General features: G+C 36.5%; 4 protein-coding genes and 1 long non-coding RNA gene across 9 annotated transcripts; 2 read left to right on the top strand and 3 right to left on the bottom strand.

The window, feature by feature from the left end:
- Window positions 1-9,712: 9,712 nt before the first annotated feature.
- Window positions 9,713-39,778, bottom strand: LOC590685 (putative ferric-chelate reductase 1). The gene is made up of 13 exons (XM_030996490.1): window positions 39,656-39,778; window positions 29,187-29,276; window positions 27,392-27,583; window positions 26,209-26,310; window positions 24,968-25,121; window positions 23,208-23,324; window positions 19,860-19,975; window positions 18,161-18,265; window positions 15,185-15,288; window positions 13,260-13,318; window positions 12,188-12,343; window positions 11,295-11,365; window positions 9,713-10,077 (listed from the first exon to the last, which is right to left on the bottom strand). The coding sequence occupies exons 2-13, from the start codon at window positions 29,259-29,261 to the stop codon at window positions 9,985-9,987; spliced, it is 1,344 nt and encodes a 447-aa protein (XP_030852350.1). The 5' UTR covers window positions 29,262-29,276; window positions 39,656-39,778; the 3' UTR covers window positions 9,713-9,984.
- A 16,218-nt stretch (window positions 39,779-55,996) lies between these two features.
- On the top strand, window positions 55,997-62,964 carry LOC576517 (BTB/POZ domain-containing protein 19). 2 transcript variants are annotated; one of them, XM_776817.5, is made up of 6 exons: window positions 55,997-56,256; window positions 58,132-58,351; window positions 59,550-59,732; window positions 60,418-60,549; window positions 61,244-61,369; window positions 62,327-62,964. In XM_776817.5, the coding sequence occupies exons 1-6, from the start codon at window positions 56,006-56,008 to the stop codon at window positions 62,456-62,458; spliced, it is 1,044 nt and encodes a 347-aa protein (XP_781910.5). In that variant the 5' UTR covers window positions 55,997-56,005; the 3' UTR covers window positions 62,459-62,964. The 2 variants fall into 2 exon arrangements, with proteins under 2 accessions (XP_781910.5, XP_030852374.1); XM_030996514.1 differs by lacking the exon at window positions 61,244-61,369.
- A 3,457-nt stretch (window positions 62,965-66,421) lies between these two features.
- Window positions 66,422-128,785, top strand: LOC576444 (sperm flagellar protein 2). Of its 4 annotated transcripts, XM_030996859.1 has the most exons (45): window positions 66,422-66,641; window positions 69,246-69,348; window positions 70,018-70,270; window positions 71,226-71,443; window positions 73,746-73,919; window positions 74,293-74,368; window positions 74,869-75,000; window positions 86,441-86,629; window positions 88,201-88,388; window positions 89,521-89,596; window positions 89,958-90,056; window positions 90,456-90,572; window positions 91,166-91,268; window positions 91,976-92,073; window positions 92,804-92,909; window positions 93,638-93,739; window positions 94,701-94,819; window positions 95,239-95,342; window positions 96,277-96,530; window positions 97,199-97,334; window positions 98,561-98,702; window positions 99,336-99,482; window positions 100,018-100,072; window positions 100,530-100,631; window positions 101,153-101,188; window positions 102,520-102,686; window positions 104,807-105,073; window positions 105,859-105,996; window positions 106,555-106,847; window positions 107,824-108,022; window positions 108,565-108,612; window positions 110,639-110,665; window positions 112,847-112,991; window positions 113,857-114,024; window positions 115,281-115,419; window positions 116,063-116,162; window positions 117,602-117,787; window positions 119,458-119,508; window positions 120,404-120,586; window positions 121,738-121,893; window positions 122,854-122,991; window positions 123,702-123,737; window positions 125,770-125,901; window positions 126,541-126,747; window positions 127,484-128,785. In XM_030996859.1, the coding sequence occupies exons 1-45, from the start codon at window positions 66,584-66,586 to the stop codon at window positions 127,553-127,555; spliced, it is 6,039 nt and encodes a 2,012-aa protein (XP_030852719.1). In that variant the 5' UTR covers window positions 66,422-66,583; the 3' UTR covers window positions 127,556-128,785. The 4 variants fall into 4 exon arrangements, with proteins under 4 accessions (XP_030852719.1, XP_030852722.1, XP_030852720.1 ...); XM_030996862.1 differs by lacking the exon at window positions 101,153-101,188; XM_030996860.1 differs by lacking the exon at window positions 110,639-110,665.
- Window positions 81,547-82,578, bottom strand: LOC115928860. Its single transcript, XR_004066255.1, has 2 exons — window positions 82,233-82,578; window positions 81,547-81,847 (listed from the first exon to the last, which is right to left on the bottom strand). It is a non-coding gene; the product is annotated as an uncharacterized LOC115928860 (long non-coding RNA).
- Window positions 128,786-133,543: 4,758 nt separating the features above from the next.
- On the bottom strand, window positions 133,544-135,936 carry LOC763411 (tctex1 domain-containing protein 2). Its single transcript, XM_003726762.3, has one exon. The coding sequence runs from the start codon at window positions 135,053-135,055 to the stop codon at window positions 134,519-134,521; it is 537 nt and encodes a 178-aa protein (XP_003726810.1). The 5' UTR covers window positions 135,056-135,936; the 3' UTR covers window positions 133,544-134,518.
- Window positions 135,937-144,179: the final 8,243 nt, after the last annotated feature.

Here is a 144,179-nt window from a genome sequence, read left to right as displayed (position 1 = left end):
GTCCGTGCTTACTCGCCACTTCCCCAGTTCTGCTATCCAATGAGCACGCAGAACTCACGTGGACCGTACCGAGTAAGCACTTACAACGCACGTTGTTCGCACTGATTTATGCAGTATATAGTCTCTTCGGTGGAATGGGCGGCATCTTGAGGCAGCAACAGCTGGGACTTCTGGAGAACATCGGAATGTCGTCCTATATAAACACCGAGTTCATCGCACGTGCACGCACTTACAACATGCGAGTGAGTAAGGACACCGTACGTGAGCAGCACTTGTAAGTACGGCCTCCTTACGAAAACGTGGCAACCGGAAGGAGACCGTACGTTGTAAGCACGTTGTAAGCACGTACAACGCACTTACCACGTGCGCAACGTACGATGCACGCAACCGTTCACGGCCAGGCGTGGCGTGCGGGCCACGTACTTACACAATGCGTGTGACGCGCGTTGCCGGTACTCCCTCCCTACCTTTGCCACTCCCTCCCTACGTTTTCAGAAAAACGTGGCGGCCTTGGCCTCCCCTAAAACCGTACGGACTAAAAACACGCACGGTGGGATGTGACCAACGCTTAAAGATCGTATTAATCTCATCGTGAATTGCTTCACGGACTGCCCGGCGGATGGAGTTGAGAAATTCTTCTCCTGTTATGTAGCGTTGAATGGCGTCATTAGCAACGGATAAGACCGTTTCACGTGTGACATCTGTAGACATGATGGCGGCAAATAATGTTCAATCGATTTATATATAAATATTAGGCAGATTCCAATTAACGCAGTTGACTTAAGCAGTGATCAAGTTATAGGTGCATTATAGTTATCAAAATATCACATTACATGATGACAAAAAAAAAGAGCACAGCACAAGGTTAAAGTTACATACCAGTACGTACGGGGGCAGATTCCCGATAATAGTACGTGCTCGTCTATATGTGGTATATATACAGAGCTTCGATGATGAAATCAAATATAGTTCGTCAGATTCCAGGCTTAATATCCATGCAGAATATCCATGCAATCAGTCGGAATACAAACAAAAGTAGCTCTAGATGAAATATATAGTAAATTCAGTATATCCAGCTCAGAAAATAGTGATTTTCCTGGCAATAAACGGACTCCTTGCTCTTGCTCTTGCTCTTGCCCGCTAGCTCTTTACATGGATTTAGCTTAAGGCATACTTATCCGCTGTGACGACTTCGAGAGTGACTACAACTACAATACTTGTATTTTCTCGAAGTTTCGCTTTCCTATAATATCAGCTAAAGAAATCAGAGGTTTAAAATTTTCGGGGAAACTAAATTCAAACAAGGTTTAAGAGTCAACAACGGTACGACGAATCATTTTCCTTTCTTTATATTGTGATGAAACGCCAAAAATTTCGCGCTTCGCGCGATAGGGGAAACTTCATTTAGACGAATCGAGAACGGTACAACGAATCGTCTCTTTCTCTAATAATTTAAGGAAACGTCAAAGATTCCGCGCTTCGCGCGAGAGGGGGAAACTGAATTCAGACAAAATTAATAGGGCTTATTAAGAGTCGAAAACGGTACAACGAATCGTGTTCTTTCTCTAATGATATGAGGAAACGTCAAAGCTTTCGCGCTTCGCGCGAGAGGGGGAAACTGAATTCAGATGAATAGGGCTCATTAAGAGTCGAAAACGGTACGACGAATCGTCTTCTTTCTCTAATAATTTAATGAGACGTCAAAACTTCCGCGCTTCGCGCGGGAGGGGGAAGCTTCATTCAGATTAGAATTAAGAGTCGAGAACAGTACACCGAATCGTCTGCTTTTTCTCATAATGTAAGGAAAAGTCAAAGCTTCCGCGCTTCGCGCGAGAGGGGTAAAATGAATTCAGACAAAATTAATAGGGCTTATTTAAAGTCGAAAACGGTACAACGAATCGCGTTCTTTCTCTAATGATACGAGGAAACGTCAAAGCTTTTGCGCTTCGCGCGAGAGGGGGAAACTGAATTCAGATGAATAGGGCTTATTAAGAGTCGAAAACGGTACGACGAATCGTCTTCTTTCTCTAATAATTTAATGAAACGTCAAAACTTCCGCGCTTCGCGCGGGAGGGGGAAGCTTCATTCAGATTAGAATTAAGAGTCGAGGACAGTACACCGAATCGTCTGCTTTTTCTCATAATTTAATGAAACGTCAAAGCTTCCGCGCTTTGCGCGGGGGGGGGGGGGGATACTGAATTCAGAAAAGGATAAACAGTCGAGAATGGTACAGCAAATCGTCTTCTTTTTTTTATAATAATTTAATGAAACGTCAAAGCTTTCGCGCTTCGCGCGGGAGGGGGGGGGGGGGAACTTCATTCAGCCTAGGATTACCAGTCGAAAACGGTACAATTAATCGTCTTCTTTTCCTAATAATTTAAGGAAACGTCTAAGCTCCCGCGCTTCGCGCGGTAGGCTCATCACCCACACCCCCTTATGAGCGCGCTTTTAAGTGATTCTCTTGCTCACTTCCGCCCCTCCCTAAAATAAGATCCTAGCTCCGCGCCTGCATTAAAATATATAGCTATGATGCTGACTAAATTTAAGAAATAATTCGTATATTAATGTCGTCGAGGAAAATGACCATTTTGCGCATATGCAAGTACTATAGATAGTCCATAGGAAAAACAATTTAGCCTTCGGCCCCAGGTTTATAGGGTTGACTTTGTAGATATTGGAAATTTAACTTTGTCGGTAATTGGTGGCTACTTTTGTCTGTAATCGTTGGCCTCTACACCCCCCCCCCCCCCCCCACTGAAAAAGGTCTAGCGACGCCCCTGTTTGTAGACAAGTAGACGAGCAAAAGAATCCATACTTTTTGACACTCTATTGTTTGTCTTTATTGTTTACTATTACATTCATGTACTTATTTCTACAAAAATGTATTAAATGCAATGGATAAACTTGTACGATTACCATAATTACATGTGTATACGAGTCACCTTCTACATACCATTGATTTGGCCTATGGCCGTGCAACTCTGCTCAGAACGATTGTACAATGAACCTTTGGAAGGTTTTCATCAACTCGATCATGTTGTCTCACTACATATAAAATAGAAATATCTTTACTAACAATCATAAAAAAACACAAATAATTACCCTGTTTGATCAAATGCATTTTAAAAAATTTATCTGTGACTTATCTAAATGGGCAGTATATCAACTAAGTTCAAAAGAAACATAATTTTGAAAAGGCACAAACTCTTTTCTCTCTTTATAATTGCATGTTCTGTTCAATTTACTTGGCCCCGTATTTATATAATATTATCAAGCTAGTTGTCAACTAATAGTGTACAACTAGGCTTAGTAAGATTTTATGAATATGGGCCCAAGTTCATATGAAATGGACAAGAGAATTGCTTCATTCCATAATTTTGCTGGAGAGTTGTGAATTACCAGTGTATAAAAGGTGCATATTCAATTTGTTACACAGGTTGAAACTGCCTCTCTCCCAGACTCCCATAGTAAATTTCTTGAGGGTGATTTGATAAGATGGTTTGGGCATCATTAAAATGACTATTACTTCAATTCTGTTGAATACACATTAACATAATTTTTGTTCTTTTTTTCTTCACATATAGTATCTCTGCATTTGTACTTTAAGAAATTCTCTCTAACTTTTCAAATTAAAAGGCATAGCAAACATCCATACGTGTACTGTGTGTGTACTGTGTGTAGACTGTATGTATGTATGGTATATTTCAGGTTTTGTCCATTCACCATCACTTTCAATTCATCTTTTCTATATGATGGAGAAACGATCAATAACTCAGACTTAGGTTATGCATCCTTTTACACAAACAAGTTGTAAAGATTTCACAGCCATGAATTACTGAGAGTTTGCTCCACAGGGGCTAAGTGCCTTGTTCTCACTGCCATAGATTGCCCACTCTGTCCCACAAGCTTCCAGCAGCTCATGCACTGAATTACAGCATTCATTACTGCCACAGAGGCTGTGCACAACAATGGGACAACTGTGTAAAAATGAAATAAAATCAGTGAAAACAATCCATATGCTGGATGAGGGAAGGCATGTGATAAGTTCACTTTTTCAAAAAAATGAGAGTGAGAGAAGAGAGGCCCTTATTGACTACAGTAATTGCTACATGATATCGTTTTCATATACAACATAAATTCATTTTGTTTGTGTGTTTAGTACATTGCATATCCAAATTTCATATTTCAAAAATGATTTTGTGCTTTTTGTGCTTTTCACTTAATTTCATTGGATCTTGAGGCACTTCTAAATATTGAAAGAAGGCATCCTTAAGACTTGTTCACATACGACTGTATGCCACAGTTTCTGTGCAAATGAACGGCAAGTGGACATGATAAAAATAGCTGCGTACATCCAAGGTCGGACACGTTATCACGTATCTGTGCGTTATACAATATAAAGTTCAGTATACCTTTCAAACTGTTGTGCTTTACAACACTGTATGTGGTAAAGCCGTTACAGAGACTTCAAGAAAAAAAAACGTATTACCTTCTTTGTTAAGTCCCCAAAATGCCTATATGATAGATAATACTTAATCAACCATTTTTGCAGTTTACCATTTTGATGGGGTGTGAGATGTTTTAAAAACACAATTATAATTGCAACATGTAGCAAACACATCAAATACTATAGAAACTTGTATAAACTTACAGAGACAAACACGAAAGAACTGTACATAAATCTGTAAATACTAATTCACAAGTATAAAATAATTTGATTATCCTAGCAGTACTCTTGTCATAGTTTTCTGCAATATTCAACATACTTCTGATAAAAATTAATAAAACTATAACTATAAAATTACATCATATAAATTGAAAATATATCATTATTTCAATTAATTAAAGAATATATATCCATTCATTTAGCACTATTATACTTGTACATTTTCCCTTTTGGAGTTTACATTGGCCCAAAGACTTAAAATACACTACCCATGTAGGCCTACACCATGCATGATATTCTAACATATTGAATATTGTCTACAGCCAGAAGGCATTTCAAAGTCATATAATTTGACACATTAAACTCAACACCCTTCTAGCTCCTAACATATGATCTACATTCAACTAAATATGCATCAAACGAACACAAAAGTGAAAGCACTTAATATAGGAATTTGAATATCAACAATGCAAATTAATCACATGATTCAATAACTAAGAAAGAACGTTAGGACTACATGGTTACGTATTAAGAAATTTCTGCAAAATACATTTTTTGCCAACTGCTAAACTTATGATAGTAAGGAGATGCAAAGAGATGAAAATTATAAACGGCTTTTCTAGTATCTTTGCATAATTGATGAATATTTGTCAAAACTTCCTATGAGATGTAGGTTTTCAGTTTATGTTGGATGTATTTTCTGACTTGCTGACTAAGCTGATCATTTCTTATCTCATCCTTCCATATTCAGAAATATGTCAAATATTCCCAGTTTGAAGGTGTCAAATATATTATAGAGTATCAACATTCAAAGCTCACATAAAAATCATTGTCATGAACAAGACAACATACCTTATTTACTGTACGTACATGCAAGTAGACATGATATTGTAATATACTGTCATTGTTTTGTAAAGGCTGTACACCTTCATATGTTTTTTTGAGAAATCAAATGGCCAATATTACTCACAAGAGGCACTTTATGTGCTTCAATTCTATCTCTTGCAAATTATGTAATTTAGGAGGTTCACAATTTCGAGTTGTGTTGCGCATCCTGATTTGATAACACAAAGATCTTATTGTTCTGGTTCTTCTGCAGCAAAAATAACTATGAATACTTCAAAGTTCACAGACATTTATAGGACTGACTCCTACTTCATATATGTAAATGAAAATGAAAGACAGAATTGCACTGTAGATTGCCACAATATATTTGCAATAATTCAGGTTAAATGCCCTCTTAACTCACTAAATCTGCTTTCCAGTAGATCCTCTTTTTTAATACCTTTCATTTCTGGGTGTTTTCATGTTCTTACTTTTCTTTTGCCCCTTGTGCACATTAATCATGTGGAGTTGGAGCATTATATCCTAAATTATCCCCTGATGGTGCTTTTCTGTTTGAAAGATGTTTTACGTAGTAATCAATACATGTACATGGAACATAAATATTGTAGACCTTTTACATTATCAAAATATGCCTTAGAAAGAAAATGAAGTATACACATTCAAGAAAGATGACTGACATTTTTTTATGAAAGTGAAACAATTTGAAAAAAGGCACACGTATATATCGGTAATATAGAAGGCACATTACAATAGCAAGTTGATTATGTCACATTTTGAAATGACCACATTTTCCAAATACATTGTCGGAATCAACATGTTTAAACTATTGTCAAAATCCTCTTCTACTAAGTTTGGCTGGAACAATGCAAAAGCCCTTACACAATGATTGATATTTCAGTCCAAAAACAATTGCTGACATTAATATGCACATTGATTGATTTTGTACATTATCAAAGAAAAAGTGACAATGTCAAGTCAGACTCAAGAATCAATTAAAACTGTTTATAAAATGGCTCTATTATTTTAAGCATCGTGATTGGTCAATACGCGTCACATGACATGTACAAATTTTTGATGCATGCACGATTTTGCAGAAAAAAGCGCAAAAAAAGTTATAATACACGTGACCATGGAGATCCATTGCGCGCGCGTACATGTAGTACGCGCTCCCTCGAGTGCATTGCAATTATTGTAGGCTACGCGTAGCTAATATTGTACGCTCCACCATGATCCCCAGCGCAACGTACGCGTAGCTTAGCTCTAGCTAGCTAGTAAGAGCGGGGTATTATTAAAAAGCAAATTTTTTTTTTAACTTTTGCCTTGGATTTAGAATCTAGGCCTGTTTTGACTTTTGGATTTTATAATGAAGCCAGGATTTTCAGTTGTCTGATGTACTTGTCTCTAGACCCACTGTAGGCCTATGATTTTATTTTTAATCAAGGCAATGAATCCCATTGACTTTTTGATAAGCCTGCAAGGTCTTAGTCTAGAACCAACATAACTCTATATCTAGATCGAACTCTCGTAGACTCTAACTTAAGATCTAAAGTTTTGTTTGTTGCTATTTGTGTCGCTATTTTATAAAACAAAATAACGCACTTGACCTTGTTGTGCGAAACGTAAATGCAGTGTACGCTCGGTTTCTTCAGATGGTGCGCGCTGTAAACTCGCCGCAAGCGGCTCGTTCACAGAGCGGCACCAATTTAAAGAAACCTCGCGTGTACTGCATTCACCGCTATTGCACTCTTGGACGTGCGTTATTTGTATAATATAAAACCACCCAGATCAATTACTTACAATACATAAACATTAGTTAAAACTTGTTTCTATTTCTTCAATAACTTTCTATAAATTTAAGCCGATGTTCAGCCATATGACACACAAGACACTTTTCTACAGCTTTATTATACGGTAATGTAAATGTATGTCTATCTTTAGACTTGCATATAAAGTGTGATTGTAAATGTAGAATATCGAAAATAAGATGTAAATCAACATATTTCAGGCCTTATATATATATATATATATATATATATATAAATGTACAAGATACTGTATATATTGTTATCATTTAACCAGTATTTATGTTATATGATTGAAATTTTTATTCTTCTGTCGGTTCATACTTTTTCATGTTGTATATACTTATGTTTTCGTACGTTATAGAAATTCTACAAATTCATCATTATTTTCCTCTTCTTCCTTCTCCTCTTTTTCTTCTTCTCCTTCTTCTTTTTCTTCTTGTACTTAATATCATTTCTATCATCAGTTTAATGTTGTTGTTATTATTATTATCTTTAATAAGTAGTTCTTTTAATTTTCTTATCTGTCTGTAAATATTACTATCTTAACTTATTAATTTTATACATGTCTGTAAGGGACCCCACTGGAAATAAGCTCTCGAGCTTTCGTGGGTTATCCTGTTCAAGCTGACTTTTTTTGATCTGTTATTATTGTATATTGTTGTATGTTGGAAGCTTGTCGAATAAAAATCAATCAATCAATCAATGATGTACATTCTGACCTTAAGCTTAATTCACTATACTAAAAAAACAGGCAAATTCTAAAGTTGTTGCACTCAGTAGTTTTGCAAGAATCATTGTAACTTGTTTTTAAAAAACAACACCTTTTGATAGGAACAACATGATATTCATTCTTGTATGTATGTACATGTATTTTTTTTTTTATAGTAGATGTTGTGTACTGTTGTGATGCAACAGTATACAATTTGAGGTTTAGACTTTAATAGCTTGAGATACATACGTACCCAAGAATACACTCATGTACACAAATTTTAAGGATGATGATATGACTTAACTCTATTTTAACTGGGCTATTTCAGACCAGGTTTTTAATGGGGGGGGGGGGGGTGGGCACTTTGACCATCCCCCCCCCCCCCTCTAAGATCTCGGCCGTTTCTCAGCCGATCGTCGCGAAAATTTGCAGGCATTTCAAGTGAAGTGTATAGAACATTCTTTTTTGAAAAATTCACTCGTTTGCATATTTATGGTAATTTATGCAAATAAGGTCATAACATTCACATGTTTGCCCATAAATCATATATTATTCCTATTTAAGCATTCTTTTTCACTACATATATTCGTTAGATCATTTGGAATAATAATAATATGACAACAAAAATTGGAAGAGACAGGTTATTCCTTATGTTATTTCTTGTTTTGATAATTTCTTATGTATTTTATTGTTTTTGTTGTTTATTTCATTTTTAACTACAATTCAACTATTTTGACCCCAAAACAAACTCCTAAACTTTAAACAAGTCCAAATAACCAATGTTTTATCTCTTTTTATGAAAAAAATATATTTCCATATGTTTTGTACACAAATCACAAGACATGCAAAGACAAAATGTCAAGTGTCTTTGTAACTCTACGTCCGATTTTCATTTTTTTCCTTAAAGATGCGTAAGACTCGAAAGAAAATGTCACGAAAGGAAAACTTTATATCTGCCGCGGTTCCGGAGTAGTCGCTAAATAACTACAGGAGGGGGGGGGGGTAAATCGACCAGAGGACGGCATATTGTTGCTAACTCGACATGCATAAGCAGTCTCCTACATCTACATGTATTTAAAGCGTATCAATTGCAAACAAATATGTCTGTTAGGGGTTCCATGTGGTTGTATAATAAAAGTGTAAGCTTCAAATATTACTTTTATAAAGAGATAATATGTGTTTAAATACACTCTCAATCAACATAAAAGTGATAAGTAGACTATCTGTATGTGTTTGCACAGAATAGGGCCTGCACGGAACCTAAGTCCGATTTGGGTGTTATGCTATTCTTTAAATTCATCATACTCCTTATCTGTTGGCTAATTGAATGTTGGGTGAAGATTTTGAGGTTGATTTGATACATATACTAGCCATAAACAAATTATATTTTTCAGGTGATTAGTTCCCTAACCGGTGTGTTGGCTCAGTCAGTAGAGCGTCCGCCTCACAACCGGTAGGTCGTGGGTTCGAACCCCGATCGTCATACCAAAAGACGTTAAAAAACGGGAGTTGCTGTTACCTTGTTTGGCGTTCAACAATAAGGGATAGAGCAACGTCGATCTGGCGCTGCTCAGTGGCTGCCGGGCTCACGATCAATTGGGCAAAAAGAATTTACATTTTTGGTTTAACTTCATACAATTTGGAGTGGACTTTAAAAGAATATTATTATTATTATTATTATTACTATTATTATATATAAGCATATCTAGGTTTTTTTTTAAATATAGTTATGCGTACAATAGTGAATACAATATCATTGGGAATCTGCTTAGTAGCTGGTGATGTGCTACTTAAAAACGAGTATATACTGTATTTAAAATGTCTTGCATGTTAATTGGCTGTAAATAACTGTAATTAGTAATTACTCCCACAGAACTGTAAACTACAGTGTAGTATATATAAAAAAGAGAACTGTGGATAGTTTTTGAGGCTGGTTGTGGTGATAGCCTCTCAGACCTTCAGGCAATGGCGATGGTGATGATGAGGAAAGCAGTGGAAAACACAGCGCCGAGCGAGAAGATGAACAGGAGAATGGTCTTCAGCATTGAACCCTGTAAATCATGACCAAAAAAAAATATTGTTGGTAAAATTTTAAGCAAAATAATAACATTCATAATATCATAGCAATTCATACATGTACAGTAGGTGTAAAGTCATTATCAATTACCTTGTATTTGTTTGTTAGCAAATCGTTATGTATAAATTGCTTTCACTATTTTTCATGCAATTTTAAGCAAATGGGACTATATTACAGTGAAACCACACAAAAAAGTATACCCAATTTTGGTAGCTTCCCATATGACCTGTATAACCTGTGTAACCTTGAATTATGTTTCATTCTTAAAAAGCAACTAATATTCTGTCTAATGATACCTCATAAATAACTCTGCTCCAATTGATGAATGAGCAACAGCACTTTAAAAAATACTGTCAAAATCTTCCTCTACTAAGTTCGGCTGGAACAACGAATGGAGGTCAAAAGCCCTTACACAATGTTTGTTATTTTCGGTCCAAAAACAATGGTTGATATTAATATTCACATTGATGATAGTTTTTATACGTTTTCCTTTTGATTTTTTTTCCACAGCTCTTTTCAAACTTTTTCCATAGCTTTTATAAGCTTTCCTGAGCTAAGCAATTTGTTATACTGCTAGCACCCTCTAGCACCCTCTAGCATTATTATTTATCATTATGAAATGTGTCGACCCACAGATATTCGTCTAAAATGATTTGAAAATAAATTTCTAATTTTCGTGTACTATATAAATTGAACATTACTGTTACTACTGTCGCTGGAAAAATAGACTACTTTCGTATAAACCATATTTAATGCATATATCTTTGTAAAATGCCTAGATACAAATTATTTCATTCACATTCATGTATTACACATAATTGTTTCTCAACATGCAGAATATAACTTGCATATATTAGATTAGATGAGGCAAGCCATGTTTGTCCTACCTAGACCTAGTCCTACCTAGCAACAACTAATGTATGCAAATCAAAATAATTTGTATCAAGGCACTAGACATAGAATGATGTATGCACTGACTTTTATAACATTATGGAAATGGCCTACAGTAAAAATATACTGGTACTATAATAGGTCTGACATAATCATGACATTCACAAACACGATACACTCAAATGGTTCTAGGACAATTACCCATTGGACCATCATCCCCCTGGGCAATTACCAGCGTGTTATTGGCAATTTTCTGGGGGTGATTGTCCTGATATGCATACAAAAGATATGTGGACTTACCGATGGGCCTGTATCATCAGCTGCTTGCACAGTATCATTTTTGTCACTCAGAGGGATATCATTAGTGCGACCTTTTAGAAATATATACAAAGAGAGAAGATAAAAAAAGACCACTAGTAGAATTAAGAATACTTGTACTTATTAAACTTTAGGATGGAACAACACTGCAATTTTTCATTTTCCAGTCTTTAACCACTTGCCCTATCCTGACCCTGATTGCACCACACACACAAACCCACCTTAATTTTGTTGTAATGTTGTTGTTGTTTTTATATTAATGGATTCAATTGCTTTTTAACAGGATCTGTTTAGTTACTAGTATCATTTGCATTTCTAAAGTTTCAGGATTTTATCTAGATAAAAAATTAAGAGAATAGAGAACAGTATAATTCTTTCATTTATGAGCTGACATGAAATCATGTCATGTGACCTTGTACTAGCACAACCGATTTCTGTAAAACTGATGATTCTTGTTTACATCAAGATTTAAAAGATTTGAAAAAATGTAGCAATTGCAAATACGCTGAGAGATATTTATCAAAGAGGGAGGGTGGCCTTTTAACCCTAACCTCTACCCATCAGAGCGGGCACAACTAACATATGCCCCCACCGCCCCAATGGCATATCTGTGCACCCCCTTTTAAATTCAAAATGGCCCTGCAAAAATTTGTTGATCAGTGCAATATATTGACAAAAAGCCAATATGGCCAGTATTTCATATGATTTTTATGATATTATTATGATGAATAAAATAAAGATCAATTATACCCCCGACTCCGCCCCTATTACACACACACACACACACCCCCACACGCACACACACGCGCACGCACACGCACACACCCACGCACACACACACACACACACACCACTACAACCACATCTGTTCTTACCTTCACTGTCTGTCGAACATCGGACTACTTCAAAGATAACCCACATGGCAAACATGAACACACAGAACCCGATGAGAACCCAGAAAGTATAGCCCTGAAGGTTAGGCAGTATGTTTATTCCTGCGATAGGCACCAGGGCTAGACCTATCGTCACGACTTGGAAAGGGATAAAGACAAAGGAAGACATTGCAGGTTATTGCAGGGGCTATTTGGTTAACATACCTACCAATCCAATATTGTCACAACTGAGTTGAATAACAGACATTGCAAGTTACTGCAGGGGCTATTAGTTTAAATACCTGTCAATACACCAGAGCTGGACCTATTGTTATAACTGACAAATAGACAGAGACAAATGAAAAGATTGTGTGTTATTCCAGGGGACCAACTGGTACTTGTCAAACAATATTGTCAAAAATTAAAATTTCCTGGGCTTGGAAGGGGATAGGCAGCGGGGATGGTATATTGTCATGACTGAGAACGGGATGGAGACAAAGACATTGCATGTTTTGCAGGAAGGCTACCAATCTACTAGGATTACGTACCTGCCAACCCAATATTTTCATATAAAAGCAACTTTCATCAGGGATATGTGAGTTAATATCCCTGCTTTCATCACACAAGGAAATGTAACATTTTATTGCTCATGACATTATTGAAATTTATTTGCACTTCTTACAGATACAATGTCTATCAACTGTTCATCGTTTCATGGTACCAGAGTGTTGGCTCAGTCAGTAGAGCGTCCGCCTCACAACCGGGAGGTCGTGGGTTTGAACCCCGGCCGCGTCATACCAAAAGACGTTAAAAGATGGGAGTTGTTGCTACCTTGTTTGGCGTTCAACAATAAGGGATAGAGCAACGTCGATCTGGCGCTGCTCAGTGGCTGCCGGGCTCACGATCAAGTGGGCAAAAAGAATTTCCGTTTCGATTTAATAAAATTTGGAAGTGGACTATTAGGCTATTATTATTATTATTATTATTATTATGGTAAGCAGTTGCGCTAAAAATAATGGAACAATTAAGCCTCGAACAGTCTTCTAGTCTTCTAGTCTTCTAGCACCATACTTACATGATAAGATCAATGCGCTGGTTCCCACAGCCCAGTGAGCCCAGTTGAAGATGGATCGTCTTAATATACAAAACATAAACAACATTTAATATTAAAAACAAATTAAATCATAAAACCTGTATCAACACCAGAAATTGATAAACTAACTACCGGTATTTTTCAATATCATTTCACAATGAATACAGTAAACAGGCCAAAATAGGGACAAATATACTCGAACTTTCATAAGAATACGTATCATAACATTGGAATGATGTTAATCAAATTTGGATTTGATGCATATTAAAACATATATATAGCAAGCAGGTGTAAAACTTTTGTGGGGGAAACACGAGTACTGATCATTTAACGTAATAAACTTTACACTTTTTGGAAATATCTAATATTAGCCCCAGTGACATTTCCTTCAAGCTTATTTGTCAAAGATATAGCAAGGGCTGGGACTTGTAATCAATTGTGTTATAGGTTAGGGTTAAGTATAATGTTGAGTCCAGTGTTAAATTTATGACTTCACCTAATAAAAAGATTGACTGAAGAGTTATTGTCAGTGAGGCATAGGTGGTACAATCTGCTTCTTGAAAGTAGCAGGGAAAGGTCTCAAGAGAGAGGAACATACTTGGAAGTACCAGGGTAATACTAATAATAATAGTGGGTTCTTGTATAGCGCACATGTCAGTCAGATTTGACCCTCTTGGCGCTCCCGATAGAATCTAAAGGGAGAGAGATACTTTCATGGGGATGCCAAGTGGGGTCTAAGAGAAAGAAGCACTTTCGTGGGAATACCATTGTGGGGTCTAAAGTGAGAGCGACTTTCTAAGGGGTACTTTGGTGGGTTCTACAGAGAAAGGAATTTTCTTGAGGGTACCAGGGTGGCTCTTTAGAGAGAAAGGGCACTTATTTGGTGGTACCAAGGTGGGGTCTAAACAAAAGAGAGCCACTTTCTAAGGGGTACTTTGGTAGATTTTACAGAGAAGGGAACTTCCTTCAGGGTTCCAGGGTGGGGTCTTAATAAAGAAGAGGCACTTATTTGGTGGTACCAAGGTGGGGTCTAAACAAAAGAGAGCCACTTTCTAAGGGTACTTTGGTGGGTTCTACAGAGAAGGGAACTTCCTTAAGGGTTCCAGGGTGGGGTCTTAATAAAGAAGAGGCACTTATTTGGTGGTACCAAGGTGGGGTCTAAAGAGAGAGCCACTTTCTAAGGGGTACTTTGGTGGGTTCTAAAGAGAAAGGAACTTTATTAAGGGTACCAGGGTGGGGTCCTAAGAAAGAAGAGGCACTTATTTGGTGGTACCAAAGTGGGGTCTAAAGAGAGAGCCACTTTCTAAGGGGTACTTTGGTGGGTTCTACAGAGAAGGGAACTTCCTTAAGGGTTCCAGGGTGGGGTCTTAATAAAGAAGAGGCACTTATTTGGTGGTACCAAGGTGGGGTCTAAAGAGAGAGCCATTTTCTAAGGGGTACTTTGGTGGGTTCTACAGAGAAGGGAACTTTCTTAAGGGTTCCAGGGTGGGGTCTTAAGAAAGAAGAGGCACTTATTTGATGGTACCATGGTGGGGTCTAAAGATAGAGCCACTTTCTAAGGGGTACTTTGGTGGGTTCTAAAGAGAAAGGAACTTTATTAAGGGTACCAGGGTAGGGTCCTAAGAAAGAAGGGGTAATTACTTGGTGGTATCATGGTGGGGTGTAAAGAGGAAGCTACTTTCAAAGGGGTAGTTTGGTGGGTTCTAAAGAGAAAGGAACTTTCTTAAGGGTACAAGGGTGGGGACTTAAGAGAGAAGAGGCATTTATTTTGGGGTACCAAGGTGGGATTTAAAGAGAGAGGCACATTTTTAATAGGGGAGGGGGTCCCAGGATGGGGTCTAAGGAGAGAGACAGGCACTTACTTGGGGGTACCAGGGTGGGATCTAACGAAAGAGAAAGGTACTTACTCGGGGGAACCAGGGTGGGGTCTAAAGATAGCCATGATAGGATTGATGACACCAAGAGCTGTTACAATCACTCCTAGTACAGCATGGGTGAAGCGTCGATGGCTCTGTGTAGAGTATAAAATAAGACACAGTCACATCAAAATCTTATAAATATTTTTACATCTTTCACTTCTTTTTCATTTCTTCTTCCCCTCTTTCATTTTCCAAATTCTCTTCTTGCTACACTTATCCCTTCACCTTTTTAACTCCATTCTGTTTTTTGTAACTAATTTTTCACCATCAACTTCTCTACTATTTTATACATAATTTTTTTCCTGAAATCAGATAATTTCTTGATCATAAGAGTTTTTGCCAATATTCGAGATTAGTACTTTTTTTTTTTGGGGGGGGGGGGATAAAATTAAACTACAAGACTTTTTTCAATTTGTAACAGATTTTTTGAGTAAAAAACAGCCGTAATTAACTAGCTGCAAATATTTCATTTGTTCATTTGACACAGATAGACTCCTTTTTTCAATTTGTAAACAACATCATTGACACGTCACCCGATTCTACAAGAAATCAAATTATCAATCATTAAGTTGAAGATAATAATAATAATAATAATAATAAAGTATTACATGAATAATTATATGTGCTTCACAATGTTATCATTATTACCCATGCTCACTAGATTTCAAGCCTGCATACAAGAGTGCCCCATCTCCACTCTTTCGGGAGTATTCCTACCATTGATCACTATTCATATACAGTGCGTTTACCAAACAGTGTACCCAACTTAAAAGTCAAAAATCAATATGACTTTTAAATTGATTTCATGATGAAGTGTAACTTATTTTCTATACACTGATACCCTATTCAATTATTCATAGTATTTCTGCCACAGGTGAGTGATCACCAGGGTCTTTAAAAAGTGTTTTTAAAATCGCCTTGTACCAACTTTAGGCTTAAAGGCCTGGTCATTTGTGCCACGACACAACAGAGAATTTGGGCAAATCGGGTGGTCATAGGGGGTCGTCGCAAGACAGCCCTATAAAATTTTGAGCATCGTGGCATCGACTTGACGTCTTGAGGCAAAATTGGACTTGCACCTTTTTTTGTGGTATCTGTGTCTTGTGGCTGTCATGAGTCTTTCCTACGACAGTCTTGTGACTGTCGTGCGATAAATATCTTGTCATAGATACCAGAAGAATTTATTTTTAGTCAAACAATCTCTGGGTGTCTCACAACTATTATATTTCGTAAGAGGCTTGCACAACAATTGTCTTGCATTAGTCTTGCGTTTGTCTTGCAACGTATTTTTGTTTTTGCCACTGTTACCACCTTTCTCTCGTCGGTTTTCTTCCTGGGAGGCATCCTGGATACAAACTGGGATTACATTTGGGCAAAACTGTTTCAACTGAAAAATCTTGAGAGCAAATGACAGGCAACAGACCTGGGGAGTGTTTCACAAAGATCCTAAGTAGAACTTAACACTAAGTTGGACTTAAAAAGTATGGACAGCCATTGGAGCCTTAAAATGAAATATATTCAAAAGCAAAAATTGGAGTATTTTAGACTTTTCATCAATTCCACATCAAGAACATGAAATCTCCCATGATAATAGAAAATATGAATGATTTGAATCAACATTTTATACCTTCTAAAAAAAAAATTACAAAATGTTTTCAAGGATGCTAATGGCTTCCCATAAATTTTAAGTCCAACTTAGAGATAAGTTCAACTTAGGATCTTTGTGAAACACCCCCCAGGTCTCATTAGATAATCGGGAGACGGATGCACGAAAAAAGCCCCCCCCCCCCCCCTACGACAATACCCCATAACTCACAATGGTCCCACGACTGTCACACGACTGACTTGCGACACACCAACGAATGTCTTTTTTTCTGACGTGTCCCGATCACCAACCATCTTTAACGTGTCCTAGCCCTTGTGACCACTCGAAATAGATTTTCGGTCATGTTGCAAGATATGGCCACGACAAATATTGTATGGGTCTACCACAACCGAAGAGGAAATAACGTGGGTTAGACCATAAGCATGTGCTTCTTTGGTCTCAAATCTTAAAGTTAAATTACTGTAAATATCTGTGTATGAGACGCACCCTATTTTTAGCATCAAGACCACCAAAAAAAAATGCAGCACGCCAGATCAGCCTGATCCGAACGGTCTACCATACCGATAGCTGAAATAAGGAGCGATCTGAGATCGCGTCTTATTTCAGGTTTCGGTAAGGTAGACCGTTCCGAAACCAAAGCAAGCCCTGCAGGGAAGGACTTTTATTTATTACGAGGCGCAGTTGAAGTGCTTGTGAACTTGTCACAAGTAATAGTAACAATGTTGTTTTAAAAACTAAAGATGACAGAGAAATGTTCCTCCGAGTCCAAACAGAAATTTGGACAGGCTAGATTTCGAGTGGTGAGTCGATATTATCCCCTGTGTGAGGTCGCCCGGCGGCAAAGGACTTTGTGAAGGGGCATAATTTATCGAGACTGGAAAAAAAAAACTATCTTCCCTTCAAATTAAGAACGTAGTTAACTTCAAATAGTAGATCCTATTCTTTATTCACATTAATTTACTTGTAATAAGAATTTCTTTGTATTTGAGTTAATATTAACACCTTTTTGCAACTGCCTAAAAGTCGATGAAAACAAATGAGCAATAGTCTTTGGAATGAGAAAGCACACATAATGTCTTTTGACCCACATTCTTCGCTTCAGCCAAAATTTGATACAAGAGGCTTTTGAGAACACTGTTTTAAAAGCCTCTTGTTCAGTCATCCTTGGCTATGAAAATGGTATCATTTTATTTAATACGTTAATAAGTTAATTTTACCTTTTTTTTTATATAGATGGGCCCCCTCCCCTGGCGCTCAAGGGAGGGGGGCAATTTTTCAAATTTTCGAGGCCCCCCCCCCCCCAGTCTCCTCTAGTCTCTGTTATACTCTGTTATACAAAATCATGAAGGGAAACTCACCTCTCTACCATCGCCAAGTTCCAAGAATCCTCCCACATGGACAAATATTACGATGAAACCGATTACAAACAGTAACAATGCTAAAACCATACATGCTCGATGTACCTGTAACGGAAAAAACAATTGTAATGTACAAATCAAATTATATTTATATTTGATGTATATTTATCTACTTCATCTCGCTTTTACTCACCTATCTATTGAATAATGTGTAATTTTGTTGTATTAATATTGTAAAGCGCATTGCTATTTTCTTCGAAGATGAAATGCGCTATATAAGTCTAGGTTATTATTATTATTATTATTATAATTGCCATTCTAATGCCAATTAGAATTGCCCCCCCCCCCTCTCCTAGTGGATGAAATGTTCTTTGACCCTTTGTTGCCCTGGCAACGGCTGGGAAACCTTTCACCTAATCCACTTTATATAGCCCCAACAAATATTTGGATACCTTATTTTTTAATGGATCTGGGGGTGTTTCACAAAGACTTAAGATCGACTTTAAGTTGGACTTAACTATGGCATGCTATTCATGCCACTGGCATGCCACTCTCACCATTATGAACGTTAAATAATATTTTCCCCTTCAATAATGAATTATCAACAATGTAAATACTGTAGATTTGCGACCATGATTTATACGTCCCTTGAGAGAAATATGCCAGTAAATGGTGGAAGCAAATAGTGGCAAAAGCGGCAGCAAACTTGCGCCTAATTGGAGGACTTACAGTCGTAACTCTTCATAAGATAATAATAATAATAAAACACAGATAATATTGATGTCCATTGTTGGGCACTGCTACATTTCTACACATCCCCACTTGCCAATCATTCATTAAAGTAAAACAGTTTATTTTGCTGATGTGTTTGAATTTACATAGTTAACCCCCATCATATATGAACGAGATAAATTTGAGTTCTGGTCATGTGATTACAATGTGAAAGAAACTGTCCGTAAGCAATTGGGAAAGGTTGATTACACTGTATATAGTACTTAGGAATCGATACACTTTGAGGTTTTGGAAAGATACAAATGAATAGAAATTGACACAATCGATCTGAAATCAGATGCACTGCACACATAAACAGGTATATGGGACTATATACACACACATAGGTGTCAAGAATGTTTGGTCCTAACCCCGCCCCCCCCCCCCCCCTCCCCACTCAATGTTATTTAGGGTACGCGTATGCTCGTTCCCTCTTTTTGAAAGCACCCCCTATCTGAGGACTGCCAACATTTCCGAACCCCCTTTCGCGGGCTTTTCGCGGGCTTTTCCTCTCTTGGAGACCCCCCTAAATACAGAAAAATGCTCAATGTACCCCCCTAATGCGGAATAATTTTTCAGGAGTCCAAAGAGATGAGAGAAAAAAAGAAAAACACCCCCTTTTTAAAGAAATCTCCGGGTGAAAAGTCAAATACACCCCTTTTTTACAATTCTCGGGCCGGACTTTGTCGCACGAAAAGTACCCCTTTACCGGACATTTTGGTAACACGCATGCGGTCATTCCGACCACGGAGTGGGGGGGGGGGGCCGGGGTCCTAACTTTCCCTCTATTTCCCTTAACATTCTGAATATGAGGGCATTGGAAGAACAACCCTTTTCGGAAGGAGATTCCTGCAATTATATTCTTATAAATTGACGTTAAATAGAATGAGAAAGCTCACAGATTACTTCTCTTTGGAGTTTGACTTACAGCAAACCAAATTTTAACATCACAGAGTTTGGAGTCAGGCCACATTGGTTTGAAGAATCGTGCCATGGTGAGACCTACACTAGCTAGACATATCCAAGCTATGATCATCAGGCAGCCTAGGAGAAAATTGGAAATAAATATTGAAATTCAGATTGCTTGAAGAATAATAATAATATTTAAACATTTTTATATAGCGCATAACACATAGGCAAAACTGCATGTCTCATTGCACTTTAAAACAATGCACTGTGTTCATGATTCTGATTATTTATTAAGTGGTGAAGAGATATGTCTTCAGAGAATTGATAAAGGTTTTATAGGATCCTATACTTTTCAGTTGTTCAGGCAACTTGTTCCACAAAAAGCGGCTGCATATGAAAAAGACCTTTCCCTGTATGACTTTGTCATGGTTTGTGGAGCACAAAGCAGAGACCTGGAACTGGAACCTAGCATTCTATCTGGTTTATATAAAGTTAGCAATTCGGTAAGATAAAAAGGAGCTAGTTGATGTAAACATGTTAGGTTAATAGAAGTACTTTAAACTGGATACAAGACTTGATGGGTAACCAATGTAGATCTCTTAAGACCGGAGTTATTGATTCATGTTTCTTTGTGCATATAGAAAGTCGTACTGCAAAATTAAAAATAGAATGGTTATTTCCACATGTTGAATTGTAAAAGAAAAAGAGAAAAAAAAAGAAGAAGAAGAAGAAAAAGAAGAAGAAGAAAAAGAAAGAGAATAAGAAAAAGAAAGAGAAGAAGAAGAAAAAGAAAGAGAAGAAGAAGAAAAAGAAAAAGAAAGAAAAGAAGAAAAAGAAATAGAAGAAAGAGGATTAGAAGAAGTAGAAGACGAAGGGAAGACGGAGGAGAAGGAGAAGGAGAATAACAATTACAAGTACATCCAGTACCTGTGTATTCATATTGCACTCATATCCACCCCAAGGGACCCTGGCTTTATATAGCCCAGCTGAAAACATTCAAGGAATAACTTCCTACTAGATTATGGTAGGAAGTGGGTGGAGAGTGGCAAATGCAGATTAATATCTTGCCATAAGTGCTGATGTTGGGATTCAAACCACAAACCATAAGATCCACAGTTTACTGATCTATCAAATAGATCATGACAACGCTAAACAACATCAATATTGAAATATTGGAAAATGAGCAAGGGTAGAGAGAAGTAATACATTTTTTATTTTGATGTTTTAATAGCTTAATGTTGGCTACATCCTGGAAATTCGGTGTGCTTTTGCCTGTATGGTGATGCATACCATCCCGAACTAACAACCAATTTTCTTGAGAAGTTTTCCACAGATGCATGTACCCTACCCTCTGGCCCAGGAAAGTGTCAGACTTTGTTATAAATTCACTGCTGCACTATTGAGTATTGTAAATTTGCTAGACTACTTGATTCAGGGACCCTCCAGCTATACTTTGATACCAATTTGGGACTTCTAACTTGAAAGAATTTGAAACATTTTAATAATTAGTTTCCTTTCCTTCAACTACGATCTACCTTGGACCAATCCCTGCTTATACACACAAAACATATATTAGGGATTCTAACAAGTATAGCTATGATAAATAATAATAGTGTAAACTTATAGAGCGCACACACCGTCCAGGGACGCTCATGGCGCTAGCTCAGCAACAGTTCTCTTTGATACAAGTAAAGTAAATAATTTTGCAATATTTTTTTTTTTTTTTTTTTTTTTTTGCGATATTTTGTTATAACCCATTTGAATCCTCAGCTCTGCCTGATGGGGCCCGGTGCCCTCCAGCTGCTCCGTTCACTGACAATTTAAGGGACTAGCCCAGTCAGCACATTATTCACAGAAGCTCTAGCATCTGAGGCCAACAGGCCCCACACAGGCAGCCAATGAGACTAAAGGGTGATAACTAATTAATTTCAAATGTATATACAAATAACATATCAATTATGGATTTAGTAAAATAAACTTATACAACTTAAGGAAATACTGGGTTACAGATGGAATAGGTAAGTCTTAAGACGAGTTTTAAAGGCAGAGTATGTTGCAATACAGCGAAGTGATGAGGGAAGCTTATTCCATAATTTGGCTGCTGCATGCGAAAAAGCATGGTCTCCCCATGAATGACGGGTACGGGGAATTTGCAGCAAATTATCACTTCCAGATCTTAAGGTACGAGTTGGATTGTAGGAGTGTAGTGAGTCTTTAATGTATTGTGGCGAGATTCCATGGAGAGCCCGATAAACAAGTAACATAATTTTGAAGTGGACCCTTTTCTGGACAGGTAGCCAGTGAAGAGAGCGTAATATAGGTGTAATAGAAGACATTCTTGGTGTGAAAGTAAGGAGTCTTGCACTGGAATTTTGGAGGGATTGCAGTCTGTCTTGCTGCTGTTTTGTGAGTCCAAATAGAATAGAATTACAAAAATCTAAGCGGGATGAGATTAATGCATGGATTAATTGTTCGAATGCTTTTTGAGTCAGAGATTTTCGTATGAACCCAAGGTTCCGCAGTTGATATCTTACAGACTTTGATATGCTAGATACATGTTCAATAAATGACATATTATTGTCAAATATCACACCGAGGTTACGGACCTTTGAGGCTGGCTTTAGAACTTTGTCACCTAGATGCAAGCTTAAATGAGTATGATTTGCTCTCAGTAAAGAGTTCTTAGAGCCCAAAATGATAAGCTCAGTTTTATTTTCATTTATTTTAAGACCGTTGGAATCCATCCAGCCTTTCATGTCATGAATACAGGCTTCTAAAGTTCTCTTAGCATCGGCAATTGCATCTGAGGAAGGATGTACAGAAATGAAAAGCTGAATGTCATCAGCGTAACAATGATATTTTATATTATGCTTTCTAATTATTGTACTGATTGGCTCAAGGTAAACAGAAAACATTAACGGGCCACCAACAGACCCTTGTGGCACACCGTATGAAAGATAAGTTTTGTCAGATTGGGAGTTATTTACAGAGACATACTGGGTTCTTTTATGAATGTATGATGAAAACCACTGCAACGCAGTGCCTGTTACCCCAAGAGACTGTAGTCTCTTAACAAGTATTGTGTGGTCAATAGTGTCGAAAGCACTTGACATATCAAGTAGCACAAGAAAAGTAATGTTACCTTTATCCATTTCGGAGAGGACACAGTCCACAAGATTAGTTAGCAGAGTTTCCACACTATGGTGTGGGCGGTAGGCAGATTGAAAATTATCAATTAAATTATTTTCAATAAGATATGTGCGAAGACGTGAGAAAGCCACTCGTTCTGTGAGTTTGGACAGATACGACAAATTTGAGATAGGTCTATAGTTCTGAAGACACTCAAGCTTATCCCAAATAAACCTACCATGTAATTTCATCAGGTAGGCACTCGATTCTCCTGCTCCTACTGAAAAGGTCTGAGTGAGGTCGACCGATGCAGAAAACCCTCTGTTTGACCCGCCAGTGTGTCCTTGACCTGCCCCTGCATGACAAAAGTGAATTCTTTAAAACTTTGTGGCTACCTAAAGGGCAATTCAATGTGGCAGTACAGGAAATTACATGACAGTTACAATGAGGATGATTACAGATAAATATGTTTAAAAATGGAGATGCTAAAACTAAAATGCAAAATATAATAATAATGCGAAATTTTCATAGCGCATAACAAGTACAAATTATTTCTCTCTGTGCTTTACATAACAAAATAGATTATCATAAACACGAAAGAAAAATACATGAAAAGCGAGGTCTTCGCGGTCTTCGGGGTTTTCTTTAAGTATTAAGCAATGTGTTCCTAACTGTTGTTAAAGTACATGTAGTCATCCAAAAAAAATTCACAACAACTGATAATCATGGACAAATTATTTATGGATGGAAACATTTTAACTTAAAAAACACGAAGAATTTTGCTGATAAATCATATACATTTTGTAAATATCATGGAAAGGCATAAAAGTGCAATTTTGTGGCTAGCTGTGTCTCGCATGTGACAGAAAACCGCTGGAGGCAGAAAATCTGGATCTCAAAACTAACATTTTTGAGAGATGATTACTGTTATGATTAAACATATTATTTTGAAGAGGGAAGTTGTTATATTTGATCATTAATGCTTCCCCTTCGCAATGACATGAACTTTGCATGGATTTAAACACTTTATATTTTTCGGGTGACTACTTTAAGGGTAGAGAATTATACGGAGTAGGAGCTGATGCTATGAAGGATAGGTTTACAGAGTGGACTCTGCGGAGCCAGAAAGATGCTGTGATGACAATCAAAGTAGAACTTTGCAGGAATCATGAATATGTCACGTATGTCCTATCTGTGAAATTTAAATGTTAGCCGTGTCCTAGTGTATTATGCAAGGAAACCTGTTTACTTTCTAGACTTCACTGTCAGACACTATTGAGTGAGTCGACTGACTTCTTTTTTCTTCGGTAATAACAAACATAATATATGGGCTGTAGAGGGTACATGAGCATTTGTACACATCAATAACCCGCTTCCTGTAATTGCCCAAATACAGTACAAGGGTCTGAAAATCAGACTATTTTCTATGCATTATTTTCGAAATGCGTTGCTAAAACTCCTAATTTTCTATATAATTGCACATGAAGGCAATTACCAGTTTTAATCTTTTCAGGGGAGATGTTAATTGGTATTATCTCTTGTTTAACATAGGATTCACACAGGCTTATTTTTTCAGATTGCAAAAGTGGTTGAGAGCTGAGGTTGCTATTGGGCTTTGGGTGAGTTTATGGTTAGAGTTATATGTAGCACAATGTTGGGTCTAGTGTTGAAATTATAGGGAAAGTAAACTGTATTGGAAAAGATCCAGGATACACAACACAAGTACATGTCTGATGAAGGATTATACTTACACATGCTCCGGCGACAATTGCTCTGTGGTCAATATCCTACACTCACCAATTCCTTAATTAAACATAATAAAATTTGATACACAAACCTCTCATTACAACCCTAACCCTACATCTTTGACAAAATAAACCCGAGTGCAATTGTCCCTGGAGCAAATGTTAGAGCACCCTGAGGACGCTGGCAGAATTCTCTCCCCCCCCCCCCCCCCCCCCAATGGGTAAAAAGAACCATTTCACAAATATAGATTACCTCCGGCTGCGGTACCCGCTGATAGAATGAGGAAGTAGCTGATATTATTGATATCAAAGAACTCATCATCTCCATCATCCAATGACATCATACGGTTGAACTGACAACGGATCATGTCTTCCACCACGCTGACCTCTTCACCAGACACTCCTTTCTGTAGATAATAGCGAAATGCTTAGTTACTTTGTGAGAAAATAATTCAACAACTTGGGAGTGTCCTGGTCGAGTGGTTTAAGGCACTTGACTGGAGATGCGAAGGTCGAGGGTTCGAATCCCAAAAGAGCACTAAGATCATTTGGCAAGATATTAACCTGCACTTGCTACTCTCCACCCAGGTGTTAAATGGGTGCCCGGTAGGATGCGACCGTCATTATTGGTCGAAAAAGTTTTTGTGCGTCAAGTAACGCCTGGCTGGAATGCTCCCCAGGGAGTGGAGATTGTGCACACAATGTGTGCGAGCAAGCACTGAATCCAATGACCGGAGTAATAGTATATTTGTAAAGCGCTTAGTTAAGCGCTATGTAAAAGCTAAATATTATTATTATTATTGAATTAAAGTAAGAAGTGGTCCACTAACCCCCCCCCCCCCCCCCCCCCCACTCCGACTGTCTTCAATGAAAAATCTGTTTTGAATTGATTTAGGGAGTATGATTAGTAATTTCTACTATCAACTCATACATTCACATATTTCAAAGAAAAAGTATTGAAAATTCGACTTCAAGTGGATTTCAGGCCTTAAATATTGTGTTGGCCTATATCCTATTTTTATTATCTCTGTAATCATCTTGTGTACAGGTATATCATATGACAAAACATTGTATAGAAAATTTACAGTTGGGCTTTTGTTTCGAATGAGAAGTTGATAAAAACTCTTGGTGCCTCATCTTATTAATGCCATATAGTACAGGTTTCCTAACAATTTCGCTTTTCTCTCGTAATATCCCAGTCACGGCAACGATTTTGATACTATCTAAGACGGAGCAAAGAAGTGTCATTACCCCGAACGATCAAGAGTTGGTCAGTTTGAGTCTGTTTGGAGTTGGTCTGATGGTAAGACCTAGAATTCAAAGTTTCTTTATTCTGCATTTACATATGGTACATGTATATGACATGTAGTATCTCATGTGTGTGCGGGCCTGTTTAATGTAGAATTATTGCATATGTACGTTTTTGTGTTCCTTTATGCTAGAAGATTTTTATTTAAATTTTTCTCCTGTTTGTGAGGGTACACAGGTACTTACTAGTGGTCTTGCTGAGGTAGTCCTGCCAGCATCGGGATTCCAAGATCTCCCCATAACCAATCCAGTGTCATCACTGATGCATGAATACACATCAGCACTGGCCTATAGATGTTAATCACACAAAAAGAATACAAAGCTACTTATCATATAGTTCATAAAACTGAATTCTGAATGGTGCATTATTTCAATTTCGTTGTTTTAGTTTCATTGTTGTTCACTTTCTGCCACAGTTAAGCTTTCCGAAAATCAATAAGAGAAAAAAAATAAAGAATATCAAATAACTGGTACAGTCCAGTCTGAAATGAGAAAAAAAATTAAAGCAGAAAAATGAAAGAACAGATTCATGAAGTTGTAAAAATGTGCCTCACAAAGAAAAATAGAAGTGGAAGAAAATTAATAGAAAAAGGGGGAATAAGAAGGAAGAGGGGGAAGAGAATGTAAACAGGTGAAACTATGAAACTTTGATGTAAAGTGCACCTTGCTCTCTGTCAACCAGAAAATCACCATGTCAATTTGCATAATATTTTCTCCACTAAGACCGGTATCATAATGATAATAATCTGGATTCATATAGCGCTTAAAGATGAAGTTGAGTTCTGGTCAAGCGATTGCATTGTAAAATTAACGGTTTTGAATCGACCAGAAAAGGTTATTGCAAGGTTCTGGAGTCATCCAAATGATAAGAAATTTAGCCAAGTCTTGGTAAAGTTACAAACACTGTACACAGAAAGATGTATATGGGACTACACGAACACGTGGCGTAAAAATCCTACCCTGGATTTTTACGATGTTACGTGACATATTTAGAATATGAAGGCATTTGAAGAGCCATGCTTTTCAGGGAACATGTCTTATCTGATGTTCTTCCACACTTGCATAATAAGAATGATAACGCTCACAAATTATTTTTCACTTCTTCCCAGAACTCAACCTTCTCTTTAATACGAAATACCATCTCTAAACCATATGGTCACTGTGAGGGCATATGGCAATGATTAACACAAAGGCTTTCATCATCCTTCCCGGTCCCTATTTCTATCCTGGGTATGGAGTGGTAAATGTAGATTAATGCATTGCCAAAAGACATACGTGCCATGTCGAGGATCAATCCCATGACCTTTGCATTTTAAGTCAAGTGCTTAAACCACTCCACTAGGACACCTCCTCTTGACGTCAATCTTACCATATTTCCAGTGGGTGTTATTCCTACTGATACATGGGCTTGGGCTGCCACCTTGGTTCCCCACAGCGTGAATTTGACCACACCCTCCTGTGGGTTGGGCTCCCATGCGACGTTTACTTCACACGTTGCAAGATTATCTCGACAGTCAAAACACCCCCTGGTTTCACCGCACCCGTCATTACTGTAGGGGTCCTACACATAATGACAAAGAAATTTACTTAAATTTGTATCAAAGGTAAATCTCCATGTATAAGAGGCACTTTTTTCCCACCGAAAAAAAAAAATTCGAAAGTCGGGGTCCGTCTTTAACACAGGTTCACAAACAAACAAAATAAAAAAATAAAAGTGTCGATTTATGCCCCTCCACCTGCACTGTGCCTGGCAATGTCTCCCAGCTCAGTCATACAAGGTGTGTTGACTCACCACTCAGAAAATAGAACACTACCTGTATGGCCGGATTTCTGTTTGGACTTAGAGGAAATTTGTCTGTCATCTTTGGTTTTAAAACGACATTGTTACTATTATTTGTGACAAGTTCACAAGCACAAATCGGCGCCTTCAACTGCACCTCGCAGTTGAAAGTCCTTCCCCGCGTGCTTTTTTTAACACGAACCTGGCTTGCTGCCTACTGAGTCTGCACACAAAAAAAAATTAAAAAAGAGATTTACGGTACTTTTATCGTTTGTATCTTTGTGTCATTATCTATGTTTAAGGTATAATAACTGTGTTCACAAGTCACGCATTGCTATTTATACTTTTATGTTTGTTTGTACTCTCATACCCCGAGAGGGGGTCAAAGTGTTAATGAAATTCTAAAATTTCTTCTACATGTTCCTGTAGGCTTTATTGCAGTCTATTGAAATAAAGCATTCGATAAAGGTGTGCCTGACTTGGCTTTGCATCCTCAAATGATAACCTAATTAAAAAAAATATTCCTGTTTAAGTTTAGGCTATATACTGACTAACAGAACTGCATCAATACCACAAATTTGACTTGACACTGCCTCCCCATATTGCCAACAATTTCATTTACTCTCCCCACTTTTACATTCTTGGGCTCAAAGATATTTTATAATTGTTTTCATTCAAAAGCTTCTGATATGAGAACAGACAATTTATTTTAAAATGTCTCCCTGTAAATCTCCTCTCAATATAATAGTCTATCATTCCAAATGTAAGATCTATCTCTTCAAAACCAGCAGGAGATTCAAATCACGTGGATTCAAAGATTCTTTTCATTATTATCATCTATATAAAAATATGCAAATATATATGCAATATTTGAAAATTCCTTCTTGAAAACATCTTTTCACCTAAACAAGCAAAATAGTCTCTCATTTAGACCTACCCATGTAAGAGAAGTTAGAGTTTCTCCATCCCCTCCAGATTCATGCATGCTGACTTAAAAATGTAATTGTCTGGTATTATCCATGTAAACAAAGTATGAAGCACCTCTGTAATCTCCAACATTGGGGGAACAATAATTTTTTTTTTTTTAAAGCTTCTTGTAATCTTTCCTTTAAAATAAAATCTAGTCTATCATTCAGACGTTCCTTTTCAAATTTAGGATGAGTTCTTTTATTCGCATAATATTCAAATCCATTTGTTGGTCTTACAAAGATTAGAAAACTTCTTAGTTAAAGAGATATTTTGTCCCCATTTTGTTATCATTAAAAAATAGAAATATACGCATATAACATTTCTTTGATCTCTAACGCTTTACAATTTTAAAAATGTCCCATCAGACTTCCTTTCATCGGCATTATATGTAAAATAGTCTATGATCTAGACCTACCCCTTGAAATTGTCCTGTCACAAGATAGGTTGAAGACAGAAGTAGGACAGCTGTTACCATCCAAATATTCATCATGGCTGTCTCTGATTCCTGCATGAAAAAATGAAATAAAATTAAAACAATGATATACATGTACTGTAAATAGAGAATTGAGTAGCAAATATGCTATATATGAAGAATTGAGTTGAATTGAATTGGTTAAACAAAATCAAAGATCATGTCACAGCAGAATCATACAAAGATGTACAAAGAAGTGTACAATGACAAATATACATTATGTGATCACAAAACAAGAAAATACAAAAGAAGATTTAAGGAAGTTACAAAACAAATGTGTGTCAGATATAGTACAGGAAAAAAAATTCATCTATCAACTCATTTCAATGCCATCCTATAGTGTGTGAATAAACAGAATTTCTGTTTGATTCAGATCACAGCCCCATTTGGTAAACAAAATCATACTATAGCATTTTTACTTGATTGAATTTTTCGGCATTTAAACACCAAGTACTAATATCGTGCATTTAATAATAATTCAATGCTGCTCTTAGACATGTATATATCAATCTAATCTCCTGTGCTGTTAGGGAAGACAGTATTTCGTAGAAAGGTTTCTAACCTTTACAAAACCAACAAATGAAGGTAATAAAAAGGAGGACATATCTTTATCATGCATACTGTAGATAGATTCTTTTCCCTTTTCCTTCTTATCTGTTTTTCTTCTCCTTGTTCGTTTCGTGGTTGTATGTTGTTTTGTTATATTGGCTTGTGTTTTCTAAGTCTTCGTAGGCAAAATTCGAAACAATTTTTTTTTTTCTGGGGGATCCATGCTGAATTAATAGCGCAAGTTTCAAGCTGAGGTGAATATATATGTTAGCAAATTTTGAGGTTTTGAATAAGAGAAACCAGCCGTCAGAAAATATGCCTACAACAGGCGAACTCGACAACCGCTCAGCAGTGATGAGTTCGAGGGTCTTAGAATTGGTAGATACTCATGATAATAGACGAGTCGGCAGTCAGGTTTGTGATGATGGAGACATGTTTTATTGAACTACGACGGATACCGGATATTTGGATATCGCATATCGTAACATCCCCCTTCCTCTGGAAAGATTGGGAATCAGTGAACATCACTGATCGATGACTAATAACATATTGCTTTGATAACAATACTTTTGGTAGTATGCAAGTTTTGGTTATTTGCTTCCTAATGAACTTTTTCCAATCAGGTTATATAACATAAAATCTTGATTTGTTTTCAATACGTTTCTTTTGTATTGTATTAACGAATGAGTATAATTGTATAGATAATTTTCCATTTTCATTTTCCATTTTCAACTTCACAGTTGATCTGCAAGATTGAACATAGTTTTGATATAACTTGATTTCTTTATAAAATAAATGTTCAAACAAAACATGTTTGGGCTAGCATCTGTTTAGACTTAAAAACATTATGCTTGTCATACCAAAAATACTGTACAATGATTATACATGCATATGAACAATAAACTTCTTAAAGTACATTAAACTAAAAGTCTTCCGTGTTCTTCTTTGTATTCTCTCTTCTTTGAAGAAATTTAAGAGTTCAGTTTCAATCTTTAAACATGTATCTCGCTGGTGTACGGATGTTGCGTCCATATATCGTTGTGGTTTGCGAGTTTGTTGTTGGTCCTTTAGATTGAATGTTCTGAGTTTCTGGTGTTGGTTGATGGTTGTTGCCATTCTGTTGTGGTGTTTCTGCTTGAGTAGATGAAGTGTAGTCTTCGTCGAACCTAACACGCTTTGGAGTTGGGTTGGTTGACGATGGAATCTCCCTCAGGTGAGATCGGTTTCGTCTCAGGATTCCTCCGTTGGGTGTTGATACTTCATACGACCTAGGCTCGTCGCAGACTTTGGATACCTTGGCTGGTATCCAAGTATGATCTTTGGGATGTAGGACTCTGACTGGTTGTCCTGTGGTGGAGTGGTGGAAGATCTGGACCCGCATGTCGATCGTGCGTTTCTGTCATCTTACTCTGTTGATTCAAGAGATGATCAGTGGTGGTAGATTCTCTTGAAAGATAATGACTTGGCAGTGTTGTTCTGATGGGTATTCCAAACAACATCTCTGCAGGTGATCTCATGTGACTGTCAACAGGTGTGACTGCATGTCAACAGGTGTTGCTCTTAGGTGTGACATAGCCAGTTGACTGTCTTGGCCAGTCTGTGAACACTTTTTCAACAGATTCTTGACGGTACGAACCATTCTCTCAGCTAGTCCGTTGGATCTTGGATAGTGAGGGGAAGAGGTTGTATGTGTTATTGACCACTTCCGGCACATGTCCTTGAAGTGCTTCCCGACAAATTGTGGACCGTTGTCCGATACGATCTCCTCTGGTGGACCAAATAGACTGAAGATTCCACTCTTCACGTTAGCTACTGCAGCACTTGATGTGTCAGTCAGCTTGTAGACTATTGGATATTTGGAGTAATAGTCAGTGACGAGTAAATAGCCTTGTCTGTTGAACATGAACAAATCTGTCCCTAGTCTAGTCCAAGGTGCTGAAGGTACATCATGGGAAAGCAACGGCTCTTTCTGTTGCCTTGACTGGTGTTCCTAGCATGCAGTACATTGCTTTACGAGCTGTTCAATGTCCTTGTTGATGTGTGTCCAGAACACTGTCTCACGAGCTAGTCGTCTCGTGCTCTCAATTCCCATGTGTCCAAGATGAAGTTGTCTAAGGATGTCTTCCCGAAGTGCCTTTGGTATGATCACTCGTCTTCCTTTGAAGAGTACTCCTTGTGACTCTCCAATCTCATCTCTGTAAGACCAGAATTCCCTTAGGGAAGTCGGCAGGTCCTGGAAGAGTTTCAGGCCAACCCTGAGTGACTGTCTGCCACAATGACCTAAGAACAGGGTCATTGGATGTTTCCATCTGGAGTTCTGTTCTCTTGTGTTGTCCGAAGAAGATCAAGTCGATTTTATGAGTGTCTTCTACTTCGGAGCAGATGGATTCCACTCTGATGTCTAGTGGAACATCGCGTGCTTCCTTGGGGTTAGGAAGACGGCTCAAGGTATCTGAAAGAATCATTTCTTTCCCAGGTCGGTACTTGACTTGGCATCTGTATTCTTGTACCTTGATCAATAGTCTCTGTAGACGAGATGGTGCGCTTCTTAGAGGTTTCTTCCAAATCGTGTCCAACGGCCTGTGATCTGTTATCACAGTGAATTCCTTCCCGAATAGATATGTATGGAATCGGGTGATACCAAACACCAGGGCTAAGGTTTCCCTCTCTATGTTCGAGTAGTTGGACTGCGCATTGGAGAGACTTTTGGATGCAAAAGCTACAGGTTTGCCATCTTGGAACAGGCATGCTCCCAGCCCTTTCATCGACGCATATACCTCAACGGTTGTCTCTTTCTTTGGGTCAAAGAACTGCAGGCATGCTCCAGATGAGACAATATGTTTCTCAACTCTTATCATTCAGGTCAAAAAATGCATTTCCACTTAAGAAAACTTTTACATAGTCCTTTTCTTCTCTTTAATAAAATTGCATAGATATGTGAACAACCTTTAATACGTTTCATTACAAATGCCATATTGTATCTGGGAAAAGAGGTTGTGGCACCTTGTTAAAAAAAATAGCACAAAACAATTGTTAAACCCTTGTCTAATTGCATCCCATAATCCACGATAGAAAAGAAAAACTATTTGAATATTATACTTTTCTTGGACATGTTCCAGAGAGAAAAAAATCACCATTTGTCTCTACAATATCGTTGACAAAACGAACTCCCTTTTTACACAATTTTATACTATATATTGAGCTAATGCATATTTTAATGTAATTATTATTCCATAAGGGTTGACAGGAAAGGTTGACAGGAAATGACAGGATTTGTATGACTTTTTCTTGTAATTCTTTCCTTTCTATTTAAAGCGCATAGGGACATGCTATCCTGTAATATGTTATGCGCTATAAAAGAACTGAATATTATTATTATTGCTTGAGCTCGATGTAAGATATTCATTTCGTCAAAACTCAGCTGTATGTTTGTCAATTTTGAATACTTCGGAATACATAAAACTCATATTTTAAACCAAAACAGTCCTTTTGAAAATGCATCCAAATTACACAATGACCTCAAACTCCATGTACATGTACATTTGGACCACACTCCCTCGTGAGCCACAATTGTTTCATTTCCTAATCAAGGTTTAACAAAATAATTGATAGTAGTTCTTTTCATACCTGGTTGTATATAAATTGTATATGTGTGCATGCATGTCTACGGGTATCAACCTCTATAATATAATTGTGATTTAAAAAAAAAAAAAAAAAAAATTTAATACCAAGTTACTAAGTAACATAGAACAAAACTTGTGCACTATATCTTGAAATGAGAAAATTGCTCATCTTCAAAATTATACGTCACAATATTGTGAGACTATATATTATCATTTTTACAATGTGCCCAAAGTATCCTAAGCCCTCAATTCCAATCTATCAAAACAGTATCTGCAGTTTAATACACTATACTGAAATGCTGACTCATGCAGGTCAAATCTCTCTAAAATTGTGTGCCTTCTTTCCCCCAGATTGTTGACACCTTTAACATAGAGACAGAGCACTAAAATCTATCTTTCTCATAAATATAGTTACTGTAAAATAAAAATATTTGCGGTACATTAATTTTCGCGGATTTCGCGCTAAGATCTGCAAGCGTGAACTCGCAAAAATATAAGCATTGAAATATCAAATCAAATCAAATCATGCACTTTGCGTGCACCGATAGGAATGAACACGATGGAGTGAAGTGTTCAACGCCAATTTAAGAACCCGCGAATATGTTTTGGGCCGCTCAGCGAAAAAAATGAATCCCGCGAAAACAACAGCGTTTACAGTATACTGCTCAACATCAATAGAAGATCTAGTTCGATCGTTTTTAGCAGTGTTTCGGAGTATTCAAGTAAATGAATGCGGAAATGCTCATGGCAGGAGTCCAACACGTGGATCTGGCTGTCGCCAACCATCAAATGCTTCGTCTAGCATAGGTATAGAATAATTGAAATGCCTCTAAATTATTTGTCAAATACGGGCAAGAAGTGACGACAAGAACTTCACTGTGTGGTGCTCTTTGACATCAACATCATAAAGTCTAGGGCCTTTGTGAGCAATGGAAATAATAATATCCATACAAGTACATGTATATCCTGTGCGAATGGTTGCAGAGATCAATTTTTAAGTGGTATAATGGGAAATCGATAATACAAAAATATAAAAAAACAATAAATAATTGAGAACATGACATCACAATTCACAGCTTTGATGGTTATGACTGAGCTGCCAATTTTTTTCCAAAAATGAAGGCCTTCAAATTTTTCCATGCCATTAACAAAAACTTGTATTCTTTTTACATTATCTGATTTTTCCTTTATCAGTTTTTGTTTTATTTCTCTTATTTGTTGTATTTCATTAATAGAAACCAATTTTTAGACCAAAACTATCCTTTGAGAAATGAAAGATTTTTAAGTTTAACCCACGACATTTAATCATAAAGTTCTTATGCTGTGTGGATTCTACAATTATGTCCATATTTGTTCATCGGAATTGTGGGTCAATATACATTTACCTACATGTACACTCAAGCTTTTTGTATTGAAGTGCATTCACCATAAAAGTATTTGGCTTTGCATAATTGCATCGATATACAAAGGTAACGTCATTTACTTAGGTCTCTGGTAAATACAGATTTTTGAGAATGCAGATCATGTGTGCAAAAGGGTGCAAATACGTGTCACTGCCAGGCACAGAAGAACTTGAATCAAACAATCAAACAATCAAACTGATGAATCGAGGTGGAGATCTCTGTTGCGTTCAAGCAATCTTTAGCGATCTGTAGCGACCATAATGTCATTCTGCAAAGTCGAATTACAAAACGCTGTTTTTAAAAGATATTTATTGTTATGACCGACGAAAAATCGCTTGAAATTGCTTGAACGCAACCGTGTTATAAACTAAACGTCTTTAGAATATGTTTCTAAGGTGAAAAGATGTTGATTGAACGCTCCCTTACACACGACCTCAGTATCTACAAAAATTTCTCTCACAAGATTACAATTCGCAGTTTACAGAAATAGTCACTGCTTAGAAAAAAAAGAATTAAATAACAAACATCCTTTGAACAATTATTGCCATGCAAATGTAAAACACAAACTACTTATCATATGGCTGTCAATGAGTGCCACTGATTAAATTTGAACCAGCGCATTGATTGTAGAGGTGTTGTGGTTTAGTGGATAAATCTTTGACTGTGGATCACAGGGTCCGCGGTTGGATTCCCGCCACGGGCACTAATGCACTTTGGCAAGATATTAATCTACATTTGCCACTCTCCACCCAGGTGTTAAATGGGTACCGGTAGGAAGGAATTCTTTGAATGCTGTGAGCGCCGAAATCGGCTGCCTAGCAGAGCCGGGGTAACGCCTAGAGCACCATGAATGGTGGATATGTGCGCTATATAAATATCCAATATTATTAATATTATTATTATTCAACATTAACTGACATAAGTGACACCCATGTCCTCCAGGGATATCTTGACTCTTATTATTTTCTGGTGCAATTGCAATGTACATGGAACTTAACTCTCTGAAATACGTGTATTTACAAGGTCTTACAAACCTGTAAGTATTATTTATAGATTCTTACCATGAGAATAACCTTGTACTTGAAGAAGTTCATTGAACAAATACCTCTGCCTCGTTTTCTCAAGAGACTTGTCACAGTCAAAGCTTGTTCAAAGCTTTCAGGATTCATAATTATAATAGTACATTCAAGAGGATCTGAAATTGACTATTCTGCTTGCTCTAGAGACCAGTAATATTAAATGCATGTTTGCTTCGTCACCAGAAAAACCACATACAAATTAAACCCTGAAATTTATTCAAGGATGTTTCACATGTTTTTGTTTTTCGTATGATCAGGAAATTCTCTTTCCAATACTGAAAGAATTATAATTACTGTGTAAACAGACTTGTTTATTTGTCTGCTAACTTTGTCATAAAATTGCTCATTATGCCATATATACCTGTCCATTTCTTGCGTAGACCAAGGATTAAAACACCTTATAAGTCAATATTCTTTCATGAATTTGCCAGATGTAACACTCTATAAAGTTTCCATGTTTCTGTATTTTCCAAGATTATGGGGATAAATTCCTTCAGAGGATAGAGATCTCAGTAATCCTAATTCTAAATACTCTAAGAAATTATTTGCTCGCTCTTCCTCCTATTGAAAACGCAATTTCATGATGAAAATGTTACATGCTTTCTTGCTTTCTCCCCTACATGTATTAAAGTTCCATGTCCTGTGACTTCTCCCTCTCTATCTCTCACTTTCTCTCTTCCCTCTACCTTTAATGTCCCTTCTCTTTCTACATGTATTCAAGTTCCATGTCCTGTGACTACTCCCTCTCTATCTCTCACTTTCTCTCTCCCCTCTACCTTTAATGTCCCTTCTCTTTCTACATGTATTCAAGTTCCATGTCCTGTGACTTCTCCCTCTCTATCTCTCACTTTCTCTCTTCCCTCTACCTTTAATGTCCCTTCTCTTTCTACATGTATTAAAGTTCCATGTCCTGTGACTTCTCCCTCTCTATCTCTCACTTTCTCTCTTCCCTCTACCTTTAATGTCCCTTCTCTTTCTACATGTATTCAAGTTCCATGTCCTGTGACTTCTTCCTCTCTATCTCTCACTTTCTCTCTTCCCTCTACCTTTAATGTCCCTTCTCTTTCTACATGTATTGAAGTTCCATTTCCTGTGACTTCTCCCTCTCTATCTCTCACTTTCTCTCTTCCCTCTACCTTTAATGTCCCTTCTCTTTCTACATGTATTAAAGTTCCATGTCCTGTGACTTCTTCCTCTCTATCTCTTACTTTCTCTCTTCCCTCTACCTTTAATGTCCCTTCTCTTTCTACATGTATTCAAGTTCCATGTCCTGTGACTTCTTCCTCTCTATCTCTTACTTTCTCTCTTCCCTCTACCTTTAATGTCCCTTCTCTTTCTACATGTATTAAAGTTCCATGTCCTGTGACTTCTCCCTCTCTATCTCTCACTTTCTCTCTTCCCTCTACCTTTAATGTCCCTTCTCTTTCTACATGTATTAAAGTTCCATGTCCTGTGACTTCTTCCTCTCTATCTCTCACTTTCTCTCTTCCCTCTACCTTTAATGTCCCTTCTCTTTCTACATGTATTCAAGTTCCATTTCCTGTGACTTCTTCCTCTCTATCTCTCACTTTCTCTCTTCCCTCTACCTTTAATGTCCCTTCTCTTTCTACATGTATTAAAGTTCCATGTCCTGTGACTTCTCCCTCTCTATCTCTCACTTTCTCTCTTCCCTCTACCTTTAATGTCCCTTCTCTTTCTACATGTATTCAAGTTCCATGTCCTGTGACTTCTTCCTCTCTATCTCTCACTTTCTCTCTTCCCTCTACCTTTAATGTCCCTTCTCTTTCTACATGTATTCAAGTTCCATGTCCTGTGACTTCTTCCTCTCTATCTCTCACTTTCTCTCTTCCCTCTACCTTTAATGTCCCTTCTCTATGTGACTCTCGTCTTTTGTCACTCTACTTTGTCTTTCGATTTATAAAGCTTTAATAGTTTGCATTACAAAATTGAAATCATGTACAATTGTACCTTCTTTGTGGTGGTCTGAAGACTGTTTGTCTGATAATATTGATGATGTGATAATAATATATGTATTGTTGTAATCGAGTATCAAGAGCGCTCAAAGCCAAGTGTACCACAGCATTTATGAAACATTTTAATTTTTCTCCTCTCATGTTAAGCTTTTTATGTGTTACCAATTACAAAAAACAATAATATGCCTTTATAAGTTTATAGCGAAATACAAATAATATCAATCAGTATCATCAAACTGTAAATGAAACAGAGAGAGAGAAGATATATGGACAATAAAGACAAACAGGTACATGTATTTATTAACATATTTCATTGTTAATTAAAACAAAAACATTTGAGAGTGATGCCTAAAGAGAGCTTTATGATATTACTGCCTGGCACTGACAAAACTGTACAAATCTTCTTAAGGGTGATTCATATTTTGTAATGTGTGTACATGTACTCATACTTCTGTGTACATATTGGAGATGTGCTTATGGTTCCAAATCAAGACATTCTTATCATTTAAGTACAAGTTCATCGAAAGTTTGACTTAAAAGAAATGTTATTCAAGACTGAAAAATATAAGCGTAGGGTGTGTCACAGACTCGACATAAATTTTGTTGACATTAAGAACATTATAATAATAATAATAATACTCAGTTTTTATATAGCGCTTATTAGAATCACTAAGCGCTTCCAAACTTGGAGATTATATTACCCCGGCTTTAGCTGTCAGAGTACAATGTAATAATGGCCTAGCACTGATTATATTAAACAGACTCGTATAAACATTATCAATAATGACCAACATTTTAAAGGAGGACTGTAATATACATTGATTTTCAACTTGTAATGTAAGTTTCATTTCAGCTTATTTACAGAGTCTGAAATCCACAAATTCATGTCTCATGTGACTTTTTTCTGGATAAAGACTTTTGAAGAGTGTAGACATGAATATTGTCATTTTATTTATTGAATTATATAAATTTATTATTTTTAACAAGAGCAGCATATATATGCCATATTCACTGTATGTATATTTCATGTTTTTAATATTTATACATGTAGCAACGTATACAATCGCTATTCATTGTTTGATTATGACATCATTGCGCTACTACCATATGTTGTCTTGGTAACCAGGCCAGATGGTCATAATAATTAAAAAAAAATGAAAAAGGGAAAACTTGAAAACCAATTCCCGACTGGTACAGCACTCACAACAATTGAACAATGGTATCAATAGGTGACCCTGCATAAGAACAAGGTTACCTGTCGGTTCAAAACTGCTGGTGCACATCCTTGTTAATTAAAGCTGACTCATACAGTGTACAGTGTAGGTAGTTGAAAAAAGCGCATCGTGTTTTTTGTTGACATAATAAAGTAAACATGTAGGTTGGTGCTGCCTTCACAGAAATGCAAGTCATGAAAATATGCGCTTTTTATCCAGCTGTACATATTGTATGCACGTAAAAAAGGAAAAACCTTTTGTTTAAGAGCGCTTTTTGGGGAAGTAAGCTTGAGCCTTTCCTGCATGTCATTGTTATATTATCTACTCAAGCTTTTTTTTAAAGCTTTCCAGAATGAAATTGTTCTCACCTATATTACTATCATAGGTAAAGTGTATTTCACATTTCAATGCAATCTGTACACATATACTTGATAAACTACTACTAGGTATAGGTCTACTACCTTGTAAATAAAATTACTAGGACTAGACTCTAGATTTAAAGTTAATCAAACTAGATTCTAGGTAACTAGGTACAGAAATAAATGTAGAGAAAACAATCCCCGGCACTCACCTGGTAGTATGCCCAGACGTGTGTCCGAATAGTATGATAACGTCAAAGACTTCGCTTCAATTCACAGAACTATGATTATGTCTGTTACAAGAAGAACTGAAGGCAGTGCAGCTGCAGTGATGCATGGACAGTCAGTCCGCAGTGCGTGCGGATCTCGCTCAGAAGGCGTAGACCGTATACATTGATTGATTTATTTATTTATTTATTCATTTCATATAAAAATTGTTTGCACAATATACAAATGATGCACAGGTTTGAGTGTGCGTCGGTAGGGATTGTGTGCACAAGGTACCTCTGAATAGTTTTAGACCAATTTTAAAGGTACCGCGTGCACACAATTCCACCGACCCACGAATTAAACCTGTGCATCATCTGTTTTATAAGATGGGGCCCCAAAAATTCTCAAAAATACAAAATTTTGTTATTTTACAGATTTACCGGATGCATGGGAAAATCATGCGTCCGGTAATTACCGGACGCATGATTTTTAACTTATCATGAAATTCAAACAAAAAAAACCCAAAACAAATTAGAATCTTTTTTTTTAAAAATTTAAATTTTTTAAACAGATTATAATTATCAAAAAACACGAAAAACAAATAATTATCACCAAAACAAAAATTATCAAAAAACTCATTAAAAAAAAATTATAAAAAATAAATAAAAAAAAAAGGATATCGGTGGTATCGATCGCCGATATCGCGTGCATAATGAAGGTTTAAAAATACGATCAAGGGCCTCTTGGTATGAATGTGGAGAGAAGAATACAGCATTTTTTTTAACAGCTCATGGAAGCAAATAGAAAGAAAAGTGTAATACAGAAATTAAACGTAAACGGAAAGATTGTTACTAAGGAAAAAGAAATTGTCGAGGGAATAAAACAGTTTTACAGTCAGTTGTATAAAAAAATAGAAGTTGTACTAGATGGAGGTTTAGAATTTTTCCCTAGTAACATGCCAAAATTGAACGAGACCTTAAGGGGTTTAGGTGAAGAAAAGATAGTAGAAAGGGAATGTATAGAAATATTAAAAAATATGAAATTAAATAAATCACCAGGAAATGATGGCTTAAGTGTAGAGTTTTATCTTAAATTTTGGCCGGTAATTGGAGATCTAATCCTTGCATCTTTTAATGAAGCCTTTAATCATGGAGAACTATCAGCCTCTCAGATACATAAAAAAAATAAAGATTCAGACTTTATTAAGAATTACAGACCGATTTCTCTTTTAAATGTGGATTATAAAATTTTAACAAAGATACTTTCAAAGAGATTGCAAGAAATTTTACCTGATATTGTATCTTCTGATCAACTTGGCTATGTTAAGAATAGAAACATTGGAGAAGCCATAAGAATAATAGATGACATGATTTTTCATACTTCTTTTTATAGGGAAAATGCTTTTTTGATGGCCTTAGATTTTGAAAAGGCATTCGACTCTGTTTCTCATTGTTTTCTAAACAAAGTCTTAAATTCATTTGGGTTTGGACCATTGTTTTGTAAATGGGTGAATATACTTTATACTAATACTGAAAGTTGTGTTATGAATGGAAACGCATCAACAGGTTATTTTAAGGTTGAAAGAGGAATTAGACAAGGAGACCCATTATCTCCATACTTGTTCATTTTATGCATTGAAATTTTAGCTCATATGATTAGAAATAATCAATTGGTAAAAGGAATTTGTTTTGGAAATACAGAAATAAAGCAAGTATTATATGCTGATGATATAACACTCTTCATCAAAGATATGAGTTCAGTTTAAGGAAATAGAACACGTTTTAGAAGGTTTTTATAAAATATCAGGATTAAAGTTAAACAAGGATAAGACATATATTCTGCCCCTGGGCCCACAGGTGTCTAATAATACATTTCCGTTTGGGAAACGTGTAGATGCTGTTAAAATATTAGGTGTTTATTTTTCAGTTCATGTAGATATCAAGGAAAAAATGAATTATAAGGAAATATTGAGCAAAATTAAAAAACTACTGACGTGGTGGAAACAGCGTGACCTAACTCTAATGGGTAAAATTCAATTGATGAATGTATATGGATACTCTAAATTGACATATGTAACATCACTAATGCCAGTTCCACAGTGGGTATACAAAGAAATGGAAGTAATATGTTTTGATTTTTTGTGGAGAGGTAAAGATAAAATTAAAAGAAGTACAATGATGTTAGACTATCAGCAGGGTGGGCTCAAAATGATGAATTTTAGGTTGTTTGTAAAAGCACAAAGAATAATGTGGATAAAAAGGATTGTAACAGGAACTCATGATATCAAATGGAAACAATACTTTAAATATTTAATGAGACCGATAGGACGTAATTTAATATTTTATTACAATTATTGGAGAGATACAGTGAAACTTATGTTACCTTCCTTTTATCAGAATCTTCTGAAAGCATGGATAGATATGAAAGAATATGTTAAAACAGAAGAGAGATACAAAGGGAATGAAATATTGTATAATAATAATTCTATTCAACTAGAAGGTCAAACCTTATTTGAGGAAACTTTGTTTTAAAAAAATATATATCGACTTCATCACATTTGTGAAGAAAATGGAGAATTGAAACCTGAAGCTCATTTTGTAATGTTAGGTTTGAGCAGAGTGGAAATTGATAAAGTAAACAAAATTTATAAAGTAGGCCCTTATGAATGGAAACAGAATTTTCAACCTTTAAGAAAGGCAATTCACACTGGCTTTAGTTTAGAAATTATTTTTTCAAAGAAAGTGTTTACATTTAAAGATTTAACTGCAAAAATGGTATATAAGAGTCAAATTAAAAAGAATGTAGAAACAAACTCGGCAGGCGGCAATTTAATGACACTTTACAATATTCCAAGAAAAGAAGTAGAAAAGATATATGTTCAACCAAGGATGTGTACCTTAAGTAGTAAACTGCGAGAATTTCAGTTCAAATTATTGCATAATATTTTATATACAAATCATCATTTACATAGATTCAGGTTCCATGAAAATGGTTTTTGCTCATTTTGCAAAAATTTTGAAGAAACTTATCAACATGTATTCTTTGAATGTAATACAATAAAGGAAGTCTGGGGGAAATGTGGAGATAGACTTAATTTACCAATTCTGAAGAAATTATCCTGGAAAGAAATTCATATAGGAATAGATGACACTACTTTTAAAACAGAGCAATTATTGAACCACATTTTAATTTTGATTAAATATATGATTTTCCACAGTAGAGAGAAGGGAAACCCTCCAAAAGCAAAAGAAATAGAATATAGATTGTTGGAAAATAAAAATGAAGAGAAAAAACTTTCAATGGAAAGAGACACACTTTCAATTCATTTAAGGAAATGGGAAGCTTTGGAAAGTTTAGAATAAATGTTTTCAGTTTTTTTTTTCTCAATATACAACTTTCTGACCCTCCTCTCTTCTCTCTTTTTTTTTTTTTTTTTTCCCCCCTCTACTTTTGTTTGTTCGTTCTATGTTAGTAATAGTGTGTGTTTTGTATACTGTTGTACTTGTTATGTGTTTAAATGTTGTGTGGGGTGGGGGGGGGGGGGTAGTAGGTGTTTTGTAGCTTTTTCTCTTTTTATATATATGTATAATTTTTTTGTCTCCAAAGGAAAATGAAGAGGTGTAACTTTTGTATGTAAATGTAAAAGATCATTGGTAAATTTATAAAGACCTATGTTAAATTATTTTGTTATTTTGTATCCAATGTTATAAATGTACAATTTTTCTTTGAGAGAAATGAATAAAAACCTATGAAAACAAAAATATACCTGCAAAAAAAAACATCAAGTAAAAATAATTACATGGTAATTGACCAATCAGATTGCAGGGATTCTTCTACCCATCTTATAATAAAGAATATAGTTGACAAAGTAAGATCAAAATTATGAAATGAAACAGGAACCTACTGGAAAGCATAGCTTGTTTTTGTAGGTTCCCAAGAATACATATAATATGAAATTTATTATCATAAATCATTTCAAAGGGTCTTCATAATCACAGTAAAATAAATATAATATAATAACATATTTTTGTAAACCATTTTAAAGTACCTAAATAATCAAAAAATACAAAAAGAAAAGAATTTAAAAAAGGGGACACAAAGGACAGGAAAATTACATAAAAAGATAAGACATGACAAAACAAATCATAACAGGACAAGATAAAAAAGACAGGATGGGACAAGACACACAAAAGGACATGACATAACAGGACAAAACAAGACAAAAACAAAGCTGCACACAACAGAATAGTTATGAATACGTAATGAGCATGTGTATCACTCATTTGAAGTCATCGTCATGTAACGTCCTTAAAACGGTTTTGCCTCATGTTGGTACCAAATGAAATGGAATAAATAGGACTTGTACTTTTTCATATCTTTTTGATGATATTTCGAGGCAATTTGGGTAATAAATACGAAAAGTTTGTCGTGCCAAAAATAAAAAATGTATGGCGGAAATAAGTGGTGTAAATCGAGTGAAAACCATCTTGCATCGATTTTTTTGTTTGTTCAAAACATAACTTGATGTGTTAACTTGAAAAAATAACCATATTTTATATTCTAGTTTGGTATACCGGTCAGGATCCAGCAAAGTATCACCCCATGTACATCGCACAGTGTCAAAAAATACTCCATTGCGACCGCCGTGAAAGACAGGATTATGATTAGTCAAAGATGGTGTCATCGCACTACATCGTCTGCTGACTGCTGAGAGCTAACGGAGTTTCTTCCGGACTTGGTTTTTTGGTCCCCAACATAAAAAAATCCTCTGGACGGCCATGCATTATGGCTCAAGGCATGGGCACACATAGGATTTTTTTAATGTTGGGAACCGGGGTAAAATGCAATAAATTATTGAAAATTTATTGCATTTTCTGTGGTGTTTTTATATTTATGGATACTGCCCCCTACCCTAGCCCCCGCTGCATACAGTCATGGTTCAGTGACAAAGCAATGGCCTCTTGACTGTGAGGCCCCATGATCAAAACCGTGTCGATGTGCTATTTAGTGCCCTTTTGTGGGGCATTAATCCTCATTACTGTCATTTATGACACGCAAAACACACATTGTCAAATTATTATTCAATAACATCTGAGAATGTATACTATTATCTAGATCTATTATTTTTGAATTATTTATTTAATAATTCCATAAATTGGGGTAAAACAAAAATATTCCAACTTTATGAGCGACAGTGTAGGATGCCAACCCCTGTCGGGAGAACGTCGACTACCTTGTATGCCCCAAGCATAAATTTCGTATTAGTTATCCGATTTTGCTAAGACATTTTTTTAGGGTTAGTCTGATTTTTCTGCTTCTATTGAAAGTAATTTATTGGTGGAGTGAACTTGGGCTTTAACCTCCCAATACCAAAGCCCTGATTTGTTACACTATTCATACGAACACAGGGTCAACGTTAAGTATCCCATTTGAATGAAATATTGCTTCAGACCATGATTTACGTCATTAAACACAAATATAGTGATCTGCCGGTGTCACAAATAAGATATCAGAATATGCTCATCTGACCGTAATTAAATACCTTAACCACCCCCCCCCCCCCCCCCCAGTGTCCTTTTTTCCTTTGATAACGTGCCCCTTTTCTTTTTCCCATAAAAAGTGCTCCTAATTCAACGCGATTGGGAGCAACTTTTTCTTTAATTTCATTCTAATCTGGCTCGATCGTTACGCTCGTATTTAAAAGTGATATAATTATTTTTCTCATTAAACATCTTTTAGTCTTTCATGATTAGATTTTGCTTAAAACCCTATCAGGTTTGTTTTTTTCCTCTTTATAATTTTGTAATTTTTGAACTGCGACCTCACAGATCTCAAAATGTAAAGATTCATACCATCACACCCAAATCCAAAGTACATTCATGATGCTCAAACATGGACAATATACACTGTCGCTCATAAAGGTGGAATATTTTAGTTTTACCCCAATTTATGGAATTATTTTAAAAATTATTTAAAAATAATAGATCCAGATAATAGTATACATTCTCAAATTTTATTGAATAATAATTTGCCAATGTGTGTTTTGCGGGACTGCTAAAGCATGTGTATGCTACTATGCTTATTAACTAGGGGACCTATGCCCTTAAGTCATAAATGACAGTAATGAGGATTAATGCCCCACAAAAGGGCACTAATATGGCACATCGACACGGTTTTCATCCTGGGGCCTCACAGTTACGAGGCCATTGTTTTGTCACTGAACCATGACTGTACGCAGCGGGGGCTAGGGTAGGGGGCAGTTTCCATAAATAAATAAAAAACAGAAAATGCAATAAACTTTCAATAATTTATTGCATTTTACCCCGGTCCCCAACATAAAAAATCCTCTGGACGGCTATGCATTATGGGTCAAAGCATGGGCCGTAAGGATTCATTATTCCTCGGCGATCATATTAAAAAGTTATGTATCTGAGATTGCCAGATACTCTAAATTAATAACCATTTTCAATACAATCAGCCTTAATATTTTATATGTGAAAACAAGTCATTGTCGTACGTGTTATAATAAAGATGACGGGCTTGCGGTATTAAGTTTCAGAAAGTAGACATTATTGACCTATAAAACGAAAACTATATAATGATTACGAGTTGTGTTTTATACCCTTCAGAACCAGAGTAAAGAGACTGGTTGTTTACTATATCACTTTTACAAATGTATGCGTTACAGGTTCTTTGGAACAAACATGCCAAGAAAGACAACCTGTAGTTTTTGTACGATTAAATTTGTATAGGCAGATACTCCACCTTCTCATACAAAAGATCAACGACATGAAAATGGAAAGACACCTTAGGCTTCAGATACCTATACTTGCTTTTCGTTAGAGGCTTAAGTATCCGGGCCAGATTTAAATACTTTTTTTATTGAAAGAGTTTTGAAGAAAGAAAAGAAAAACGAGTATACTCGAGTTATTGGGGAATTCGGGATGGCATCAAATATGTTTTTTCCTTTTAACACAGTCATTGTTTTACCACGTAACTAAGGCCTGACTAAATATATATAAACTTTTTCGTAAGGCAACACTTTAGTCATAAGTCATAACTGATTAACAGTTAGTGCCTGGCCGTGCGTGTCCCATATTTGATCAGGTTTAGAAAGGTTGTGGTTAACATGATTAAAAACAAATATTGGTTGGCTTGCACATATCTGTATTTACTGTATAAAAGGTTAAACAAAATTAAAAGAGTATTCGAGTAGTCGACAGTAGGCCCAAATTGCACCTGAAATTGCATTATGTGCGTTAGCTCCAAACGCTTTCTTTCATACAAATACACACACACAAAAATCCCAAAAGCTTGAAGGCATACTATTTCACAAGTTGAATAAAACAATATAAATAATTTTAATGATACACTTATATGTACATGTACCTGCAAATGCATGATTATTTTAGCGCTTCTTTCTGTCTGCAAACTAGTTTTCTTCTGCATTTAGTTTTGTTGCTGTTATGAGTTTATATTCATATTATTGTTATAAAAGAGGAATAAATAAATGAATATATAAATACATTTGTACACTGATAGTTGTACAATGATGATAGAAGAAGCGATAAAAATCGCAACTGATCTTTCTTTCTTTTCCTCCTTTTCTTTTTTCTTCCTCTTTGTTTTCTTTCCCTTTCTCATCTCCTTTCCTTTCACTTCCTTACTCTTTTGTTTTCTGTCCTTCCCTTCCTTAATTCTCTCTCTTTTAAGTTTGCTGGAGTGGGGAGGGGCGGGCAAAGTCCCCCCCCCCCCCCCCCCCCCCCCATCAACAACTTGTTGGCGTGAACAATTGCAACTGATATCCCCCTTCTTTTCTTCCTCTCTTTTTTTCCTTACCTTATCTCCTATTTTCTTTTTGTCTTTCCCCTTCCTTCATCCTCTCTTTCTTTTTGCTGGGGGAGGGAGAGGCAAGGCCATTTCGCCCCCCCCCCCCCCGGCCCCCGATCCCCTTCTTTCCCCCTTTTCTTTTCTTATTCCTCTTCTTCCTTTCCCTTTCTCTTCTCTTTCCCTTTCCATTCTTTTCCTTAATTCTCTCTCTTTCTCTCTCTCTCTTCTTTTTTTCATTATTCGTGCCTGGGGACACCATAGTGTCGCATCTCGCATGCCTAGCTAGCTGGCTCTGAATAAGAATATGGGTTATCTAGCCATTGCATTTATACTTGTGTATGTACTTGTATGAACGTGTGAGCTAGATCGAGGACGGACAGACGGTTCGACAGGCGGACTTTTCGTGCGAGACCTCTTCCGCACAGATTGTCCGTCAGAACGGATAAAATCCGCACTCGGATAGTCCGCTCTCGATCGATCTCTAATTACCGGACGAACGGTGCGGGTTGCGAATTTTTTTTCCGTACTCGAGAGGGCAAATACCCCATGTGCGCATGCGCGTGGACTTGTGATTTCTCTGCTACTTCCCATACGAAATGTACATGTATTCGCATCTACTGTGCACGATTCGCGTTCTACGAGTAAACGATGGCATAGTAGTCTTCAAACACAGACTCTGATTTGCCAGTTTGACAAAACAATTACGCATATATCGTGCGTAGCAATAGTACTAGTATTCAAGTCTGAGTAGTTGTATGATTCAGACATTTTAGTGCTTACAGAAATGCATCCCAAATTGAATAGCATGGTATAGTAGTCTGCAAGCACAGACGCTAATCGGACAGTTTGACAACATAGTTGTTGTTGTTTGGTATTATCGGCGTTTCATTCTTTTTTAGAATATTTACGCCTTTCACTTTATTTCTTTCTTTTTTTCTTCTATATTTTGGTACTATTTGTAAATTCATACTCATCTCTTTTTTTTTTTTGGATAATATAATCTCAGATCTACTGGTCCATGAAAACCCCTCACCGCAATTGGCACCTTCCTGCCAGACCGGCGCGGTACATTGCGCAATCTTCTCGGCCATCATTGGCCTAGGCAACTCTGGTGCCGGTGAGAGGATTCTGGGGTAGATCTCCAGAGTCTCTTGTTTGGGGTTTACCGTCCTCAATCCGTCTTTACTCTTTCTTACCTTTTCTCTTCTAGTATTTTTCCATTTTGTAAAACCTTATTTTTCTATCAAAGTAGGTATCAATATCTTAGGGCATTTGGTTGTCGTGCGATATGTGCAAAAAAAAAAAAAAAAAAAAAAAAAAAAAAAAAAAAAAAAAAAAAAAAAAAATTAGGAACACTCAAAACGCCTCGTTCTACGAACGAAGCGGATCAGTGCTCTCTGGGTCGCACTTTCTGTTGATTTTAGGAGTTTCATAATTTCGTTTGGGCTCGTTATATCACTTTCCATTATCAGCATTGCTCTTTCTATTGTATATGTTGGACATTCCATCAGATAGTGTGTTATTGTTTCAGGGGTGTTACAGTATTTACAATTTTTGTTGGCTTGGCCAGGTTGGGTTGTTTGGGATACCCATACTTTTGAGGGGTCTGCGTTTAGTCCTATGTTGCAAAGTCTGAGCCTACGAATTATGACTTCGCAGTCTCTAAAAAGGGTGCTCTCAAAGTTATGTTGAATTGTTGGTTTGAAAGGTCTTACGTTTGTTTTATTGTAATTTTGCCATGTTTCTTCCCAACTCTTGTATAGTTCTATTTTCAATACTGCTTTCATTTCAGACAAACATAGCTTGTTATTTATTTGTATTTCTTCAGTTAGGGCTTGTTTTGCGAGAAGGTCCGCTATTTCGTTTCCCTGTATTCCACAGTGAGAGGGGATCCATTCTAGATGGACTTGAATGCCTTTGTATGCCAGTCTTGTGTATATATACTTGATGTCGTTTATGAAGTTATCTGACTTATCTCCTTTCATTGATTGCATTGAGAGGAGTGCGCTGAGGGAGTCTGTGAATATCACAACCCCTGCGTGCAGGTTTAGTTGTTCAACCCATAATAGGGCAATTGTTATTGCTGCTAACTCTGCTCGGTAGCTTGAGGTATGGTCTGTAAGACGTTTAGATTGTCTTATTGAAAAATGTGGGACAAAAAAGGACGCAGCTGCTGTGCCTGATGGGGATTTTGAGCCATCCGTATATATATGAAGGCTGTTATTCCATTTTGATTTTATGAGTTCTATGCTTCTTAGTCTCATTTCACTCGGGTTATCATTTTTTCTTATTGATTCAGTTAGTTCAATGGATATTTGGGGAGTGTAGTTGTGCCAGGGGGGGGATAGGAAGTGGTATGACTTTTTCTGTAATTGAGTCTATTATTTTTTCATTTTTTATTCTCAAACCAAAAGGTTGTCTCACTTTTTTATTCTTTAACTTTTCAAATTGCCAACATGGTTGGATGTTTGGTTTTAATGGGTGGTTTGTCACACGGGAAAGATGGACGTGATACTTTTCTGTCAGCATTTTCCTTCTTAACTCAAGAGGGGGCTCGTCCATTTCCACCTGTAGGGCGGCGAGGGATGTGCCGTGTAAAGCACCTGCACATATACGTAGGGACATGTATTGCATAGTGTTTAAAACTTTTTTGGAGCTTTCGCTTGCCGAGTCATATGCCTCGCACCCGTAGTCTAGCATTGATCTTATTAAAGATCGATATAGCATCAGTAATGTTTTTGTGTTACTTCCCCAACTTGTATGAGCGACGCTTTTCAGGATATTAATTTTTTTTCTACATCTGTTTCTGATATCTTGTATATGGGTATTCCATGTTAATTTTTTTATCAAACGTGACGCCAAGAAATTTATGATTTGCTTGGAATTGCAGTTCTTTTTCTTTAAGTTTTATTACGGGGAGGTTTGTTCTGTTGCTATTGCTGAAGAGCACCGGGGTACTTTTATTTTCGGAGAGATTAAAGCCCCTTTGCTCGAACCAAATTTGTAGGTTGTTTAAGCAATTTTGAATTCTATTTACTATAAAATTAATGTTAGGTCCTGAAGTCCAAATGGCGCAATCATCTGCGTATAAAGATATGGAGACTGAGGGGGTTGTGGGAATTTGACAGAGCATAAGGTTGAACAGGATTGGACTTATGGTACTACCTTGCGATAGACCGTTTTCTGTGTTGTTTATGTGCGACAGTGTATTTTCTATTTTTACCTGGAATGTTCTACTTCTTAGAGAATCGTTTATAAAGTTTAGTGTTTTACCTCGTATACCTATATCATAAAGATTTGATATCAATCCGTCTACCCAAAGTGTATCATAAGCTTTTTCTATGTCGAGAAAAATGGCGACTGTATGCTGTTTAATGGCTATGTTTTTCTGTATTTCATTTTCTAAACTGACGATACTATCTGTAGTGCTTCTATTCTTTCTAAATCCTATTTGGAATGAAGGGAGTATTTCCTGTTTTTCGATGAACCACTGTAGTCTTACATTCACCATTCCTTCCATGATTTTGATGAAACAAGCTGTGAGTGCAATTGGTCTATACGATGATACTTTATGAGGTTCTTTGTTAGGTTTTTTGATTGGGATAATAATTGAGTGTTTACATTGCCTTGGAATTTGCCCCGAGCTCCAAATTTGATTTATCAAATTTAGCATGGTCTGTTTTGCTGATTTCGTGAGTTTTTGGTATATTAAATATTTAATCTTATCGTGTCCGGGGGTAGAGGAGGAATTTTGACGTTCGATTGCTGCTTCTAATTCTGATAGTGTGAAATTGTCGTTTAGGACTGAGGGAAAATTTTCTGGTTCTTTATTTTTAATTTTCTCTATATTATTTGCTACGTGAGTGTACAGTTGGGAGCTAGGGTCAACTTTGTGTTTAGTTACGTAAGTATAATCTTCAGCTATCTTGTTGACCTTTTCCTGATCGGTAATATATTCTATATCATTTTCTTTTAGTGTTGGTAAGCATTCTTTTTTTGGTATGATATTGTTGTATCTTTTTATCATTTTCCAAATTTCTGAAGTCGGAGTGAATCTATTAAGCCTGGAGCAGTATTTGTTCCAATGTTGTCTTTTTGCTTCTCTTATTGTCTTCTGTGCAAGGGCTTTCTTATTTAGGTATTCGTAGAGATAATCTTTCGTCATGTATTTGATGGCTTTATTTTTGGCTTTGTTTCGTTCTTTAATTCTCTTTTGGCAGTCTTCATTCCACCATGGATTGTGTGGTTTATGTTTTTTTGTTACTGTTGGTATGGTTTCCTTCATAATTTTCTTTGTGACGTTTATGAATTCGTTGTAGTATTCTTCTGTGTTTTCATTTGGAGTTATATTGGATAGTTCTGTGTCGCATAATTGTTCAAATGCTTTCCAGTCTGCTTTTTTGTAACTAAGATATGGTTCGTTTCGTTTTGTATATTCTCTTTCATGTATTTCTTCTACAGGATGTAGATTGATTTGTATTTCTATAGGGAAGTGATCACTTCCTAACTTATCTTGCTTTACATTCCACTGACATCTATTAGCTATGGAGGGTGTTGCTAAGCTTAGGTCTAGACAGGATAATTTTCCCGTATGGTGATCCATTCTCGTACCTGATCCATCGTTTAGTATTATAATATTTTTATTTTCAATAAATTCTTCTATGATGCGGCCATTTACATCGGTAGTGTTACTGCCCCATAATGAGCTGTGGCTGTTAAAGTCTCCTAGGATTAGCAGGTACTTTGGGGTAGCATATTCTGGAATGATGGCCTTAAGGGTATCTATGTCTAATCGCTGACATGGATTGTAATAATTTACTACTGTCATGCAGGAAGTTTTGAGGTGCAGTTGAATAGTTTGCAATTCAAAGGTATTATGGAGTGTTATATTTTTGAAATATACAGAGTTGTGTACGTAAATGGCGCATCCGCCTCTCACTCCGGTTTTTCTGTTGCGTGGTATACATGTATAATTTGGTATTTGTAATATATTATTTTCTGTAAACCACGTTTCTTGAATGCACAATATATGGTAAGGGTTATTCCTGCGTGACAGTAGCAATTGAACTAGTTCGTCCCCGTGCCCCCCTTGGAGACCTTGGGCATTCCATTGTAGTATGGATAGTGCCGCCATGAAAAGGAGAATTTTAATTATGTTCTCCATGGTGTTTCATTATTTCTAGCTCTTCAGGTAATATATTGAGACATGTCTGGGCTTCTGCGAGAAATTTGTTCATCTTTTGTGTTTGTGGGATGTCTTGTTGCATTATTTCTATGACGCGGAAAAGAAACATTAGGAGATCCAGGGAGATGTGACTTCTCCCTGGGAGATCAGTGTTCTTGACTGTGGTAGTGATGTTGGGTTTACCGTGACCACCGCTGTTGGAATGTTGAATTCTCCCCTGTTCTACAAATACGGAGGGGGTAATAAAACTTTCGCTTTGATTGTTTTCTATTTCAATGTGTTGTGTAGGGTCTGTATTTGGTCTGCTTTGTGTGGGAATTGTTTTACTCTTTGTTTCTTTCTTTTCTTTGTTTGTGGGTACTTTACTATTGCCGTTTGTGCTCGATTCCTTAGAGTTAGTTTTTTCCTCTACTTTTGTTGCCTCTTTGAAATGTTTCGTGGCTTCGGCATAACTTATTTTCTTTTCCAAGCGGATTTCTTGGACAATTCTTGCGTTTTTGGCTTCGATGCATCCTTTGAATGCTGCTGAGTGGTTTCCTTTGCAGTTAACACAAAAGGGATTAGATTTTCTGGGACATTGGTCGAAAGGGTGGTCTTCTCCACACCTGACGCATCTTTGCTTGCTATTGCATTGCGAAATTACATGTCCCATGCGTTGACATTTGAAACATCTGGGGACAGGGGGGATGAATTCTTTTACTTTAAATTCCTGATAGAATAGTATGATTTGTTTTGGTATCGTTTTACTTTCAAAGGATAGGATGACTGCTTTGGTGGGCATGTCGGTAGGGTTAGGGGTTTCGGTTGACGAACTGCTCTTGGTTTCAGGGTGGTTTTTCTTTATTTTCCTCGTGATTCTTTTAGCATTTGCGCATTTGTAGATTTTGAGCGCTTCAGTGATTTCTTCTTCTGTAATATCTGGATGAACTCCTGTTATTACTCCTTTTACTGTTTTTGATCGTTCTTTTACCTTAACTGGGATACCGCCTATTTCCGATATGTTTGAGATTGCCTTATGTTGTTTTATGTTCTAACATTTGATCAATAAACCGTTTTGGATTCTTTTAACAAATTCTATTTTGGTGGGTCCTGCACATTTCTCTATTTCTTTTGCTATTTTTATGGGGTTCACGTGTCCTAGGTTTTTTGTTGATTCAATTGGGATGAGTAGTACTTTTAGTTCATCTTGGGTTGTGGAAGATTGATGTGGGTCGGGTCGGGCTTCTTGAAATATGGGGCTATCGCTATCCGACCCCGACTGTGCCTTTAAACTTTCTATACTGTGGCTGTCTTCTCGTGGCCGAGCTCTCCTAGGGTGTTTCTTTGCATTTTTCTTTTCTACGGGGATGAAGCTATTATTGTATGCCTCCTCTTCTGTGTCACCTTCTATCTCTGATGAGAAATATCTTATGGGGTTAAGGGGGTTGTAGGCCGCCATATCAGGCGGCCTTCAGGAATGGGTGTTAATTGCTTCCAAGTTAGTTATTTTGGTTAATGTAGCATACAGTGCAGTGCAGAAAAATGCCCGAAAATATTGCTTACCTCTTGCTGGCAATCCCAATACACAAAAACAATTCAAATACTATACGGAGTTAGGTCGGAAAAAGATAATTGGTTTCCTTTCACCGAGACCAATCGCTTGGTCACGTGATATATTTGGCGCCAAATACGAAATTGAGCGTGGTTTCCGACAATCAGAGAAACAATTTTGATATATTCCACAAATGAAATTCCGAAGAGTAGTAGTGGTGAATTCACAAAATGTATATTCCAAATAGACTGGGGCTGGCAATCCAAAAAGAAAATTGAGTAAATTTGGTGTCAGTTGAAGATTCAATTCAATTCGATCGAACACCGGAGCTCGGAGGAGGCACGTCCGTAGCAGACGATCCGCTATCGTGTCTTGAGTAGTGCTTTATATTCAAATATGTGTAGTTTTATGATTCAGACCCTACTGGTGCGTGTATTGGAAAGGCATCTCAACTTGCAGAGTGGCATAGTAGTCTGCAAGCACAGACGCTAATCTGACAGTTTGACAAAATAGTGTTATTCAAGTCTGAGTAGTTTTATGATTCAGACCCTACTGGTGCGTGTATTGGAAATGCACCTCAACTTATAGAGTGGCATAGTAGTATGCAAGCACAGACTCTCCTTTGACAGTTTGACAGAATAATATAGGCCTATTGTGTATTGAGTAGTGCTTTTATTCAAGTTTTCGTAGTTTTCTGTGTTGTGCCACTGCTCTCTCACTCTCTCTCTCTCTCTCTCTTTCTCTCTCTCTAGCTCTCCCTCCAGTATGCTCGCACTCTCTGTATTACTTTTATTTATAATCATGGTCTGCTGAGAGCCAGAAGGATGTTAACTCTTAACACAACGAATGCCCTTCTGGCTCTGAACAAACGATAGTAGGCCTATATATGATAAACCCACACACCATAAGGTCATTTATTGGCCTTCTCAAAACCGTCATTCTGTAATAATATTTCTAACTTTGGTCTAATAACTCTTTTGTCAGTGCAATCAATGGTCGAATGAATAATAAAATTGTGATTTTTATCTAGTTTCCGTCCTTTGTATTGATTTATTATGTTAAAATTGATAACAACATTTAGTATAAGTTACAAGTATCTCTTTTATTAAAGCACAAGCACACACACACACCCATACACGCCACACCACTTAATTTTAAATGTAGGCCTGAATTAAAAAGTTATTAATTAGCATACAATCGTACATGAGCTCTACCATCAAATGAGTGTTTTTGACAATGATCAAACATGAATCAACAGTGCAGTAAAATATAAACATAGGCAAGTTTTTTAATTCTTTTAAATTACCTGGTAAAACATATTCTTAAAAATGACTTAAATGGTCTTTAGGATTGCAGGACACAAGAACACCCTGAAGACACTACTAGTATGTTGTCAAACTGTCAGATTAGCGTCTGTGCTTGCAGACTACTATACCATTCTATACAAGTTGGCGACTTGAATAAAGTACTTCTCAGCACACTACTAGTATGTTGTCAAACTGTCAGATTAGCGTCTGTGCTTGCAGACTACTATACCATTCTATACAAGTTGCAATGTATTTCCATATGCACTACTGGGTCTGAATCATACAACTACACAGACTTGAATAAGCACATCGCGACACATACGCATATTGATTTGTCAAACTGGCAAATCAGAGTCTGTGTTTGAAGACTACTATGCCATCGTTTACATGTACATTTCGTATGGGAAGTAGCAGAGAAATCATAAGTCCACGCGCATGCGCACATGGGATTTTTGCTCTCTCGAGTACGGAAAAAAAATTCGCGTGCGGGTTACATTCTATGCCGTCACACCGGCCGACAAGACTCAACGCTAGCTGGCCCCGCTGCACCTGCTCATCGTGTACCGTACCGGTGCTGAACACCGTTGCTAATGGAAGCCATCCTCCTGGTAACAAGTCCTCGGCATGCTGCATCGTCTATTTTACCATTAAGGAGTCAGAAAGTAGAATGGCGAGTGAAATACTGATGAAAGGAGACCCTGTGCCTTTTGCTAGGTCGATGGGACGGTTAATAAATTGCAAAGAATTCAGGTAAGCCCATGGCATGATTAGAGCTCGAGCAGATTGGACGTTAACGGCGGGGTGCGGGCGTCCACGCACGGGGAAGCCACGGCTCAGGACAGGCGGTGGTGGCCGGTGGTGGTTGTGTGTGTATAGTCTATTTTATACAACACCTACGTGGATCCTTGTCATTTGATTGGACGATTGTTGGTCACATGATATTCAATAGATGGTATATTGCACGGTCGTGCATTTTTGGTTATATGCGCATGCATTTTTGGTTATATGCAGACTGCGTACCTCTCTGCTGCATGTGCGCGTATCCCTGCGTGTATCTGACGCGAAGGCAATCTGCATGTAATCGAGAAGGCTTGACTCGAACTTTAATTTATCTTTATAAGGAGTAAAGCATAATTTGCTGATTAACGTTCTATTAGGTCTTCTTCGATGTTGTATAAAACAAATAATGAATGTTTTTCATTCGTTTAATAGTGCAAATATTTTCATTCGTTGAAAGATTAACGTTAATTCTATTCAACTCGGCTGACGCCTCGTTGAATAGAATGTTAATCTTTCAACTCATGAACATATTCGCACTATTGAACTCATAACCATTCATTATTTGTATAATAATATTAGGAGGTTGATTGAGTTTGTTTTGGGCTTAATTGGTCAGCTGAGAAAGCAGCTGCTATATACAGTCTAGGCCTAATACTAGTATAGACCTAGGTCTATGATGCCAGGCCAAGGAGCATACATTTCTTACATTTATACAATTTACCAGAGAATAAAGATTTAGATCTAGTTTGCTTCAACATAGAGTCTAGGCTAGACTACTTATCTAGACCCTATATATACTCCCTAGTCACTTAAAATTTCAATTTGATTTAGATGTACAATTAAGACACAGGTTTATTACATTTATATTTAAGGTGCAAATATGATTGGGCTGTCTCTTTTGCAACCAAATTTCAGGAAAAATATGCATCAAATAATACCAACTACCATGAGTATTTTTCACTTATAATATTGTTGGCGTACAGTGTATATGTGCATGCCTTTCGAAAGAACATAACACATAATGAAGATGTATAGTCTGATAGAACACAGTGATTGGATGCGATCTTCCACTTTTAAATTGTTTGACTGAATGCACACAAATACTTGGGTGTACAAGTGACATCATAAGTATATATATTAATATGCAACGTACTTTCACTGAATATAGAAGTACTCTCTACACAGTGCAACGCACGTTAATTGTATACGTTGCGTATTGCTCTCCTCTTTAAACGCTTTTAGTGTTAGTATGCAAACTTTGGTCACGCGTGAACTATTTGGTCACACCACCATACTGGATGCAGTTTGCTAGCTGTTAATTTATGACTTGTTGCTCTAAAATTACGGAAGAAGTGAAATAATTCTGATGTGGAATATAAAGCAAATAATCACCTTTTGGTTTCAGGCGATGGCAAACTATCACTTCCTCGGCGATCTGAATGTATACACTATATCTTTCCTCAGCTTCGCTTCGGGAAGATAGCTACATCTAGATCGTCTCGGAAGTGATAGTTTGTCCCATCACCTTCACCAACGGTAATTATTTGCTTAATGCTTAAAGTCCATCTATCTATAAACATGGAATTGTAGAAGATATCACAAATAAACAAATGGTAAACATGTAGTATCCTAATAACGATGACAACAAAAAACAAAAGACATGCAAAGATGGATTATATTTTGACAGATCTCTCTTGGAATGTTTTGGGTTGAGGAAGTTAGTGTATATTTAGTCTCACTTATTAATACAAGAACATGTGAAGTGTCAGCTAGTTCTCCAGAGACTGATGAGCTAAAGTTTAAAGTTATAAATGCTTCATTCTTTAACTTTAAATTCCAAAACAGTGATGTCAAGTTCATCGTTGGCGAGGCTCGTCAGCACATCTTTGCCCATCGCTGCATCCTTGTCTCTAGATGCGAAGTCTTCAGGGCCATGTTTGCGGAGAAGGTCGTCAAGGAGACCAGCGCAAAAATTCCACTGGTGCTGTCAGACGTTGAGTCCGATATCTTTATGATCATCTTGGAGTTCATCTATACTAACTGTGCATCACTAAGTGCAAAGACAGTAAGTAAGAAAATCTGGGGCAGAAGTTGTCCACACTGTTTTATAGTGGAGGACGGGGTTTTGTTTAATACTTTTGTAACATATTTCCTGGCACATGTAATTGATACGATGATCATAATGGGCATATATCCAGGATTGTAGGGGGAGCGGGAAGGGGCCCGTTTTTTTCTCTTCAAATAGGACCCTTCACACCCCCTGCATCTGGCAGAGTATGATCATCGATATTTTCCAATAAATATCTCTATCTCTCCCACGTACCCTCTCTCCCTCTGTATTTTGATTCATCCCTTCTTCTCCCTGTCTCTTATTCACTTTTTCTTGTGCACTTTCTCTTTAATACTTTTTCTCATACTCTCTCTCTCTCTCCCTCTGTATTTTCATCTGTCCCTTCATCTGTCTATATCTCTTTCTTTATTCACTTTTTCTTGTGCACTTTTTCTCTCTTTCTTTCTCTGTAATTCTTTCTCTCATACTCTCATTCTCTCTCTCTCTCTCCCTCTGTATTTTTATCTATCCCTTCATCTCTCTGTCTTTTATTCACTTTTTTTTGTGCACTTTCTTTTTTTTTCTCTCTCTCTCTCTCTCTCTCTCTCTCTCTCTCTCTTCCTTTGTATTTTCATCTGTCCCTTCATCTGTCTATGTCTCTTTCTGTATTCACTTTTTCTTGTGCCCTTTTTTCTCTCTTTCTCTGTAATTCTTTCTCTCATACTCTAATTCTCTCTCTCTCTCTCTCCCTCTGTATTTTCATCTATCCCTTCATATCTCTGTCTCTTATTCACTTTTTTTGTGCACTTTTTCTCTCTTTCTTTCTCTTTAATACTTTCTCTCATACTCTCTCTCTCTCTTCCTTTGTATTTTCATCTATCCCTTCATCTCTCTCTGTCTCTTACTGTATTCACTTTTTCTTGAACACTTTTTCTCTCTCTTTCTCTTTAATTATGTCTCTCATACTCTCATTCTCTCTCTCCCTCTGTATTTTCATCTATCCCTTCATCTCTCTGTCTCTTATTCACTTTTTTTCTCTCTCTCTCTCTCTCTCTCTGCCTTTGTATTTTCATCTATCCCTTCATCTCTCTCTGTCTCTTACTGTATTCACTTTTTCTTGAACACTTTTTCTCTCTCTTTCTCTTTTATACTCTCTCTCATACTCTCTCATTCCCCCCCCCCCTCTCTCTCTCTCTCTCTCTCTCTCTCTCAGGTCGTTGATGTACTAGCTTCCAGTATAGAGTACGGCCTTGATGAACTGAGGAAGCTGTGCATTGCATACCTGATTAGAAACCTCTCTGTTACCACCGCTTGTGAAACCATGCAGGCAGCAGCAACCTACGGACAAGACGATCTAAGATGGACCACAATGGGTTTTATTGAGGAACATACTGTGGTAAGTTACAAATCTTGTCAAAGAGCAAAAAATATCCATATGAAGGTATCAAACTTGTCTATAGCGACCACCCAAGGGAAACACAAAAAGTGGTCTTTGTAGACAGGTTTCTTTAGTACATGTTTCAATGAGTAACCATTTTCAAGGGAAACAAAAAATGTGGTCCTTATAGACAGGTGGTCTTTGTAGACAGGTGGTCATTAAAGCAAGTTTGACTGTCGTTGGTTAATTTGACTCTAAACTTACTGTCAATATCATTTCTATTTTAATTGTAGTCAGTTTTACATTTTTTATTTCATCAGTCAGAAATATTTATCCTTTTTGAGGCGTAATAATTGTATACTGACAGTAGCAGTACATGTATTTTTAAATGAGTATGACTGATTAGAATTAGTAGTAAAAGTAGTATGAGTAGAAGTAACCTGGTAATAGTAATAATGTATTTTTAGTATTAGTGGCGAAAGTATGGTAGCAGTACATACTACATAGAGGTTTTAACAAAAGTAGTGGTAATCACGATAGTTGGGTATTTGCATATATTAAATAGTAACAGAATACATCATTTTTAGTTTTGACAAAGAGTTATGCAGCTTTGATATATTGATATTTTTATTGATTTTTTTTTTAAAGCTTTCAGTCAGGTCCCTAATGTTACTCACCTTATGTGTCCTCCTAATGAATGCAGGAAGTATTCAAGATGAAGCAGTTCCAGGAACTGTCAGAGCAGGCCCTCGCAGTCATCCTCCAAAGCAGTCGTCTCTTGATGGATGAGATGGACATCTTGGCTACAGTCAAAGAGTGGGCTTCAATCAATTCTGTAAGTAATTTGAAGTGACCTCTCTCTTGTAGTGACCCTACATTTGCTTCTTTGACAGACAATTGCTCCAGGCTTTATCTTGTCAAAGTTATAGGTTTATGGTTGCTATTGGGTTTTAGGTTCTAGTTTAGGGTGAGGGTTAGATATAGTGCCGGGTCTATAGTTGAAGTTAGAAGGAATTTCTAGCAGAACAATCGTTGCAGGAGCAAGTGTTGTACAAACCTCTTTTCAGACAAAGGCAAAGGTGCAAATATGATAAGGCTGCCCTTATAAATGCAGCTGTTGTAACTGTTATTCTCCTCATCATTGTTATTATTATTCAGTATTATTTGTTATTATTATTTTGTGGTTAAATGGTTAAATGGTGGTTATTTGCTTGTTAGTAAGCAAGCAGAGGACCAACGGCTTTAGGTCCTTTCCAAGGGACCTAGTATGAGGCTTAATGCCTTACCAAAGGGCACTAGCGCATCAACTTGGTTTCGAACCCAGGCCACCGTATTACGAGACCACTGCTCTACCAACTTAGCTATCGCGCCTCCTGTTGTTAGTAGTAGTAGTAGTAAGAGTATTGTTGTTGTTGTTAGTATTATTGTCATTACTGCTATTGTTATTATTAGCATCATGATTATTATTATGATTAATATAAAAGATCCTTGGTCATGATCTGATACTGTTCTTTGCCATTCTGTACCAGGCTGTGCAAGGTGTGTCTATGATAAAGGCCATCAGCAGTGTCATCAGGCATGTCCGGTTCCCTCTCTTCAATGAAGCAGAGCTGCAGAGGGTAGAAAGTGGCAATGAAACACAAAATGTTGTACCAGTAAGTTTGTAAATAATATCCTGACATTGACAGAAAGAAAATGCTACAAACTTATTTGTCGATTGAACTTGAATAGACATTTTATCTACAATTACCAACTAAATTTCATACCCTTTCTGAGTTTTATAATTTTTTAAGTATGTAAAAAAATTGATTTGTCCCAATTTATGTTTCTTGAGCATATGACATAGTAATGCTTACATCAAAGATGATTTAACAAGGTCCTATTTCAACCAGTCCATCTTTCATTCTAAACTAAATTTCATACCCTTTCTGAGTTTTATAATTTTTAAAGCATGTAAACAAATTGATTTGTCCCGATTTATGTTTCACAAGAATGTGACATCTATAGGAAAGCTTCCATCAAAAATAATTTAACAAATTGAGACCCTAATTCAACCAGTCCATCTTTTATTCTAAACTAAATTTCATACCCTTTCTGAGTTTTATAATTTTTTGAGTATGTAAAAAAATTGATTTGTCCCGATTTATGTTTCTTGAGAATATGACATAGTAATGCTTACATCAAAGATGATTTAACAAGGTCCTATTTCAACCAGTCCATCATTCTTGAACACACAAACATCAAATTTACAAGGGGTATGACTAATCAAATGGTTAACTGTATATGGGATAGTATGAGTAAAAAGCAATATCTGAGTGGAAATATGTTTGAAGATGAAAGTGAGTGGGCAATATCTTTTCATATGCATTAACATATATAGATAAACTGATAGTTTGCTCTATGTATATGACAAATATGTATAGGACAAACTGCCCCAAATGTCCTAGTTGCCTGTTCTGTACCCTACCTGTGACCAACCATTTATCTTCACTGTGCCCAGTCTGTTGCATGTCAAACTATAAATTAAATGTAATATCAAATGTCTCTAAAGTTATCATTTCAATTCATATTTCATTCTGATTTCCTTGATTTGGATCATTTCCGAATCTTAGATTGCCATGATAGCATTCGCCTGGAAGTTCCATGCTCTCCACCAGTCGGATGGAACCAACCCCCAGACCAAGCTTAGAAGAGGGACCAAGCACAGAGACAGTCACCAAGGACTAACACCATGGGACCACTGATACCAAGCTGGTCCTGGACCAAGTTTTGAAGGACCAAACTAAACTATTACCCAGCTATTACCTATTAGACCGAGCTGCAAATAAGGACTATACCCAGGGATATTCATTTGGTGCAGGCACCATGGGATGGCTTGCTTAGAATCATGAGGTTGTCACCTCCGGTTGGGTCAGGTGGTCAAGTTACCCGACCTTTTGTGAAAACGTGCCCCTTTATTCACTAAATGTTGGGGGGATTGTTTGTGACATAAACCCCTCTCGTCTAAAAATGGTCTGGTCTAATTTACTCAACACTTTGTCATCTTCCACCTTTGTTTCACGAAAGGTCGTGTAAAGCGACCACCAGTCCTGATTATTGATGAAACAAGCATCCTGGACCATGTCTAAGCATGGACCACTGTAAAGGGCCAGGCCTGATAATTACCTATTCTCCCTAATTTTTCCCAATTTTTCCCCAATTTTCTTACTCCGAAGGGGGGAATGTTGTTAAATGCCATTTTTTCCCCCGCGAATCCTTTTTTTTAATATATACACTCAAGGGGGTGTGGTGGAGGGGGAAAAAAAAATCTTTTTTTTCTTAGTGCTCACTATCACCCCTGAAAGGGTGGTCAATATAGGGCTACAACACTAAAATCACCTATGCTAAAAGCAGGGATCCTGGAGTAAATCCAGCTAACTCGGATACATTTGTGGAGTGCTATCACTACGGAACCATTTATACAACCAAGAATCTGAGACCAAGCTTGACTAAAGTGACAGATTGTCATTAGATGCTAAATACCCCAAGATAACTGTTTTATATAAGAGTCCTTGATACTGTTTGAAGAGGATCCTACACAACTGAGGGTTGGCCATCAAAGACTAGCTCACACGGTTGAACTTGTAATGTGATCAACATATTTCTTGTAACCATAGGAACTATTTATCAGATTTTTTATACAATGCCAAATATATATGAATATATTTTGATATTTTTTTACTTTTTGATATTCACCTTGAAAAGATATATACAATCTGACTGAAATATGTTCTGTGCCTTTCCAGCTTTGCCATGGTAGTCTATCGAAGCTCGTTGTTTGTAAGGAAGTTGTGTATCAAATTATTAGCTATATATAATTTACTGATATTTCAAATTTTGCTCATTTGGGGAAGGTTTCTAAATTCTATATGTGATTATTATTTAGGGAAATGACTAGTATAAATAAAAAAATATTCTTTACAAATAAACATATTTTTCATGCAATATTTTTGAAAAATGGTCCATGAATTTTTGAGGTATATTTCATCATGAGAGAATTATATCACAAGATTAAGTGCAAACCAAGGTAATTTACAATATATCTTTACTATATTCTTAAAGAGTTTCATCTGGATGGTTTAAATAAAGATTTGAAAGTTCTTGTATCACATCCCAAATTTACCTGTAACAGTTGATGTCCAGAGTTCAGTATTCTTCCTCAGCTGATTTGTGTCTGAAGAACTCTAGACATCGAAATTGTTACAGGTAAATTCTTCTTCTGGATTTGGTACAAGAACTTTCAAATTAATATTTTATATTTTTATCTTCAATTTTTGATTTGCCAATTATATTATACAAATACCAGTACTTCATGATATCCAACAAAAGTATACTTGAGACATTTCCAGAATTTACTGAACTAACCGATTGTATCTGTTTTGATAGTCTATTATGGTCTTTGTTGAAAACGTGACACCACATTTAAATGATTATATTGAAAATTGACATAAATTCATGCTTTAGTGTTATAACCCAAGAAAAATACAAACTATGCAAATATTATTTTTTACTAAAGTATCATACAATTATGTATGTTTTGTTAACATACACTGTCGCTCATAAAGTTGGAATATTTTTAGTTTTACCCCAATTTATGGAATAATTAAAAAAATAATTCAAGAATAATAGATCTAGATAATAGTATACATTCTCATGGACGGCCATGCATTATGGCTCAAGGCATGGACACACAGAGGATTTTGTTATGTTGGGAACCGGGGTAAAATGCAATAAATTATTGAAAATTTATTGCATTTTTTTTGTTTTTTTTAATTTATGGAAACTGCCCCCTACCCTAGCCTCCGCTGCGTACAGTCATGGTTCAGTGACAAAGCAATGGCCTCGTAACTGTGAGGCCCCAGGATCAAAACCGTGTCGATGTGCTATATTAGTGCCCTTTTGTGGGGCATTAATCCTCATTACGGTATTTATGACTTAAGGGCGTAGGTCCCCTAGTTGATAAGCATAGTAGCATACACATGCTTTAGCAGTCACGCAAAACTCACATTGTCAAATTATCATTCAATAAAATTAGAGAATGTATACCATTATCTAGATCTATTATTTTTAAATTATTTTTTAAAAAATTCCATAAATTGGGGTAAAACAAAAATATTCCAACTTTATGAGTGACAGTGTATTTATATATGTTTTTATTTTATTATGTTTTTTCTTCCAAATGTATTTTCCCTCTGATTGTGTGCTGAATATGAATGTTTTTACCCTGAAGCAGTTTGCAGTGAAAATGTTTGTGAGATGAATGTACTCATAGAAATTGTGAGCTATACATTTTTGGAATAAAAAGAGATATATTTATCTATAGCATTTGCAGCATCATTATTTACTTTCATTATTCTACAATAATTTGAGTGTAAAGTTGAGTGTAATCGAATGCCCAAAGGATGTTATCAGGGAAAATTTAGAAGGGAGGAGGGGGGGGGGGGGGGATACCAAATAATTATATACAAGGATACACATTTTTCCACAATTATAAACTTTTATTAATGGGATAGTGTCAAAAAAAGAAAAAAAAGAATATAATTCGTTCTGTTCAAGGTGACAAAAAATGTGTGAGTCTTAAAATTCTGTTAAAGATAGTTTGGAAGAATATCACAGAAGAAATGGCCCCTTGGAAGGATGATTCGAAATGTCACAATAAATAACTAAAATAGCTGATGTCTTTCATGCCACATGTTTGTGTAGTCCCAAAGAGACATTTCTGTGTACAGTGCATGTGACTTTTAGCAAGAGTAAGTCATTTCCTATCATAATGATGTTTATACAATTCTTTTGTGGTATATAAACTTTTCCCAACTGCATCCAAACAGTTTCTTTAACAATGCGATAAAATGACCAGAACTCAACTTTATCTTTTTAAAATTCCACTGATAAAAAAAAACATCATTCGGATTGGGTCATAAGTCAAGCTTATGAGTGCTGAAATAAAAAAACTCCCTGCAAAAATTTCAGTTTGGATGGTGAGACAAATTCCATTTTGATTTCAAACCTAGAATTAATAATTTTTCCTTTTAAGCCAATGGCGGTTTTACGGGAGGGGGCACGTAGTAGCCTAATATGGAAAGCATTTCCCCGAAAATTGACATCCCTTTAACTGTTTCTATTTGACTGTCAAACTTTTTAATGTGAGTACAGTATTCTCATGGTCTTGATATAAGGAATTTTATTCCCCCAAAAGTAAATAATACATAATGATTCATACATGTCAGGAAGTTTTTTTGGAGGGATGTCTGAAACCAAATGCTTTAAATATATATGTAAAGCGGATGTTTGTTTCTAATACTCAGTGGCGTAATGAGCAAAAGCTTTTTCGGGGCAGAATAAAAAACAAATCATCAAAATTTGTGAATCACTGTTATCGAATTAGAAATAAACCGACCACATTTGAAATGTATTTGGTAGAGAGGGGAACTGTCCCTGCAAGCTACCCCCCCCCCCCCCCCCCCCCCATCACTACGCCAGTGATGATACTGATACAGAAAAACGACTTTCAAAGGATATTGGTACTGATTTGGGTTTGGGGTTCCAAACTCGGAATGAAGAATGAAAAAGAAAAGACTGAACAAAAATCATAATCTATTTGACAGATAAATCGAACCCAACCAACAGACAGTGTTCCAGCGCAACGAACCATCAGACTTGGTGGAGTAATTACCGCGCAAACAAACATACCGTTGCCAAGAACTTTTTGCTGGTTGTCGTGAATAATTACTTTTTAAAATGCTGGATTTTCATGGCTTGTAAGAAATGAAATCGTTTTCAAGAGAACATAGCAAGTTTAAAGCATAGGTTAGCTTCATTAATCTGCAAAAATGACTGAAATTCTTTGTCGCTGGCTTAATGATGAGCTGAGAGTGTCGCAGCAAGTCGGTGAGTGCCGAATACCGTTAATTGATTGATAAGTCCCATGTACTCGGTTTGATGTACCAGTACGGTTAGAGCTGTGAGTCCAACATTCAACAATAACAAAAAGGATGTCCGTTTAATCTGACGCTTTGTTGCTGTTTCAATGATAATCTGGGGCCAATAACTGTAAATGAAAAACTATGTGGTTGTGGTCTGTATGTGTAGTGTGAGCCCTTCTAGTTCTACGTCTAGACTTTTAACAATTTCTAGACTTTCTATGAATTTGTTTTTTCTTCTTTGAGTTTGAGTTTGACTTCATCTTCTCCTCGAAGTCGGAGCTCTCCGCTTCCCTTTGCATTTGGGCCTTTCCGTTTTCCTTCTTCATCTTCTTTCTCTTCTTTTTCCTTCTTTCTCTTCTCTCTCTTCTTTCTCTTCTTTCTTTCTCCTTCTTTCTCCTCCTCCTCCTCCTCTTTCTCTTATCCTTTCCATTCTCTTCCTCATTTTTTTCTTTTTCATTTCCCTTTAAGGGTAGCGCGCCCGGTATTCGGTCACTTAAACTAGTAGAATCTAGACTCTAGCCTAGGGCAAAATCGTGAAATAGGCCCCGCAACTTACCCGTCTTGTTATCGATTACAAATCATCCTAGACTTCTAACTTCAGTCTTCAGCCTACATATTCATGACGGACAGCAATAAAAGGGATATAAAAGTGAGTTAAAAAGGGGGTTGAAAGGGACTTAGATCTAGACTCTAGTCTATTTTTCAAACAAACAAAAAAAAATTAAAAAAGGAAAAATATTTAACTAAGATAAATTTAAAGAGAGGGGGGCGGCCCTCCCCCCCCCCCAAAAAAAAATAATAATAAAATAAAAGAAAAATTTAAGAGAGGGGGCCAAAATATTAAAAAGGAAAAATATTAAGAAAGGTAAAATATTAAAAAAGGAAAAATATTAAAAAAGTAAAAATATTAAAATAGGGTCTAAAAGATGAATTTAATCATTTAAATCATTTAATAATTTGCTAGCTTTATTCATTAAACCTCAAAACACCCCCTAAATTATACTTTGTTGAAAGAAGCCCCACTACCGTGCTGTCCGTTTTGAAAATACATTGGACGGGGCCTTGTTCACGAGTATATAGTATAGTCGTGAAACAGGCCCCATGTCCGTTTTGTAGAACATGCAACGCCGTTGCGCGGGGCCTACATCACGAGTATATATATAGCGAGTTGAATAGGAGACTCGATCGTATAGTATACTCGTGATACAGGCCCCGCAGCTGTGTTGAAGTGCGCGCGATGCCGTAGCGCGGGGCCTCAATAACGAGTATATAAGTATAGTCGTGATTCAGGCCCCGCTGCTGTATTGAAGTGCGCGCGATGCCGTTGCGCGGGGCCTGGATCACGAGTATATATAGTGAGTAGGTTGAAGTTAGAAGTCTAGTATAAAATTATAATTGATTCAAAACAATTGCGGGGCCTATATCACGAGTATGCCGAATCTAGATCTAAAAGGAAATCACAAATATTTTTAATTCTTACCTCCTTTATTTGGCAATCTACCCATCAAAAGAAAAGAAAATTAGTCCTCTAACAGGATTTTAAAATCACTTAAAATATAGAATAATGATAAGCAAAATATTTCCGAAAGAAGAAGGAGCAATTTTTTTCCCAGAATTCGGTCACGCCGAATAGAATTTGGTCCCGCGATTTGTGCGTGGTCTCTCCGTTGACAAGGAGCGAAGCGTATTTGTGCACTATTTTCACACGATTGAATGTCAATACCTCTTGCACATCGGCAAGTGCGTCATTTGCAAATTCGCTGCGATGGAGCGAACACGGAAGAGCTCGTCTTAACACATACTAAATTCATTGCGACAGCACACATAGTTGTTTTGCAATAGACTTCTACATATGGCTTTGCGTGTTAGCGCATGTGCTAACAGAACCCGGAAATGCAGAAAGTTGTGCGACACTGACCAATTTCGAGTTAAGTTGGAGATCTTTCCGGGGCCCTATACCCAGCTGTCTGATTTGTGCAAGTTTCGTGGCTCATAATTTTTTTTTTTTAATTGTTACAGCTGTTGAAATGGCTGTCTGACCGAATACCGGGCGCGCTACCCTATTCTTTAAAAAATGGGCTTAGTCTAGGCTACTTTTTCTTTTTCCATATTTTCCCAGCAGTTTCTGGTCCTCCTTCACCTAGTCTAATAGTAATAATCTGTTTCTCATTCATATATTTTCTTTGTTGCGTTTTCTATGACTAGATCTATGCCCTTCATCTTCATTCTATCGACTCCTTTTCCTCCATCTAAAAAATAAGAATAAGATTAACATAAATTATATAAAGCAAATGATTTTTAGCTGCACATAGAATTCTTGTAAGCCTTTTTACTTGCACTGTACACTCGGCACTTGACAAGCACAAGGTATGATAATACGCCAACGGCGGTCTATACTTTACTGGAAGAAGAAGAAGAAGATAATAATACAATCACAATTATCACATAGAAGCAAATTGTTGACAGACAAATAGTTAAAATCCACTTTATTTCTCTGTCTTGATTTCGTTGCTTCTGAAGGAAACAAAAAGTGTAATGTTCATTTATTTATTCATTCTTCCTTTGGTAGATGATACAAATTTTGCTGAGGCATGTGCTAATGGGTTCTTGATTGGTGAAGTCTTAAAGAGGCACCAACTCCAAGATGACTTTGAATTCTTCTCCCAGAACAAGTAAGTATAGAACTGAAAGACAATTATACCCATATGTTGTGTGTTCGGACAAATAATTTCAAAACATGATTTGAACAAGTGTAAATCCATTTTTTTTTAAAGTTAGGTTGAAAATATCATGAATTATAAATACCCATGGTAGTAGTGCTATATCATGCACACTGGAACAATGCTCCAAATATTCAATGGCAAAAGATTTTTTGTTAAGTGTATAGACACATGACTGCCCTCATACAAATTGGTTACGAGAAGGGGAAACTTCACCAAACACAACATTCAATAAGAACTGTCTTATGTAAAGGATTCAAATTTGTGTTCATTCAATTGTGAAGTTAATGGCAGGATAGTACCATGTTTTATTTGTTGAGATGGCAATAAATCTGTAAAACTGTTTCTATTCTTAAGTGAAGTCGGTGGACAAACTATTCAATACTCCCTCTCTCTGTGTTGTACCATGTGTTATCTCTGATAGTGCAGGGCCTCATATTAACTTTTATGTAATACAGTCATTATCAAAATAATTCCTCTAGCCAGGGTATACTGCATAAAAGAACCATTTCTATGAACTTAAGGGTCCGCTAGAGCTAGACGATTTGTTTTTCTCCAATAAAACCAATACTTGTGCAAAGCCTTCATGAATGACTCTATCCTTGTTTCTGCCTCATCCAGAACGTCGGACTCCAAGCTCAACAACTTTACCCGCCTGGAGCCGACCTTCCGACTCCTGGAAGTGCCCTTTGACACCAATGTCGCCAGGGATGTCATGACTCAGAAGGCGGGTATCGCTACCCGTCTCATGTACCAGATTTACATCGCCCTCCAGAACAAGGAGGCGGCTAATCTGACGGGCGTGGCCATGGAAACCATGCGTCCTAGGGCACCGGTCAAATTAGAGAGCCTGGAAAGAGTTCCTTACGGAGAGGTGAGGTCTTAAACCCCTTTTGGGCCATGAAGTTGTTGAACAATTGTCGTTAATGACCTTTCAAGGGTTAATTTTGGCTTATGGTGCCTTCTTTCATTGATATATTGGGTTTGTGAAATTCTACAATGGGAAAAAAAATGGCCTTAAAAGTAACTATTTCTGTTTCAGGAAGAAAATGTTGCCATTCTCATGCAATCTAAATTCTTAGAAGCTCACATTTTGGGTAGGATTTCTCACTGTCGTGGAAGGGGTTACCAAGGGAATACATGGACCCAATTCACTCCTTCAAGATATTTTTTACTCACTGGGGATAATAAGTACACTGATATCCATTGCTGGTTTCAACAGATTAATACCATGCTAGGTACAAAATATGTAATTCTGTTTAAAAGTGAGGCCCATCAATGATTTGAAAATTTATTTCAAATTTTGTCATTCTCTTGTGAAATTTTCTTTGACAAGTGATATTACCAAAATATTGTTTTTCTGCTATGGTACCTGGGGGTGTTTCATAAAGCTGTTCGTAAAGTTACACATGAATTTACGAACGACTTGTATATGAAGTGCCAGATAGGATGCCCAAAGTTTACCTGATATTTCAAATAACCTCAATTAAATTATGGCAAAAAATATACTTTGCATTAAAAATGTTTGTTTTAATAAGAATTTTAATATACAGATCTGCGCAGTTCAACTTTATTTGATGCAGATAAAAATAATTGAGCATCCCATTTTGCTTTCCATATACAAGTCGTTCGTAAAGTCATGCGTTACTTTACGAACAGCTTCATGAAACACCCCCGTGTTTACATTTTCTCATTGATGACAGCCATTCATATTGTCGATGTACACTGTGGCCCATGTTGTATTTTTGAGAGGTTTTTGTATTCGTGTGAAAGCTTGTATAAAAATATGAATTTCTCACGAAAGCAAAATATTTCCCATTATATTACAGAGACTGAAGATCCTCACGCCACGTCAGACGGATATCAATCTCGACCAGCTGGTGGATAAGTTTAGGGAGAGAAAGCGAAGCCATCTAGATGTTGAGTTCCGCACCAAGTATGAGGAGGAGGAGCGTCGTCGCCAATGGCAACAGGAGCAGAGGATGCTGGAGTTGCAGAAGGCTGCTCAGGCCAGGCAGAGACAGACAGAGCTTGTGGCTCGCATCAAGTAAGTAACAATGGGGAATCCCCTGTAAACATGATTTCTCATGACATGCGCAGTAGTAGAGAGGATAATTTCCCTTTGTTTTTTTTTATGAGTGTACTCGTTCCTCTTAGTTATTTTTTTGATATGTTTGGTCCCCAAAACTACATTAATTATAGTGCTGTGGTCAAACGTTTAACCGTCCTGTCCATGGCACTATCCATTTTCAATTGGACGGTTTCGTTTTCCCTTTTTTTTTTTTTTTTTTTAATCATTATTATTATTATTGTTTTTTTTATTTTATTTTTTTTATTGGAAAATCCAGAATGTATATAATTAGAAACAAAATCACTGAACAAAAACGGAGCCTTTACTGTCAAGCATGCTGTGGAATAATGACTGGGTTTCACTTTGTTTATGACGCTAATACATCAAGTTTTGCCAACATTATAGTCATCATAAGTAAGCCCTGACTGTTGAATTGCAGAGCAATGGAAAACATCATAACAATCAATTGTAAGATTGAAGATGAGAAGTTGACTCGTACAACTAAGTTCCCAGACTTTAAATATATGCACAATACTTCACTGATGCCATTCATTTAAACAAAAACAAAAACAAAACAAAAAATTGTTTTTTTTTTGTTGTTGAATCGTTTAACCGAAAGCCGTCTGGTTTTGACTAGCGGTTAAACAGAATTGGAAAATCTGTGACGTTACAACACTAATTAATTACAATTAATACTGTCATCATTCATCATCATTAATATAATTTTTATGCCTCCGCCACCGAAGGTGGTGCCGGAGGCATCGTGTTTTCGGGTTGTCCGTCCGTACGTCCGTCCGTACGTCCGTCATGTTGACCGTTATCACAATATCTCAAGAACCATTTAAGATTTAAACTTAAGACTCGGGAATAGTATTTATCACCATAGGAAGACGATCTGATTAGATTTTGGAGTACGTAGGTCAAAGGTCACAGGTCACAGAGGTCAACTTATGAAATTCCTTGTATTGAGTTTGTTAGCGCGATATCTCAAGAACCATTTGAGATTTAAACTTCAAACTTAAGGATAGTATGTATCACCATAGGAAGACGATCTGATTAGATTTTGGAGCACGTATGTCAAAGGTCAAGGGTCACAGAGGTCAACTTATGAAATTCCATACATTGAGATTGTTATCATGATATCTCAAGAACCACTGGAGATTTAAACTTCAAACTTAGTGATAGTGTGTATCACTATAAGAAAACAATCTGATTACATTTTGGAGCACGTAGGTCAAAGGTCAAGGGTCATAGAGGTCAACTTATGAAATTCCATACATTGAGATTGTTATCATGATATCTCAAGAACCACTGGAGATGTAAAAACTTCAAACTTAAGGATAGTATGTATCACCATAGGAAGACGATCTGATTAGATTTTGGAGCACGTAGATCAAAGGTCAAGGGTCACAGAGGTCAACTTATGAAATTCCATACATTGAGATTGTTATCATAATATCTCAAGAACCACTGGAGATTTAAACTTCAAACTTAATGATAGCGTGTATCACCATAGGAAGACAATCTGATTAGATTTTGGAGCACGTAGGTCAAAGGTCAAGGGTCACAGAGGTCAACTTATGAAATTCCATACATTGAGATCGTTATCGCGATATCTCAAGAACCACTGGAGAATTTTCACTTCAAACTTAATGATAGTATGTATCACCATATCATAATATCTCAAGAACCACTGGAGATTTAAACTTCAAACTTAATGATAGTGTGTATCACCATAGGAAGACAATCTGATTAGATTTTGGAGCACGTAGGTCAAAGGTCAAGGGTCACAGAGGTCAACTTATGAAATTCCATACATTGAGATTGTTATCATGATATCTCAAGAACCACTGGAGATTTAAACTCCAAACTTGTTTAAATTGCTCTATGGCGGAGGCATCATTTTCGACTGCGCGCAGTCAAAATTCCATCTAGTTTCTTATCAAATGTCATCTTTATCATTATCACATCATCATCTTTGTAATCATTTATGATTTTTTTTTTATCATCATTATCATCGTCATCATAATCGCCATTATTGTCAGCATCCTCATCCATATCACCAATGTCATCAGCAGCATAACTTTAACAACACCATAATCACCACTATCATCAACAGGATCAATACCAATGTCATCAAGAATCCTTTCCATCGTTATTCTCATCTTCATCTCTATACAATCATCATCAGGTTTCTTTCCTACCTGTTACACTTCTTGTGATTTTTTTATGTAATCCCGAAATAAAAATTCTTTTCCTCATTTTATTCCTGTCACAGGGCTGCCACAGTGGAGATCCCCAAGCCTCCACCTAACCGTACCCTGCGGGCGATAGCTGTGAGGAAGGAGCTTTCAAGGAAGAAAGAAGCTGATAACACCAGCAAGGAGATAGCAGCCTTTGAGCAACAAATCAGTCGCAATCTACCCGTCGGTGTGGAGACCCAGGATGAACAGTAAGGGGTCTAGCTGGTTTATTGTGGTTTCTTGAACAGTGTTTAATATTGTCTTTCTTGAACTATATTCTATCATTTTATCACAACACTTTAAAGAATAACTTTGTATGTTTTACATTAGCTATTAATCATTTTGTAAAGACATGTATCTTCAAAATTGAACTTGCAGATTACTTAAGTGACACCTTACAACATTTCTCTAAATGGTTACTTTGAACAGTATGTAATCTGACTAAAACTTTGTTTCAAATTGCTAATCAGTCAATCAGCTAAACACATTTTAATAATGTGAAATATGTAAACCCTCCCCCTCTCAAGTACCAACTATTTGTCAATCATTTAATTTTTATGTTTTCCTTTCATTTTTCTACAGGGATGTTGATGCAGAAGTAGCAACATACCTTCAACAACCAGAGAAAACCCAAGCTGATTTAGCTTCACTCATTAAGGTAGAAATCTATTTTAGATGTGAACATACAGTTAACAACTGAATTATTGATACCCCTGAATAATTTGATGCTTTTTGTATTTTTCTCAACTCAAGAATAAGGGCTGCATGGTTGAATTAGGGCCTTTGTTGAATACTTTTAGATGTTGGCTTTAAAGTGTCACATTCTAAAGAAAGATAAATCAGGACAAATCAATTTTTCACATACTTATAGAAATTCAAACCTTGGTAAGATATATATTCTAATCTTATGCAGCGCATGTTACATTATGATACAGTATCCCTAATTTTTACCAAATGATTTTTATATCTATCCTGGCTTTATCGCCTAGTACCTGATGATGTGCCAAAGTTTACTAGGAAGTTATTCCTTCTGGTACCCATTCACTTCACCTGTGTCAAGTGCGGCAAATGTAGATTAATGACCATGAGATGTTATTCTTTTACTCAGTCTTCACCATATTCTTTATTTTGAATGTTCTTTTGTATAATTACTTGCAGCCTGCCTCCAATGATGACTACATCGGCAAGATTCGAAAGCGTCTGGAGGAGGATGCCGTAGCCAGGCAGGAGAGGGAGAAGAGGAGACGCAAGGTGCTGGTGGACCAGATCAAAGCTCATGAAACTAATGAGGTGAGAGATCTATGAAACCTCATTCTTTTTTCCTGTCGAAAATGTGTTTGAACAAGTTATTTAGTGCGTGAGTTGGTGATCTTCTCCAAATCTCTGATCCTTAATGATAGCGACACAAACAAACCACGTTGGCAAGTATGCAATGCGTCTTGCTTGATTATATTAGAGTCAGTGTTTTTTAAAGTTTTATTTTTTATTCCATTACTATCTTTAAATATTTTGGCATTGTGTTGCGTTCAGTTGGTTATCGTTCATTTTTTTCCTGTTTTCAATATCAATATGATAGAGAGAGAGACAGAGAGATGGAGAGAGGCCAGTATGAGAGAGAGGGAGAAAGAAGAACGGAGGAATGTGCGCTAGCAAATCTGAAGTACAGGGGTGCTTTGTGTAAACAACATCAGTGTGTGGCGCGTGCTTTGACAGTGATTGCATGATTACATCTCGTTATCGTTAAACTTTTGCAATCTTGTTCGACTTTTGAATTCAATGCTTTCTCTTTATTACTGTTTTGGGGATTTTGGGGGCTAATTATACATATAGGATTAACACATCCACACACAAGTAAGTCTACAAAGTAAAATTGGGGCTTTTAATTTTCATCGACTTCATCGGTTATTCGACATGCAATGTTGACTTATGCGAGGTCGACTGTATATATTTAGTATTTTGTTAATACTGTAACAAAATTTATTAATAATAATAATAATAATAATATTGGATGTTTATATATAGCGCACATATCCACCCTGTTACGGCCACTGCTCTCGATCTTGCTGCTCTTGTCTCTTCTCACTCAGTCTCTCTCTCTCTCTCTCTCGCCCTTTAACCATTCATGCATGTACACAAAGCAAAGGTGAAAAAAGATGGAGTAGACGTCTTTCAGTTCTATTTACTCGTTTATTAATTAATTACTACAAATGACAGCTCAGTATCAAAATCAAGAAATCATGCTGTTTAAAGGTAATACAAAGTTTGGGGAAATTTTGAAAATTGGCTAGCTGGCTAGTGATTCTCTACAATTTTGATATATTTGGATGTCCCTGTGCATGTATTATGAGCACTAGAAAATTTAGCTCCTAAAACACTTCTGCTTTCAAGAAAAATTGAATATATAAATTTTACAGGTGCTGCCGGTAAACTGTGATAAATTTCAAATAGCACCTACAGCCATACAATTAATGGTAGCTGCGAACATGAAAATCTCAGAATATGTAGTTGTGATATATAATATCCAAACGAGAATAGCCAATCGGTCGATTATAGTCAAGAAACATTATAGCAAACTTAATATCTAGACCTTAAGAGGGAGCTATACAACATAAACAGTTTATTATTTACATTTTGTAACTTATTTAGACTCAATTTCAACCACGACAACTATCACTGAATATTGCAGGATCGCATATGCTTCCAACATGTTCATTTGAACCAAATTCATAACTCCATACCAAAACTTTGTATTATCTTTAAACTTAGCACTAACTACATGTACATGTGCAGTGTCCTATCAGGAGGCTAGCAAATTTGGAAAGCGGCAGCAAAGATTTGAGAAGAATTATCTGGATTTTGGATTGTTCGGGCTTTATATAGGGAGCTATATATTTATATTGTTTTCGAGCAGGCCACTGACCTTCTAGCAAGGATACAATCCGACCCTGAGCTAAGAGCAGAATCTAGCTGGCCTCCGCTCGAGGTCAGTCAGGGCCAGGGATCTGCACAAGACTGACTGTCTGTCCTTGCATGCCGTTACGTAAGACATGCAAGGACAGACTCTCTTAGCGAGCGAGGCCCTGGGCTTATAATAGGCAATAGAAATTCCAGAATTGCTTGAGGACAAAAAATATAGCAGCTTTAACGAAGGGCGCGCAAGCATGCACTGTCAAAAAACATGTGGTAAATCCATTCAAAGGACTATAGAGTTTGACCTGCACAACAAAGCAACAATTTATACAAAAATAATAATGAACAATGCATGTACAGGTGTATGTGTACTTCTCATTCATGAATACTGCACTGATACAGACATACATTGTATATTCCTACTAAAGAAACAAAATCATGCTAAAAAGTTGTATACATTTTCAAAATGTTAGACTGTAACATCTACAAACCTTTTCAAAATTAATACAGTGACTGCACATGCCTTCTATTCTTAAAAGGAAACCTCACTCAAAGAAATGATAATGATAATGATAATAACTAGACCTGCAATCGTGGCACAACGATATGACGGGCGATCTGGCACTAACGGTCGTCTATACTAACATAATTATAAACAGTATAATATGGTGTCTAAAATGCCCCCTTGACAAATTATTAAACAAAATTCAAAAAAAATATAGATTTTTCTAGGGGCCAAAATCGGGAACCCGATTTGCCCCATAGACAATGCGAGTAATGCATGGGCGCAAAACGTACAGGATCTGTATTATGACCGGATTTAAATTGTTTTGTTCTCTCACTCTTTATGTCTTTTATGGGCCATATTTGGTATTATTAGAAAGAAAATTTCATGGTGGGGAGTGTAAACTACTTTATATTTTGCTATGATAATCTTATCAAAAACGAGTGATGCAAAAAAGATTTATAGGACAAAATGGTGTCTTAAATGGCCCCCTTGACCAATTTAAAAAATCCGGCCTTGGGGTGCCCTGCGTATTGCAACTCGTAATGTCATTGCCAATTTTCAAGGAAAAAGAAGGACGTTTAGGGGGCGAAAAGCAGTCTGAAAAAATGACGTCATAGCCGATACGTGTTATAATCGGGCGGAAACTAGGTGGAATTCGTATAGTGATCCTTGTTCAAATGCGATTTACTCACAATTTTCTGTGATAACGTATAACCTGTTTGGTATCATTCAAAAGGGCACTTCATTGCAGTCAGTTTGACACCATTGTCATCTCCGGTCCTGAAAAGCGGTATATAAGAACTAGCTATTATTATTATTATTATTATCTGCGCGCAATGAACTGCACGCATTTAACCCGCTAAAACGTAATGGATAGTAAATTCATCATTTTTCGCGATAACTTTGCGCTGACGTCATTAAAATTTACCAAACTTGGCGGACAGTTGTCATGTATATTGATACATGTGTCTCCTTAGTTTCATTGTTGTAGGTATAATGATCGCAATTTTAGAGCAAGTTGAAGATATTTCGCAATTTTCTTGAAAATGGCAAATTTGGAGAGCAATTTTCTCAAATTTGGTCAAAGATAGGGTATATAATTTCGTATATGGCTTGAAAGGGGATATCTTCGGGTATCTAAATCTAAAAAAGGGTACGGGTCTGCCAAGCCATAATGGAGATACGGCCACGGAAAGAAAGCCAATTCCCCGAACTTTAGAGGGCGCTATTTATTTTGTGCATAGCCATTGGAGCGTGAAAATTGGCATGGCTATGTGCAAATATGAGATAAAGATACTGTAAGATTTAAATACAAAACGAAATTTATATGAAAAAGTTATGGCAGTTTTAGATTTGTTGGGGTCCACTTTTCAAGAATTTTAAAGATTTTTGACGGAGTCGGTTTTGGATTTGAATTTTGAGTACAAAGATGGCATTTTTTATTTATTTATTTATTTATTTATTTATGCATGCATGTTCACAATTTCACAATTCATTGAAGTTAACATCACATGAAAATTAATATAAGATGACAAATCATTTTCAATTTTACAATACATTTGAATTAACTTCACGTGAAAAAAAAATATAACATTGTTTTATCAAAGACAAGTTGCAACTTATATACAGTTTGAAGAATGAACACACAAAGGTGATGAAACATAAGCAAATAGAGCTTGAATCGTTACAACACCTTTCAAATATATAATATATGACAAATAAAATTCCTAAAGTTTTGTAGTGAACTATTTACACTATTTACAAAGTTTTAAAAAAAGAAAGAAAAAAAAATTTTCGTTAGGCCTAGTAACAAAATTATGTTAGATTTAATTAGAACTGATAAATAGATTATAATGTAAGTAATATCTTACATCTGTGAAATGATAATACATTTGAGTGCTCTTTTAAAAGAGTTTGTTGATTTTATATTTCGAATATCATTAGGTAAAGAATTCCATACATCTGGACCTCTGTGTCTGATTGATTTCTGGGCTAATGTAGTTTGAGGATTGACCACATGTAAATTCGATGACTGCCTTGTTGAATACGAATGAACCATGTTATTAGGTTGGAACATTGAAGATAATGACGTAGGTAATAATTTGATATTAAAACGGAACATAAATATGGCAATTTGGAGGAAGTTAATATCATCAATCTTTAAGCATTTCAGTTTAACAAATAGTGGGGTAGCATGGTCACGATAACCAGCTCGGGTACATATGCGTACAGCTTTCTTTTGTAACAGAAGAATATTATTAGTCACATACTAATAATATAATATAATATTAATATAATATAATATAATATTATTTATATTTTGAAGGTCAGGTTATACGTCGCAGATGAAAGAACATCTCTCAGACTATCTAAAGAAATTTGTTAGAAATTTGTTAGAAGTTTGTAGGATCTAGGATAGTGAAGATAGGAAGGAAGAAAGAAAGGCCTAAAAATGGACCAGAAACGGACAAAATGGCGCCTGGATGGTTATGCATGAGTGATTTCGAAAATCGAAAAAGTAGGTGACCTTGATAAGATGCTAGAGACTATGCCTATGAAATTTGAACGGAAATGGACATGAGAAAAGCACCTTACTAGGAATAACAAGCACTATGTGCAAAACGAATGCGATTTTCTGCAAAGAAGAAGAAGAATATTAATGGTGCAGAATGTGAACGAAAACAAGGCAATGACGATATTTGTCATTGCAATAATAATGGTGGCATATATAATAATATATTATATAAAGCGCACAAGGCTATACATACAGATGCAAATACAAAAGAAGGTTCATCTCAATTATTCTGAGAGATTTATTATATTCTTGCCCATTAATCTACAAGATTCCCCTCCAAATGAGAGAGGTGTAAAGCACTGAAGTTCAGTTTCTCAGCACGATGGGTAGTAAGGCTTAAAGGCTTCTAACATTATTATGAATACCAGTATTTAACATTCAGAGTTGCATTTTGTTTGTTTTTTGTTTGTTTTATAAAATGAAAGTATAGATAAATATACATGCTTCTGAACAAATCAAACGATCATATACAATTGGTTGAAATAACATTGTAGCATCCTTACATTTTAATATTAAAAAATGCATATTCATTATTCATGCATGACAAAACTTCATGGTAGCATAATTATACAGAAAAAAATATTATTTGACATTCAGATTGAATTCACTTGACAAAGGAATTGCATAATTATGATTATAAATGTATATCACTATAAGTTTGCAAACTGGAAAAAGAACCCCATATGGAGTGGAGTATTCACATGCAATAGAATAACAAATCTCCACATCACTTTTGTCTCAAATTTTATATAACATGTTTGGTCACAGCTTGCAATAAATTATATATAAAGTGACCGTCAAGGTTTTCTTTCAATATTTTGTTTGGTTCTGTGTAATGCATGAAAGTCTATTAACAACAGGAATATTTATTTAAAAGTTTATTTTGTTTTTACAAAAAAAGAATAATCAATATAATCTTTATGCCTACCAGTATTGCAATCCAAACGGAAGACAAGTTCTGTGTAATGCATGAAGACAGCATTTATTTACAACAGGAATATTGATAAAAAAGTAAATATTGTTTATCCAAAACAAATATACATGCCTATTGCAATCCAAATGGAAGACAAGTTCTGTGTAATGTTACAAAACAAGTATAATCAATATACTGTACATGCCTATTGCAATCCAAATGGAAGACAATTACTTCTGTGTAATACCTTAATATTTATTTACAACAGAAATATTGATAGAAAAGTAAATATTGTTTATCCAAAACAAATATACATGCCTATTGCAATCCAAATGGAAGACAATTACTTCTGTGTAATACCTTAATATTTATTTACAACAGAAATATTGATATAAAAGTTAATATTGTTTTTACAAAACAAGAATGATCAATATAATCTTTATGCCTATTGCAATGCAAACGAAAGACAGCATATAGATGTGTTCAACTCAGGCATTTTATTTCTGTTTGGTTTTAAAGATATTTTATGTACATGGCCTCATTAAAGCCCCTCTAAAGTGTTGGGCGCCCCAGATTCGCAAAAGAATTGATGGCAAAATTTCACTTCAATTGTGTAATGATGTGAAAGAGGATGTCATATAACACTCAACTCTGCAAGGATTTTTTTTTTTAAATGTGTTTGAAGACGAATATTGATGAAAGAATACAAAACTTGGGTTTTGTGTTGTTTGCATAAATTTTGTCTTCTTTCATCAATATTCGTCTTCAAACACCATTATTCTAAAAATCCTTGCAGTATAGTCATGCAGTGTTAAATGACACCCTCTTTCACCTCATTGTACAATTGAAGTACATCATTTTTTGGGCTTGTTATCCCTACACTTTAGAGAGGATTTATTCATTCATTCATTCAATGTATTTTTTGTCCAATGTCATTCAACATGGATATTTGGTTTGCTCACATGTTAAATAAAGGCTTAGACAAGGTTGACAAAGAACAAAAATATAATACAAAACATGGATAGTCATAATACATAATAACTACTGGTAATGATTCTTGTTCGGTTATGGTTTCTTTAGTTCCAGTCGTCTGTATGTGTGTTACACTTGGGGTTGGTAACATTTCTACAACAAACAACCTCCAGAATCAGCTAGATTCTGGAGGTTTCAGAGATGTGTCTCACTTGACCTTGAGTTGCCTTCCTATTTTCTAGTCTCTGGCGTATTACATCTGAAAGTTGAAGAAACAAACAAAAGAAGTATTTTTATGAAGCTGGTAAACTAAAGAGAGAGGCATATTTACAAAAAAACATGATTACTACAATTATACAATACATACTTTATTTATATATTTATTCATTCATTTATTATTATTTTAATTTTTGTAAATTCATTTATGTTTTAAAGGGGCTTATTTCAGTATCAGGGCCGTAGCCAGAGTTTGATGTTTATATGCATATCTCTGATTTGGGCATTGTTAAACAATACCTTTAATACATGTGTACTTTTATTACCCTATTCATCAAGAGTAAAACATTGTGCTCGTTCTCAACTCTATCATAACATTTCATCAACTTATTAGAGAAAGATAAATTTATTCAAACTACTTCTCGTACCTCATGAAGTTTCATGTCTGCTTGCTGTACTGTTGTCCATGGTCTTGTGGATTTAGAGTAATAGTATTACTTTCCACATTAAAGTTGGCACTTGCAGTGGAACAGTGCTGGTAATTACCTTGATGCTTGTCCTTGTTCATGTACATGCCATAAAGTTTGAATGACAGCAACATAATCACTACCCATGTTGTAATACAACATAATACAAGGGTAAGTATACCCACTTTTATCGATCCATAATTGTCCTTCTGTAGTCTGCTCAGGGCATGTTTGATGCTGTTAATGTCTTCTTGATATACAGGAACCACCAAAGTTATGTTATTTTTCTGCACAGGCATCCAGATCCTACCTTTTGTTACATACTTAATGCGTTTTAGTCTGAGTTCCAAACTCAGAGAACGGTTGTCATTTAACCTCTCATCTGTGACTGTATGCAATTTAATGTCCAATTCTCCCCAGTCTTTATCGACTTGTGTGTAGTGGAATTTAATTTTGTAGCGTTCTTTATCTTGCTGGCTTTTTAGTTTCTTGCCTAGGTTTATTGCTGTACCATTTGAGGCAACAATGCAAATCTTAGTTTCATTAAACCATAACTCTGTCAGGTGCGGAATTGGAAGTACTATCTGCATTTCTACTGTAATTTTTTCTTTTTCAAAGTTGGGCAATTCCATGGTGTCGTTTCCTATACATGGCATCCGAGTTTGACTACAGGTAGTCAAATTGAAGTCTTTTTGGCTTGATTGAGCAACCTGAATCAGTGCTAAAATCAAAAGCACAGGAACTACATGTACCTCCATTTTCGCTATTAGATGAATAGGTCTTGATCTTGATCCTGACAGAAGTTAGTAACCGCACGAACAAACAAATTGAATAACGTTTAGCTCCCTGGCCAATTCTTAGATGTATATATTATAAAAGAGTTCGTCTGGCTGGATGGTCCACAAAACAAGGTTGAATTTCAGGTTGCAGCATGCACACTGAAAATATGTCGACTAAATGTATCAATACCGGGTAGCTAGATCAATCCAGATCAACCAGAACAATCGCAGTCGTTCACTCAAACAGTTTTCCATAAAATCATAGTCTAATTGATGGTTGACGCCTCGATTTTGGGATGTCTATATATTACTTTAGTTGGTTTTGGAGTCTTCTATGTGTCCTGATGGCTAAAAGGCCACTTTTGTACTGGCAGAAGCGTTGATCCACAGGTTATAGGCAGGCAAAGTTTTGTGCTTTCGCCGGTCCGGACCGATCTGGATTATTCTTGTAAGCGGTGACCTTTCATGCAGGTCATGAGTGCATTATGGGTTAAATATGCAAAGGATCACGTGATTGCAACTAGACTGCATATCAGTCGCAGTTCATTTACATTTATGTTGCTGATCAAATGATTATAAGCTCACTAAAATAAAATTGTTATTGGAGATGTCATCTTCGAATTAATGAAAGGATTTTGCCTGGGGGTTTGTATTGTATTTCTTGAAAAAATATCTGGCTATTGACTATACATTCAGTCAATATGTTGTCAGCGTGCATACTTCATACAATTCAACCTTGTTTTGTGGACAATCCAGCCGTGAAACTAGAAATCCTTACCAGAATAAGTTCATTGTTTGCAGCTATACTTGTAGGTGGAATTCTTTTATAATGGATATTGATTGTACTTCATAAAAGTAGGTGTAGCAGAGGTCTCTTAGAATGTTTATACCATTTTAGTTGCCTCAGCATATTAAAGCATTTAAAAAGTTTTGATGCTTAGAATGAGACCAATTGGCAGTTAGCAATCACTTCCTTTATTAATCATATATCGTCGGCCTTATGCCAAAAGGGCCTTAACTGCTTTTGGCCATTCCGAGATAATCGCGTTTAAAGGTTTTGGCCTCTGTAATAATCAAAAATTTTGTGGTCGTTTTTTTGTTTTTGAAGCCAATTTCGATAAATATGTTAAGTTATTAAGTTTTACATGAAATGTGTTAAATGTGTTATAAAATATTCAGAATTGTACATGCTATGTGCAAAAAACATGTTAGGGCCTTTTTGGCATAAGGCTTAAATGCAGCGCAATGCAGCGTATTAATGCCAGAAGGGCCGTTACCTACCCGGCATTGTGCCAAAAAGGGGCGTAACCTACGCGTCGCTATGCCAAAAGGGCGCGCATAGTACGCGCGCATAATTAGCGCCCTTCTGGCATAAAGAAATTTTCTTGTTTCGCAACACCTTTGGTTTGCCAGAAAGGCCCTCCTACGGCTGGATCACGAAAACTGATAAAACTGGTTAATTAAATTGTTTTAAAAAGTATTTTTGATATCTGAATATTTTTATTAATATAATGCAGCTTTCGGTAAAGTTATTTTTTAGAGATCGTACATTTAGAACACCTTTTTCGTTGTTTATTTTTAATCACAGTCCCATACGTTGACATCTGCGTATTTCAACGAGTCGGTCGCATTTCATGCATCCATACCTAATTTAAATCTCACTCAGATTTCTTGATCTAAATTTATTACATATACTTTCAGTGATTATTTTAAGTACATTGTGTCTATTCTAGACTAATCATGTTTTTAATGGTGTTTCTACTTATATTTATTGAATTAAATGGAAATTACGAAATAGTCTGTCATTGATAAAAGATTTGCCGTGTAGGGCCCTTTTGGCGTAAGGAAAAAGATGAGATACGCGTTAAGGCCCTTTTGAAATTCATAATTATCTTCATAAATAAATCGAATTTCAACAAGTGAAGCACATCATTTTAAAGAGAATGATGAAATCTACAAGGTGATGTCAATAACTCAATAACCCCCAAAATCGGGTTAAGGCCCTTTTGGCATAAGGCCGACGATATATGAATATATTGCATCAATGTGATGTGATATTTATTTTACGTACTTGTAGAACATGTGAAAGAAATCATGCATTCAATTCCACCACTACTGAATATTCATATTCTGTAGTCTTGTGTCAAAGAAAAGTTTTAGAATAAAAGTGAATTTGGAATTTCATTGCTCATACACATAAAATTACCCCTGATCTTGTAGTATGCTAAAGTAAACACATTGGCCCGTATTCTGAAGTACGGTTTTATTTAAACCCAGGTTTAAGTCTACCGGTAGTCTAAACTTAAACCCAGGTTTAAAGTTAAGCCAAGGTTTACCATAGAGATATGTACAGTAGTCTGCTTCTACTGCACATGCTCAGTATGTACAGCACCCATCTTCCAGGGTACGTAGCTGCTAGCTACAATGTATAGCTGCATCCTCCCAGGCCAGCTGCACTAGCTTGGATTGCACTAGCACTATAAGTCTGTATTGTACAAGATCTACCGGTATACACCCACAATGGCAGAGTCGAGAAAGCCAAGGAAAGCCAACTGTTATACATCAGAGAAACATGCACTTTCTACTTGAATTAATGTCAAGAAGTAAGAGGTTAATAGAAAACAACATTTTGAGGTGTAAAAATTGAGCAAGCAATTATAGCCTGGGACGTTCTCAATGTGGTTCTAAAAAAAAGGGTGTGAAAAGCTGTAACTTAAGTGGCACAGCTGCATGCACCCGCCACGTACACGTTGGATTGTTCAAAATGATTTCTTGAGAAATTGAGCCGACCATGCATGTTCAAATGTTCACGTCACGATGGAGCGTGATGGAAATCACCCAAAAATTACACTTTTCAGTCTAACCTTATATTACCCCCTACCAATTCATTTACTCCGCTCAACTCTAATCCAACCTTACAATTTAATTTTAACTCGCATCTGTTAATGTTTACATCGTTGGGCCAGCGAATTTATCAATGACTCGTCATGGAAGATAGGCTATAGGATATTGTATACTGATCTCAGTTATGTCCCCATGCACTTCAAGCTGCAAGAAAAGCAAGTCTCACCAAACATTTTAGTGATTGATTTGTTTGCTTTTCATTGCAAATAAGGGTAGATATATAGGTATCAAATCATTTAAATCTTCCTGTAATATTGATATGCTATACTATTAACACTCCATTTACCATGATCAGAAATACATGTATGTTTTAAAGTCATGAAAATGTATTCTGAGTTGTTATTTGAAAATAATGCATTTTGGAATCCATGAATGACGACTTTTACAGTTTAAACTGCTCATTCAAGTGATTAATTATTTGTCAAATTAGTATATACCTTATTTTTAAGGGGAATAAATCATTCCTTGATTTTTTTCTCTTTGCAGGAAATGCGTCGGGAGGAGTTCCTTGTGACGCGGTTGATGCGTCAATCTCAGCAGGAGCGGCGCATCGCCACACAGCTACTGCAGCTGAGGCACGAGAAGGCCGTCATCCAGCAGAACCGTATCTCCCGCCAGGAGCAATATGAAGAGCGTCGTCAGAAGGACTTCCAGGAAGCACTGGACAAAGAAGCGGTATGTCAGAAACTTTCTTTAAACTTAGGGGTCCAGGAGGCTGTGGATGCCTACAGGGGAGATGAGATCCTAGCAAGTGGAATATTTAATCTCTCTCTGATTACTCTTTCACTTGCATGCTAGTTTATACTAGCCAACCACACTGAAGAACTCCAGGGGGGCATTTCACAAAGACTAAGATCAACTTTAAGTTGGACTTAACTATGGCAGGCCATTCATGCCATTGGTTGCTCTCTCCATTGGTCTCTCGATTTTGATCTTTAGATAATGTTTTTTCCTTAAAGGTAAAGACCAGTATTGGCAATGCCCCAATTTCAAAAAATGAAATGGAAGCTCTCATTACCAATCATGTGAAAGAATATGTTTTGACTAATACATGATGATAAAAAATTTGCCGGGAAACCGCCTACTAATTCATATATTTGGTAAATTTATTTCTCTCATGGTCTGGTGAGAGAGATAGGGTAGTCCCATATACATCTTTCTGTGTATAGTGCTTGTAACTTTACGAAGAATGAGCCAAATTTCTTATCATTTTGATGATTCCAGAACCTTGCAGATGCTAGATGCTAGATGATCGACCTTTTCTGATCGATTCCACAACGTTTCTTTCACAATGCAATCGCATGACCATTACTGGTCTTTACCTTTAAATAATGAACTACAAAAAAATAAAAATTCTGTAGATTTTTGACCATGCTTGTTACGTCCCTTGAGAAACCAATGCCAGTAAATGATGAGAGAAAATAGTAGCATGAACGGCCTGCCATAGTTAAGTCCAACTTAAATTCAATCTTTGTGAAACACTCCCCTGCAGATATTCTCCTGATGATGAGTAGAGCACACTATACAGGGCACGTGATGATCTTTCATTAGAAGAATATCATAGTTTGAACCCCTCTACCAAAACTGCTTAAATGAGGAATACATGTTTACCTATATGATCTTGCATCTCCTTGATCAATGTGTTTTAGATCACAGAATCAATTTTGCTATGTCAGATTTCTAAACTCTCTAGTTTCTATAAACCTATTTTGAAATATTTTCTTTTCTTTGTTAATTCTTATTTTCTTGAACCGTAATTGGTAGGCAACTGCTAGGATCAAGAATTCACTTTTGCTGCCTAAAGCACCTTTAAATATATAATTTTACTTTTATTGCTGTAGCATATTGTTATTGATTTGAAAAGAAATGTGCACAAATATGACCATAGAACTTCCTCAGGAATATTTGAGAACTAGGGGGTGTTTCACAAAGATCCTAAGTCGAACTTAACTCTAAGTTGGACTTAAAAATTATGGAGAGCCTTTTGTAGCATAAAATTAAATATATTCAATAGCGAAAATTCAAGTATGTTTGAGTTGTTATAAATTCCACATCAAGAACATGAAATCTCTTTGATGATAGAAATGATGAATGATTTTAATCAACATTTTATGCCTGTTGAAATAACTTTTACAAAATATTTTCAATGATGCTAATTAACAGCTTTTCATAATTTTTAAGTCCAACTTAGAGAAGTTCAACTAAGGATCTTTGTGAAACACTTCCCTGATCTCCCATGCAAACAGGAAATGGCCCGCCAAGCCAAGCTGGAGTACATTGAGCAGACCCAACGAGACAAGGAGCTCCATGACCAGATAGCTCAGGACAGGGCCGACGCCAAGTACCAGAAGCACTCCAACCACTGCAGGGACATCCTCCTGGACATTGTGGACTTCTCCTGCAAGGTCGGCAAGTACAGGGAGCTCACCAATAGGTCAGTCGATTGATACCTACAAACATCTCTTCTTTCAATTCTTTAAAGATAAAGTTGGGTTCTGTTCATTGTGAAAGAAACGGTGTGGAATCGATCAGACAAAGTTGATCATGTAAAGCATATAAGTATTTGTGTGAACTGCAAGGTTCCGGAGTCACCAAAATGATAAAAAAAATTGTGCAGTCTTGGTAAGGTAACAAAGCACTGTACAAGCAATTACAATTATGCTCATGCACAAACTGTTTTTCACCTCTCCCCAGAACTCAACCTCCTCTTTAAAGAGAACTTCAACAGTATACTGAATTCATTTAGCATTCTTACACATGTTCAACAGTTCACAGCACTATACAGCATTCAAATTAACAAGCATAACTGGAACAAAGTTATACGGTCATCAATGAATTTAGCAAGTTTTGAAAGCCTTCTTAAAGGCATCGTTTAACATTGTTAAATCTGAGATACATGGCCCTACGTGTTATCAATGTCTATGATATGGTGTAATACTGAAGCCCTAACAAAATTGCCCTTCAAAATGATCATGAAGTGGCTCAAAAAAGTAAAAATCTTTGAGTGACTGGTTTTACCATACTCATTTTCTACAATAGACTGTAGTGTTATAAAAACCTTTAGGAAAACGAAAAATGAAATCTCGATTTCCAATCATAAATATCTTGATAATCGGACGGGCGATCAGGCTTGTAAAAGTCATGGGATTCATGACTGACCTAAAGGTTAATAATTATGATTGCAGCATGAGCTAAATCCAGGATTTTGTTTCAGAATCTGAGTCAATGTTACTGAGTCACTTTAAGATATAGAGATAAACCACCTCACACATTTCTCAATAGTGAAATAAAAAGCATAAGCATTTGTCCATTTACATATAAACATTGTTTTATTTCTGCTTGGAGCTAAAAGGGCGTTAACTCTGTGATTGTATGATTGAATGATTTGTATACTAATGATCAAATCTAAGAATTTTACTCCTATAGTTTAAACCTGTTAAGATAAAGTACAGTTCTTTGAGACATCGTAGATATGCTGAGCTCTTTATAAACCCAGGATATTGATTATTCATATTATACACCATATCAAGTATCATTTCCGAACTATCCCTCATTCTGTCTTACAGGTTATTACCACCGAAACTAATGAGAGACTGGACTCTCTTGTTCACCAACGGCCAGCCCTTGTATGAGCAAGTAGAGGTAAGAGAAATGGTACCAATCTTTAGTAAGGCATATGCAACAGCTCTACCAAGAAGGTGTTTTCTATTTATTTCCTTTTTTATTTATTTTGTTATAATAATTTGTTTCAATTGTTGTCTGGCAAGCCTCAATTGAATGACGAAAAAATATTGATATATCTGTAAAGTGCTAAATGAAATCGTGAATATGTTATCCACTGTATAAATCTAGAATATATCTATGAATTTATTTATTTACCTATTTATTCTGTTTTATTTAAACAGGGTAGCCCTGTCAGTAATCAAAGTACTGTTATTTAGGGGGCCCTGTAAATAAATGCAATTCTAGCATGAATATTGTTATTAATTTGACTTTTCTTCAGGAGGAAGAGTTCATTGAACCTGAGGTACCCACTGAAGAGCAGCTCATGGAGGAAGAAAGACAGATGCTGATTGATGAGGGAGACTTCTTAGAATACAAGGTACCCATATCAGCCTCTTTTAGACATGACGTGAACCCCGCATTGACAAAGCTGAAATGAATGGGAAGAGACAGTATTTAGGGGGTTAAAATCCCTCTGAGCACTCTCAAAATCTGTGTGTTATAAGAAACAGAAATGTGTTAACATTTTAAATCTTTGATTCTCTAAACTTTGTGATTATTTAAAGCGTTTTCAGCCTCATGCCTGAATAAATCTCCAGAAATGTGAAACATGTGAGTGTGTATGGCTGCTTTGACTAGTTTTAAATATATGACATTTTTAATATTGGAAGTTATAGAATGATAACATGGAACCCCTAACACACAGAGCAAAATTAGTTTGGTGATTTAACGCTTATAATAAGAAGTCTTTTCTAATTCATCCTCTTTTGCTTTGTAGAATATGGTCGGTGAATGGCAGCCTCCTGAGGATAGTGAGATCAAAGGCATCCCTACCAACAATGCCGTCTTGGGTCACATCTTGGCTCGTCTCTTCAACATCGTTTCTCCTCCATCGGTAAGTCATCTTATTTCTGAGCAAACGACTTAGTGCAGAAAGCTTTCATTCTCTATTGTATGAATGAGTGACAAATCAATTTAACTTGTGAATTAGTTATCAGTTGTGTTTCTTTTATATTTAATTGGTAGTGTCGATCCTGTAAAGATAACAAAAACGCTTATGATTATGGTATCTCTGTTTAGAGCCAGCAGGCATTTACTGTTGATCACAAGAATCAAGTGATTGCCCTACTTGCCCTATGTAAACTATGGCGATGATGGTGATTTTAATCATGATGGTGATGACAAGGATGATGATGTTGCTGCTGATGATGATAATGGTGATGGTGATGTTGTTAATGATGATTATGATGATGAAGAGGAGGAGGAATATGAAGACGGTATACCCTAGATTACAGATTCTAGAACAGTTGTGTTTTCAGCTCGGATTTAAATTATTCCAACTGAGTGATATTCCTCAAGTTTTTAAAGTGATAGAAATAATGGTTATGTTGGTGATGATGATAACTATAAAAATGACAAATGCAATGATTAGATTTCATTTTCAACTTATTCCGATTTTACACCGTTGCTTCCCTCTTCCCTTTTCAGCCCCCTCCCGCTCCACCCGACATGCCACCGTTCCCTGTCAAGGCTTGTTTCCTGGGCAAAGCTTTCTGTGGCAAGACAACTCTAGCAGAACACATGGCGCAAGGTAGGCAACTTCTCTTAACCCATTGCCTTCTGGGACCGGGTGATTTCTGTGTTAAACCTATGGGAAATATGAGATTTCAGTATAGTCAACGGTTTAAGTTATGTTGAGATGAATATTTGAACTTACAAGTGCATTCAAGTTTTTTAACCTCATGAGCTTGCCACATTTTTGTTTCTAGGCAAAGCCAAAACATGCCTGACATAACCATCAACTGTTTTATTTTTTTAAAAGTTTATGAAACGTTAGGAATTTGATGGTACATGTATTGTAATGAAAGCATTAGATGTTAGTGTGAAAAATTTGTTTAAATTTTTTTTATCTCATAATGTATGGTCCCCGTCATTTATTTAAGAGAGCTGGTCTTTGTTCTCAGTTACCCTCTCACTTTCTTTCCCCTTCTCCTATCACCATCTCTCTTTCTCTCTTCTTCTCTTTCTCTCCCCTTCTCTTTCTCTCCCCTTCTCTTTCTCTCTCTTTCTCTCCCATCTCTCTTTTTCACTCTCTCTCTCTCTCTCTCTCTCTCTACCTTCTCACCATCTCTCTTTCTTCCCCTGTCTTTCATACTTTATTTTCTCTCTGTCTCTCTCTTCTTTGTCTACTCCCACCCCTTTCTCTTTCCCTTTCACTCTCTCCTTTTCTCTCTCCATATTGTGTTGTGTCACTGACCATGAACAATGTTAACTTCTTTCTTCCACTCACTCCCGCAGAGCATGGTCTGAAGGTGTTGAACATGGATGCCTTAGTCCAGGAGGCTGTGGATGCCTACAAGGGAGGCGAGATCCTAGAATTGCCTGAAGCCTCGACCGTAAGTACTCCCCCTTAACATCCGATTCCCTGCATCTGCCACCAAAGGTGCTCTTGAAAGCACATTGTCAAAATTATTCAATTTTTTAAATATTTATTTCGTCCACAATATGAAAATATGCTTCCCACCAGCATTACAACAGCACAAGAAACAAAGTACAATAATGTGAAACATGCAAAACAATTGGGCAAACAATTTCAAAACAGAAACAAATCTTTTCCTTTCACAGAAATAATGTTTACAACATCCAAAATTGTTAAGCTTCTTTTCTGATTAGATGATTAAAAGACTGCTCAACCATGGGTCTGTCTGTCAGTGATCATTATAAGGGCATAATTGATGATCATGAGGCATTGATGTAACCTGCTTTTATAGCTGGCAAAAGAGCAAAGACATAGAAATACTGAAAGATTACTTGTTACGATCTGTTCATTTGTCCACATCGGATCAGACTAAGTTTGCTAAAAAATTGGAAATGATTCTGATCATTTATTAAGAATTTTATAACAAATTAAGGCATACAGATGGACAAACAAATTCCTACAGACTCATACATATTCCCTCCCTAAAAACATATATGTGAGGGTAACAACAACAAAAAACAGAGAGAAAGAGAGAGAGAGAGAGAGAAAGTTGGGGGAGGGGTGACTGCATGATTGACAGACAGCCAGACAACACATTGTTTAGTTGGGTGAATTAATGTTTTTTTTGTTTTTTTAAACTTGTTCAGGAGACCATTACTGATGCTGGTGAAGGTGAACTTCAGACGGATACACAGAGTGGTGTTAACATCTCCACCACTCTCACCCCTGCTCCATCTAGCTCTGCAATAGATGGTAAGTTCATAATACAGCAAAGAAGTGAACATTTACCAGTCAAAGGGATCATTGTATGAATAGATTGATTTTAACCTTTATAGTTTTCTCTTTTTACGGATTTATATGCAAGTTCATGTTTTATGTTGAAAGCAATTATTCTCAATGCATTTTAACTGCAGGACATTTTGCCAGTTCAGGGATTTGAAAACATTTCTGATGATATGACAACGTTAAGTGTAATACACTTCACAATTTTGTTTCACATAACACAAAGTTAAGTTTTAAGTTGCGTGCCATTCATTTACAAGAAAAAAAAGGATGATGTTTTTGTTCTTGTAATTTTGATATCCGATTTAATTATGACATCTACATTTCAAGAGTATGAATGCACTTGGAAAACTTTATGAGATAGACATTGTCATTAATTTAAAGGTATTCCTGGATTTTGGAAATGAAGAACAATTCAATCTTACACAATCATGTGAAGCTTCCCCTTCTTGTTTAAGACTGCAAGTAAATTCCATCTGCAAAAAAATGTTGGTAAAAATCATTTAAAACGAGGATTAGTCCACAACTGTTTGAGAAGTTTGGTATGCAAGAAAAAGATTCAATGCACTGCTAGAACTTGTCTTCTTTTCATTTTTCACCACTTGTAGTGTATTTGTACTTGTATTTGTACTTTTAATGTATGTTAAAGCATCAGTTTCATTAAATGAACATTATATTTTGTATGTTTGAATGATCAGCTAAGTCTGTAGCCTCAGCCAAGACAGCAGTAACTGCTCAGCCCGCACCTCCTTCAAGGGATGCTTCACAATCAGCCCTACTGGAAGAAGGCAAGGAGAAAGGTGCGTATTTTAACCCACTGCCTACTGGAACCGGGCGGCCCCTGTATTAAGCCTATTGCAATGAAAGAATTTGGTAGTCAATGGTTTACCATTGAAACGTGTATCAAATGTTGATGTTTAATTCTGTTTTAGTGTAGTAAATTTGCATCAAGATATGCTTATTTATTCCAGGGGGTGCCATGAAAAATGACTGGATCTGCTTTTTATCCAAGGAGGAACAACAAAATTACTTTTAATAGTTCAATTGTATTTATTTTACCAGATTGAAAGTACTACCCTATATATTGATGCGGTCATCAAAGTAGTTTAATTGTTTATTGATTCAGCTGAGAATGAAGAAAAGGCATCTAAATGTTAAAAGAATAATTATCAATATTTGACAAGGGAAATAAGTGTTTGATTATAATGGTAATAATAATGATAATGATTAGGATTCTAATTGAATCATAACATGATGTACAATTACCTCTTCATATTAAGAGAAGTCATTTTTTAGGATTTACATTCCATAATTGTCAACTGCCATATAATCTTGCCTCCCATTATACCTTTTAGACTAAATTCTCAACATAGATATTAAAAAGTCTGATATTGGTTGTCACTCTAGCAGTTTTGCACAAAACAATGGACGAAAGGATTGCTTTATGCAACACAATGGCTTTGCAATCTTACCCATTTCTAGTCTTTATCAGCTCATTGATAATCCTTTTAACACCCGCATAGATTAATTTTATACTGGAAATCTTGAAACCTTTGGTACAATATATATATATATATTTACGAAGATCCCATAAAATAAAGAATGTGTCACAGTGAGATTATCTGTGTTTAATCTGAGATTCATAGTGAAAAGAACAACCTGAGAAGAGTTCACTGTGTAGTAAAACCTAATTTAGAGTACATTTGTAAAGCCCTTCTACCTTTTACATTTATGCTATATTTTTGTTCTCCTTCGGCCCAGGAGATGAGGAGAAACCAGAAGGACCCAAGGAGGACGGAGGTGCGGAGACCAAGGAAGGAGAAGCAGCGGATTCCAAAGAGCCCAAGTCAACCAAGAAGAAGAAGAAGGATAAACCTGAGGTAATAATATTGAAAACATTTTGTCTTCGCCTATTTTGCAGTTTACCAATTCATGATGATAAATACGACTTAACTGAGATCAGCCATATGTTTTTTTTCTTTTCACAAACTACATATTTGTTTTACCAGAAATATATTCTTTGTATATCTGTATATGTTATAAAGGGTTGATAAGTATTCCAGTATACATAAAACTAACAGGGCTACCATGATTAAAGAATACACAGTAAATTGATAAAATATATATTTATTTATAACTATGTATGTGCCGTAAGAAAGTATCACAGGTTTTCTCGAAATAATTATGATAATATTGCTATTGATATCAGATTCGTCTTCCCCTTTGTGTGCATGTTTTCTGAATGAGCTTTCATTTGCGTAATTTCACACTTTGGTTTGTTTCTGTTTTGTTTTGATAGCTGAGTGGCCGAGGTAAGCTGGGTCAGAAGGCCATCAAGCTGCTTAGGAAAGGTCAACCTCTCAAAGATGAGCTCCTGATTGAGATCATGGTCGAAGCTGTCAGGTAATAGTCCACTTATTACCCTTTGCTTACCACAAAGCCTTTTGTTTGTTAAGGATATTGGCCAAAATGTTATATGGATGGTGATGATCTTATATAATCTGCTTTGGATAGACCCCTCGTGTTTTAATGATTTCTTATGATTGGGACTTATTTAAACATCTTACCATCTGCTGTCGTCGATTGCACCTCTTTGGAACTTTTCAAGCAGAAGGTGCAACACATCAAGCTCCGTTGAGCTTCAGACTGTTTTTTAGCTGCACATAGAATTCTTGTAGAGCCTTTTTACTTGCACTGTACACTCGGCACTTGACAAACACAGGTACGATAATACGCCAACGGCGGACTGTACTATACTGGAAGAAGAAGAAGAAACAGCAGTATGAATGGAATTATCTATCTTTAATGAAAATCATTATTAAATTTGCTGAGTAAACTTACAAATGCTTTACATGATCATTTTTCTAACTTTCAGGGATGTTTTTTTGTTAATTCTAGACAGATTAAAAAAGTATGCTTCTAATTGCACAAACATGTCAAATTGTTGTATTTGTTGTTGAATTCAGCATTATAAAGTAATCAGTCAAATTTTACTAAATTTTCTGTGAAATAATATCTTTAATATATGGTGTTCTACCTCAATCATTTTGTTATTTGTTTTTTGTTTTAAATGATATTTTATTTCCTTCCTCATAATTTCACATAACAAGAAATTCATATAACAAGAAATTATCAAAATAAGCAATATAAAACAAGATCTTTGATACAAGACACTTCATGAATTACATCAATCAATGAACAACATACAAAAAATCTCAGATTATACATGATTCTACATTTTTTTCTTGCATGTAACAGTGTATAATCAAAATAACAGTAGAGGAAGGTTTAAAGTTTGTTATGGATAAATCTCAACTCCCTCTACCTCCCTCTGTAGGCGCGCCAAGGATGAGCAGGGCTGGATCATGGACGGCTTCCCCTCCACCCTTGCCCAGGCCAAGCTGCTAGAGAAGGCCCTGAGCGGGTATGACGCCAACGCCAAGACGTCCAAGCAGAAGCTCAGGCAGAGCCGTCTGGCCCTTGACCCTCACCCGCCCAAGGACCCTCCTCCTCCGGTCAGCGGGATTGATCTGGTCGTCCATCTGGATGTGTCCGATGACCTAGCCATGCGTAGGGCTGCCGGACGCTATTGTGAGTTTAAGATACTGATTTTTAAAGTATTAAAAATGGATATGTCGAAAATAATAGCACTATTGATATTCACTTATCTCGCAATATCATTTCGATACTATATCCGCAATGAGTAATATTTAGCATTATTTATATATCTTGTAATCTCCTTTTATGACCAGAGGGTATGTTAAGAAAGCAAGTACCGTATATGCTTGAACATTGACATATAAATGTTATTTACAACCCATTAGGTATCATTTTAACAAGTTGTTAAAGAGATTGAGTTTGGGCTCTACCCCTTATTAACATTTACATTTTATATTTCCCCAAAAACATTTGTCTGAGGAATATGGGATGATAGCAGTGGCAATCCTTTGCAATTTATTTCAAATACCATATTTGAATTGATCCTTTTAGACAAGACTTGAGCAGGAATGTAGCCAATCAGGCAAAAGGGGTAGACCCCCCCCCCCCCCTTATTCAGAAGGAAAAGCATTTGAATGAACTTGCTTGTTCAGGATTCCCCCTCCATTTGAAATCCTGTTTACTAAGTGCATTTTTACCCTAGAAATACTGTTCCACATTGAGTTATTTTTTAACATATCCTGACTTCTATCGAGTTCCCTCAAATCCTATCCCACTGTACAGCAACAGCTGAATGAAAAATATGTTTGTTTCTTATGCAGATGCTAACCAAGAAGAAGAGGAATACCACCAGGAGTTCAAGCCTCCACCAGAGGGCAGCGCATCAGGTGTCGGCAAACAGGAGAAAGTCCAACCGGTCAAGGATCCAGCCTTTGACCAGGAGCAGATCCAGCACAGGTTAGCTATCTAAAGCTTGGTCTTAATTATTGTTCAGAGATAGTTGTAAAACTTTTGCTCTGCCAATGATTGCTCAGGGGTCCCATTACGTAAAATTTCTGAATTCCTAACTTCAATCCAGGGGAGTGTCTCACAAAGACTAAGATCGCCTTGAAGTTGGACTTAACTATGGCAGGCCGTTCATGCCACTAGTTCCTCTAACCATTCTTGACATTGGTCTCTCAAGGGACGTGCAATTCGAGGTCACAATTCTACAGAATTTACCTTTTTTGATAGTTCATTATTGAAGGAAAAATATTATCTAAAGATCATAATTGAGAGACCAATGGTGAGAGTAACCAGGGGCATGAATGGCCTGCCATAGTTAAGTCTAACTTAAAGTTGATCTTACCCCCCCCCCCCCCTCCCCCTAGGACTATTCACAGTACCAACACATGTATAATCATAAATTGTTACCCTGACCATAAACCTTACCTAAACCTAACTTAAAACTTAATTGCAAATATCACCATGTATCTTTGACGAAAATAGCAGAGAGCAAATAACTGGTCATCTTATAGACATATATTTTGAACTGTTTTCACTTTTAAAAGGATAAGTCGTGAATCTTTAAAAATTGCATTATATAGACTCTGCCCTTGTAAAGTATATTTTGTGTTGTAATCATATAATGATTTGTCACCTTTTTGTAACTCCTGCAATGGAAATTCAATTTCCCCTGCAGTTATATTTCTATATATCAACAACTTCATTTCATTTCTTTTCATTTTGTTTATTTCCATTTCCTACAAAATAAATAAAGTACATGGGATTGCATTGTACATAGTAAAACAATGAAACTTAATGATATATTTGTACTTGGTCCTCAGTGTACAACTGGGCTGCGTCTCACGAAACCGTCATAAGTACAAGTTGAGCGACATCCCATTGAAATGCGTGTTAAACTTAATACACGCATTTCAATGGGAGGTCGCTCAACTTGTACTTATGACGGTTTCGTGAGACGCAGCCCAGGCATATAAAACAGGTTGGTCATGGAGGGGACTACTTAAAAGGAATACTCCTTTGAGATAACAATGAATGTTCAATTCCATTTTTAAATTTACACTGTTCAATTGAACAATTGGTTCTATCAAGGTTCATAAGAATTCGTATCAACATTAAATTACTGAGGTGATAATGATGTCAAATATTTCCTTTCTGTTTTGCTTCTTTTCTCACCTCAGAATTACTGGATTCCAAGATTCTTGGAAGAAGATGGATAAGTGGTTCTCAAATTTCCACATTCTCCAAAAGCTGGATATTTGCATGGAAAAAGAGGAGGCCTGTCAAGCCATCAAGAATATCATGGTCGAGACCAAGGAAAAGGTAAAATAACGTTCACCGAAGAAAGTAGTAGTGGTTGTGAAAGGTAGTGGTGGAGGAGGAGGGGGGGGGGGGGGTAATGATTGTGATGGTGGTAAGAGAGGGGGGGGGTAGTGGTGTCAGTGTCGGTATTGGTGGTGATTTGTATGATTTTGAGGTGAGATGGTTAGGGATAATAGTAATGTGTTATGCTGGTTCTGGAAAATACAGTCTACTTTTAATTCATGTATAAGACTATTTGGGAATTGCATATGTATGCACTGCACAAACATTTGGAAAGAAGGATAAGTTTATCTGATTTCCATACTTTTTTGATACCACAATCTTCTTCTGAGTTTATCTTTAGTCCTGCTACCCTCTCCATAAAATGTGTCAATCATTCTTGTTTAATGCATACTTGCTAATATTTGATTCAATTGTAATACAGTCAAGCCTGTCTATAGTGACCACCCAAGGAAAATACAAAAAAAAGTGGTCTTTGTAGACAGGTTCCTTTAGTACATGTTTCAATGAGAAACCATTTTCAAGAGAAACAAAAAATGTGGTCTTTTTAGACAGGTGGTCACTAAAGCAGGTTTGACTGTTTTGAAAGAATGGTGATTGAATCTTTTGTTTCACCTTGTCCGTTCTCTATAGATGGAGAAGGCCAAGGAAGATGCCTTGAAATCAGAGGAGGAAGCCTCAAAGACAGCCGAAGAAGCTCCTCCAACCACAGCTGATACCAGCTCAGCTGTACCCTCTGAGGGGATGGAGTCCACCGCTCCCCAGCAGCCTGATTCACAGGTAAGGAGGACTAAAGGATAGTGGAAAAAGTATGATGGTGGCGGTGGTGGTGGTGGTGGTGGTTGTGGTGATGATGATGGTGGCAGTGGTGGTGGTGGTGATGGTGGTGGTGGCAGTGATGGAGGTGGTGGTGGTGGTGGTGGCAGTGATGGTGGTGGCGGTGGTGGTGGTGGTTGTGGTGATGATGATGGTGGCAGTGGTGGTGGTGGTGATGGTGGTGGTGGCAGTGATGGTGGTGGTGATGATGATGGTGGTGGTGGCAGTGATGGTGGTGGTGGTGGTGGTGATGATGATGATGATGATGATGTGCATGATGATGTGCATGATGAGGTTGGTGATGATGATGAAGAAAAAGATGATGATAAGGTTGATGATATGGTAAAATTGATGATGTAGTAATGTGATGGTATTGGTGATAATGATGGAGGTGGTCCTAATGTTTGGTTTTGTTACAGTCATGGTTGTCAAAATGAGATGTCCATTAGTTATATTAGGGTCAATATGTATTCAAATTTCTTGATTCGTTTCATTCCAGACCGCTGTATCAGAAGCTGACAAAGCAGCAGCCTCGCCAGGAGGATCTAGAACTGGTATGATATGAGCTGGCTTCAGTAAAGGCTGATGGTTATTGGCCTGTATTATTAATTTTCTTTTGTGCAGAGGATTGGAGGGATGAGAGAGAGAGAGAGACAGAGAGAGACAGAGTGAGGAGAGATAGGGTGTTAAGCATAGAAATGGATGCCGTATTAACAATAAATCAAAAAATTAAAACACATCTTGAAAGAATTGATTTGAAGTATAGAAATGCATTCATTGTTGATTATGTATTTCATGATAATAATAATAATAATATGCCATGTTTACCCAGGATAGCCTCATTACACTGTTCACCCTTAGGGCATGGCAATCATATTATTACCCTGGCTTTAGCCCAGCCACTATGACAAGGCACCCACATTTTTCACATCTTTCTGATAGTAAATTTTCATACTACTGTGTCATTGAGCAGACCAGTGAACATTTCTTCATTTCTCATCATTTCTGTAGGGTCAGCTAAAGGCAAGGGGTCAGCTCGGGGCAGGTCACCCAAGGGTGAGAAAGGTAAAAGGTCAAGGAGCGGGAGTGCCAAGAAGTCGCCTTCCAAAGAGGGTAAGTGTACAATCCATGAATGTTCGATTCTCGGACGTAACCAAGTGTATTTGATACGTATCTTAGCATGACAAATGACAGTTCAAATTGTTACCTATAAGTAATATTGTGCCATTTATTACAAGTTGGGCATCCTCAGTGGTGACCTCCACTGGATTTCAACCAGTGGAAAATGAATTTCCAAAAATGGACAATAAACTAAATATACCTATACTAGCAAGTGCATTATTATATTGGTTATTGATGAATGTATGGTATAAGTAATGAATATTTATGAGTATATGGAAGGGAGATGAACAATAATTCAAAACTTACGTGGATGAAATCAATAGTGTATGGCAAAAAGTGTATGATATTTCTGCTTATATTTACATGAGTTTGATGGAAAGCGAATTTAATACAATACATTGAAATTGATGAAAATAGTGATGAATATTCATGAGCATGAATAATTGATGAGTGTATGATGTAGGTAATGAATATTCATGAGCATTTCCTTCATCCATCGATGCGACTCAAAGGAAGGAAGAGTGCCAAAGAAGACAAGAAGGCCAAAGGTATCCTAGAATCTAACATTCAAAACCCTGTAAAATAACACAGGTCTCACAAGAGTGTGTACTAACAATACACTTGCAATCCCTCTTTATCTAATAAAGAGAAATAATTTCACTCCATGGCACAAGGTTTTTTAGCAAACATCAAAAATTGTCTCACTCTGATATGAGTGGGGGTAGGCGTCTGGCAAAATGGATAGTATAACATTTTAACTTGTGCACCCATGCTTGTGTTGATATGCTATCTGGCTGTGCTGTACATGTAGCTGTGTCAAACTGTATAAAACATACTACAAGTTACCTTGAGATATGTTATTAGTATTGTAGAAATAAATGTAATTGGAAAGAATCCATTCTTTCTTTCTTTTTTCGTTGACTAATATGCTACAAGTTTGACAAACACGAAAGACATGCAGGGAATTTATTGTTCTTTTTCATTTTCCTCTCTTGACTTTGTTTCTTTCAGAGCTGTAACTATCTAATGTTTAATTTATTCAGATTATATTTTTGTTGAAAGGGTTAGAAAGGTGCAATTTGAATGTTAATATGCATACAACGAAAGCGTAATTTTGTACCTTTTTTAAAATTCCTCAATTTCACTTTTGTTAATGAATTTGCAAAGAGTTCATAAAATTCTGATCTAAACCTATCCTGCAAATGGATAACAGTAAAACCACATTCTGAAAATTCCCTCACCACTTTTTTTGCACAAAGCATCCATAAACCAATTAATACACCTCCTAATACAGCACTTGGTTTACTCCAGTAATTCAGACTAACGTTGTGCTTGCCCACTTGACACAGAAATGACAGTTTAAAAACTTCCTGTACATTCAGACTCTAGGGGTCAAGATAAACAAATATCTTAGGGGAAAATATGACAGGAATGGTATTGTAATGAATTAGGAGTATTCTTTATGATTTTCATGTAGCCTAATGTAAGTCTTTAAAGTTTCATTAAAATGTGAGAACAATTTTTAACATCATGAATCTTAGTACCATGGTTTTATTAATCACTGCACTAAATGACAATTAATGATTTAACAAGAGGAATCCTTTCTTTTGCTTCAGTTGTCTTTTCTTTACCTTGTATTGTTGTTTAGTATCTTCTACATGCAAAAACAAAAAATATAAAAAGGAAAAATGGAAAGAAAAATGACTTAATGTTCTCTATTTAACAATCTCTTGATAACATAATCTGTGAAAACTACAGGTATTTCAAGGATGCAACCTGATGGTCGTAGATGTTAGGTGATGATGTTAAATGGTTTTCATCTGTAGATATTCAACACTTACAACAGCACCCAACATTAGATATGCTATCTGTTTCCTAGGTGCCTCGCCCAAGAGGAAGGGTTCACGCAGTAAGTCACCCAAGAAGCGCCGCACCCCTACCCCTGAACCAGAGCCTGAACCCGAACCCCCTGCTGAGCCCACCGGTCCACCCCCTCCTCAGCCTGGCTCAGAGGACTGGGTCTATGTGGATGAACCTATAGATGAGGTAGGGGTTCAAGACTCCTATGGTTTAATACTTCCTAAGGCCCGTATTCTCAGAGCCACCTAATTTAGGGCCACCTAATTTAGGGCCAAGTTTAAAACCTCTTATGTGCTTTGGTTTAGTCCATCGATTTATGGACTATCAAATATCAACATCTTCATTTTGTTTAAATCACCTAATACCGGTAATTCTCTTAGTAAATGAAAAGATGAAGGCATGTCACTATGAAATTACTTGATTTTTGGTTTATGAATATAATGGGTACTTTAGATCTAGGACAAGATTGTTATATATGCTTGTAATTTTTCCTTGCCACGTTGAGATTCCCATATATTTAGAGATATCAATTTTCTTACTGTGTCTAAATTATATCAAACTTTGTTAAAAACTGCTCTGATTTTTTCGTCTTTCTTAAAATACTCTGAAATAGATGACCATAGCAGACCTGCCAACCAATACGATTTAGTCATATTTAGTACGATTTTTAGAAGCAAATACGACAGTACGATTTTCCTTACTAAAATACGATTTTCAAAACAAAAAAAAACGATTTTTTTTTTTTTTTTTTTTTTTTTTTAATTAATATTTTGTGTGTGCGTCCGCCATTTTCAATGGCAAAATGTCCATTCTGTCCTGTAAAGTATCCTACAAGTATCTCACATCAGAAATTTGGGGATGTTCATTGGTTCATCGAACACACCAGTCATGACAAAATCATGCATATTCAACCAATGATCAATAAAAAAAATTCTTTCTGTAGGTAGAAACCGTAAGAGGCATTGATCTGCGTAACAATCCGTGTTTATTTTCAAGAATACAACTTTTGTCAGTAAAATACAACTTTTGGGACTAAAGAATACAGTTGTTGAATTCCAGAGGTTGTCTGCCATAGAGCCCAGGTCGAAAATCCCATAGAGACCAATAGAGACCATTAGAAAAATTCTATTGGTCTCTAATGGTTTCTGTTGGAGTCTATTGGTTTCTGTTGGACCCATAGAATTGAATCCAATAGAGACCATTCAAACCATCAGAAACCAATAGAAACCAATAGAAATAGAAACCAATAGGACCAATAGAAACCAACAGGACCAATATATAGGACCAATAGAAACCAATAGGACCAATAGAAACCAATATAGACCAATAAGACCAATAGGACCAATAGGACCAATAGAAAACCAATGAGACCAATAGAACCCAATGGGACCAATAGAAACCAATAGATCTAGGTCCAATAGAAACCAATAGAAACCAACAGCTAAATCTATCTCATGCATATTCATGATTACTTTATACGTGTTACAGAAAATTACATTTATCATAATTTGTTAAGCAACTTATGACAATGTACATCAATTCTGTGATTTTTATTTTCTTTCGGCAACTAATGACCAATAGATTATTTGTTTAATCATGTTACAATTTCATTCACGTTTTAGCAATAGATATATTGATTATAAGCCCTGTTATAATGATTACTAACCAAGAAACAATTCATGTATGTTTATTATATAGAATAGTACAAGCCTTCAGTTAAAATAAAGGATCTTCTCAAACTCACTTTAAGTGATCTATGTGATGAAGTTAATGCAATTGAGATTAGAATATACTTTTTTGGTGGACAGTTGCTAAAATCGATTTTGATTTATCATTATTGATTTACCAATAGAAGCCATTGGACTATTGGTTTCAATAGGGAATTCAGGATATGGGACCATTAGAAACCCATAGAAAGATCTCTAATGGACCAACAGGAACCCATAGACAATATCTAATGGACCAACAGAAACCCATCATAGAAGAAAATATCTAATGGACCAACAGAAACCCATAGAAGACATGGGTGGATGCTGGTCCAATAGAAGCTTTCTGTTGGTCCATCAGATTTCTTTCTGTGGGTTTGTGTTGGTCCAATAGATATTTTCTAATGGTTTCTGTTTCTCCATCATTTCACTTTCCCTATTGAAACCATTAGACACCAATAGCTCTAATGGTTTTTGATGGTCCACTAGGATCGGATCCTAATGGAATTTCGACCTGGGAGCACTTTAAACCAATTAAAAAGCATTTTATTTGTTACATAATGCAATTATTATTATTATCATAACCTATTTTACATTCAGAATCTTGCTAATGCACTGGCCCCGCACTGGGAAAACACTGAGTCCACCTACCTGGGCGCCAGCAAGCACGTCTTCCGCAACGTGCGCAACGAGAGGGAGGACATCTACCACTACTACTACCGCATCCGACGCAACTTTGAGGCTTACCTGCGCCGGCCGGACAGCAAGCAGGAGTTCATGAACATGTGGCAGCAGGAGTATAACCTGATCGCAGAGGACATGAGGGATGACGACGAGACCAAAGCTGAACTGCATCAGAGGGTCCAGGTAGGGTGATCTTGTATATTTGCATCTTGTTACCTGGGACCCGTTTCACAAAGCCTTCTTTCAATGACAAATTACAAAAATCTGTGACAAATCTGCTGATAACCAATCAGAAGCAAGGATTTCAGTAGCTAATAACAAAAACTGTCAATTTTGTCACTGAGAACAAGTTTTGTGAAACGTGGCCTTGTTGTTTTACTTTCTTTGCTTAAAAAGGGGGGATCCCTGCCTACAAGCTAATAATGCTTCTTTGGTGGTAGGGGTATTCCGCCCACTTTTATTTTTTTATTTTTTATTAAAACGTTACCGTAAATTCATGTTTTTTTCATGCAAAATATATAATTGGAATGTTACTCGTTTGTAATAAAAGGTTGACCAATTTAATGCAATGTAATGAAATTAAAATGAAATACTTTGTGTTCATCACACACTTCAAGAAATAGTAATAAGATTTCAAAGATTTCTTTCAAGGACTGTTCATGATCAGTCAGAGATCAGGCAAAGTAAACATTAGTTTATCATCATCATATCTATGTCGTTATATATTTGATTTGATGAATGGAAAACAGCATTTTTATGTCCAGTCAGGCTGTTTTTAGTATATGCAATAATAAGTGAGCTAGAGAGAACATAACAAGAATACTTTGCTGGAACTGAAGCAGCTAGCTATTTGGAAAATATTGTATTATCAGTAGAGTTTGAAAGACTTTTCTTGACCGAGAATTAACACTAATGAAAAGGAAATATCAGTCCCATATCTTGATATTTGTGTAATGTTCTTCGAACAGGACCTTAAGGAGCAGCTGTGGGAGATGTCCGATGAGAGGAAGCTGGAGGCAGAGGCTGAACGTCAGTCCGTCATCAACGAGGGTTGGTTAGAAGACCGACTGGGTCTCCTCACCAATCACTATCTTACTCTTCTGCAGGTCAGTAGTAGAAAAGGGTTGAACATGTGTGCTTAACCTGTTGGCTGCTGAATTCTCTCATTCCCATTGACTTAACACAAGAGCCAACCAGTTACAGGAGGCAATGGGTTTACTTTAAAAGGACTAGCTGAGGGCCATAATGGGCCATATATAATGCCACCTTTGGTAATTTATGATTACTTGGGGCGATGGGGTTAAAGTGTACTGTGCATTTTTGTGACCTTTTTCTTTCCAGGTCACAAAAATTGTATGTATAGCCCCAAAACAGAGAAATCAGTAAACTTGTTTTGAAAATGGATAGAAATAGTTATCATACACTGTATCTCAATTTATTTATTTCTTTAATTTTAGAAGTGCATGTAAGGTTGTACTCCTCTTGAACATCAATTTATTATGACCGCAACCATTCTGTAGTACTGGTCAAGAAGGACTTTTTTATCTCCTGTTTTGATACAATGTCAATTTTAAATGGACTGATTCCAAATATGCTTATTAAATATGCTTATTTCACCCCTCACTACTTGATCATTTTACCCCCCCCCCTCTCTTTGATCACAGTGTGAGGTTGATCGCTACCAAGACACCCTGCGTCTCCTCAAGGACTACTACCAGGGCATGGAGGGCAAGATACCGGAAGAGCTGGACCCCAACTACGCCCGTATCCCTCTCATCGACCTCCCTCCCATGGAGCGACCCGATTCGGGCATCCCTCCCGCCGAGAGCGCTGTACCCAGTGAGAGCCACACCCAAGTGGTCACGCCCACCCCGACCACCCCATCGGCCAAGGGCAAGAAGGGCAAGGGGGAGGTGGTGGAGGAGATTAAGGATGTGGATGATGAGCTCAAACCAAAGTAAGTCCATCACAGATTTTATTTAGTCTACCACTAAGAATAGCACATGTTGGTTAATGTAAAGATGCTTTTACAGTTAGCCGTATTTGCTTTTGTTGAGCTACATGTAACAACAAGTTATGAATTAATGTGGATTTTTGGAAGGTTTGTGATATTGAGGAAACCCTTATTATGAAATGTATCTTTATAATCTATATTACTTTCAAGTTACATGGCTTATCCATAAATCTAAAGTATGCCATACTTACTTTATGAAATAAATGTTATCATCGCTATATCTTTAAATTCTAATTTGAGACAAGTGTATCATTTGATTCATTCAACCTCTCGTCAACTTTTACATGAATATTTTTCAGATTCAAGATTCGCAAATGTACCTTGGAACACTGCAATATAATGTGGAGAAATAATCTATTATATTTATTCAGTACACTACAGTATATTTTAATGTACACACAATGAAAAGTTTCAGTTGCAAACATTAAAATGGTCTGCAGGTTTGAAATGAATAGGTCTTCCTTTGGGTAAAATTGCAAAAAAATGACAGATCGATACTTATCTGTCCTGAACCTCATATGAGGTTTTGACTATTAACTGAAATGCTAATATAGGCGGTGTCAGAAGTGGTAGATAAGCATTATGACATCACACAGTCAATCAAAAGTAATGTGCAATTAACACTTCTCATTAAAAGCACGCTAATATAACTGTGCGAAGGTTATAATAGCATGTTAGAAACCATATGCCTGCCAATCATTAAGTTAAAAATTGACCTTACACTGACCTTTAACAGGATTCAACATTGGTGACAGACAGAAAATCCCGCCAAAAATCTTGTGAAAAATCCTATCAAGGGAGAATTTTTCACAGGATTATCGATAACAGACAGCCAGCCAATTATCTAGATAGCTACTTTCTAGATAATTGGCCTCTTGTTTGACACCGCCTAATATCTGTTTCTCTTCCTCTTGTAAAGGATCCCGTTGGTCCCCCGACGCCCCGGCTCATCGGAAGGCTTCTTCCCCATCCCCACTCCAGGGGCTGATAAGAGGGAAGCCAAGGGAACCAAGAGCAGGGCGGGTAAGGGCAAGGAGAAGGAGAAAGCTGCAGCGCCCTCTACCAGTGCCGATGAGGAGAAGGATACTCCTCAGCCACCGGCAGATCCAGATGAAAGAGTGAGTCATACATTGATTAAGCAAAATGTATTTTTGAGGGCAAAAACTTCAACATTTTTAAAATTGTTGATCTCAAATCACATTGGCTGTCATGTGAGTATTTTTTTACGGCATAGGTATATTTAGATATTCTCCTAAGAGAAAACAGAAATTTATTATTATTTTTAGTACACATCAAGTTGGAGAGGAGGTTACATTCTAATTCACAAAGTCGCCAATTTGCATTCGATCAACTGCAAATTTCAAACAGATTTCATAGTTTTTGTATCCTTTATCAGATTTTCCCTTGAAGTTCTGTTTGTCTCATTTTCATAGTTTTATTAAAGCAAGCTTTGTCTTGATGCCTCATTTCTCGGCAGAACTTGAAAAATTCACATATTCCTAATGTAGTCAAGTCAATTTGTAAATGACATGATAAGTATGAAAGAAATGCAATCAGCTGGTTTCCAGCATTTCTGCATTTCAATTTTGGAAGCAAAGTCTGAATGTTAATTGCCCTTTAAATAAATGTATATTTTGTATTTTTTTAATCATTTCCACAGCTCATCTTTGAAGCATACCAGTTTGGACTGCACAAGATATCAGAGATCGTAAGAAAAATGTTTGATTTGGCTTTAAATTATTAATCACCAAGCCCAAGAATGATTGGTTTCAAGCCCGTAAGAAATGCATGTGAAATGAAAATGAACCTTTCATGAAATAGCTTGGACTGCTATTCTACCAAGATATATGCATGAACCAACTTACAACAGGCTTGTTTTGAGCATGAACAGGCTTGAAATAAACAATTTTTTGTATTAATAACAAGATGCAGTATCTAGGAATATAATTAAACAAGCGCATAGCTGCCAACCATTCCTATTTTGGATGAATAGTTCCTATTTTTTTTGGGGGGGGGGGGAGGGGCTTCAGAACACTAGATTCCTCTATTTTTCGAAAATATATTTTTGTCAAAAGTATACAAAATAGATGTATTCCTAATTTTGCCTTGAGAGATTCCTAATTCTTGCTGTGAAAGGTTGGCAGGTATGAAGCTTGCGTTTGGCTTGAAAAATATTTGTTCTCTATGATATAATATAAATTCTTGGCCATTAGAAGACTGGCTTTTTCAAGTAGGGGCGGGGGGTGCAAGACTTGAAATAGCCTCGCCTTCATCGAGGCATGCTCAACTTAGTTTTTTTTTAAAGGCTAGAAATACTTTTCAGTAGCAGTTAAGCTCAAGAGTCCTTGCACATTTAGTAAATAGACAAAATTACTTTGATAAGGAAGCTCTAGTTGTTCAATTTGTTTTCATTATCATATGTGATTTTCACTTCACATTAATAGATAGATAAAAAAATGAGGGATGAAAGTAAGAAAACTACATGTTTAAAACTGAATAGGATAGTAGTAACTTATGCATATTATATATAATACATAGATGAATAATGTACAATTATGCACTATGAGGCTTTTATGTTAATATGTACTGAAGTAGTAATATGATATGATGGGAAGAAGAAGAAGATGAAAATCATCAGTTTGCATTTCATAGCAAGAACATGTATTTCAATCTAGTTGTTTCTTTATCTGTGAACATTTAAAGGATTATCATATAGAGTTTGAAATCCCCCCAAAGGGCATGGTGAGTAGATTTTATTGTACCAAATCCCGAGTATTATGTTCACAATTTGGAATTTATAGCCCGTTTCTTTTTGGTTCCTTTATTATTTGCATACACTTTGATGTGTTTTTATACACATGTGTACTTTATGCAATTGTTATGTTTCATTAGACTTTGTTACTCGACGTACAAATTATTTTTGTACTTCTTTCAAACTCTGTATTAATGTTGCATCCAATTTTGACCTGTTTGCATTGGTTCATATTCTTTGGTTGTTTTTCAAGCAAGATTTGTTCACATATGGAGTGATATATGGTACTCAAATTGGCAATGATATTGATTTTAAAAACCCAAAGAGACCATGCAAAATAATTTGGTATCCGTGCCTCAATCTGCAATATTCTGCTTTATATACAAGCATGATCCCAGATTTACTCAACTTTATCAAATTATCCAAAGATATTCTCTAAATGTATATGCACAGCAGATTTTAACTGACGTTGATTAAGTCAATAAATCCATCTGCTATTGTCCAAACAAGAGTGATACAATTATTGGAATTAAATGCCTGCAAATATGTTGGGTCCAATTCAATTGTTTTTAAACAATGAGGTGACTGTCATGATATCTGCCTAAATTATGAGTACCATATTATCTGAATCACAAGACACATGAAAGAAATGAAAGAAATGTTTTCAAATTCCCTAGTTTAAAGCCATACTGTACTCGGAGCACTCCTGCAAAATCCCCTCTAGCGCCATCTCAGGTCAGCTTGTAGCAGTATGGTCCCGTAACTCGCTGCTTACTAAGCTGCGCTGTTGCGGGTTTATGCATCAAGTCCTCTGTCTGCAAAGTGGAGGTTAATAGGCATTGGGTTTAATACGCACCGTTGGCAAGTTGACCATGAGATGGCGCTGTGCACTGGGCAGAAAGTTCAGTATCACTTTAAACGTGCATTGCCTGGTATTGATGATTTGATTGTATTTTGAATGCATGCATTCCATACTTTACAGTGGGATAACTATAAGGTTGGAATCCTGGTAAGTCAAATTGACGTCATTGAGTGAGCCCCTGACGTTGTCTAGTTTGAGTCAGCGCAGGCAGGCACCATAGTTTGCAATTTAACAATAGAGTGTTGATTTTTCACTAACACGCTTTTTATTCAAATGCACATGCACAGTAAAAGCAATAGTAAATGTTAATTTGATTTGATTTGATTTTTATTTTTACAGTAGATTTCATTAATGCAACACAAGGAAAATTTGATTTTCTATGAAATCTTAATACAAAACTTCAGGGTTTTGACAAAATTTGTTCATATCTTGGGAAAAATTTGTATTCAGTGACATGTAGTTTTATTTAAATCATGTTTTTGAATGCCAGATTGTTATCGATTAACTTTTTAAAATTTGTTTTGATTTTGGTTTAATTTAACTCATTTACTTATTTTATTGTTGATTGCAAGTGCTTATATTTGTGTATGAATTCCATGGAGTAGAGTTTCTTTTCACCAAGTTTAATAGGTTAAAATCTCTTGGGGCATCAAAACATGACTTATGTTCACAATTTTACAAGTACTAATGCTCATTTAGAAAATGCTGCTGCTAAATTTATCTAATTCTTTATTGCAAAGCACATTACCTCACACAACACAATCACATATAAACATAAAAGAGAAGAAAGGAAATTTACAGAGAAAAAGAGAAAAAAAGAAGGGGGCACTCATAAGCTGGCAAAAATGCAGTTGGGTAAGAAAGGAAATGCAAAGTGCATATCGTAAATAGTAAAAACAAATCATCTTCAATCTCAGCTTAAGCAACTAGATGAAATGCACATTTGGGTTATATTATTTTGGCTTTCATTAATTGTTTGACTATATACCTGGGAAATATGGGTGCATTCCATTGTGTGTGATAACCCATTTTATTGCTATTAAAAATTCATTTTATAGGGTTGTCTTGGTTTTTGTTTTCAAATAAGCCTTTGTTTCAGCTAGAATCAAAACATTTCACCAAAAAGATGAAGAAAAAAATCAAATGTTTGTTGTGATTTTTGAACGTAGCTTTTGATATTACCATTTTTTTATTTTTGCATTTATTTTATGTCTTGAGTTATTGAGTTTTATTTATTTGTAAAACATGCACAAGAACACTCCCCATGAATCCTTTTTGTGTTTAGAAATATCCTGTATTTGCCATTGGAGTTGATGTACTAGCAGCAAATTAACAATCGTATGAAAGCATTACAATACATGTACATACTGTAGCACTCTATATCTTTCCATTGGAGTATAATAAACAGAGAAACCAAATAGAATCGGCACAGAGACTAATGTTAAAATAAGCACATACCATGTACAAATTTCAATTTTTATTTACATATTTATCAATACACCAATTAATTAATGTTAGTTTGTCTTATTTACAGAAACTATACATTGTGTTTTAATTCTCACACTTTGTTTACTTCAATATACACATAACTGTACCATATACACCATGGCTCATACTTGGTTGTTAGAAGGTTATACAAACTGTTAATACCGGGAAAGTTTGTTATTAATACTGCATTATTTGCGTCCCCTTATTTGTTGCAGATACGTGTAGACCAATTTATTTTTAAAAGATATAATTTCAGTCTCAAGATATAATTCATAGTAAGGCCTTGGTAAAATGCATAGTCATCAAATAAGTTGATCAAGGGAAAAATCCTAAGATTTTATACAGAAAATTGGCGTATTAAGAAATATAATGATTGTCCTATCCTATATGTGACTGTATACACTATTTATTGTCATAATTTTTGTTTTATTACCCCCCTCTCTCTCTCTTTCTCTCATTTTGTCCACCTTCTTTCTCTCTCTCTCTTGTCTGTCTTGTTTCTCTCTTTCTCTTTTGGTTTCTATCTCACCCATTTCATTGCTCTCACTCTCTCTCTCTCTCTTTTGTACTCTGTATTTTTCTGTATTATCTTCCTCTCCCCTCTCCTTTTTTTCTTCTTCTTTTTTTACCAATTTCTACTTCTTTAATCTTTTTCCACCTCTTTTACTCTTCTCTTTTTTGCCCCTTTTACTCTTGACACATATATATAATTTCCTACTATTCATTCCTCAATCCTTTACCCTTCTCATCTCCGCTTATTGTCTTTCTCTTCCATCCTTGCCAACCCCTCCTTTCATCCTTCCTTCTATCCATCTATCTATCCTTCCTTCCTTCCTTCAGACGGTTGCTGAGATGGCAGCCAAGGATGCGGAGGAGGAGGCTGACAAGGCCCGAGACGCGGAGAAGGCGGAGAAGGGCGATAAGAAGGGCAAGGGCAAGGATAAAGACAAGGGAGCCAAGAGGGCCAAGAGCAAATCACCCACTGGTGAGTGTCGCGTTCATTAATCGGACAAACAAGTATAGCATTCATTGATTCATTCGTTTTGTTCAGTTTATTGAAAGAAAATTCATTGTAAAAACAGTCCAAAGATTGATACGTAGATTACATACCGGTAGTTGCATTACCGGTATTCAAAATGATATACTGTTAACAACTAAATTATTCATACCCTTACCAAGTTTCGTAACCGTAAAGTTAAGTATGTTGTCAACAATTTATTTGTGCCGATTTATGTTTCTTAAAAATGTGAAATATTAAAGATTTTATCTAACAATATTCAACAAATGCCCTAATTCAACCAATCCACCTTTCATTTTTGAGTTACGAAAAACAACAAAAAACATCAAATTTAGAAGGGGTATGAATAGTTCAGCTGTTAACTGTATATATATATATATATATATATAATTTATATTATTCAGGTTATATTCCTTGGTTTGAACAAACAGTACTAATATACCAATAGTTTGATCTTCTTTACCCAGGGTAGCCTCATCACTATCGATACTGTCCTTCCCATTGGCCATGCTATCCTTTTTTTTATAAACCTGACTTTTGTTTTAAATATCTCTACTTTAGAGTTTAGATTATCTCTGTATTTCTAATAAAGCTATAAAATTCTGGACTTTAAATGCTCTCTACTTCTTGTATGTAGTAATAAAAGCAAACAAAATTATCCAGAGCAGATCAATGCATACATGTATTCTGTGACTTCCTGCAATCAATAAATGACATTTAATATTACTTTATTTACTAGCAAATATATATATATATCCACATTAAATTGTCCATTTCATTTGAAGTATTTGGAAACTTATGTTTCCATTTTGTTTTTGTTGTGCATGTACAGGCAAGAAAACTCCAGGGGGTAAGAAGTCGCCCAAGAAGGGTAAGAAGACCGCCACGCCCACTCCCCCTCCCACCCCTCCACCGGTGGAAGACACCCCTGAGGAGAAGGTCAAGAGAGAGCTCAAGGAACGGATGAAGGCAGAGTACCTGGGAGCCATTGCGCTTGAAGGTCAGTACAAGGACAGAGAATGTTGAAGGTCACGCACAAAGTCAAAGCGTCTTCATTTATCAAATCCTCATCTTAAAAAAATGTGATGTTTTGCGCTCCCATTTACACTTGTGCTGAAACATCACCGACTGAAAAGCTCAGTGATGTTTTGACGTGTTTTGGTTGGTAATGCGCATGTGCGGTATTCCCGATGCATAATGCCCTTTCGATCAGCTGTTTTTCCGCTGTGGCTGCAGCAGTATAGTGAACTCGATAAGGCTTCAAGGACGAAAGCTAGCCCCACTCCTAGAGTCACGTGACAAACATCGCGATGTTTCAGCTGTGAGCGTTTATACTTGCAAAACTCGCCAAAACAATCACACTTCAGTTTGGAATGTTTCGGCCATGGCATTTTTGCTGGTAAAGCGTAGTTGCCTTGGAAACATCGCGGTTAGGCTCCGGGCGTGTTTCTATGCAAGTGTGGATGGCCCTAGTGTAGGAGTTGACCCCCTCCTATGCTATGGTTGTTAATGTCTGCTCAAGAGTTTGGGTAGTGAACAACACGTTTATATCTAAGGTAGATATCCTATACCATATTAATCATAGTCAAAACTTCACTCTTGAAAGATAATTGAAAATTGTCTAAAAACATGGTGGTCCTAAAGAGATTAAAAGTCATACATGTAAGTCCAGTAGAGTGAGCCTGCTTTCATTTTTTGTCATAATACTACCAGTACTCTGCCAGGAGTGTAAAATGAAAAGCTGAACTGAACTCAATTTGAGAAAATGACCGGTGTAAGATATCTGCATAAATCCACTAAATCCAATTATTATGATCATTATTATTATTATTATTGGTATTACTGTTGTTATTATGTTGCTTTGTTATCATTATTATGATTTATTTTACTGTAATTATTATTATTGTTGTTTTGGGGTCTTTTTTTTTTGTTATTACTCGTATTGCTCGTTTTACCAGTATTATCATTATTATTATTACTGGGACCTGTTTCACAAAGCCACTTTTCATTGACAAATGACAAAAGTCAGTGATAAATCTGCTGATAACCAATCAGAAGCAAGGATTTCAGTAGCTTATAACAAAACTGTCATTTGTCACTGATGACAATTTTTTTTAAACAGACCCCTGGTGAGCTTAAACATTTGTTTCTGGAGATGCCTATTATAGAGCTTTGTCACTTATTGCGGAATTGTCCTTCATTGCCACGATGGATGCATAGGATTATTACTTTCCCTGATTTTTTTTATTCTTTCAGAATCGAGCTTGAAGACGAGGATGGAGTTGATTAAGATACATGCCATCGAGGTTCTACAGGAGCTGAAGGCCAGGGCCGAGGAGGCATACAAGGACATGGATAATTGGCTGGGATTGAGGTTTATCCAGGAGATGGACAGGTACTGACCAATCATAATCGAGCTTGCATAGCAAGAAAATGAAATTACTCCATAAATTGAATTTTAATTGCTTCACCAGCAAAAAGGTTGTTTTACCTGTGAGACTTTCGCCTACTCGTTGCTGCAGGCATCATCAGACTGACGTTTTATCGCCGCTAGATGGTCGTACCACCCCATCTAGCGACAATGGAAAAATAAAAATTCAATCGATGGAATTACTACCAATCAGATGAACCTCTTAAGGAATGAAATTACTATTGTGTCACTAATTGAACTGGTGAAGGTAGTATCTTTGATTTGAAACTATGACATCAAATCATTGACAACTATTAAAGTGGAGACAGTCCCCAAAGCGTGTAAAAATTGAACAGATCCATAGCTCTATGCTTTAATGAAGAACCCGAGAAAAACACAGAGATGTGGTTTGGTCTAGCGGTACGTTCACTTGGTCAGCTCTCTATATTCCCCTGCAACTAGCTCAGACAAACCCCGGTTCAAAACTGAGTCGCGTCTTTTGGATGGTGACGTTAAAGGTCGGTCCCCAGACGTAAATAATCATATCTGTTGATACACATCTGTACAAAAAACCTAAGAACAATACCTAATAGTTCTGTTTGCTTTTCTTGTCTTGATTTGATTGTAGTATCAACATTGTATGTCAGTATCTTGGAGAGTGTATCGAGAAGAAAGCCAAGATTCAACCGGAGCTAGTCGTCTTCCAGGATGACTTTGCAATCAACAAGGTATGGAAGTCAGACTAGTCCTGGGCCTCATCTTACAAAGAGTTGTGATTGATCCAAATTAATCGCAAGTCCTCTAGTCAATCGCAAGTTTGCAGTCTCCTATTTCTCATGTACCTAGTTGCAGTTGATCGTAAATAAGTTGCGTTTGATATCAACTCTTTGTAAGACAGGGTCCTACCGTATTTGCCGGCGTAACGGCCTCAGTATTTTTGGAAGAGAAAATATTAAAAAGTTGGGTGTGGCCTTTGCGGCGAAAGAGTAAAAAAAAAAAGAAAAAGAAAGTAAAAACCAGCACAAATTCGCACATATGGGACTACGAACGGTACAATAACTATACAACTATGGTACAGCACATTTCCACACATCTTACCGACAATTTTATCTTGCATTGTTGACATGAAGATGAAAATAAACTTCCAAAACAACATCTGCCGATAGATCTTGATCTAAGTTCGTGCCAATTAATGCATTGCAAAAGTAAAAGAAGGGCCCGTTTAACGGAGCTGCCGCGAAGCATCCAGCACGCGAAGTCGCCATTTTGAATCCATTTCAATATATACACAAGAGAAAACTGCAAGGGATAGCATCAGGGACGGGATGGCCGAGCGGTCTAAGGCGGTGATTTGGGTCATATCAACATTTGTAGGGGAGGGTTTATATCCCACCTCCGACATTTTTTTTTTTTTTTTTTTAATGTCAAAATCGGGTGTGCGGCCTATGGGGCGCTGCGGCCTTATCGCCGGCAAATACTGAATCTATGTTGATCTTCATTGTTTGGGAACTGTCCTTTCATGTTTCAAATAATATTTTCTTTGTTTGTAAAGTTATTGGCTCTATGATTTTAGAATTCTTAATTTTCCAATCTATGTTTATTCTCTTCTTTTTCTTCTTCTTCTTCTAGTTTTTCTTGTTGTTGTTGTTCTTTCTCTTTTTCTTGTCATCATTTTCTTCTTCTTCTTATTTTTTCTTTTTCTTGTTTATCTTCTTCATCTTCTTCTACTTATTCTTATTGTTGTAATTCTTATTCCTTTTCCTCTCCAAACTAATGCACGGAAGATATATCCCTACCTAAAACCTTTGATGAACTACTCACAATGCTGGATTATGTTTGTTTTATTGGTTGTGTTTAGGCCCATAACTCTGATAATTGCATCAATCATTATTGATGTTAAGATTTGATCTTTCTCCCCCCATCCTTTTGAATTTAAACGTATTTCAAATTAAAATGTAGACAATGCAAAGTCAGATCATGTAAAAAAAAAAAAAAAAATCATGACAAAAAAAAATTGTCTGAAAGAATATAAACAATAAAAAGGAAATAAGACAGGAGGAAAGTAAAGCTTTATAAGAAAAATTCCAGCCTTCTTAATATTCCTTCTTTTGATTACCTTAATTACTGGACAATGGAGTAACCCCTCTTTCTCCTCCCCTTCTTGCAGCTGGTGAAGGTGTATCGTACCCCTAGCCCTCCCCCTCGCCCTTACCCGATAGAGCTAGCTCAGATGGATACATTCACTGTGGAGCAGATCATCAACCTACAGACCCAGTTCATCAAGTCAGCCCCCTCTGGGTTCATATCCGCAAAGGGCTTCATCGACACTCTCTGTGACATGACTGCGTTGACTGTAAGCATGTACAGAGAATGCGAAGATTTGGGCTGTGTCTCGATAAAAAAAGAGTTGTCATTGATCAGAAAATTATCAGTCCCAAATTCCTAACATAAGACATCAGTTATTTCACTCTGGATCTGAACAGATGAGCTGATAATGATGATAATGATGATGATGCTGATCATGATCATGATCATGATGATGATAATGATGATGATGGTGATAATGATGACAGTGATAATGATGATAGTGATGATGATGGTGATAATGATGATAGTGATGATGATGGTGATGATGATGATAGTGATGATGATGGTGATAATGTTGATAGTGATGATGATGGTGATAATGATGATGATGGTGATAATGATGATAGTGATGATGATGATGCTGATGATGATGATGATAATGATGATGGTGATAATGATGATAGTGATGATGATGGTGATAGTGATGATGATGGTGATAATGATGATAGTGATGATGATGGTGATAATGATGATGATGGTGATAATGATGATAGTGATGATGGTGATAATGATGATGGTGATGATGATGACAATGACGATAATGATGAGGATGATGATGGTGGTGACGACGATGATGGTGATGGTGATGATGATGATGATAGTGATGATGATGGTGATAATGATGATGATGGTGATAATGATGATAGTGATGATGATGGTGATAATGATGATAGTGATGATGATGATAATGATGATGGTGATAATGATGATAGTGATGATGATGGTGATAATGATGATGATGGTGATGATGGTGATAATGATGATAGTGATGATGATGGTGATAATGATGATGATGGTGATAATGATGATAGTGATGATGGTGATAATGATGATGGTGATGATGATGACAATGACGATAATGATGAGGATGATGATGGTGGTGACGACGATGATGGTGATGGTGATGATGATGATGATAGTGATGATGATGGTGATAATGATGATGATGGTGATAATGATGATAGTGATGATGATGGTGATAATGATGATAGTGATGATGATGGTGATGATGATGGTGATGATAGTGATGATGATGGTGATGGTGATAATGATGATGATGGTGATAATGATGATAGTGATGATGATGATGCTGATGATGATGATGATAATGATGATGATGATAATGATGATGATGATGATGGTGATGATGATGGTGATGATGATGATGGTGATGATGATGGTGATGACGACGACGATAATGATGAGGATGATGATGATGATGATGATGATGGTGGTGACGACGATGATGGTGATGATGATGATGATGCTGATAGTGATGATGAAGATATTGATAATGAAATTGATAACGATTGCGTGTACTTTGATGGTCTCCCTTGTGATATTAAAATCATCTCAATATATATATATATATACATCCATTATTCAGGTATTGCAACAACAAAACCTAAAGCGATGATAAAAGGAAGAAATTTGGTACATTTTGTACATTGTATGATTTACCCATTACTACACCTGGGTCAAGAGAGACAGCATCAATGCTACATGTTTTAGACACCATTCCACTTCTGATAGGGGTCTTACCAAACCTACCACAGTGTTGTATTTTCTTTTTGCTGTGCACATATGTCATGATGATTTGAAGTTTATGTTTTCAATACCTGATAATTTTACATGATTCATATTGATTTCTTGCAGCATGGGATGGAAGCTTTGCCTGATGGATGGATGAATATCAGCATTGCTCAGGTAAATATCTACAGTATTCATTACTTTATCAACTTCTCAAATCTTTAGTGGTCTTTGATATAAGCTTTGTGGAAGTGGTCCCAAGGATATGTCACCAGAGTTTTCTTTTCGGTCTTATGTATTAAAAGATTCACCAGTTAGCCATGTGGTTTCCAACACGCTTTGTCAAGATTTTGTACACCTGTTGTATTGTCAAGTTTGCTGATTGGAGCCCACGATGTAGGTGAGGAGATGAGGACAAGACCAGGGACCTGTTTCACAAAGCCTGTTTTCAATGACAAAAACCAGTGTCATATCTGCTGATAACCAATCAGAAACAAGGATTACACTAGCTTATAACAAAAACTGTCATTTTTCACTGATGACAAGTTTTGTGAAATGGCGCCCCGATGGATTAAATAGTGTGGCCTGAAAGTACAATCAAACATCCTTTACATTCCATCAACATTAGGCACCATGGGCCGCTCTCTGTTTTTTTTTTCATCGTCACTTCATGTTGGCCTGTCCAACCATTGCACTATCAAGATTTTGGGAGATAGTTCATTGAAGGATGTGCTATATTTTAAAGTTGTCTAGATAGTACTAAATTTGATTTTCTGTATGAGGAGTCTACACTGTCAATCTATATTTTCAAGCACCTTGATCCTTGATAGATTCCTACCAGAAAATGCCATAATGCTGTTATAACGTACACATAAGCTTGTATTTTGGTGTTGTTTCTCTAGCTTCCGAGATCCTAGCTGCTCATGCAGCTGTCTCCTGACTCTGAGTACATCAATTGGAAGACCTTCCTGCTCCAGTCGTGCCCTCCCTGGAGCCAGCCTTCCCAGGCTCAGCTCCTGGACACCTCAATTATAATAATGACATAACCTTTTATTCTATCTTTTTTCTCTAGCTGGAGACCCTAGCAGCTCAGCTGTCTCCTGACTCTGAGTACATCGATTGGAAGACCTTCCTGCTCCAGTCATGCCATCCCTGGTGCCAGCCTTCCCAAGCTCAGCTCCTTGACACCCTGGAGGAGTTCAAGAAGGCTGATGTCCTCAACACCGGCACTGTCACTAGGGAACAGTTTGAACAGGTGAGTGAGGGTCAACTCTGAGGTATGCTCCGGCATCATTTACACCTAGGCTTTATTTTGTTTTTAAACATATTTGTGGCTTACACCCAATTAATAAGATTGATCGATCGATCTGTAATTGAAAAACAAGTAAGAAAAAAAACAGCGAGATTTGAACCTGCCATTTATTGCTTGCCGGGCAGCAACTGTACCACTAGGCCATCACTGGTCCATGGCACAGTCATGATGAACTAGAAACAAATACCCAAGCTCTCCTGATTCATTCTGACTCATTAATATTCATTAGCCTGCCATAAGACAATAACTTTTTATGCATGTTAAGCATGTTGGATAAGGATTAACATTAGGATTAGGGTTGCAATTACATGTAGGTTAAAGGTTAGGTTTGGATTTGGGTTAGGATTAGGTAAAGTGTTGGATCCAGGATCGAAGATAGAAATTCAGTTGGTGTAGGAAATTTACCGTGGAGGAAATAGTCCAGGACCATGTATTGTAGAATTAGGTATGTTTATTTATTTCAGTTTATGTGAATGGTTCTCTGTTGTTTTATGGATCAAAGTGTTCGTTGATCTGAGTATATGCATTTCTATCACTTCCCTTCTTATATTTCTTCTTTCCCATGTTTTATCATGAATAGTATGTATGACTCTCATGTTATATTGCATGCTGAGAGTTAGAAGGGCTTTAAGTATATAATTAAAAAAAAAGTGATGTAAGTTCATATGCCCTTCTGCCTTTCATCAAACAACAACAACAATAATAATGATAATTATGATGATGATGATGATGATGATGATGATGATAATGACAATATTGGAAATTTTCATAGCACACATATCTACCACATAAGGTGCTCAAGGTGCTCCAATGTTATCCTGGCTCTGCTAGGCTACATAAATTAATGCTTCATACAGCATGTAGGGAATTCAATCCTACCAGTACATCACCTGGGTGGAGTGTGGGCAAATGTAGATTAATGTCTTTCCAAAGAGCATAATTGCTGCGGCTGGACTCAACAACGTATACTAGACCACTACACCTCTACATATGTAATTGAATATTTTTATTTACAAAATTTGCTCCAATACTCAATCAAATCTCATCAATGTACATCATACTAATCAAAAGCACTCTCACTCCTCCATATCTAGGTGCCCTTATGGTACAGTAACGACCAGCGGGTGCCGTCCCCAGAGGACCCCACGGAACCAAGCCCTTACAACCGCACCCTGCACATCCAACGTCTCTTCTTTGATATCTTCGCCGATACTGCGGCCATTCCTCCCCTCTTGGATTACACCAATATGGTAAGCATGCAATGAACAAAGTTGATAAATAAGGGCGTTGGAGAGCAATGGAGAGTAGTTTAGCTCTCAAAGACTCTCAAAACAAATTGGTAAATCTCAAAAAGAGCTATGATAAAAACAGAAGAGTACATTATAGTTGCTGTAAGGATATCTCGTTTTTTATACAACTTATTCAAGGAGCTCCTGTAAATAAAAAAGGTATTTGTTTCACTGACACAATTGTATGAATTAGGAGAACTCTTTGATATTTTTTCCTTTTAGGATAATACCCATAGACAGATATTGATGTTCTTGTAATCATACCATTCTTTTATTATCTATTATGATATGTTTGACTTTTGGTTGTGTGATTTCTTTGGAACGTGTTGTAGTATAGAATTAAATAGAATTTTGTAAGTAGCTATTTTCATCCTAAAAATGCTGGGTTATTTTGATGGTCTCATAGATGTGAGGGAGCAGCTATTCTTCACTAGGATCATGTCTGTTGAGTGAAGAAAACTTTTGAAACTTGGCACAAAGATTGAGTAATCTTATCATGATAAAAACCATGGATTTGGAATTATTGTTTACTAGGGTGGTATCAGAGCTTTGGCAATGTACAAGGATTTTATCAGATTACTGTAAGTATGAAATGGATTGTAGCAGTGGTACCCATTTACTACACTGTAGTCGAGAGTAGCAAATGTAGGTTAATATCTTACCAAAGGACATATTTGTCACACTGGGGCTTGAACCCTCAACCTTCACGTTTCCAGTCAAGTGTTCACCCATTGCTGCAGTGTACATGTACAGTCAAACCTGTCTATAGCGATCTTTCAAGGGAAACACAAAATGTGGTCCTCGTAGACAGATGTCCTTTGTAGACTGGTGGTCACTAAAGCAGGTTTGACTGTATACAAATCTACTCACTAATTAGATTTATAAAAAAAATGTTCTCATCTTGTTCCTCTTCTTATTCAGCTGCTGTATTTCAGCGTCGATGCAAACTACTTGAATGGTTTCTTCCGGGCGCTCAGCGTGGCTTCCGCCAATCACATGCCCCGCCCCAAACCCGCAGAGGTGGAAACTAGCAAGAGAGATGTAGAGACCATGAAAGAGGTATGACTTACATATGGCCAAATGTTATCATAATGTGAATGTAATTTGCCTAATTTCATAGTATTTATGGTTTGTGCGGGGTAGTTTAACTTTCATTTGATTTAGTCAAGTGCAGATCGGTTCAGATGAATCCAACCCTTATTTTCCCAAATTTCATTTAAAAAAATTAACATTATAATTTCTTATGAACTTATGAATATGAAATTAAAGTTTCGGATTGATTTGTTTGAAAAAACAAAATAATGAATAGGTATCACAGATGTGGTATTGAATGCTGGAAGAGGCATCAAGACCAACAGGAAGAATTGCGATTATATTTTAATTGATTACTGAACTAATTCATTACTAATCACGGCATAACAAAAAGCTGTTCTGTTTGATAGCAGTGTTGTAACTCTGTAAAACTTTTCATATGTTTTTATTAAATAATTTTTTTTTTGACCATCTTGTACATTTAAATTGTTCATGGGAAGATTAGACAAGGGGGAAAAAATAGGATTGGGGATAGAGAAGGGGAGAGAATAGGGACTTAAAATGAGAGAAAGATAAATAATGAGGTGTACAAGATAAAAGATGAGTAGCAAAACATAACATTTTTAAAAATATGTATGAACAAAGGTAAATATTTTTCTGTATTCTTGTACGAAGCCAGATTTTGAGATTGGCCAAACAAAGAGTCTGATTATCTTATGCTTTTCTTTCCCAAATAGAGTCAACTGTCATTTGAAAATCAGGATGGAAATAAGGTATAATTCGCATGGGTATAATTCGCATGGGTATAGTTCGCATGGGTATAATTCGCATGGGTATAATTCGCATGGGTTGCATGTTCTTATCTGCTCTCACATGTATCCATCCATTCACTCTCCATTGCATTCATACATACACCTTGGTGGTGGAATCTGGTTCATTTTGCATATCTTTGTTTTTGTATCTGTGTGGATTCACCAGTTAGGCAGATTCAAGGGGGCAGGAAGGGGGTGGGGTACAAACAAAACACAGAAACATCAACTATCTGGTGTTCTGTAAATAGACATGCATGCACTCTTAAAAAGGAAACTTACCCCCAAACTTTGTGATACTGTGTATTATGATATTATCACTGCTTATTTAAGAAATTCATAATGATATTCTTTTCTTGTAAAGCACACATCACATGATATGATATTAACCATTTGCACTTTCAAAGAGCTTTGGAAATCTTTTCTCCAGTTTTTGATCCACTAGATAATGTACTGCTGCTATTATCTCTGGACTCATATTGTCACATCATTCAGAGTCTTGTTAATGTCACCCATTCATGTGAAAAATCATTTGGCCGGGTACACATGTGCACATCTATATATTCCTACTGCATAACATATGGGTACACCAGGGCCGTCTTACCGTGAAAGAATCAATATTTATTGCAAACTTGCGATTGATTAGAGGACTTGCGATTGATTTGGATCAACTGCAACTCTTTGTAAGACAGGGTCCAGCTTGGTGAATTCCAACGATATTGCTTTATTTTTTGTATTTTATGTGTCCTCTTTCAGGCTTCTTCTATCGATCTGCATGGTGTCTTTAAGTCTTTATAATTGATCACTATTTTCTCTCCATGCACCCTCTCTATGATTTCATCATCATTTTGCATTTTATATTGTTGTGTTCAAATCCTAAATGAGCATGAATTTAGTAGGACTTGTAGCATGGCATATTACCTCTGATTAAGTCAAGTGCACCTTTTAATTTGTTTTCCTGCTGATTACTCACTCAGTGCCCATATACCGCTCAATTTCATCAAATCAAACTCCATGTACACAGAGATAATGCATGCAGCATACACTATTAATACATAATATGTATCAATTATAGTTTATAAATAGAATTGTCAATATTGTATATCTCATTTTTGAGAAGCAATATGGAAGCTCTAGCAGGATTTCTAGAAATGAAATAAAGAAAATCTTACTATGTGACATTTCTGAATTTTGAAAAAAAATTGTTCAAATATAAGGATTAAGGGTGAAAACAAATCTAGTGTATTCAGCCCTGTTCTGTATTATAAACACATTCTCTGTATATATGGTTATAAACCACATTAAAGGTAATGGGTGGTATTCCGGTAGCGCGTACTAAGTTAGCGCATACTTAGTTAATTCACACTTCTATGGAGTGCCTGTTGCAAACTAATTTACCCTGTACAGATTATTTTAATCCTTCAATGAAGAGTGTTCAAAAATTAATTTTGCGATGAAATGGGAAGAAAAAGATAATATGAGTATGAACTGAATTTCAACAAAGTTTTTGGTAGATTATCTTTGTCATGAATATTGAAGGAGGAAGATGAAACCTAGCATTCCATAGAAGTGTGAACTAAAATTCTTGTTTAGTCTGGACTTAGTCCCGGCTTAACTTAAGAGAATACCACCCAATAAACCTAACATTCTATGGTATGAAATAGTAAATGGTGATATATGTTTTTTTTTTCGGGGGGGGGGGGGATGTTACCATAATACTCACAAGTTATTTTGGTGATGTGACACATCTATGACCTTCGCTCTATTTAGGCTTTTTATCAGAAATATAGGGTAAGGGTTTTGATTGGGTTAGGGATTATATCATGCTTAGGTATACTGTGGTCTCTAAAATTGAAGGTAATTTTTGGTAAATGTTAGAAATTGAATATGGAGTAGTTGTTATGGAAGATTGTGTCATTCAATCAGTTTTGGAAGTGGTACTCATTGGTCAACAATTCCTCAATGACATCACTCCTTCTCTTGTACCCTTGACTAGGTTGTTGAGAACATGACTGGTGAAGACCTGACTCTTGGTCCAAGACACATTGAACCAAGCCTCGGCCCACCTGAAGAAGGGGTACCGGTCTCTGCTGTGAGTGCCACCGTCCCTCTCAGTGCCCTGGTGCAGGTGAGTCATACATGTATGGTAGAAATATAACAATAAAAATGACAAGGTTGTCTCTTCTGACTAATGGGCAGGTGGAATATATCTTGGCATTTGGTTTGACTTCCCAAAACAACTTGTCTCAACAGTCTGGAACCAATGTCCATGGCCATGGCCCGTTGCACAAAACTTACCATTGATGGTAACTTAATTTGCCATCAATTGTAACTACCATGGAAAGCTTGATTTTGATTGGCTGTTGAGCCCTGTTACCATGGCAGTTGCCACTGATGGCAAAGTTACCATCAATGGTAAGTTTAATGCAACAGGCCCAGGACTCTTTGCCGATAAGGTTTTCAATGATATGGAAGGCTACCTAACTATTCACAATCAAAGCAGAATGATGTATGCTAACTTGTATCCTCTAACAATACAAAAGATATGAGGAGCTTAATGATATACAGGAATATATAAGGAAACACACTATAAACATAAAGTAAACATGAACAAAATATTGAATGCATAGATTACTTTATACTAAACTTTAGATCGATCTCCGAAAGAGGCATTCTTTTGTGAGGGGGGAAGGATCCATATTTTTTGTTCAGCTTAGGCGAATCTGAAGTTTAAAATACTAACGCATTTCACATTTTCATTATCCAGGTCCTTCACCATGGCCAGCCATCGCTGGGTGACAGCCATCGCTTCAGCGTGACCTCTGACCCTGAGGATACCTTCGGCCAGGAGCGTCTGGCGGCTGTCTACCGGGAGCTGGGATCGGAGGAGCTGGAGCCGGTGTCGTTCTACACCCTGATCCAGCACCCAATCATCCAGGATTGCCTCTCACTGTGTCACCGATACAAGGCACCGGTAAGTCATGCTAGGCCTGTCTTCGTCAGCCCGAGTTTGCCAAATAACCCCTTATTTCAACTATCCCGATCGCAAATTAACCAGTTCATCTTCGTCTTCATCAGGCTGCAGTTGCAATTAGTTGGATATTTGGTCGAGAAAATATCCAGAGAAATCTTGGTCTTGTTTCCAAAATATCCCGCTATTTGTGAAAAAGCGGGCTAATTTGCACCCGTCCGAGCTAGGTTGTGATGAGCATATTGGTCTGGTGAAGACTCAATTTTGAGCTTCAGGATAATATCCCGAGTCTGGAAATAGCAGGTTATTTGTCAAACTCGAGCTGATGAGGACAGGCCTAAAGAGAAAGAGAGAGGGTCAGAATAGTAGCAGTGGGAAAGAGGTGGTATGAGATTAAAGATAGTGTGACAGGGTGGTATCAGAGCATTGGCACTGTAAAAGGGTTTCATTAGATTATTGTAAATGTAAAATGGATAGTATGAGATTAGTGGCAATGTGATAGGGGTATAGTATCAGTTTGATAGGGGCAGTGTAAAAGGGTTATGTCAGACAAGTGTTAGTTTGTAGAATGAAAGGTATGATGTGAAATAGATCATATGGAGCATAATAAATGGTAATATTTAGTGAGTTTGACTTTGAATATCATTATTTGAGCTTTTGGTATAAATTGTTAGCATACATTCATTTTTATGTATCTTTGCTTAACATCTTGCTGTTATTTCTTGATTTCTTTATAAAGGATTTCAGCAATGTTTTCACCGCCCCTGCCATTCTGCCTACCGACAATGACGCCCATAGCATTATGTCCTAGACCCAACCAGACCAGATGCCTTGAGTCTACTGATGATAGAAGATTTAATTTGGCACAGGTTTGTGACACGCCTTGAAATGTCATTCATTTTTTTTGAGAGTTTAAAACAATTCTGAAAATTGTCATCTGTTGAATTCCAGAAGGGCTTTAACTCTGTGCTCCTGTATACAAGTAAACATCCTTCTGGCCCTGAGCAAATGATATCTTCTTTCTATGTAACTTAAACATTCTATAAACCTTGAATGTAAGGAAGGTGAATGACAATGAGACACATATAAATATGAACAGCTTTATGGAAAATTGTGAGATTTTGTGAAAATACACATTCCTGACTTATTAGTCAATATTAATGGGGACTGTTGTGAGTAAATCATCAATAAGAAGGGAATGGGGGGGGGATCTTGTAGTCATATTCAAACCGTCAATATTTAGCTTCGTTGTTGGTTGAAACAGAGGGAAAAGTAGAATTTACATCAATCTTGTACCTGCACCTAACATATCATCTGATTACTAACGTACTGTATCTACATAAGAACTGAATGCATATGTATGTAAATATAATAAAGAAGTATATTTCTGTTACCACAGAGAATTTACAGAAATGTGATTATGCAGAACAGAACTGTTTTACAATACATTCCTGGGCATTATAACTTGACAAAAGGGAACCCATTTTCTAACATCCATTTGCTAAGATGATTGTAGATATTACAATCCAAGGAGATATTTTCTAGAGTTAGCCATTTTGTGTAAATACTTGTGTGATATTGTTTGAGTACAGCGTTTAAATGAACTAGCTACATATTGGAATGCCTAGTGTGTATATTTAGTGAAACACTACATTGCACTTTCACTAAATTTGGGAGATATATCTCGATTAAGTATAAGATAGGCATGATTTGTTGTAAACTTTAAAGAATTGAAACTAAGATTATATTTATTTTAACCTATGCATCCCGTCCATTTTCTAATTTATTTGTATCATTAAGATTTGTCTGTCCGTAGTTCAAGTTGTTTAACGCTAAATAAAGACCTATATATAAAATAATTGTAAAATCAAATTGATTCCATCCTAATAATACATTCAGACAAGTATAAAAATGTACTTAAAATAGCCTTGATTTATTTTGTATTCATATGTTTGATATATTTGATTGAAATCTCTTCTATGCACCCATTTGTTTCAAATGTAAATAAAAGTGAGAGTAATCTATTGCTTTAACCAAAAAACAAAATTGTGATTGTGTCTTTTGTCTCTTGTTTTCTTTATTTAATATTTTCTGTTAATGTTGTTGTTACATGTAATGACAAATGACAAAGTTAGTAATGAAGAAGTTCTTAGAAGAGCTGGAGTGCAAAGGAAAATGATACGTGAGATGTTGATTAGGCTGTTGAAGTTCATGGGTCACACTACACGTAAAGAAGGCCTAGAGAATCTTGCTTTGACAGGGAAAATTGTAGGAAGAAGGATGATGCTTTGCATGGACAGTCTGCAAAAATTGTTGGAAGAGAGATGAGTGAAAGAACAGGAAGTGGTGCTAATAGAGAAGGCTAGGAGCCAAGGGTTGTGGAACAGCATGATCGCCAAAGTCAATCGATATGGCACTTAGAGAGAGAGAGAGAGAGGGAGACATGTAATGTTGATTTTATGTTGATTATTCTCGATTTAATAGTAGAATGTAAACCTTTTTCCTCTCACAAATTAACTTACATCAAATATGGTGAAGTCTGCATAATATACTGTATTACATTCAGAAGATGGTGCAAAAATGCACTGTAAAACGTGGATTGAAAGTCTTGCTCAATAGACCATTTTGGTAATGTAACCAAATTTGATGCATACTTCATTGTAAAGTGCCTGCAATCAAATATTTCGATTGTATTTCAATAGACAGAATGCAAAATGCATACGTTACGTGTTGTAGGTAGGGTAAGCCATAATGTTCCTCCTACCTGGCAACAGCTAATGTATGCAGTTCGCATTCTGACTTATGAATTACAATTATTCATTACAGATGAATGAAATAATTGTTATTGAGGTACTTCAAAAAGAGGTATGCATTAGATCTGGTTGCATTATGAAAATGGTCATTAGATATTTACCATTCTATCCAGTATTTTGTAAATAGTGTGTGTGCTGTCATGGTGGGGGTATACTTATACGATGTATGTCACTTGAAGGTGTTATAATGAAGTCTGCTCTAGTATAGTGCATAATACATAGCGCTTACAGACTTTGGTGGGAAGCGCTGTATAGACATCGTTTTATTATCATTATTATTTATTATTATGATGGAATGTCTCTGTGCGCTTCCAAAGGACTTTTAATGTTTTTCTAATGGTGTCACCTCCGGCAACCATAGCGCTCGGTGCATTTAAGGGATAAATCCTACCAGGTACCCACTTTAAATTACTGTACCTGGGTTGAGTGTGGTAAATGTAGATTAATGTCTTGCCAAAGGACATTAGTGCTATGTCAGGTTTGCCGGGTGGTGCATAGGATGGAGGCTCAGGGGCGGATCCAGCCGGCCGATAATTCACTCAGTGGGGGGGGGGGGGGGGGGGGGGAGGGGGGGTGGGGTAGTGAGCACTAAATTCTTCTTTTTTTTTTACTCCTGAAAATTTGAAAAATTGCACCCCCCCCCCCTTCCTTGAGCGCTAGGGGAGGAGGCCCATCTCCAGAAAAAGGTAAAATTAACGTGTTTTTACACATTTTTTTCCCGGGGGGGGGGGGGGGGCAGGCCCCCTGGATCCGCCACTGCGGAGGCTTATCCACCAGACAACACCTCTGTATAGGCTAGAGATACCAAAAATGATAAATGCCATTGACAAAGGAGGGAGAGAGAGAGATTTACAGACAGAGAGACAGACAGAGAGACAGACAGATAAAGGGGGCACCCATGGCCGTATAGATGACAATGAATAGATCACGCCCGGTGTTTATTGTCATCATAGCAACATCCGTTCCCCTCCTCCGTCAAATCTTTTATATCTATCCACGTGTTACTTGGCGCGCTCACGGATAGATAAAAGATTAATCGTATGTGACGTACGATATCGATTCTAAGCTCATGTCGTCTGCACCGTCTAGTCTCGAGGTGTTTTTAATGGTATTGATTTAGAAGATGTAAGGTAGAATAGGCTACTCAGCTTCAAAAGATGATCGATGCTTGTTATTCCATTATTTTTTCCGGTAACAAAAGGGATTCATTCTGACATTTTGTTCACGGAGAATGATGATCTCATTAATGTTTGAATGATATGGTATATACCGTTTATGGAGTATAAAAACGTGTTGTCGTAATGATGATTAAAAATGGATGTGGGCTTATGAGTAGTTGCTCTAAAGCATAGACATGGTTCCTAAGCAAGAACGACTTCATACTTAAGCCATTTTCTTAGTGGACGCCCACGATAAAAGCAACAACGACGACGACAGTGCCGACATTTCCTTTAATTTCAGAGTTGACAGATTTCGACCTAATGGATCAGACTTACAAATAAACCACATTTCTTATTGTCAACATTAATTTCAAACTATTAAATTTAAATCATATGCTGAGTTTAAGAAAACGGCATTGAAGTTTTCGTAGTGTTTTTGCTTTGACGACAACTTATAAATATGAGACAGCTTGAGAATCGTATCATGACTGTGGTATGATATTGAGTTATACATGAGAAAAGAAGAACATTTACTTGCACTATTATGAAGTTGCAGGTCTATGCTAAAAGGGATAAAATAAAATAAACTTTGTCAGAATCAAACTTTAGACCACACATCATATGTACAATTAAATTGTGTTACTTTGCTACTCCATCACATGGAAATGGCGAAGAAGGAAAACAATAAAGGTGAACATAATTTGTTTCGAGATTTCTGGGGGTACTGGAGTGGAGAATTTAAAGCGCAGAAGTTGCCCCCATGTATTTGATTTATTATAAACCAATATGACACTGATAGTGGAATGGAAGATTCATTGTTCTACAATTTGAAGATAAGGTCTGTTATAAGTAGCGTTGTTATTGTTTTGTTTTGTTTTGTTCTCAAATTGTTTGTTTTTTTCTTCATAGAAAATAGGGCCTATTATTATTTGGGGAGTTATCTGGTAATACGAAACTTTAGAACACCTATTAATGACAAGAATCTTTCACCCCTCCCCCTCTCTCTATAATTCATTCTCTCTCTCTCTCTCTCTCTCTCTCTCTCTCTTCCTCTCTATCTCTCTTTTCTTTCTCTCTCTCTCTCTCTCTCTCTCTCTCTTTTCTTTCTCTCTCTCTCTCTCTTTCTCTCTCTCTCTCTTTCACTCTCACTCTCGCTACCCTCCTTTCTCTCCTCTCTCTCGCACTCTCTCCCATTTCTCTTTTCTTGTTCATCTCATTTTCCGTCTTCATATCCTTTCCTCTTATTTCTATTCCTCTTCTTCTTCCTCCTCATCAATATCTCTCTTATTTCCTTCTTCATTAGAGATGTAAATTAACATTTCCCCCTCCAGTTTTCCAATTATTGTTTACAAGCCATCCATTTTCGTAGTTATGTCTATTGTAAAAGAAGGCTAGGCATTTATAGCGAATGCTATATATTTACTACAAAGACCAGACTAATCAATGGTCCTCATCGACTCTTTAGTATTTCACGACATTCTTTGAGAGAAACAGCGTTGTAATTGATGTTATTTAAAAAAAAATCAAACAAGCCTCTAATATTTCCCTATAAAATATGCCCTTTCTGTGTCTAGGGGGGCTTTTTTGTTTCGGCAGACCAATGAAGCAACGTTAGACAAATTCGATATTCATATGCCCACATCATAATAATTTCGTCGGGTACATGTAAATTGTAGTTTATGAAGTACTAAACAATTCTAAGGTAACACAGATCCATTTGATCTATTATAAAACTACATATTAAGGAAACTCATTACATTTAAAGATCAGAGAACAGCTATTAAAAAGGAGTAAAAAGGTAAAATAATAAGCAAAACAAACACACAAACAAACTCCTTATACGTTAACGAAATTGATATATACTTTATTTATTGCAGTATGTTGACGTTAATATTCTCGCCTATTAGATGGATTGTATCAAATTGATTAACACTAACTCCCCAAACAATTCCAACACTTTTAACAAAAACTTTTGCAATATTGGCAATCCAGTGAAAAACAGAATTATTCTGACACAATATTTTGCAGAGGCCAATGACGGACTCTCGTATTTACGAGACACACGCTGTGACAAGGGCCCCATATCACAAAACTGATCATCAGTGACACAGCTTTCCTGACTGGTTATCAGCAGATTTGTCATCGAAAAAAGACTTTGAGAAACGGGTCCAAGAAATGATGACAAAATAACTAGGATAGAATTGCATGAAGTGCTAATTTTCCAATCAATCCGTCGTATGAGTCTAAAAGGTCATTTAAACACAAGTATGATCTTTCAGAACGGGATGTTAATTAAGGGAAACATGTCATTGTATACTCAGGTGTAATTTTTCAAAACAGCATACTTTTAGTCTATATCAATAGGCCTATGCAATATTGTTGAAGGCGGGGTGGAGTCTGTAAACCTCCCATCAAATGTTCTTCCTTTTTTCGAAAGACAATTACTTACAGGCTACTTATAATTGATTTGATTTGATTTGATTTGATTTGATTTATTGGTTTCTGCATCTTTTTTTTTTTTTATCATAATGATATTGGGGTTAACGGTAAAGGGGTGGGTAGAGGGGGCAACATTATAAGCAAGTAGCATAAAAGCATCAGAAAGTTCCAATACACTTCCATCTACAAAATATAAAAGGCAGCCAATCAAGAACAAAATAATATCTCTTTTTTAAATAGTTTTTGAGTGAACACATCTACATATCATTCTGTCACAATACCCTGTTATGATTCATGATGGCAAGTAACCTAATTTTCAGGAGTGTGAAAACATCAGTGCCACTCTTTTTTTAATCTGAAAGTACTCCTGTAGGATACACCCCCCCCCCCCTCCCACACAGATTCAATCACCCAAAACTTACTAACAACAGTTAGTAAACTGTGTTTTGCTTTTGGGGTTGGTATATTTCATTGGCTATACTTAGTGGTTTTTTAAAAAGTTAATTCATAATGTAAATAGGCCCACACGTGCTGTTGTAACTTCAGATAATTTAAAGAGGCCTTTGATACATTGTAATGATGAACAAAATGATATTAATGCAAACGAATGTTAATAAACTTTTGGGCTCAGTCATTAAAAGTATAAATAGCAGTTGGCCTGTATTAAGCCAGCTGGATACAGTGATTGTATGCATAAAGTGAACATTGGACAGTCATAAATTTGCACTATGACCCCATTACGTCCTTATATAGGATCCAAAATATACAGGTATTTACCTCATTTAAACATAATGCTCATTTTGGGGGATCCCCTTAATTGTTACGAATAACTTCCTTTAACTGTACATTTTGTGGACTTGAAGTATAATGAGAGCATGGCACATGTTCACTTACAATCTACAATTATTATGATAGTTTCCTTTTAAATTTTGAGGGGAAAAAAAGACTATTGCAACTGCCACACGAGTTCAAAGATTTACCCTCAGTAGTATACAGGAATTACATTAATTTAAAAACTAATTTACTTAATTGTGATATGTAGCTATAGGCCTATACTATATATCTTAAGGATGGGAATGGTAAACACTTTTCTCCTTTTGATAATAATAAGTTATAATAAAATCAGATTATGATACTTCATTTCACGCCTAATGCCATGATTGATAACATCACCATCGTGATACGTCAATCATCACGACATGGGCCTATACCATAACCACAATTTGTATATTGCATCATTTCAATGATTGTCTACCAAAAGTGGATCAGTTCATTATTGCATGAATTAATTTGAAACATCGTAAAGTAAGAATGTTGTTCTAGAGTCAGCTTTGCAACAGTTAGTCAGTAACCACGGCAACATCATTCGCAGTATACGCCGTACACCGAAGCTACTACGAACAGTGACTCGTTTTGGTAAGACGCCGATGCGAAATCGTCATGTTTATCGTCCCAGACACATCGACTAGCCACCCGGACTCCTTGCCCCGTTACTGGCCCAATAATCACATTACTGATCAATTTATGGCGAGAAAATCCCAGCGTCTTGACATGATTTTTAATCGTGTCACTTAATTCTTTAGTAAGCGATTTGACAGTAGTGGGGCAGTACTGTACAGCCTCGAGTCTTGCTTCCAGAGTTTGTAACATGAGAGCCTTGACGCGGCTGGAGTTGAAGCGGACGTCGGGCGTCATTTTGTAACTGTTTTCGAGCTTCGGGCCCGTCCCGCTTGCGGTACCGCTGGTCTTCGATCCCGGTGGCTGCGATGATCCACGCCTCGCCGATGCATTCGAGTGTCGACGAGTGTCGGGCTGTCCAACTGCCAATCGGAGCCCGCTGCCTGTGTGCGACGACATCGACGATCGCGATGGGGCCTCGTTCTCTAATTTCGTCGCCATCTCTTATATTCTTGTACTCACAATGTGAAGTTTACAGAAAGACATCAAATTTGCGAAAGTATGAAGATTTTCATCGTCACTGAGAAGTTTAAAGATTTGTGTAGCCCATTCTTGTTTCAAAATGATGTTTATACATAAATTATGCAGCTAGCCCAATGACTATAATTCATATCATGTTTTTAGAAACTGTTTCGAAATGTCAACCTTTTAGTGATGGGCGACTTTACACCGTCCTGTCCTTTCTTGAAAGTGCTGATGAAAAGTCGTTTTATCCTGTTATACCTAGACTGCTGTTGAAGTTATGTATGAATAATGACAGAACCATTCCCAGTATGGTCAGCAATATCATGAACAGTCTAAGCACCAATCTGATAAGATTCACGTCTGCTTTAAGGAGATATTACAAGACGATATATCAAGAAAACTTTGCAGTGGGCATCTCTCTCGCCAATCCCAATGTCGATATAATGCTCATGGTGAAATGATCTAAGAAACGGCAATCATGAGAATTATTGCTCCAAATCATGTCATATTCCGATGCACCGAATTCCAAATTTAATAGACCTAATATATCATGAAATTAAATTCAAATCATTCAAAACGACGCCGAATAAAGTGGATTCTACAAAATCAAGATCGAGTCACATCCATTAACTTCCCTCCTTTTCAATAGGCAGTTGTGAAATCATTTAACTTATTCTGCGAGTCACTTGTCAACAATATTGTTTGCAGACTGTCTAATACAACGACTTCGAAGTGGGAAGTCAATTCGCTTTTATTTCACTCACACGACCAACAATCGATAACATGCCACGAACACCCTTCTACAAAACGTTTCCGCTACTTCAACCGATGATTTACACGTGTAAAAGTATAATGATTTTATTCGGCTTTGTATTATTAAAGTATACGCACACTCATCCCTTTTTTTCGGCGCGCGGCTAATGCCCGTTACCACGGCAACTATACAAACTTTTCATTTGCGATTCGTAAGATTTAAGTTATAATTCGTTATTTCGCTTCACAAAAGTACAAGAGCTTTGGGGGGGGAGACCTTTTAATGGGAATCCATACGAGTGTGCGCTTAACGCATCGTTGTTCCTACAAACAAAAATGTGTTTAATTCGCTTTAAGACCCCGTTGGCCGAGGGTTTGGAGGCCCTTTTGTCACAAACTACCTGGGGGCTAACCCCCCGCATAAAGGACTGTACTTTGTCAAAAGATGAGCACCTAATTGAAAATGTAATTCTGTCTGGGGAGAATGCCGTCTACGGTAACAATGCACCTTAAATCAAGCAGAGGTTCTGACATTACTTTCCCATGCAGTGCATGTATTATAGTTCCAGGTTTATAACTGCAATAATAACCCCCCCCCCCTCCCCCGAATTAGAATTACAGCTCTATTTTTTTATAAAATAATAATCCTAATCTGTTTGGATTGTCCTTCTGGCTCTCAGCAGACCCTTCTATGTATTAGGTAGACCCCAATTACGATGAATAATCCTACTAAACAACTTTTTCATGTAGATCATGTATAGTTTTGTTTAAATATTTTTTAAAGGTTATTTGCAAAAATTAAGAATCTATTATGTGGATTCATTTTAATTCATTTTGTTTAGGCTTTGAGTTTATATCAGGAGCAGTTTATTTGCCTTGTGAAGGGTCAGTTTATCATAGTAATGATGTTTTTGATCACCTTTATCAGGACCTATTATATTTGAAAAGCACATATAATGTGCCCTTCAGCCTAGTAGGGGACTTTAATTCAAGGACTGGGTTACTTGACGACTTTATGGTAATTGATAATGTTATTTCTGAATTTTCAGGTTATTGTTCTTCAAATGATAATGTTGATTTTAAGAGCTCGCTTACTGATGATGGATATGATACTAGGAGGCATAATATGGATTCTTCTATTAATAATAATGGTAGACAGCTTATTGGCATTTGTCAGAGTTTTGACTTGAAGATAGTGAATGGGAGATTTGGTAGTGATAAGGGTGTTGGTAGCTTCACATGTTACAATAAAAATGGAGGGAAAAGTGTGGTTGATTATGTCATTGCATCTGTTAGTTTATTTCAATATATTACTCATTTTGAGGTTGACATTTTTGATGTGTTTCAGATGTACATTGTCCATAGAATCTGATGTTTTCAAATAAATTGATTCCTATAAATGAAGATGTTGAATTGAGAAAAATTGAAAATAGGGTTGATGCTCCCGAAAAAGTGAAATACACTTCATTTAAGTGTTCTAAAGAGAAGGCATCTGAATTTAAGTTGAAACTTGATCAAAGTATTCCAGTACTGATGAATGCATTGGAAATGGTTGAGAAGTCATCGACACAAGGTAATATGGATAATTTTAGTACTGTATTGGCAAATTCATTTTTGAAGATGGCAAAGGAAGTCGGTATATGTGAGGATAAAGTCTGTAAGAAAATTCATTCTAGGAAACTTATCGTGGAGAAGAAACCATGGTTTGACACAGAGTGTCAGCATGCCAGATCAAGTTATTTCAATCTAAAAAATAGAATTAAATGACAGTGCAAAGGTCTAACTTTGAGTGATAAAGAACAAAAAATGGCTGAAATTAATGCTGTTGCAAAAGATTATAGGAAATTGCTACGTAGAAAGGAAAAAGCGTACACTAGGCTCTTGCACAACAATCTTCATATACTTAAAAAGGATAGTCCTCAAGAGTATTGGAAAATTTTGGATGGACCGAAGCGTAGCTCTTGTCCAGCCAAGGTCTCTTTAGATGATTGTGTGCATCATTTTAGTAGTTTGAATAATGTGCAATGTGCAGCATCTGAAACACATTATGTGGATTTTGACCAGTCAATGGGCAATGATGAGCTGAATGCCCCTATCTCGGTTGATGAAGTTATAAAGATTATCCAGAAACTAAAGAATAATAAGGCATGTGGTGTAGATTTGGTTAGAAATGAGTTTTTGAAAAATTGTTCAGCTGCTGTAATTGGTTGTATTACTGCTTTTTTTAATGTAATACTGGAGAGTGGTCTAGTACCAAAAGACTGGTGTCTAGGTAGTATAGTCCCTATTTTCAAAAATAGAGGAAAGGATACAGATCCAGATAACTATCGTGGGATAACACTTTTAAGCTGTTTGGGAAAATTGTTTACTTCCATCTTGAATTATAGGATAACAATTTATTTCAAAAATGAATGCAAGCTTGGAGAAGAACAGGCTGGCTTTCGTGCTGGCTATTCTACAACAGACCATATTTTTGTTTTGAAATCCCTGCTTGACATTTTACTTGTCTAAACGGAAGAGAATTTACTGCGCTTTTATATACTATAGAAAAGCTTTTGATATGGTTGATAGGGTTTCACTTTGGCACAAATTATTGAGGTCAGGGGTGGATGGTAAGGTGTTCACAGTTATTAAGAATATGTATTCTCAAGCAAAATCGTGCGTGATAGTAGATGGTCAAATGTATGAGGCTTTTCAATGCGATGTTGGTGTTAGGCAGGGTGAAAACTTATCACCACTGCTCTTTGCAATATATCTTAATGATTACGAGGATTTTCTCAGTAAACACTTTAAAGGTCTCAAATTTTTAGTTGAAAATGTATGTGCTGACATTTTAGATAAAGAAGTAAACAAAGATCTTTTCTTACAATTATACACATTGTTGTACGCAGATGACACCCTAATATTGGCTGACACAGCAGAGGAATTGCAAGTGGCTTTGAATGCCTTGTCTCAATATTGTAAAATTTGGAAGTTAAGTGTTAATGCTATGAAAACTAAAGTACTTATATTTTCAAGAGGCAAAGTACGTAAATTTCCAGTTTTCAGATTTGGAGAAGATGAAATTGATGCTGTGGATGATTTTGTATATCTTGGGGTTCAGGTTAATTATAATGGAAGTTTTAAAAAGGCTATTTCAAAACAGGTATCACAGGCCAGGAAAGCCCTCTTCTCTATGTCATTAAAGGTTCAAAGACTCAAACTGCCACTGGATATTCAATGTGAATTGTTTGACCAACTTGTATTACCAATACTCATTTATGGATGCGAAGTGTGGGGATATGAAGATCTGAGTCAAATTGAAATATTCCATAGAAAATTTCTCAGGTCAGCGTTATGTGTAAATAAATTTACACCAGATTGTATGATATATGGAGAAACTGGGAGGGCATGGCTAGCTAACAGTATCAAACATCGAATGGTTAGTTTCTGGTTAAGAATAGTAAAAGGTTCTCCCTCTAAATATTCAGTCAAATTTTATTTTTTGCAAAGGTTAATTAGTCAGAATGTAGATATGTCTACTTCTTTCAAGTGGTTATCTTGTATTGAAAAAATATTGAACCATGCTGGTCTTGGTATTGTTTGGCTAAAGCAAGGGGAAGGATTTAGCAATAGTTGGATACTGAGCACTCTGAAGTTGAGATTAAACGATATTTCAAAACAAGATGTGATGGCAACAATTTGGACAAACAGTGTGTGCCTAAATTATAGGATCTTTAAAGAGGATTGTCTCTTTGAAAGGTATTTAGTTTTGCTGAGTAAAAAAGATAGAATAACACTGAGCCGTTTTAGATGTAGGTCACACCGTTTACCAATTAATAATAACAGATTCAAAGAAGCTGTTAATGAAATTAGTATTGAATGCCCATGTTGTGATATGCATGAGTCTGGTGATGAATTCCATTATGTTTTTGTATGCCCTTTTTTCAGAAAGGAAAGAGAGTTATATTTAGGTCGCAAAGTAATACTTAAACGCCCTTGCACATCACACATGTTGAATTTATTTTCATGTTCCGGTATAGGACAGCTGAAGAAATTAGTACTCTTCTTAAGGATAATAATGTCATATTTTGCTCGTCTATATACATGTAAATCTGAACAATCCAATCATATGTCGCCCATAAAAAGAAATGTTACAACCCGAAGTGGTAGGTTAATTAAGCAACCAACAATTCTTGATCTGTAGTACAGTCTTTCTTTAGGTCAAGTATAGTTTTGATGGTTTGTTTGTTCTTTTGTTCATTTTTTTTTGTTAGTATACTTTTTGTTTTGTTTGTCTTATTACATTTTATATACCTCACTTAAGAAATCCAGCCATCTGATTGGTCGAATTGCATTCATAAACTTCAACTGTTCCTGTAAAATTCTCGGTAACCATGCATAAAACATTTCAATATTTTTAATAACCATGGTTATTAAAAAAAGTTGGTCAGCCTCCATGGTTACCCCATAGGTTTACATGTTAAAAAATGGTTTGAGCGATGGAGGATGCCGTATGTGTGCGAAGGATTGGTCGGTAATTTCAATACAATTGAATCTCGATCGATCTTACCGACAATTTTATCTTGCATTGTTGACATGAAGACGAAAATAAACTTCCAAAAACAAAAAAACAACATCTGCCGATAGATCTTGATCTAAGTTCGTGCCAATATGCATTGCAAAAGTAAAAGAAGAGTCCGTATATGGAGCTTTTGCGAAGCATTCATCACACGCGAAGCCGGTTTCAATTCATTTTAATGTATATATTAGAGAAAACTGCCAAGCATGTTAACGGCGGGCCATAGCCGAGTGGTCTAAGCGTTGGTTTTCGGTACACCTCTTGATGTACGCAAGAGTTCGACTCCCGTCTTCGACAAAAATGATTAATATTTTTAATTTTTCATTTTTTAGTCTATTTTTTTTCGGCATATAAAAGTATTAATGACTGCTTTAATATTCGAGAAATAGTTGTTTTCATACGCTCTCGGGAAGGTTAGAATTGGGCTATTCCACAATTCTAACCTTCCCTTGAGCGTAATAAAACAACTATTTCTCTCAAAGCAGTCATTAATACTATAATATTCCATTATGTTTTTGTTTGTCCAATGGACGATTATGGCGTATTTTGTTAGTCTGCATATATCTTAACAATCCAATCACAACTCACTTACATGTACAAAAATGAAACTTATAATTTCTTTTTTAGTTAAGACAATAATGTATTTAAAAAAAAAAAAAAATTGTAAAATTATTTTTTGTTTTTATCTTTCCTTTTCTTTGTGTTTGTATTTAGATTGTCCATGTGGTATTTTCCACTTTTCATGTATGCTTGCCATATTGTATAATATTGTATTTATGTTTAGCATAGGCTAGGTTTAGATCATTCCTATTTATCATTATACTTTTATATTGTTGTTTTGTTGTATTCTGTATTCTTTGTATTATTAAGCTTTGTTTGTATTCTTTATTATGTTTCATTATCATGACATGTACATGTGTTGTACTCTCATACCCCAGAAGGGGGTCGAATGAGTCAATAAAGTCTCTATTCTCTATCTATCTGAAGGCTAGTTCCCACAAATTGAGGTGGATTCGTGCAGCATAATGTGAACAGAGCTTAACTATATTGGAATATCTTCAATGAATTCACGCTCCGCGCAAAAATCAATTAGCTTTTTAAGTGAACTAAAAGGCATATTAATAATAGGCCTATCTTTTATGAACTGTTACCATGACGACATCATATTTGACTCAGGCATTATTGGTCAAATGTTATTTGATCACGTTCTTAGCGATATCAAAATACGGTGTCCTAAGTATTTTTCAGCTTTTGACGATTGCAAAGTACACGTGTTTGTATGTTAATTTTGTTCAAGATTATTTGCAACAACATAAAAGGAAGATAATAAAATCGATTTATGTGGAGGCCCGTTCACACAAATCGCGACGAATTCCCTCGGCATAAAATTGTGTAAACAGCTCTTTTGTGTGCTTTCGTTTTCTTCATTTTGGTGGAATGTCTTTGCTCGGCGCAATATCAATTACTAAAGTAGCTCTTAAGTTAACGATCTTAAAAAGGGCATATTAATATTGGCCATTGTTAGCCGTTACCATAACGTCAATGGGATGTCTAAAATATCTTTGAATTAGGCAATCTGGGTAAATGTGATTAGATCACGTTCTTAAAAATATTAAGTGGTGTTCAAAGTATTGGTTGGCTTTTAACAATGTTCACGATAGCAAAGCCTACTGAAAATTAACCGGAAGCAAGTTTAATAGCCTTGTCCGTCTTTTCAAGAACGTTACAATGACGTATATTACGTAATATGCGAACATTATGACGTACATGTCCCTAATCCATACATGATTTTTATGGGATGTGTACAAGGGCTAGAGGAATATCATATATAGTTAATTTTTCGAAAGTCTTTGCGATCATAATTACATTTTGGGTCAAATAATAATAATAATACAATTATTATCCATATTATTTTATGTAAGATTCCTCTTTCCGCATGGACATGCCTGATAATATGCTGATAAACTACTTGTACTCCTTTGTTGAGGAGGAGGGGTGTCCCCTAAACAAACAAAAAAGAGATGAAATAAAAAACACGAGGTAGAAAGGCATAGCCGGGAATCGAACCGAGTACATCTGCATTGTGAAGAGATGTCTTATCCACAAGACCACTGTGCTTCACTGATATCAACTTGTTCGGTTCAAGATGATAACACTTTCTGATGTTAATGACTTTAAAAAGTATGCTGATAAACTACTTGTAATCCTTTGGTGAAGAGGAGGGGGTGTCCCCTAAACAAACAAAAAGAGAAGGACAATCAATATGAAGGATAAAATGATTAAAAAACACGAGGTAGAAAGGCATAGCAGGGAATCGAACCGAGTACATCTGCATTGTGAAGCGATGTCTTATCCAAAACACCACTGTGCTTCACTGTTATTAACTTGTTCGGTTCAAGATGTTAACACTTTTTGATGTTAATGACTTTAAAAGATATGCTGATAAACTACTTGTACCCCTCTGTCGAGGGGGAGGGGGTGTCCCCTAAACAAAAAAAGAGATGAAATAAAAAAAACATGAGGTAGAAAGGCATAGCCGGGAATCGAACCGAGTACATCTGCATTGTGAAGCGATGTCTTATCCACAAGACCACTGTGCTTCACTGTCATTAACTTGTTCGGTTCAAGATGTTAACACTTTATGATGTTAATGACTTTAAAAAATATGCTGATAAACTAATTTTACTCCTTTGTTGAGAAAGAAGGGGTGTCCCCTAAACAAAAAAAAGAGAAGGACAAATCAATATAAAGAAAAAAAATGGTTTTAAAAAACACGAAGTAGAAAGGCATAGACGGGAATCGAACCGAGTACATCCGCATTGTAAAGCGATGTCTTATCCACATGACACTGTGCTTCACTGTTATTAACTTGTTCGGTTCAAGATGTTAACACTTTCTGATGTTAATGACTTTCAAAAATATGCTGATAAACTACTTGTACTCATTTGTTGAGGAGGAGGGGGTGTCCCCTAAACAAACAAAAAAGAGATGAAAAAAAACGCGAGGTAGAAAGGCAAAGTCGGGAATCGAACCGAGTACATCTACATTGTGAAGCGATGTCTTATCCACAAGACCACTGTGCTTCACTGATATTAACTTTTTCGGTTCAAGATGTTAACACTTTCTGATGTTAATGTTTTTAAAATTATGCTGATAAACTACTTGTACTCCTTTGTTGAAGAGGAGGGGGTGTCATCTAAACGAAAAAAAGAGAAGGACAAATCAACATAAAGAAAAAAATGATTTAAAAAAACGAAGTACAAAGGCATAGCCGGGAATCGAACCGTGTACATCTGCATTGTGAAGCGATGTCTTATCCACAAGACCACTGTGCTTCACTGATGTATAGCTTACCCTCCACTGGCCTAGGGGTCGTAGACAAATTTGTATTAACCTTTGATCTTGATTACTGGGATTGTCAAGAACGAATTCCTCACCCTTTATCAGTAATTATCTGTATAGCGTTCAACTGTTTTAGGTCCATCTGTTTTATTGTGGTTGACTGAACTTGTTTTGATGACCGGAAATTCATGTCGAAACCCTCTTTGCCACTTAATAATTGTACTCCGAATTATCATGCTATCAAACATTATGTCATAGGCTGCTTTAGCATGCATGAATATTTCTCATCTGCACAACGAATCTCTTTGATTGTCGTTCGGCTTCGGCTTGTCGTTCACATAGGTCTTACGTTTGGGCGTGGCTTCTCCGCGCCACGGCTGACCAATCTTGGTGCTCTATCTCAGAAATACTCGACGCATGGGTGCGATGGGTCCATTGTTTGAC

This window comes from Strongylocentrotus purpuratus, unplaced genomic scaffold, assembly GCF_000002235.5.
Source record: "Strongylocentrotus purpuratus isolate Spur 01 unplaced genomic scaffold, Spur_5.0 spur5_scaffold_3, whole genome shotgun sequence".
Classification (NCBI taxonomy): Eukaryota; Metazoa; Echinodermata; class Echinoidea; order Camarodonta; family Strongylocentrotidae; genus Strongylocentrotus; species Strongylocentrotus purpuratus.
Note: the sequence above shows the minus strand (reverse complement) of the source record. Positions and strands in the feature narration are given on the sequence as shown.

Bases quoted from the DNA above. Each gene is read 5' to 3' on its own strand.
- LOC576517 (XM_776817.5), top strand. From the start codon at position 56,006: ATGCCGTCACACCGGCCGACAAGACTCAACGCTAGCTGGCCCCGCTGC. The intron at 56,257-58,131 runs GTAAGCCCATGG...ATTCCAAAACAG, and splicing joins ATAAATTGCAAAGAATTCAG to TGATGTCAAGTTCATCGTTG. The intron at 59,733-60,417 runs GTAAGTTACAAA...TAATGAATGCAG, and splicing joins TTATTGAGGAACATACTGTG to GAAGTATTCAAGATGAAGCA.
- LOC763411 (XM_003726762.3), bottom strand. From the start codon at position 135,055: ATGGCGACGAAATTAGAGAACGAGGCCCCATCGCGATCGTCGATGTCG.
- LOC590685 (XM_030996490.1), bottom strand. From the start codon at position 29,261: ATGATGAATATTTGGATGGTAACAGCTGTCCTACTTCTGTCTTCAACC. The intron at 27,584-29,186 runs GTAGGTCTAGAT...CATTATGTGTAG, and splicing joins TGACAGGACAATTTCAAGGG to GACCCCTACAGTAATGACGG. The intron at 11,366-12,187 runs GTAAGAACAGAT...TATTTCTAAAAG, and splicing joins ATGTTCGACAGACAGTGAAG to GTCGCACTAATGATATCCCT.
- LOC576444 (XM_030996859.1), top strand. From the start codon at position 66,584: ATGACTGAAATTCTTTGTCGCTGGCTTAATGATGAGCTGAGAGTGTCG. The intron at 88,389-89,520 runs GTCAGTCGATTG...TCTGTCTTACAG, and splicing joins TACAGGGAGCTCACCAATAG to GTTATTACCACCGAAACTAA. The intron at 112,992-113,856 runs GTGAGTGTCGCG...GTGCATGTACAG, and splicing joins CAAGAGCAAATCACCCACTG to GCAAGAAAACTCCAGGGGGT.